This window comes from Mesoplodon mirus (genome assembly GCF_964341445.2).
Source record: "Mesoplodon mirus genome assembly, chromosome: 9".
In the NCBI taxonomy this organism is placed as follows: Eukaryota; Metazoa; Chordata; class Mammalia; order Artiodactyla; family Ziphiidae; genus Mesoplodon; species Mesoplodon mirus.
Genome location: NC_138985.1, coordinates 93,163,726 through 93,273,397, shown reverse-complemented (window position 1 = coordinate 93,273,397; position 109,672 = coordinate 93,163,726). Strand labels below are relative to the sequence as shown.

Here is a 109,672-nt window from a genome sequence, read left to right as displayed (position 1 = left end):
AGAGGAAAGCAAATTGCATACATAACTATTATGGACTGAGCCAAGAGCCAAGCCCTGGTCTCCCAACTCTCCAGGCTGTCTCTTTCTAGAACTGTACTGTCTAGGTAGCCACTAGCCACGTATGACTATTGACATTTAAATAAATTTAAATCAAAAATTAAAAAAAATTTTTTTTAGATTTGTTTTGATTTTTTAATTTTATTTTTGGCTGCATTGGGTCTTCGTTGCTGTGCACGGGCTTTCTCTAGTTGTGGCGAGCAGGGGCTACTCTTTGTTGCGGTGCATGGGCTTCTCATTGCAGTGGCTTCTCTTGTTGCGGAGCACAGGCTCTAGGCGCGTGGGCTTCAGTAGTTGCAGCACATGGGCTCAGTAGTTGTGGCTCACGGGCTCTAGAGTGCAGGCTCAGTAGTTGTGGTGCACAGGCTTAGTTGCTCTGCGGCATGTGGGATCTTCCCGGACCAGGGCTCGAACCTGTGTCCCCTGCATTGGCAGGCAGATTCTCAACCACTGCGCCACCAGGGATGCCCTAAATCAAATTTAAAATTTAGTTTCTCAGTCACAAAAACCACATTTGAAGTGCTCAAGAGCCAGCAGCTAGTGGCTACTACACATTGGACAGTGCAAACACAGAACATTTCCATCATCATGGAAAATTAGCCTAGGGCTGGTCTGGAACCTGGGCCTTTCATCTGAAGGTAGTATGGGAACTGGATAGTTTTATCAATGTCTTCTCCCCTCAAACAATTACTGCAGAAGAGTAACTCAAGAGAATGTGGTTGTACTATTCAGTTAACAGTAGTTTAGTGATAGCATTTTGACAAACTAGAATTTTATGCATGAAACTGGCAGAACAAACCCACCCAAACCAACTAAGCCACTGAAAACTCTCCTCCTAAGCTAAGATGGGTCTCATCTAAGAACCAAATCAGATATTAACATGAATTCATTTCGAAGCTCTGGCTGGTTTAAAAGGTGTAAGGTCCACTTCTTATTGCTGGTAGGTCTGAGGGGAGTATACTTTAGAAGAGACAGGAAAAATAAACCAAAGGAAATAAAATTGCTCTACATAATAACCGTAAAATGTTAACTGTAAGGTGGGCTGGGAAGGCTTATGAATTAATTGAGGGGTAGAAATTGTATCTTTTCCTCCTGTGGATTTATAATATCTAAGATTATTCATCCTAATTTAGTATTTGATCCTAAAGTTTGTCAGTGGAAACACTGGAAAACAAAAGGTGCACGTGCAATTCTGGATGGGAGACCTTAAAAGTGACCAGACTTGGGAGTGTCCACACCTACTTCGCACTTAAGAGACATGAAGAAAAGTACTACTGGGAGAGGGGATCTCATTAGAAGTGAAGCTACACAAAGCAGAGGTCTTGGAGAAGGAAGCATCTGGAAGACCAGTTCCAGAACTAGGAACTGTGGTTTCATTCCCAAAGGACCCTGGCGAAGGGCTCAGATCCTCCTGGGGCTTTTCCCTTGAATCATACAGATAGTCGTGACTCTGTATGTAAAGGTTCACATTCTTCCTCTGAATTCCCTGTAGCTCCTCCAACCCTTCAGAAGTCTTGATACATCCATATAAACTTGTGTGGAGGTGGTTTGGGGAATATATGGGAGGGGGCAGTAAAAGGGAGTATGCCTTGCCCCACAGTTACTCCCTTGCTGATGTCCTGGAGGGAGCCGTGTTGCGTTGAGTGGATTACGTGTGTCCAGGAGTTCCAGACGGGGAGCAGAGAGAAGGCGCCCACAGTGGGTGGGTGTGAAAGGCAGACGACACAGAGAGAAAACTGGACCCTGTGGGGTGGTGAAGGGAGTGGCGGAGGTAGGCTGGACTGACGCTTGGGTCATAGAGGTGAGCTCACATACACAAGTTACTGTCAGACAATCAAGGTGGCCTTGAACCAAATAGATCTGGATAAGATTTATTGATCAGATTGTTTTAGAAAACCAACAGCAAAACACTGACAAGATACATAAATACAGATTGGACATTTTAGGGTAAATTCACTATATTTCCTACCTGCTTGTAGGAAAACCAGGTAAGGTAGGAAAAGCTGTCCTGATCATATGGCATGCACACCAGACTGCAAAAGGACTTCCACACTACTTAACAGGACTGTGGCAAACAGCTTTAAAGTAAGGCAAGCATCGTGTGTGGCCTAAGCATACCCTGTGCCAAGAGCCAAGCCCAGGCTCGCCTCAGAGACTGCATGTGAGGGGGGTTTCCCTTTCTTGCCTAGTTCTTCCAGAAAAATCCTCATTGGCAGGTGCCTTTACAGGGAGATGCCTGGCGCTGTCCCTGCTTAGACTCTGTGTACAAGGAAGTGGCTTTAGAGAAAGTCAGTGTATTTCTGATGCCTCCTTTGTATTCTAAATGTGCAACTAGTAAAACAGCAATTACTACAGCTTGGTGAAACTGCCTCTGACTCACCCTGTACAGTGACTAAGCAGGGCCTTTTAAAAACTTCTAAAAAGTGAAAAAAAAAAAAGATAAAAACATGAAAATTATGTTAAAAAGATGGTACCACTTTTGAAGCACAACTCAAAACTTCTTTCTGTAACACCAGATGAGGGAAGAGGTCACTTTCCACCAAATCTAACGACCTTAGAAGGGAAACGCCACTGCTGGGCATGATCTGGTGGTGATGCACACAGAGGTTACAGAACTCTACCAAGCCTACGTCAGGCCCTGCCAACGCTTCTAGAGCCCCGAGGCATTTGGGGAACCTAAGCAATTTAAGCAAATGGTGACCAGTTTTGGAAGCTTATGATCATAGGACCATAAACCGTCATCCATCCTGGAGCTCAATGCTAGAACAATGAAGAATGAGGAAATTGACTTTTTGTGCTATATCAGAGTGCTGGCAGGTGGACAATTCAGTAACCTATGCCACCTTTTAAACATCTTTAAGACCACATAAAAACAAACTGGTTTTACAGAATTAAGACTAACGTAGTCTTAGAGGATAATTCAACCTTTCCTACAAGCCAAGCTATATGGGTTGTAGGAAAGGTTGAGGCTCCTTCAAGAATAGTGGAAAAGCAAGTATTTGCAAAGATCCAAAGAAATGTATTCAAATGATGGGATTTCCTCTGCATCATACACAGCTTTTTTCTTCCAGTATGTGCTAAGAGTTCTTTGGTGGTTATAGGAGAGACAGCCTAGAACTCAGGGCAGGAGACTATGCCAAAGCAGAAGAGTGAAGAGTGACATCTAAACTCTCCATTAACCGCTGTCATCAGGTTGACCACCTACAGCTAACTGGGCTGCTTATATGTTTGCTGGTCTCTAGGCCCTCCGTGATTCCTGCTTTTCAATTTCTAACTACACATTAGCCCCACTTCATTGAAAAGGAGGTGCTTGTGGGAAAGGGTAGGGAGAAGGAAGAACTATAAATCAATCGTTTGATAGAAAAGTTGAAACACTGATTATCTATGGATTTCAATTATCTGTGCTTTACTCTGGGTAATGAAAGGTCACTGTTTTGCTTAGAAATGTTAATGTTTATTATTATATTTTTTAATCTAGCTATGTAATGGACATGAATAGCTTAGAGCAAATTTTTACATCATGTCACCAGGGCCCTGAAAAAAGAAGATTTGCCAGTAGAAAGGGTTTCAGTTTGGCCCCTGAACAGTTAAAATTTCAATCTATTCTATATTGGTTTATAGATTTTCCAGAATATGGAAAATACCTTATTAAATGAAAAAAGCATCATTTTCTTCATTTAATAAAGTATTACTTTCACAGATAAATTAGTATATACATGGGAGAACTCATAGTATTAAATATTAGGTTTTAATTCTCCATTTAGAAAACTCCTTACAGGTAGACTTCCTTGTTCCTAGGCAAAGAAAATATAAGAAGATATGCAAACATGATATAGTACAAAGATGACTGGGGAAAAGTCTCAATTCTAACAAACCCAAGAAACAACAAGTCTCTAAGAGTTGGAGTAAGGAAACACTGGACTTGAAAGTCCAGCTTTACCAAGAGTTGGCCTAAGCCAGCCAATCACATCTCAAGTTTTTGGTATAATTTGACTCTAAAGTAATGAGCTGGCTTCCCCAAGACAGATACAAAATAGTAGTCTACCTGCTTTATAGTCACACCTTATATATAATCTGTATATATCCATATGTGTTTCTATATATTGCACTTAAACTTACAGGACTGCAGTAAGATAGCTGGGAGTACCTCAAAGAGGCAGAGAAGCAGCAGGCATAAACTTTCCTAAATCAAGTAACAGTGTCAGGAATTCAGAGTGCTGGTTTTGGATATACTAAAATGCCTGGTGACTCCCTATATAAAATTCTAGTCATCTACATCTAAGTCATCATACACACAGTCTCATTTGGCATTCAGAACACATGCACATGTGTGGTTCTATAGCACTCAGAGCTGATCATACTACATCATTTTCACTAGTGTTATATTAAAAGAAGACACTTTAGACCAAAGATATGTACTTTTATGAAAACGTCACACTCAAGGTCTTGGATGTCAGGCCTCCAAAGTCTACCTCAAAGAAGACTGCCTTCAGAACGTTTTAAAAAGGATGCTAGCAAGTGTGGATTGAACCAGTCTCTCTTTCAGCTCTCTGGTGTCACAGAACTAGAGACCTGCTTATATCCCAAGGACTATGGAAGGATAAGCACAGAGGCTGAGCATTCAGTCTTTGGTCCCTATAGATCCAGGACATTGTAAATAGAGCTGCAATGAACATTTTGGTACATGACTCTTTTTGAATTATGGTTTCTCAGGGTATATGCCCAGTAGTGGGATTGCTGGGACACAGAAGCAACCTAAGTGTCCATCAACATATTAATGGATAAAGAAGATGTGGCACATATATACAATGGAATATTACTCAGCCATAAAAAGAAACGAAACTGAGTTATTTGTAGTGAGGTGGATGGACCTAGAGTCTGTCACACAGAGTGAAGTAAGTCAGAAACAGAAAAACAAATACCGTATGCTAACACACATAAATAGAATCTAAGAAAAAAAAAAAGGTCATGAAGAACCTAGGGGTAAGATGGGAATAAAGACACAGACCTACTAGAGAATGGACTTGAGGATATGGGGAGGGGGAAGGGTAAGCTGTGACAAAGTGAGAGAGTGGCATGGACATATATACACTACCAAATGTAAAATAGATAGCTAGTGGGAAGCAGCTGCATAGCACAGGGAGATCAGCTCGGTGCTTTGTGACCACCTAGAGGGGTGGGATAGGGAGGGTGGGAGGGAGGGAGACGAAAGAGGGAAGAGATATGGGAACATACGTATATGTATAACTGATTCACTTTGTTATAAAGCAGAAACTAACACACCATTGTAAAGCAATTATACTCCAATAAAGATGTTAAAAAAAAAATCTAAGACAAAGATCCTTTTGCCACCCTGGGTAGTGTGACTTGTTTAATTATGGATAGTTTCTGCCCAAACATCCAGAGACTAGATTGGAGTCATGTAGCAAAGCTTTGTTTTGAACTAATGGAGCTGCTCAGACTGACCTGCTCTGGAGAGAGCTCCTCATTGGAACAAGCCTAGCAGTGGGTGGTAAGAAGTTAAAGGCCAGACTGGTCATGGCAAGAGGGGGATGGGGCCTCTGGAGGAGTCGCTCCTTTCCCTGCCTCCCCGCTACCCCCTCACTCCCCCAAAAGGACCCAAGCTCACAGATGAAAGGTTGTTACAAGACCTTGCAGAACACAGGCTCTATGAACTCAACCCCACATGGATGGGAGGTTATAATAAGGCCTGGAGGTTAGGAGTCCAAGTCTAGAGGCCACATTTTTCTCTTCCCCAGAACTGAACACTAGATGGTAACTTTTTAGCCATAACTCAAAGGTGATTTTAAATCCACACATAAGCCTAAGAGACTCCCTTCTGGGACAAAGGAAGAAGAAGAAGAATTTTAAAAGCTAAGCGAAAAAGAGGCACTTAAAGCAAAAACATGTCCCTAGTCTCCCATCTGAGTCTCCTGTTATGATGTAACCAACGGAATGATCAGCACTGTGCCCTCTTGCACACCTTTATTTAGCACCTCATACACCGAAGGACTTCCAACTGCTCATGTCTCAGTGACCACTCTAGCAGCCTGATGGCAAAGCAAGTAAAAATTTAGGTCATCTCTTTTTTAGAATTAAAATACAACACAAAACAAACCAGAACTAAAATTTCACACCAAAAAGTGAATGATCCTCAGTTTCATTCCTTCCTCATGCTAGTTTTAAAAATGATACTTAGTTCTTCAGGAAGAATGACCTGTGGCTTTTCCCCAAGACCTTTTATCCAGTTACTAGGCAATTACTCACAGCACCATGCACATTAAAGCAGACAGAAAACGAGGCAAAAAGCTAAGAGAAAAATCAAGGGCCAACTGGCTTTCTAGAGATAAAAACCCATTGCCTGAGAATACGGCAGGTGCATGGCCCAGAGTGAGAAAAGAAACAGCTCTGGAAGAGATATGGGAACATATGTATATGTATAACTGATTCACTTTGTTATAAAACAGAAACTAACACACCATTGTAAAGAAATTATACTCCAATAAAGAAAAAAAAAAGAAAGAAAGAAACAGTGCTGAAAGGAAATGGCCAATATGACAGTCAAAGCTCACAGCCCAGAGCAGAAGCCCTCCCTGCCCTGCTCTACTCTGGCCTCCCACGAGCTTACATTTATGTCCCACAGCATTTATGCCACACACTTAGGGTCTGCAATTCCCCACAATGAAGTCAAAAAGATACTTGAAACCATTAATAAGCATAGGAGAATTTCAAAACTGCCCAGAACGAAGAACTTTGACCACCATAAATTTCTTGATTTGAAATGTTCCTGGTGCCATAATTTCTAAGAGCAACAACAAACAGCACAACTACAACACACAGTAAAGTCTTCAGACAAGTCAACTCCAACCACTGCTGGCACCACGAGGACGAGAAAAGAAATCACTAATCAAGAGCTGCTGAGCTGCTGAACCTTTCTCCAAAGTCAAAGGATCGGTTTAGGTACCTAGGCAGCAAGACATCAACCACCGCTGCCATTAGATCCAGCTACTCAATTAGATGTACCTTTGAAAACAGGAAGTTAAACGTCTAGCTTTCCCTATAATCTGCAAGAGTCTCAAGGTTAGCCTTCTTGATCTACCCCCAAAACTTCTTGTTGCTGTTGCTGGATTTAATTTTTTTAATTTTATTTTTGTTTTTATTGATGATGTTGCTTTAATCTATAGAGCACTGCCTGACAGGGTCATATGTTTAGAGTTCCTTTAAAATTTTCTTTATCTTATCTTGATTCATAACATTATTAAGGTACTTTCAGACTCTCCCTCAACTCCATCAAGGAAGAGGGAGTATGTGAGTATGTGTGTGTGTATTGGGGCAGAAGGGAGAGAAGCAAAGAAAAAAGCACGAGGGAAAGTGAGATTCCATAAACTTAAAACAATTTACAGAAAGGCATCTGATGTATTTTCTGAATAAGGCCTTGATCAGGGTAACCAATCCTCTCTGTAGCACATTCTACACTGCCCATAAATAAAGGAGTCTCTTTAAATTAACATTTCCAGTATCAATGAACAGTCCAGAAATCCTCATTTCAAGCGCTCGATGAGTCCCTGTGTGAGTCCAAGGTGCAGAAGCTGTGTCCGGGAGAGGTTTGCTAGGTTGGGGAAGGCCGCAAGCAGCTTCTCCCACGCCAGTTCCAGCAGGCTAGGAACCACCAGCCAGATCTTAAACAACGACCCAGTCCGTTTATTTTCGTGGATGTTCACCACTCCTCCATGAATGTACATGCAACCAGCCTATGAACAAATGGCAGTCAAAAGAGGATAAATTCACATGGGAGAGAAACAGGTACTTACGCTGAATGTTCAGCCAAAAAGTTCATAGTAGGCTGAATTAGACGACAGGAAACAGAAAAGTTTCTCACTGATCCCAACACAGTGCAGAGATCAAGAAAGGCTTAGACACTGAACGAGTTACTAAGGGAAAAGCAAGAGGCTGGTTTTACTTCAACAACAACTCCAACAACGGTAAACTAAGACGATATTAGGTATCCACTGTGCCCAGTACTAGGGTACAAGGTGAAAATAAAAGTCTTTGCATTCAAGAAACAAGTAGAATCTTCAATAACATGGCATCTTGGGGGTAAAACTATTCTGCCCTCCCAGGAAACACCTCTGATATCACTGTCAGGGCCTGAATGCCACATGTAGCATTTCTTTTACATTTATGTTGCTCTTTTTAAGCTTGTATATGATGGTTTTTTCTCCCCTTTTCTCAGAGGAAGAGCTAGCTTTGGAAGAAAGGTTTTAAAAACACATTCTTAATCCAAGCTTTGCTAATATCAGAATCCTTTTTTCTTGCTATATCTCTAAAAATATCTCCTTATCATCTGCAACTACATAAAAAAGATACGAAAATGAAAGCTTACTGGTGTAACAGCTGCACAGTGAAAATAAACTGGCTCTGGCATGGTAGCTGGGAGCTTTACCCATTGAAAAGTCTGCAGATTCAGCTTCCAGATATCTCCCAGGATCACTTCTCCATTATAGCCCCCGCAAATAAACACATCTATCAGGAAAAGAGAAAGCAAAATCACACAAAGGAAAAGGGCCACAGTGACAGCATGTCCTGTAGTAGCTCTCACGGCTAGATGACACGGGACCAGTTCAGTCCCCATACCATAGAGGACTCCAGCTGGCGGGCCGCTCATGCTGCTGTCCTGTCCCTCACTAGAGTTCGGACACTACGTTGGGATCTTTGCTAGGGCTAAGGATGCAAGCCTCTGAGGAAGCTTCATGCCTAGGTTCTCAAATTCAAATACCTACAGGTGCCAGGCATAGGAAGTGAATGAGCAAGAAGGTTCAGGAAAAATAAACAAATAGGTCCAGGGAACAAATAGGAGTGCACTTGCTCTAATGAGGAAGATGGCAATGCAGCTCCAGCTCATCGATGCCATGTAGGACTTAGGGTCAGCAATTGCCAGATCTTCCAATTTTTTAAAAGACACTGGAAATCCAGATTTTTTGAAAAGTGAAACATTTTGATTTTTAAGTATTGGCCACTAATTCAAAAACTGTAATACACACATGAGCCAAACAGAACACATCTGCAGGCCACCAGGTTGCAAACTCTTCTTTTAAATAACATCCTGAAAAGGATAGACATTTTTCTGCCCATAGAGATAAACATTCTCTACTTAGACAATTAACCTGCAAAGTTCAGTTTGGGGGCACAAAAGAGGTTTTTCCAAGCTTTCTTCAGCCCAAAGAGGACAGTTTGAAGTCCCATTTGATCTGTACCAGTTATTTATGTCAGGAACAAAACCTTCCGAAAATTAAAGTTTTTTTTAATTATTGTTCTTGTTGTTCTTTCTGTTTTTATAAAATCAGTTAGTTATAACTAAGTAGATAACATGTAACAAAGGCTATGTGAACCTTCAAGCTAAATGCCCACAACTATAGCTGAATTCCATTTGTATGGTGCCTGGACTCAAAGAACCAAATGAATACATGTCTTAACTCAGATCTAGATCAAGTTTAACTCGATACAATTAAACTATAAAATACACTGGAAACTTTTCTGGCTAGGATTTTAAAGAAGTATGGCTCCGTTCTTAGAGAGGCAAAGCTGAACAACGCCACTATCTATAAATCTTGTCCAAAGAGCAGAAGCATAATAAAAAGTGCCTCTGTACTAGAGATGGCAGCATAATCCTAGTAAAATCTGAACTAAGCTGCTGAAAGGATACAGGCTATCAAACTAATTTACACACACCTTCCTCCCCTCCAAAAATTTAAGGTGGTATATCCAACTATAAAATAAGCTGTAAATTAAAAGACAGGACGTTTATCCAAAGAGGAGTCATTTATCACACTCAAGATAAAGTAGCTGCAGCTGCTTTCTGAAGCCATACAATGCTTGTGTTGTAATATGGCCAAAGAATGAGCTAAGAGTTCTATTTGGCATCAGATAGAGAAGAGAATAAACTTTATGAAATAACACTCTGAAGGAGCTATTACAATTTTAATACAATATCTACCAAGGTCTCTACTGTATGTCAGTATTATTAGTGTTACCCACCAAAACCAGAGACATCTGTTGAGGTGGGGTGCTGAACGATTAGGTGGTAGAATAAAAGCTTATTTACCACTTATTTTGAGATCTGTGATAACTGAGGGAACCCAAACAACACATTAGTTTACTTTACGAAAATTGCTGAGAGATGCAGAACTTTATGGATTTCTCTTTAAGTATAAACTAAAAGAAACAGACTCTCCCCAAAGTCATGCCTCTTTTAAAGAGTTATCATTAAGAAATAAAATAATCTCAGTATGTACAATTACAAAAATGGAACCAGCCTGTTATTTGAAATCCTTACCATTTTTTATCTGAACACAACTGTGACATCTTCGGGCTGCAGGAAAACCTGCCAAACACATAAATACAGAAATTCCATTATTCACAGAAAGACTGGGAATAATGGTGATCCGACACAGCAAAAGACATACTATGAATAACTTGCTTAAAACAATCCCTTTGTTGCATTAAAGCAAACATTGACTAGTTCTTCCAATCCTGACTTATTTCACACTAGAATAAAGCCATCATAAGTTTCATCATAATGACATAATGTTAAGGTGTCAGGAAAACAAAGTGAGGTGGCAGTGGGCAGGGGTTACTAGTAGCTTTCCCAAGCCCTTTTACCCACAAAGGGACAGGTAGATCTTGATTTAAGTGCCTACTTTTATTCTACCCAGATTTCCCCTCTTCCACAGAATTCACCAATCCCCATTAAAAGTCTAAGCTCATGGGCTTCACTGGCGGTGCAGTGGTTAAGAATCCGCCTGCCAATGCAGGGGACACGGGTTCAAGCCCTGGTCTGGGAAGATCCCACATGCCGAGGAGCAACTAAGCCTGTGCGCCACAACTATTGAGCCCGCGCTCTGGAGCCCACGAGCCACAACTACTGAGCCCACGTGCCTAGAGCCTGTGCTCCGCAACAAGAGAAACCACTGCAATGAGAAGCCCGCACACCGCAACGAAGAGTAGCCCCCGCTCGCTGCAACTAGAGAAAGCCTGCGCCCAGCAACGAAGACCCAATGCAGCCAAAAATAAATAAATAAAATTAAAAAAAATTAAATAAAAAAAATAAAAGTCTCTGCTCAGTTGCTGAGGAAGAATAATAATTGGGCTAAGGAATACAAGTAATTTCTTTTCTTTTTTTTTTTTGGCCACACCGCACGGCATGCGGGATCCTAGTTCCCAGACCAGGGATCGAACCTGTGTCCCCTGCAGTAGAAGCTTGGAGTCTTAACCACTGGATCGCCAGGGAAGTCCCACAAGTAATTTCTAATACCAATTCAACAGATATTTTTCTTCTCATATAATGCAATAAAATTACTTTTTCTCTTTCAGAACAAGTAAAACTATAAAATACATTTATTAAAGATGAATGAATCAATATTTTAAATTTACCTATTTTTTCATGGGGTTTTGTTGCAATTTCCTCCCATGCATTCGTTTCAAGGTTATACGCATGAATCTTGGAGAGAAAAAAAAAAAAGATACATAAAAAATTTTAGCTAGCCTGAAAACTGGATTTTTCGTAACAGTCTGTACAAACATATTCTTGGTTGAAAAGCCTTCTTTTCCTTTGCTATTCTCTGATCTTTCCTAATTCTAATATAAGGCAAAACATTAAATGAAGCAATTGAAAATTCAGCACATACATAATTTTATTATTTTTAAATCATAGAAAAGAATGAAGAAAAAAGTTGGAATTCTGCAACTTGCACATTTTCTACAATGAACATGTATCATTTTTATAACAGAAAAAAGCAAGTGTTGGTAAGAAAACACGGAACTGCAGTTTTGACAAAACTGGAAAAAGACCATTAAGGTTCCAAATCAGGAGCACTGAGGCCTACAGATTTCCCCTGGGACATATGGATTTAGAAATGCCACAGAGACGGATGAATAAAAGCCCTTCAGAACTCAGCTTTCTAAAGTTAGTGATGTGCAGTCCTAAACATGCCTGTTCTTTTTAGATACACAGCACTGACAATGAGAGGGGTGTGACATTCTGAGAATCCTGGTTCCAAATCTAATTAGTTGCTCCATTTAAGCTACTCTATCTTTCTTTTAATGTCTTTTCTCATCTAGCATAAAGGGATAGTTCTAATAAAGTATTTTCAGTGTGTGATTATGCAACTGTCAACTGGAAAGCATATCCAGTTGGCAGAGTTCAACCTTATATTATAAAGAGCATCTAACACAAAATAGGTGTTGATGAAGAAACTGCTTGAAAATTACAACATCTACAGTAACAGAATTCTTACTTATTATGCTTAGTATAACACATGCCTCTCTCTAGCCTTCTTCCTCTCTCTCTCTTTTTTAATATACCTTGTTTAAGGAATAAGCTGTCCAAGAAGTACCACCTCCCAAGATGTAAATCCTCTGCCCATCATGTGCAATTTCATGTCTGTATCTGAAAATATACAATAAAATACATTTATAATTATGGGAAAAATGATCTACCTAAGATTTGGCTGCAAGATTTTTTATTGCATCATTATTTATAATAATAAATTATTGGAAATAACCCAAATGTTTAATAATAGTGAATTGGTTAAATAAATTATACAATATATAAAAATGGATTAGCATGCAAACAATAAGAATGTAGGAAGAGAGGATGGTTAATATACTGATAACTTCTTTTCATGTCATTAACTGAAAAAAAAATCAGTTATATAAGAGCAGATAGGCTATAATCCTACTAAGAATTTATAGATATACAAATATGCACAGAAAATGACTATAAGGATACATGCAAAATGTTAATCCTGGTTATCCCTGAGTTTAGATTTTGCTTTTTATTTTCTTCATTTTGCTTATTGGTATTTTCTAGATTTTCTATAATATTTTTGTGATAACTCTGTACAAGAGGGGAAATTATTACTGTTTTAAAAAGTGATCTGCCTACATTTAATTAGAAAGCTTAGACTATGGGCTTTCAAATTAAGATACTATTTAACAGATACAAAAATATCAGAAAAATTATGCTACATAAAACTGTGAATATAATGTGAAACACCTACCAGAACTTTTATCCAAGCAGTCTAGCTAAAAGCTGAAACAAGTTATAATATGTCCATAAAATGACTCAAAGAAGGCAACCATGTGAAAATGCTTTGAAAACAATCTATTTCCTCCTTTCCCTGGAGGCCCTGGTGCTGATAAAATAAATTACATCAAAATTTCTCCCCATACCAAGCCATCTCCCAAGTCCTCTCATGGTAGTTCTGCAATAATCAGCCCACTAAGATACTACAATAGAAATAAGTCTTCCTTGGCACCCATATGTCATTTTTTTAAAGGCAACAAAGACATAATAGTCTAAACAGTGAATAAAAAATTATTTACTGTCTTTGCTTTTAAACTTAGAGGGCAAAAAAACCTCTTTGAGTTTTCCAGTGAGTTTAATTCTAAGAAGAGGTAACTGCTATTAGGAAAAAAAAAAAAAGTGAAAGATCTATGACTGCTACTAGAAGGCAACTAAAGAGAATCATGCGATGTTTGAGTGTTTAACAGAGCACTTAAAATAAATGACCTTCCCTTCCTTTCTTCCATCCATCCAACCACACTCACTGAGTACCACTATGGGCAAGGCACTGTGTTCTTACTGGGGATACAGTTGTAAGCAAATGAGCCAAAGAATCCTAATATGCAAGTTAAAAAGGGAAATCAAAAAGTAACTAGAATGTAATTATTTTGCCTGTAATATGAAATTTAGTTACAACTGTTACCATTGGTTTCACTATTTTCCTAATGCAGGAAAACTGAAGTACAAGAGGAAATAACAGGAAAAAATTTCTTTAATTCAGAGGGAGATATCATTCCCTCACCAGAAGACCCTTCTTTAATGCTGAACTGGGATCTAACAGCCAGTTAGCTATTTTAACCAGGCCAAAGGGTCTTCTTCAAACCATACTGCCAATATTCTGAAAAAAAGTAAAATCTTAGCAAGAAAGAATAAATATGCTTTAATCCTAGAATCTCACCTCTCTTCTGGTAGATCACAGGATAGGTTGTTTGGTTTCAGTTGTGTCCACTCTCTGGTATTGAGATCTAATTTGTGCAGGTCTGTGCTGTAAATATAGCCAGTTGTCCCTCCAAAGACATAAAGGGAGCCATTGATGATAGCCATGGCCTGGATAATGAGGAAAGGTGAACGAGACTTCCTCGTTAACACTTGATTGAAGAATGTAACCTTACTAGATATCCCCAAATCAGGTTTTATGAAATTTTCTTGTATTTTTTAACTTTCTAAAAATCAGACCCTTAAAAAGGACTAAAGATGTTAGAGAAACAGAGACTATTTTTAGAAAAGTTAACTTTGCTCAACTGGAAAGAAAGTTCTATCTAGAGAGGCAAAGGGTGTCAGATGATCCTTAGGGGTCCTAGCCAACCAAAGAATTTATAGATCATGGACATGAGCATTTCCACTGAAAGCTGCTTCACTTTCTAAGCAGTCTGAAGAAAAATGCCCTTAAGGAGAAGGAGCAAATATGAAAATAAGGCACCAGAATCCCTTAAGTAAGAAGTCTAGAGGTGACAGTCCCCCAAACTTGACATTTTCCACCAGACTCTTCTCAATGTAAGTTTTGCTATTGTTATGGTAATTTCTTAGAGTTTAAATGCCTCCTGTGGTGGGATACATCATCCAGTATGTGCCTCACACATAGTTCAGAAGCTATGTATCAGTACCAGTGCCAGCCAGTGCTAGTTGAGAAAGAAGCCACAGCTTTGGTTGTTTTAAGCTTAGCCCATTACTCTCAAAGGGTCCCTGAAGTATGGTGAGTTGTTTTCCTACCTTTTTAGATATAACTTTTCAAACCTAAGGTTTGAAGCACTAGAACCTAACTGGAAACTAATTTCTATATAATCTGTGTTTTAGCTCAGATCTGTATAAAAGTCTCTTAACCAAGTACAGGGATCATCTACTCTATTACTTAGGTTAGAAAGCTCTTCAAAGCATCATAGCACTCTAAAGACGATAGGACCTGGGCCATAAGTAGCCAAATCTCTCATTGGGGGTGGGTGAGGTCCTGACATTTATAGAAACCTCCATACAGGTCTAGATCATTGATCTTAATCAGAAACAAAGAGTAAGGGGAAAAATAGGAAAGAAGAAGGCAAGCAACCAGATTTACAAACTACAATTTCACATCAGAACTGAAATATCAAATAGTAATCACAATGAATTTATTCTCCATTAAAAAAAAATTGGTGGCAATATAAATATTCTGACATTGTTCCTGGAACTAGAAAATCTGAACAAATACATCCACAATGACTGGCCACAGATTGGTACCTGTCCATATATACGACTGGGTTTCTTCCCCCGACAGCTGAGTAAAGCCCATCTCTTATACTTCACGTTACAGACATGGACGTCATTGCCGTTGCTCTCACCAAATGGGATGCCTGTTCCTCCAAACACCAACAGGTTGTTTCCATGCAGCACAACTGGGAAAGGAGAAGCACAAATTTCATTTTTGTACTGGCTACCTGCAATGTGTTCCCACATTAACCCAGAAAATCTGAGAAACTCAAAAATGTCCGCTTTAATACTTTCAGAAGATAGCTCAAACCACTGATATACAACTACTACAAAGTTTTACAGAAAAAGATCTATTTCACATAGCTCACTGTTTGATGTGTGACACGTATTGTGAAATTCATGAAACACTGTATATAACAATACTGAATGATATGAACTACAATCCACCACTGCTGCTTAACATAGTTCAAGTATACAGTAAAGCAAAAGAAAATGAAGGATCATCACTGCCTTAGCAAAGACCCAGTGGGACTCAGGATGAAGGGATAAAAGGATCATTCGTTTTTTGCCAGGGGAATGATCTCTACATTTTAAATTATAGTTTCTGTCATCTTAATCCTCCACCAGATAAAAAGAACACGAATATCCTGCTGGTAACTTTCTGTTCCTGTCATCACACACACTTGTATATACTTTTTCTCTCTCTGATGGCAAATATTCTGAAAATACTGCTACTGTATTATTTCAATGACTTTTTTTTTTTAACCAATTATTCAATTGATGTAGTGTAAGAGTCAACAGCATGAGCTCTGGTGCCCGTGAGAGCTGGGTTTAAAGTCTCGTGTGACCTCAGGAAAGTTATTTAATCTCTCTAAATTAATCTTCCCAACAACCCTATGAGGTAGGAACTATTATTATCTTTTCCATTTTTATAGATGATAAAATAGAAGTGGTGAGAGGTTTAAATAATTTGTTGAAGGTTTCCTAAGAAGAACTTTGCCAAGCTAGGGTTCAATCCCAGGCAGTCTGGCTCCAGAGCCTGCACGCACAGCCACTGCCCTTCGGGCCTCTCTAAAGCCTCAGTTTCCTCATCTGTACAATGGCGATAATTCCAGTGTTGGCATCATAGAGATGTTGTGAGGATTAAACAGATACCACGTGTGAAGTACTTTGTCCAAGAGCTGTAAACCCCATTTGTTGATCTTCTACTACATTTTGCCTAGCATATATATGATACTTTATGTTGAACCCTCTGAAATATTATTAATTCCATTTTATAGGTAAGGAACTAGAAGCTAAAAATCATCTGTCAAGTAAATGACATACAGCTAAGTTCAAACTCAGGACTATCCAGCTCACAATGGATTCTGAATCACCATGCTATAGTATTGATAACAGTATTATCACAGTAAGAGTCTATCCATTAACAGGGTTTAATAATATTACTATTATGATTTAGTATTATTAAACATTATTAACAAGGAAAACATGTGACACTGAGCCAGACCTCTCAGACATTTCATAAAGTCAAAAGTTCAGAACTGCTGGCACTCACGTGACATAGATGCCAATTCTCGGGGCATGTAGCCATCTGTGCCCATCTGGTGCCATACTCCTGTAGCAAAATGATACCTCCAAAGCTCCCTGAAGAGAGGATAGTCTTCATTATCTGGCCCTCCTGATTCATCATAATCTGGGTTATAACCGCCAAACACATACAGATTGGTATTATCTGCCACACAACGATGTCCGCTTCGTGCTGGTGGAGGTCTGTGGCCTAGGAGAGAAGAGGACAGTTTTCCACAGATGACCCAGCAGATTAAAAGCACAAACAAAATTTGGCAACAAACATTTTATCTTTAAAAGTAAATCAGGGAAAATTTATAATGTGGATGTACTTATTATTTACTTAGGTTATTTTACACATTCACACATACTACTTAGGATTTTAAGGAGCTAGTCTCCATTTCTATTTCATAGGACTATTTTCAGATTTTGATAACTGTAAAAAGATTTTTCCCAAGGGAGGCAAAATAGCATCATAAACTTGAGAAAATGGCTGGTAACTTGGAGTTTTCAAGAAAAGGAGGAGGGGTTTAATAATCCAGAAGCTAAAAGGACAGATTTTCTATTTTCTTAGAGGAGAAAAAAACACAGGCCAACGAAATTAAACTGAAAATATTAGAGAACTACATAAATATAATCACAAATGTGAATGAGTCATGTATAAATAAAAATACACATACATAAAACCTGTGATTTTTCCACAATATATAATTATACACTTAAAAAGAAAACTGGCTTTCAAAGAGTTATAGCAAAGTCTGGAATTTAAATACCACTCCAGACATTATGGTAGCTAACAAAGAATATCCCTGTATTTATCTCAAAGAGCATCTTTCATCCTATTAAGAGCTTTACTGAGAAAAGCTATTTCAGGGAATTTCCTGGTGGTCCAGTGGTTAGGACTCGGTGCTTCCAATGCTGGGGCCCCGGGTTCAATCCCTGGTCGGGGAACTAAAGATCCCACAAGCTGCACAGCCAAAAGAAAAGGAAAAAAAAAGCTATTTCTACAATTTGTAAGTTTTCTGAATTTTAAATTATGTCAACTAGTTTACTAAAAGTTACTTCAAGACTATTTTAGAGTAAAAAACCCCGAAATTTATATTACTTCTATTATCCTTACAATTTTTACACCGGTCTACACAAACCCTTATATAGCTACAGAACCAAAGATGCTTAAATACACACTGGATGGAATAAGCTACTATGGTCGTCTGTTATCCTACAGATTTATCTACTTTCATATATTAGGAATAGATACTAATATTAATATTTATGACAATGCTGGACACCTAATAAACATTTGTTATATAAACATTTATTACCAGCCTAATATAGGCCTCACATATTTATGTTTTTAAATCAAAATCCCACTTCCTACAGTATGCTTTTAAACAAGAACTGAAAAGAAATTGCACAGAGCTAGAAAAACTAAAAACCAAACGAACAAACCACGAATCACCCAATCACTCAAGTCCAACCTGTTGGTCCTGAGAATCTCTGATGGCTCCTTTCTGCTCAAGCTTGAAGCCCTCAAACAGCAATTCAGAGCCTTTCCTGATCCCTCACACTCCTGCCTGTTTAAGTCTGTCTCTCTGCTTAGAAAGCCGAGTCCTTCCCTTAGCTCTTGGCCTGGTCTACCTAGCCTTCGATGCCTGGAAGTTCCCTGGTGGCCCAGTGGTTAGGATTCTGGGCTTTAACTGCTGTGGCCTGGGTTCAATCCCTGGTCGGGAAACTGAGATCCTGCAAGCTGCGCAGTGCGGCCAAGAAAAGAAAAAACCTACAGCCCTTACAATTCAGTACCATACCACTCAAATAATAGGACAGACATGGACAATTAATAAGATGATTACACCATAACTATGTAAATACATAATAAATATGATTTTAGGCAAACTATAATCACTTAGGAAATTTACTCACAAGCTGTGATTTACCTCAAGTGAACTCAATTTCTCTTTCTAAAAATCTTGAAACACAGAAAATGCGGTGTGGAAGAAAGAGCAATAACTTCTACAAATATCTAGATTTGAATCCAGGTTCTTTCTAACTGCTTCCTTGAGCAAGTCACTGACCCTCACTGAGTCTCAGCTTCTTCATTTGTATGAGTGGATTATTATTCCTGTACTTTACAGATTTATTATACTTGCTATTATCTTAAAATGTTTATTGGTTAATAATATATGTATCTTCCCAGGAGGCTATAAGCTATTTGAGGGAAGAGGAATTATTTGCATTCACCTTTCTATTACCAAACCTAAGGCACACAGAAGACACTGAACAAATTTACAAATTTAATTTTTCTCTACTCATTTCGTTAATATTTATTTTTATTCTCCAAATAATTATAAGTTTCTAAAGGGCAAAAATCATGTATAGCAATTAGCCTGTATCACCCACAACACCTAAAACAGTTAGAGATATAAAACAGACACTAGAAGTTTCACTGATACTAACTTCAGGGCAAAGTTAACAGTAACAGGGATGATCAAAACAGTGTAGAGCTCTCAGTGGACTTTGATATTGTGCTTAAGAGAGATACAATTTTGGGGACAGGGGTTGGATTATGCAACGGTCTTCTCAAAACACAAATGTTTCTAAGAATTAGCAAGACAAATTTTAAGAAAAAAACTTAACAGAGTTGCTATGGTCAACAGACAGGAACTCTAAGAATCTCTATAATGTCATTTGCCTTATTACCTGGAGCCATAAGATACTTTTTGAAACTGCTTTTTATGAAAAGACATACAGTATATTCCAGGATTTTCTCTAAACGACTGTACAATGGAGAAGACATTCCATTCTAAGTTTACTGCCAACTATTTTTGAGACAAATGTAACTCACACGGATTAAAGGTTGAGGAGTCAATGAAAGATGATTTTATATTTACCTACTCATTCATTCATTCATTAAGCCAAAAATATTACTGGACGCCTGCTACATACCAGGTACTGTACTAGCTGCTGAGGATACAATGGTAAGACCATTACTCTTTCTGTCCTCTGGAGCTTACAGTCTAGTCCTGCGCTGTCCAACACAGTGGCCACTAGCCACATATGACTCCTGAGCATCTGAAATAAGGCTGGTTCAAACTGAGCTATGCTTTAAATGTAAAATACCCCCTGGATTTCAAACACTTAGTACCCAAAAATAAACGTAAAGTTACTAATTTTTATATCTGAATATAGGTTGAAATGACATTTTTGATCTCTTGAGTCAAATAAAAATTAAGATTAATGTCACCTATTTTTTACTTTTTTCATGTGGCTACTAGAAAATTTAAAGTTTTGTGGCTCACGTAACATGTCTATCGAAAGCGCTTGTCTAGCTCAATTGCTGGCTTCTGTAAATAATGCCATTATCTATGCAAATTAAACTGCTGGGTAAAGAGCATTTGATCAACGTATGATAAATATTAAACATCCTGTCAAGAAGTCTTATAGCTAGGAGTAAAGAGGTAACTATTCTTTCTCTTTAGTCAGTAACTAAAGATTTCTTTGTACATATTTATAGCCCAAGAGTGACTAACATGTTAGAAAGCCATATTTTATTTTGAATAAATCATGGGGATTTATCAGGGTTAATGTCATGGAGACTACACATTAATTTTCATTATGAAGAATATAGCATAGGCTCCTCAACCTAAACCAAAACTTAACTGGGTTTTAGATTCTTAAAAGTAGTTCTCTGAATCTTGTCCCAAATTCTCCATGTGCAAACCCCACTCTCCTAAAAAGTACTTGCTACTAATAAAATCAGCCACAGAATTAGGTTACCTGATTGAGGAACTCCAATTAGAAAATGCATAAGTCAAAAATTAAAACTGAACCTGTGGGCTTCCCTGGTGGCGCAGTGGTTGAGAGTCCGCCTGCCGATGCAGGGGACACGGGTTCATGCACTGGTCCGGGAGGATCCCACATGCCGTGGAGCAGCTGGTCCCATGAGCCATGGTCGCTGAGCCTGCGCGTCTGGAGCCTGTGCTCCGCAACGGGAGAGGCCACAACAGTGAGAGGCCCGCGTACGGCAAAAAAAAAAAAAAAACCCAAAACACAAAAAAACTGAACCTGTATGCAGAGGTGAACTCAATACCCAGAAGGGAACATGCAGCTGAGGGAGTATGTACCTGTGGTAACTAAGCCATCTTTTTGCTTCAGTGTACTCATCATGTCACAATGATGAGCACACTTGCTCTTTACCCCAGGGAGTAAGCCAGAGCTTACTGTAACCAGGGACATGGGCTTTAGTTTGCAGCCCAAAGGAAGAAAGACGCTGTCAGAGATAAGGCAATGATGAGGTTGCGCCAGTATTATTACCGTTACAAATAATTTTGTAACAAAGCTTTCTTTAGGTAGATTTATATGCAAATGTCTAAAAATTTCTGGAAACAGAATTTCTGGGGTCAAAGGAATATACACTTAAAAGTGACACAGATAGGGGACTTCCCCGGTGGCGCAGTGGTTAAGAATCTGCCTGCCAATGCAGGGGACATGGGTTCGATCCCTGGTCCAGGAAGGTCCGACATGCCGTGGAGCAACTAAGCCCGTGCGCCACAACGACTGAACCTGCGCTCTAGGGCCCACGTGCTGCAACTACTGAGCCTGCGCGCCTAGAGCCCATGCTCCGCAACAAGAGAAGCCACCGCAATGAGAAACCTGTGCACCGCAACGAGGAGTAGCCCCCGCTCACCGCAACTAGAGAAAGCCCACGCGGAGCAATGAAGACCCAACGCAGCCCCCCCCCCCAAAAAAATTGTTACAGATATAATATTGTTATAGAGCCATATTGCTTTCCGAAAAGACTGCAACAATTTATACCCCCAGCAATAGTGTATGTAGTGTCTATTCCTTTATGCCCTCTTCAACCTTTTTAGTTTGTGCCAGTCCGATGGGTGTCAGGTTACTTTGTATTTCCCTGATTTTTACTAGTTCACATGTTTATTGGCCTATTTGTATTTCTTCTTTGGGGAATTGCCTGATCATATCCCCTGTCCACTTTCCTATCTATTGTGTTGTCTTCTCACAGATTTGTAGAAATTATTTATTTATTCTATTTCTTTCTTCCAGCCTGCTATTGGGCTTTTAATTTTGTTTATGGTACCTTTTACTATATGGAAGTTTTTGTGTAATTGAATCTCTCAATCTTTTCTTTTAAGCCTCCTTTGCAACAACAACAAAAGGCTCATTTGCTTTACATCTCATTTAGCTCTGCATCATTATAAAATTACTATTCTTATTTATTTCTAACAATTTTTTAGTTTTGATTTTTAATATTCAGAACATGAATACATTCTGAACATATTTTTGTGTATTTTATGAGGTAGGGCTCTAATATTTCCTGCAAAATGGATAGGCTATTGTCCCTAAACCCCTTATGGAAAGTCATCCCTTCTACGCTGAACTGAAATGCCATCTTTATCGTATACTAAATTGACATGTTCTAGAGTAGAATTGGTAAAATCCCAATATCCAGGTCTAATAACCTTGGAAACAAAATCTTTTGCTCTTTTAAGAATGCACACAATCAAGACACATCACACAATCTTAAATGAGAAAGCTTGCAAATAAAGTAGCATATAACATTTTTGCTTAATAAGCCTATCACAAGATGTAGCCACCTCTAGATGTGCTATCAAACATTTGTGATAAGGCCATTGTAAAAAAACAACAACAACCACCACCTTTATTGCTAAAAGTATTAACTAGTTATAAATATCATACAGCTTAAATGATAAATTCAGTTTAACTTAAGTGGTCCCTTCTTTCCAAATATAAAGCCCAGCATTACCTCTACCTAAGAAGACAGGTCTTCTATTGTACACCTGGAAGCCTGGACAGGAAAGCCAGGGAAGACTGGGCCAGCTGGTTCCCATCCCTGACTGGTACGTAGACCGTTTTACTACTCCCAGAGTCCAAGCTGCTCAGGCAAAGACCATCCATCCACAGCAGCACACAATATTCTTGGTTATGTAAGCATCTCCTACCACAGAGACTCCATACACTGTATGAGATTCATATATAAAGATCTGGCTTCTTAGGGCAGAGTAATCTTAAGTCTAAGTTGGCAGCAGTAAAAGAAACTTGCTTTGACAGACTTTGGTGTTACCATGAGTCAGTTTCAAGTGCTGAGCAAAGCATACTTGAGACAGCTGTCACTACATATCGGCCTGGGCTTCTGGGCTCTGTTCAGTCCCACTGTTTATTTATTGATTCCTGTACCATTACCACACCGTTTTAATTACGAAAGCTCTGAAGTATCTATCAACATCTAGTAGGGCAAACTCCCCTTTGTTACTCTTTTACAAAAACTTCTTAGTTATTTTCCATTTACTCTTGCGTTGGGTTTTAGAATCAGTTTGTTAAAATCTGTAAGAGGCCCCTTGGGCAGACACCATCTTATCCAGGTGATCAAAGTTAACATCACCAGTAAAGGGACAAATCAACATCATGTGCAGTGAAATGAACACAGCATTACTTCCGTAGTATTCCAGCTAAAAATGTACAAGTTGAACGTAATCATGAAAAAACACAAGACAAACCTAAACTAAAAGGAATTCTACAATATGACTAAGTCCCTACTGTTCAAAAATATTAAGGCTAAAGATACATGAGAACTGAATGCAACACATGATTCCGGGACTTTATTTTACTATAAAGGACATTATTGGAAAAATTGGCAAAATCTGAAATGAGGCCTGTAAATCTGATGATAATGTTAACTTAATCCATTATTTATAGTGTTAATAGTGTTAATTTCTCAATTTTGGTACTTGCTCTGCAGTTACATAAGAGAATATCTGTTTTCCAGGAACAAACACCAAAATATTTAGGGGTAAAGGAGCATAGTGTCTGCAGCTTAATCTCAAGTGGTTCAAACAGAAAAACAATATGTATATGCATATGTATTACAGATAGCGAGGGGAGAAAGGGAAGAGGAGAGGAGAGAGGGAGCAGGATAAAGCAAATGTGATCAAATGTTAACATCTGGGGGACCTGGGTGAATACCGGACAATTTTTTTTACCATTCTTGTAACTTCTCTGTAAGTCTGAAATTATGTCAGACTAAAATTTAAAACTAAATTTTAAGCAAGTCCCTTGAGGATTTTACTTGAGATGACCCATGAAGGAATATAGTCTCTAGCCATTTACCCTCATCTTTTTGATATCATCAGTATAGTTTCATTGTTTTCTTCTTGTTTTTTATTCCTAAGTACCTTATAATTTTCTATATAATTGTGAATAGATATCTTTTATTTTTTAATTACTTGTTAATATACAGGAAAGTAATTTATCTTTGCAAGTTTAAATTTTATCAAGCCAATTTTCTAAACTCTAATATTAGTTATCATTAGTTAATTATCTTGAATTTTACATCAGACAATCATATAATCCTGTTATTAAAGACAACTTTCAGCTCTTTCTTTCCAGTATATGTACCTTTTAATTTTTTCTTCATTGTATTGGCTGAAACCTCCAGAACAAGGTTGAATAGTGGAGATGATAATGGGCATTTTTGTCTTTTTTTTTACATTTTTAATGAGAATATTGGTAATGTTTCACTATTATATATGATATTTGCTATTGGTTTCTTCTAGGTAGTCTATCAGTAAAATAAAATTTCTTTCATTCCTGGATGCCTACAAATTTTTTTCTTAACCAGGAATGGTTTAAAATAAAGTCTTTATTAAAATGTATGTATAGAAAAGTACATATATCATAAGAGTATAGCTTGATGCATTTTAATAAAATGAACACACTGAGTATCAAATTTTATTAAATGCTTTTGATAACAGAAAAATCAAACTGTTTCTTTTAACCTTTTAAAGTACTAAATACATTCCACAGATAAACACAATTTGATCTTAATTTCTATTTAGATTTATCCCTGCCATCACATATATATATATACATTTTCAACCATTCTTACTTATTATTTCATTTTCCCACTTTTCTAATTACTGAAATAATCGAGCTTTTTTCCTTTCCTTTTTCCTTAGGGAGATCTACATAGTATTACCCCTAATATTTTTTAAAAACCCATAAGTTGGTATTTCTCTAACAACAGAGTAAACCACGTCTGGAAAGAAATTTGGCTATTAACAGTGGTTACTTCTGGAAAGGGGAATAAGGTGAGGAGTAAAGATGCGAAATGGGACCTTGCTTTTTAATTTAACCTCTTTTATTGTGAAATACAACACATGTATAGGAACATAATTATAAATGTATAGTTTAACAAATTATCAGAAAAGTAACATGTCGTCATCATCCAGGTCAAAAAATAGAATACTGCCAGAACACAGATGCCCTCTTACCTGCCCCTTTTGATCACAACCCTCTCCATCCCACCTCCTTCACTTCCAGAGGAAACCTATTTCCTGATTTTTATGGCAATCATAAAACCTGCTTTCTTTTAATAGCTTTATTATACCTAAGTATGCATCCCTAAACAATATTGTTTATTTGGGCCTAGTTTTGAAGTGTATTTGTATAGAATGATATAGTATGTTTCCTTTATGGGATCTTTCATTCAAAATCATGTTTCTGAGATTCATCCACGTTGCTGGGGTTAGAGATAGTCTGTTCATTTCCATTGCCAAATAGTATTTCTTTGTATGAATATATACCACGATTTATCCAGTCTATGTTGCGTGAATGGACATTTGGGTTGTTCAAATTAGTGGCTCTTAATACTGCTATAAACATTTTTGTACATGTTTTCAGGTGTACAGGGGCCCATATTTGTTGGCTATAAATGTAGAAATGGAATTTCTGAGTCATAATGCATGGGAATCTTTACCTTTACTAGATAAAGGCCAAACTGGTTACAAAATATTTAGTATTAGTATCCACAGTCTTTTTAATTTAGCAATTCCTGTGAGTTTGTAGACCTAGCTCACTGTGGTTTTAATATGCATCTATCTCATTACTAGTGAGGTTGAGCACCTTCTCATGTTTGTTGGCCAACTGGATTGATCCTTTTGGGAAGTGGCTGCTCAAGCCTTTTATACATTCTTGTACTGAGATGTCTTTTTCTTATTGATTTATACAAATTTGTTATATATGCTTGAGATAAGGACATTCATTTTTCACCCTATATATTTCCATATTATTTGAATTTTAATAAGCATATATTACACCTAGAAATTCTAAAATGAAAAATTATAAGATCTTTAGCAGAGTTTTACTTTCTTCCTATCCCGTTTGTTTAAATCGTCTGAAATGTTAGTTACAGACTGTTATATATATACATACACATACATACACATATACTAGATTTACATTATTCTTCTATATATTTAGAAAACTTTTCTTATCAATTATACCAGGCTTCACAGTCCCTGTATTTATACACAACTCTAAGTTTTTCTGCTTTTTTTATATACTACCGCTTCTTATGCCCAAACCTTCCTCTTTCTTGGATTTGTTTTTCATTTTACTCAGAACACCTCTTCGAGTAATTTTCTCAAAAAGGGTGTGTTCATAAACTTTCAGAGTTCTTATTTATTTTGACCTCCATTTAAACATTTAAATATTAGTGAGGCTGGATACAGTTCTGTGTTCAAAATAATTTTCCCTCAGAACACTGAAGGCACTTATCTTCTAGCAAACTATGTTGCAGGTGAGAAATCTCAGTCTTGAGTCTTTCTATGTAGCCTGTTTTCTATCTCTGGAATCATAAGTAGTTCAGTAATGTACAGATAGATGCTTTTTGCTTTTACATTTTCCTAGCTTGTTCCTTGGTGGGCTTTTTTTTTTTTTTTTTGGCGGTACACGGGCCTCTCACTGTTGTGGCCTCTCCCGTTGCAGAGCACAGGCTCTAGACGCGCAGGCTCAGCGGCCATGGCTCACGGGTCCAGCCGCTCCGCGGGATGTGGGATCTTCCCAGACTGCGGCACGAACCCATGTCCCCTGCATCGGCAGGCAGACTCTCAACCACTGCACCACCAGGGAAGCCCTTTGGTGGGCCCTTTATACTTGAAAACTCGAGAGTCTTTCTTCAGCATAGGGAAATATTCTTTATTTCTTTATTTTCTCTCTTCCACTGTCTTTCCTTATGTAACTCTATAAAATGGATACTGGATCACTTATATCTACCCTCAAAGTATAATTTTCCTCATGTACTTTCTCTTTTCGTCCTCTTGCTTTATGGTCTGTAAACTTCCTCTACTTTATTTTTGTAAAAATTGGTCTTAAACCTGTGTATTATTTAATCCTCCAACTGCATCTTTATTTCAGCAAGTTTCAATATGGAACTAATTCCTTAACCATTCCTTTTTTTTGCACGGCAGTTGTCTTTTTATTTGTGGACCCAATTCTCTCTTGACTCTGAGGAAACCTGCTGTGATCAGAACAAGTTTAGTTTCCCTCAAGTGTCTGGTAAGCCTTGATCACTGATTCATATTAAAAAGTGAAGGACTACATTGATTAGTATTCTAAGAGATAATGAATTTCCTCCACAGTTGTATTACTCTGTCTCCAAACCTCCAAATGGGAGATGTGTTTGATTATGGGTGTCTGCAGGTAAGTGGTACACTCACAGACAGGTTTCTCTTTAGAAGTGGAGAAAAAGCAGTTTTTCTAAAATAAGGAAGGCTGCATTTTGCTAGCATGGTCATTTAATGTACATCAGTCCTTGGTGGAGTCTGCTTCCTTCTCCTCCCCCTATTCCACCCTCCTCATCCAATCTATTGTGGAGGTCCATTACCTAAAGCTCTGCTTTGTACGCACACTGTTTCCAATCCCAGTCCATGAAAGCACTGCCTATTCAACCCTCCCCTAAACAAATCCCCTACTTTGCTTGAAGAACTGTTCTTAGAGCTTTATCTTAGAACTAATGCCATTGCCAGGGAGGGAGGGAGAGAAGTAGGAGAAATAACAGTTCTGAAGGCAGTCCCTTAATTACTTGCCCTGATGTTCCATCTTCCCCCTACATGCTCCCTCCTCCTCCACTTGCTGATTCTAGGCTTGAGTTTCAGGACAGGAGCTCTTTAAGAAATTATCTGATTTCCAGCATGCCGCAGGAGTACCTATTTGGGGTTGCATTTTATTCTGTTCTGGTTTCTCAATCATTAGAATTCCAACTGCTTTCTGTTACCCTGAAATTCCTCAAATTTTCTGGTATTATAACAATAGCAAGAATGACAGCAGCTAACATTAAGTCAACATTGGCTAAACAGACTGTCAGTAGAAATATCTGTTATCCTGGTCTTTAGCTAGTTGACAAGCTAGAGTTAAGGCAATTAATTTGGCTTGTTATGCTGACTTTGTTTCTGATAACTAAAAGTTTTCAATTATGGGAAAAAAAACATTGGCTAAATGTAAAAACTCTTCTAAGTGCTTTGCACATATTACCTCTCTTGATACTCACAACAAACCTAGGAGGTTGGTACTATTATCATCATCCTAATTTTACAGATGAGGAAACTGAGGCAAAAAAAAAAAAAAAGAATAGGCAACTTGTCTAAAGTCACACAGTTGGTAAATGGCAGAGCCTGGATTCAGACATAGGTAATCTGGCTTCAAAGCCTCCCTTTTCTGTTTTTCAATATAATTATGATTCATTCTTTTTTGTAGGTCTGCTTTGTCATTTTCAGTAATAAGTGAGAAGTATGGAGGGTAAATGGGTGTAAGCAGTCTATCATTTTGTAATGAAAACACACTGTTTTCACTATACTGATATTGTTTTCACACCACTTATAACGGGTAGCAACATCTTTTAGAGAATATGCAGGATCTAGTGAAGGAATCTAGCGACAGAAAATGAGCCCTATGAAACTGTTTAATCAGAATCAAAAGAGATAATGTGTAGGAGTTCCAAAACGAGAGGCTTGAAAGTGGCAATTTCAAAAGTATAGATAAGTTGTTTTAAAAATCTAAGGAAACACTAAATAGCATTTTCGTATTCTCAGCAACTTATTAGTTTCGTATTCTCAGCAACTTATTAGTTTACTGTCACCACCACCAGAGAGAAGTTGAGGATGTACTAAAATTTTAGTCCCATCCTATTCCCTGACAGCAGCCTTACAAATAATTCAGTTCAACTCAAATATATATGATATACCTACTACATGCACTGTGCTACAAACTGGAGATAAAGAAATGAAAGGCACTGTCCCACTGTCCCTGCCCTTACAGAGCTTACAGTCTATGGCAGGCAGGAACAAGTAAACAAATGACTATAATTCAGTGTGGTAAGTGTTATGATACAGGCAGATACACAGAGGGTGCAATCAAAACAAAGAGACAAGCCTTCCAAGGAGGTTTCTCTAGAAATAACTCATAGACTGAGTGTTCAAGGATATGCTATTATTGGCTTGGGGAGATTAAACTGAATTTATCATCTTTTCCCTCAATCTGCTCTTCCATCCATCTATATAATACCTGGTAAAGAGAAAATGGTCCACACAGAAAGCTGGAAGCTTTCTTGACTTTTCCCTCCTCCTCCTGAATTGGTCATCAAGTCTCATCTAATTCCACTTCCTTATATTTCAAATCAATTACCTACTCTCTCTTCCTACTAAATATAACTACCTTAGCTGCAGCCTCTATCATTTCTCACCTTGATAACTCTAATAACCCTAGCTGGTCTTCCAATAAAATCTCTTCATTAATTAAATATAAACGGATCCTGAAAACTCCCCTTGGGTGGTGCTCCACTTGATCTGGGCCCTCTCCAGCTTCTTCTTTCCACACTCTTTCCCACTCTGCCCAACTTCCTACAGTTCTCTGAAAGACCGTGCTCTGTTTTGCCTAACTGCCTTTATTTAAGCTGTTTGGTCCTTGTGGTTTGAGATGTTCCAACCTTCCCCTGTTAACACATACTCAGACTACTCGATACATCTCTTCTGAAAAGTCATTCTGATGGCTACTTATCTTCCCCTGTCCTTCCCACAGGCTGAGGCAGGTACCTCTTCTGTGTGCTCCCATACCACACTAACTCATCAGGACCCTTATCACAAAGAATTACACTCAAATTATTCTGTAATTGTTTCTTTACTTGATTCTCTATAATCTAGATGATTGAACTAGCACAAAGCCTGTTACACAGGAGGCAATCAAAAAATACTGAAAGAATGAAAGCATGAACAAACGAACGAACGAGGTTAGTTAAGTCTGTGAAATCTGATGAGATAACCAAAGGAGATAATGGAGAGGACAGAACGTTGGAGCAATACCCATCTTTAGTGAGTAGGAAGAGAGAAGCCAGTAAAGGAAACAGAATGAACAATCAAAGAGGCAGGAAGAAAACATCTCAGATTGTACAGCAAAGTATAACCCAAAAGAAGAGAAAACTTTAAGAAGGTACAGGTGGTCAACAGATCAAACACTACAAACAGGTCAAAGAAGGTGAGGACTAAGACAAGGCCACTGATCTAGAAGCGGTCACTGGTGATCTTGCTGTTGCTAATGCTGAGTTTACTCCCGCCTCACTCTTCTCAGCACTGTCAGAGACCATCTTCCTCAGCAATTTTTTGAGGCAATTTAGGGCTTACGAAAATAACCAAAGATATGAAACTTACCTGTGCTAATCTCTTTTTTCCATGATTAAAATATTGAAAAACAGAGAATATAAAGAAAATAAAATCCCACCATCCAGATATAATGTTATTTCACTATTTCCTTTGTTTTTTATGTTTATATTTGTACAAAACTGATATTACATTGAATTTTACATCCTAGTTAAACAATTTCTTAATTATACTTAAATTTAGTCAGTCCCCAAGTTAGCCTTCTCATTGTAAATCAAAACATTAGTATTCTAATTTTTAAATAGAAAAAAGAAAAAATTTTATCAAATTAGACGTACTGCTTGGTTATGTGTGCACAATGGTTTTTTTGTCACATAACACTAAAATTACCTATTAGTTTCTATCAATAAAATTATTTATGCTAAAAGGTAGCATAGCAGGAATTCCCTGGCGGTCCAGTGATTAGCACTTGGTCTCTTAACTTCCATGGCCCGGGTTCAATCCCTGGTCAGGGAACTAAGATCCCACAAGCCACATGGCGTGGCCAAATGATATAAAATAAAATAAAATAAAAGGTAGCATAGCACCCTAAGTATCTTATCTTGACCTATTTAGGCTAGATTTTATTTTTTTCATGATCTGGACCTTGGTCACTAAAAATAGGTTAGGCACTAGATATAGAAACATCTTTAGCTGCTGCAGGTCTTTTCTCTAGTCTTTTTGTTTTTCCTAAAATAATCTCTTCAGTCAAAATTAGATACACTGGCTTATAAATAATAAGGTCTAAACTATAACATTAAAAACGCTTGTCTTGGGCCTCCCTGGTGGCGCGGTGGTTGAGAGTCCGCCTGCCGATGCAGGGGATACGGGTTCGTGCCCCGGTCTGGGAGGATCCCATATGCCGCGGAGCGGCTGGGCCCGTGAGCCATGGCCGCTGGGCCTGCGCATCCGGAGCCTGTGCTCCGCAACGGGAGAGGCCACAACAGTGAGAGGCCCGCATACCGCAAAAAGAAAAAAAAAAAAAAACGCTTGTCTTACAATTTATTATATCTAGAAAAACAGTATGAACCAGAGTTTTCAACCCTCTTCTGAGATTTTCTTTCTTCAGTAGGGAGTATGTTTTACTAGAAGAAGTAAAAAATAGAAAGAATGAAACATTTCTAAAAGTAAGAATTACTAGGTCAAAGGATGTGAACATTTTCAAGGCTTTTGATACATATTGCCAAATTAAATCCAGAAAGGCTGTGTCAAATTTACACTTCCTTCAATATATGAGCTTCATTTCCCCATACCCTTGCAACACTGACTATTCTTATTTTTAGTCTTTGCCAATCTAATAGGTAAAAATGATAACCTTATTATTTTAATTATGTTTATAACAATAGTGAAAATAAACATTTGTTCATATTTATTGACCTTTCTTTTTTACAAATTGATTATTCATGTTCTTTTACCTATTTTTCTAGTGGGTATTTGCTTTTAAACTATTGATTTATAAGAGCTCTTTATATATTCATGACATTAACCATTTGTTACAAATATTTCCCCCTTTTATCTTTTTATTTATGGTTTCTGACATAAGAGGTTTTTAGTTTTATACTCAGATAAATTTTATTTCTTTCTTAAAATCATATTTAGAAAATTATTTCCCATACCCCATATTTTATAAATTATTCAAAGTTCTTTTTAATATGTTTACAGTGGAATAATACTGACATCAATGAGATGATTTATTTCTACGACCTAATACACATTAAGTGATTCTAACTTCCTAAAACTTATAATTACAATTCCAACAGTGGTCACTATGAAACACAGGTTTAAAATTAAATTCTAGATTTTCTTTCATCCAATTTTAGCTGTTTAGACAATTTTTAAAAACCAGAGTTTTGAGTTTAGAAAATTCATTCAAAGTTCCCTTTAACCCATACGAAGCACAGATCTCTTGCTAGTTATCACCCACCTCTCAAAAACCTGTTAGGGATCCTTATGATGGGACAGGACTGAATGAAGCGCCTCCTAACTGGGTCCCATCGTATTTTCTTCTTACCTGTTACCACAATTATCAGCAATAAGTCAGACACATACAACACATGGCAAATAATACATAGTAACTGTAGTTATAAAGACAGAAAAACAGGAAACAAAACAATACTTGAATACAGAAAGAAGTGATGTAAAGTAGCATTTACCCTGTTTTGGAAGTCAAAACAAAATTTAATTAATATATAAGCAGTGATGAAGGTTTTCAACTCATCCCCAAAAGAATAAGAACAATTATGTGCACCATTTTGCGGAATTCTGGTTCAACAGACATGCATTCAATAATCACCAATGCCATCTTGTGGCAAAAATTCACCAGGAGCTTTAGAAACAGATTAGAAACGATGACATTTTTACAAGTCAGTGAATGTTAAAAAGGGAGCTCTGACTAAAATTAGTTTGGCATAACGTAGGCTCCTGTCCTCTTCCAGGTTTGGTATTCTTTTATCAGTTATATGGTTAAGAGGATAAAGCAATGGGCACCATTCTTTAAATATGAAATAAGCTGATCTTGCTATAATTAAAATTGTGTGGTAGCAACCAAATAAAACAAACATTTAATATCGTGACACTTCCACTGTAGGGGGAGAAAAAAAAGGAAATTCCTCTGCCTTCACAGGAAGCAAATTAACTGCACATTAACCCCAATTAAAACTTGTTTTCTTATAACAGAAGAAAAATGCAAAGCATAGTAGAAGTGTTAAATGGGATAATTTTGTCTCTTCCCAAAGGTTTGATAGCTCCCAAAGACAGCTTACAAGCAATAAAAACAATTAACACTGGTATAGAATTTAAAGTTTAAAACAGCTTCGACAAGTATTATCTCATTTGATCCTCACAACAATCCTGTATGGATTCAACAGTCATTTCATTAAGCACCTGCTATGCCTTGAGCCCTAGGCTAGGCTCCACGGTAGCCAAAGGAGGATATGACTCCTAGCCTCAAGAACTCATGGTCTTGTGAGGAAGGCAGATGCCTAAACTAATAATTACATTACAGTGAAGTAATTGCTATAACAGGGCCTATAAAAACACTTTGAGGAAGATAGTATCATCTTAATTTTACAAGTAAGGAAGCTAAAAAAAAATTAAGTGACTTAATGCCAAAGCCAGGAGTCAAGCCTGGGCAGTTTGACTCTAATACCTGCCTTCTTTCTACTATACCACACTTAACCTGTCTCAAATTCCTTGGAAAGCATATAGTTTTTGGTTCTGGCAATTGGAAATATCTGAGATGTTCATCAGCAAGGTCTGGTCTGTTTACTATAGCACTTGTACATAGAGATACATAAATTCAGTGTAATGAAACAGCATTACCTGCACATGTATACTTAATATTGCGGCAGAGACAGACTCATGAGCAAGGGAAAGAATTATTTTGCAAAAGAGTTGCAAAAGGGTTTATCCTCCAAGTCTTTTAAATCAGTAGTTCCCAAATGCTGGTCTACAGACCACTGGTGGGCTAAGGTGAAGATTCACCAGTCCAACACAAAATGAGAAAAATATGGACAAGGCAATGAGTTTTTAAAAATGCTAAAATGTTCCATTTAAAAGTCTGTCCTTTTTTCAGAAATTAGAAACTTTTGTTATTAAATATTCTTTTATTTTAAGAGATGAAGGTGATAGAAAATGGTACTTGATTTTGTTTTTTAATATTCTTTCTTGGAAAAATAAAAAACTTGCAAGCCTATGTGTATCCCCAAAATATACACATATTTAAATTTGTAGGTTTATGACATCCAAAGACTGGAGAAGCACAGCTTTAAATCAATACAATATTTGTCTATCACTCATAAGTCCAACATTGTCAACCACACTATCAAAGGATACATAAGATGTATAAGAAACTTCCCTTGCCCTCAAGAAGTTTATATTCTAATTAGGGAGACAAGACAAACACATAAAACAATTAGATAGCAATACAAGACAGAATATAACAAGTGATTAGCTTAAAATTTGACATTTTTATGTATCAAAAGCATTAAAATGTACATACCCTTTGACCCAGCTATTCCACTTCTAGGAATTTATTCCTAAAGAAATAATCATAGATGCATGGAAAGATGTATGGACAAAGATACATACTACGATATTATTTATAATGGTAAAAAATTAGAAACACTTTCAGTGTCCAATGATAGGGAGATGGTTAAGTATGCTAAATAAACATTTAAATATATTCATATTCTACATACCACTAAAAAAAGTACATACAAGAATATTTACTAACATGAGAAAACATTCACAATATATTGCAAATGAAAGGTGCAAGGTACAAAATAGTAGCAGTGCATGATACCATATCAACAAAGAAAAAAGTATATATTCATGAAAAATACAGGCAGGATATACATCAAATTTTAATTGTGGTTATCTTTGGGCAGTTATTATGAGTGATTTTGTTTTTTTCTCCTTAGTGCTGGTGTTTATTTTCCAAGCTTTCTCATTGAGTAGGCATTACTTTTGGACTGGAAAAAAAAACAATACCATATTACTTTAATTTTTTTTTGAAGCTATGATAAGAAAATACTATAAAGAAACATACCAAAGTATTAACATTGGTTATGATTCAGGTTGAGGATTATCACCCCTTTTATATTATCCAAAAATTCTAAGACATATTGTTTTATAATGGAAAAATATAAAACAAATTTAGATAACAGTGAGGGAGAAATACTGAAAATTACTGAACCAAAGTTGTACTCAAAAATCCTTTCTGATGTTTTCTCAGAGCTCTGTCAAACATCTTTGGCCTGCTTTTCTCTCAGCAACCAACGTAAGTCTGTCACAGGCATAGGCTAATGTTGACTCTACAGAGGTTATTCACCCAAAGTAGGCACTAAGTTCAGAATCCATATTTTCTTCCTTCAGCCAAAGAGCAGAAAAAAAGAGAAACCAGCAACATAGCATATATATGCCTCTTCAATTTCATGTAAATATATTCCTGAAAAATATATTTGTTCTTGAAGCTTTAATTTTTATATATTTGAATGCCAATGTTCATTTGTGATTGCTTATACTCTTCAAAACAAAAACCATAATTTTTTCAATCATTTCATCAATATTTTATTTTTTGCTTTTCAATTTTTCATTTTTATTTACTTCACTATACATATGACATAGTCATTGACAGTCAAGGTGGTAGGCTGAGCACACTGCAAGCAAGCTCCCCTCTCCCCAAAGCCCCACAAGTAACACAAAAGCCATTTTAAAAAAATTATAATCAAAAGAAAGCAAGAAATGGTCTTAGTCAATCACTGAAAGATGTAAGGCTGACAGAATCAGCTTAAAGAAGGAAACCACAGTGCTATACACCCAGAGTAGAGGGCTATTGCAAGTGATCTGAACAGCCCTCAGAGTAAACTAAGCCCAGAGGTGGAAGACAGCAGAAAGAACTGAAATAATTTATAGAATTTACAGCATAACTGGTTAGGGGGTGGCATGGAAGTTACAAAGCAGGTCAACCTCTCCCACCATTTACCATTTTGGTTCAAGCATTATAGAATAGAGGTACATAATTTGCTCCTAGATGGGAACAGTGGCATCAAACAAGAAAGGTGTCACTCCCCAGGTAGGAACAATGAGTATAAACCCTTGGATCAGAAAGACAGGACAGAGCCCTGGGTGGATATTAAATCCCAGGAAAAAGAGGGGACAGACACTAAAGAAGTCTGGCAATTGGTACACTCTCTCTCATTGCACATTCCACCTCTACCCACAGTCAGTGGAGACCTGCTGCAATAAACATATGTAACATTCACAGGAAGGCTAACAAGGACTCTCAAATAAAGGTGAATGAGCACAAAACCAAGACTCAAACATGAAAAAGTTATTAATGTGATAAGCAGAACTCATACCCAAAGAAAGAGAGTTGACAAATTAAATAGAATAAAACCTTAGATTAGGTACAATTACTGTCCTGAGATATGCAAGATGATAATACATTTATTTTAAAAGAAATAAATTGGAACTCTTAGAAGTTAATTTTGATCATTTAAATAAAAAAACTGATTAAGGACTGAAAAAAATAAAGAACAAATTAAATTAGTAATCTAAAAAATGGAGCCAAGAAATGCACCAGAATATAGTATAGAAGGAAAAAGAGGTGGGAAGCATTTTAAGAAGTTAAGATATAAAAGGGGATTGAGCAACTACTATCAAAACGCCACCTGCCTTTTTTTGTAGAAACGGACAAGCTAATCTGAAACTTCATACAGAAACACAAGGAGGGACTTCCCTGGTGGCGCAGTGGTTGGGAGTCCGCCTGCCAATGCAGGGGACACGGGTTCAATCCCTGGTCCGGGGAAGATCCCACATGCCGCGGAGCAACTAAGCCCGTGTGCCACAACTACTGAGCCTGCTGCACTCTAGAGTCCATGAGCCACAACTACTGAAGCCCGCATGCCTAGACCCCGTGCTCTGCAACAAGAGAAGCCACCGCAATGAGAAGCCTGTGCACCGCAATGAAGAGTAGCCCCCGCTCGCCCCAACTAGAGGAAGCCCGCTCACAGCAACGAAGACCCAACGCAGCCAAAAATAAATAAATAAATAAATTTATTAAAAAAAAAAAAAAAAAGAAACACAAGGAAACCAGAAAACCAAAACAATCTTGAAAAAGAACTAAATTGGAAGACTCACATTTCCTGGTGTCAAAACTTACTAAAAAGATATAGTATTCAAAACTGTAGTCCTGGGGGATTCCCTGGTGGCGCAGCGGTTGAGAGTCCACCTGCTGATGCAGGGGACATGGGTTCGTGCCCCGGTCTGGGAAGATCCCACATGCCGCGGAGCGGCTGGGCCCGTGAGCCATGGCCGCTGAGCCTGCGCGTCCGGAGCCTGTGCCCCGCAACGGGAGGGGCCCCAACAGTGAGAGGCCCGCATACCACACAAAAAAACAAAAAAACAACTGTGGTCCTGGCATAAGGACAGACATGTATATTAATGGGACAGAAATTGAAGGGTCTACAAGTAAACCCATGTATCTATGGTCAATTGATTTTTTTTAACATCAGTATAATTGCTTTACAATGGTGTGTTAGCTTCTGCTTTATAACAAAGTTTATCAGCTATACATATACATATATCCCCATAGAATAGACTTATGGTCAATTGATTTTTGACAAGGGTGACAAGATTACTCAACGGGGAAAGCATAGTCTTTTCAACAGATGGCCCTGGGACAACTAGATATACTTTTAAACCTAGAATTCTGTATCTACTCAAACTCTCAGTCAATTGTGGGAGTGAAATGAAGACTTTTTTTTTTTTGGCCGTGCTACATGGCTTGCAGGATCTTAGTTCCCCGACCAGGGATCAAATCTGTGCCCCCTGCAGTGGAAGTGCAGAGTCCTAATCAGTGGACGGCCAGGGAATTCCCAAGACATTTTTGAATGTACAAGGACACAAAATTTTTGCTTCCCTCAGAGTTCTAGTGAACGAATTACTCAAAGATATACATCTGGAATTAAAAAAAAAATCCAAGAATAATAATCAAGGTATAAGAAAAGAGTAAGCAGAGAAATCAGTAAAGTAAGTTTAAATAAGTGCTGACTGGAAAACAAAACAAAACACAAAATCTTACTAACATTCAAAACCGTAATCTCAGTGATACCGACAGGAATAATTATGAGGGTAAGAAGAAGGGCTGGAGAAGGGAAAGCAGGTGAATGGTAAAGTCCTTGTCTTGTTCAGAAGAAAGATACAGAAAGTGATTAATACAGATACTGATAGAAAATATAAATTTAAGTATTATGTAAAAAATTTAAGATGGCTTCACTCCAAACATTTAAAGACACAAATGCTTTCAGAGAATAGAGAAACTCATTTATGAAACTAGTAGAACCCTGATATCAAAATCTGATAAAGACATTAAAGATCATTACAGGTCAACATCCTTTATAAACATAGGCACAGAAATTCTAAACAAAATATTATCAAATCAAAGTTACATAAAAAGAATAATACATCATGGCCAAGTGAAATTTGTTCCAAAAATGTGAGGCTGTTATAACATTCAAAAATCAGTATAATTCACCACAAAAACAGAGTAAAGAGAAAAACTATGCAATCATCTCAATAAATACAGAAAAAGCATTTGATAAAATTCAACACCAAGCCAACTGGGGGAAAAAAGAAACTTATGCTTACACAAAACCTTGTACGTAAATGTTCATAGAGGGACTTCCCTGGTGGCGCAGTGGTTAAGAATCTGCCTGCCAGTGCAGGGGACACAAGGTTCGAGCCCTGGTCCAGGAAGATCCCCCATACCGCAGAGCACCTAAGCCCGTGCATCACAACTACTGAGCCCGCGCTCTAGAGCCCGTGCTCCACAACAAGAGAAGCCACAGCAATGAGAAGCCTATGCACTGCAACAAAGAGTAGCCCCCACTCACCGCAACTAGAGAAAGACAATGCGCAGCAATGAAGACACAACACACCCAAAAATAAATAAATAAAAAATTTTAAAAAGATTTAAAATAAATAAATAAATAAATAAATGTTCATAGAAAGTTCATTCATAATAGCCAAAACCTGACAACAACCTTCCAATGAATCAGAATGGGTAAATGAACTGTGGTTCACCCATACCATGGCACACTACTCAGTTATCAATGAACTAACAATTGATGGGGGCAATAACTTGAATGGCTCTCAAGGGAATTATGCTGACTAAAGAAAGCCAATGTCAAAAGGTTACATGATTCCACTTATATAACATTATTGAAAACACAAAATTATAGAGATGGAGAAGATTAGTGGTTGCCAGGGGCTTGCCAGGGGGAGGTGGCTGTGCCTAAACAAGGGCACATGAGGGACCCTTGTAAATGGGTCTGTTCCATATCTTGTCTAGGTGGCCATGCAAATCTATACATGTGATAAAATTACACAGAACTCAATACAAACACATGCACAGACACACACACAAATTAATGCATGTAAAACTCATGAAATCTGAGTAAAGTAAGTTGATGGTATCAATGTCAATTTCCTGGTTGTGTTACTGTGCAGTAGTAACAAGATATCATCTGGGAAACTGAATGAAGGGTGTATGAATCTCTCTGTATTATTTCTTACAATTCCATTATAAATCTACAATACCTTAAAGTAAAAAGTATGAAAAATTAAATAAATAAAAACCAAAATGCAGAGAAAAAAACCTGACTATGTTGATATGGGGCAGATTGTATTCAAAATGACATATCTGAAACAATTATGAATATTTTAACAATTAGAACTATTGATAGAGAACATGACCTAAGAATTCTGGTTTAGGTGATATGGTGCTACTGCATTATACAATTCAGTATCTATAAAGAATTTCAAAAGAGAAGCAAATTAACACTGTATTCAGAATCACTGCACGGTTGTGCAGACTGCCTACTGCACAGGAGCTCCATGCCAAGTGGCTAAATGGGGACTAAAATCCAGCCTGCACTCTGCTGCCCAATGTACTCACAGAACTATGTCTACATGCACCATGGCACACTTTGGGCTGGCAGTGACCAACTTGCTAAGTGAATGACTTTCTTTCAAACATAAGAGAAATAACATTTATTGAGTATCTATTCCTAGCACTTATATACGCTCATTTTTAAATTTCTGCCTTTACCTTTCAAAATAAGATCTGAACCCATATCTTAGTTCTGCTGTGCTGCTCGGGTATAGAGTATTCCTCAGGAGGCTTCGGTTCTATCTCAAATCCTTTTTGAAACAAAGTGGTGTATAAATTAATACAAATCAAAATATGAATTACAGTGCAATATTGTACTGTTATGGTTTAATTAGTCATGGCATTATATATGTGTATGTTTATGTGTGTGAAAACAGCTGCATTCCTTAATAAAAATACTGTCCCAAGAACTCATTTAAATCCTCACCACAACTCTTAGATAAAATTATGATCCCCAATTTACAGATGAGAAAACTAAGACATAGAGAGATTAAGTAATTTGACCAAGGTCACTTAGCTAAGTAAGCAAGTAAAAACTCTGGGATTCAAACCCATGCAGTTTGGATCCAAATCACTCTTAACCACTCACAATAATGCTCATAGTCACAATTCAATTTGGCACCTGAAAAAGTATGTCTAACAGAGGCACTTGATAAATACTTATTAAATGAATGAATGAATGAATACTATGGCAGTAATTCCCAACCAAAGGTACACTCTCCCAACTCCCTAAAGAAGTTGCTCTCCTCTCCCAAGATTCTGGTATTATTCTCCATTATACAGTCATCCCTTGGTATCCACTGGGGATTGGTTCCAGGACCCCCGAGGATACCAAAATCTGAGGATGCCCAAGTCTCTTCTTCTATAACATAGCTAAGTGTTTCCACACAAGCTACTTGCACATTCTCCAGTATACTTTAAATCCTCTCTAGATTACTTATAATACAATGTAAATGCTATGTAAGTAGTTGTAAATACAATGTAAATGATCTGTAAATAGCTGCTGGAGTGCAGCAAATTCAATTTTTGCTATTTGGAACTTTTATTTTCCCCAAATATTTTTGATCTGAGGTTGGCTGAATCCATGAATACGGAACCCGTGGATACAAAGAGCCAACGGTATCATTATACTGCCACTTAATTAAGAATAAAAACCAGGGACTTCCCTGGTGGCACAGTGGATGGGACCCCACGCTCCCAATGCACAGGCCCCGGGTTCGATCCCTGGTCAGGGAACTAGATCCCACATGCATGCCACAACTAAGAGTTTGCATGCTACAACTAAGGAGCCTATGTGCTACGACTAAGGAGCTGGCGAGCTGCAATTAAGGAGCTGACAAGCCTCAACTAAGGAGCCCATGTGCCGCAACTAAGGAGCCCGCGAGCCACAACTAAGACCCGGTGCAACCAAATAAATAAATAAATATTTAAAAAATAAAGGAATAAAAACCATAGTAAGTCATAGCCTATCATAGACTTCTTTCCTCCTATAAAAATGAAGTAATCACAGCACATTGAGAAACATCTTCAAACCTTAAGATATTCTTTGTCATTTTGATTTATATCGTTAGTTATTAAAGTATGACTTTACTGAAAAAAACAGACTTGTAGGGTGGGTGAGTAGTTTTGTCTTTGGGGGAGGGAGAGAGCACAGGAGGAGTTTTATCAGGCTCAAACTGTTCCAAAAGGCAGATGTGATACTGAAACCACTGTTCATAAATGACTGAATTCTAAGTTATACTATCCTTCCTTAGAAATAGTAAAAACGAAAGAGGCTAAAAATTTTACAGATTAAAAATTAATCAAAAAGTATTATAATTCATAAACCTGTGTTAGATTAAAATATTAAATCGGGACTAACAAACAAAAATTCTAGGAATACTCCTGACTTAAAATAGCACCATCACATTCCTAATGTTTATGAATTGCTGCCAAGACTTTGAAATAAAGTTTTAAATAAAAACCCCACCCTTTGGGACCAGTTTAATCTTTTGATACGAAGAATTAACTATAAGCACACCACAAACTATATGTATACTAGATGGTCTCTAAAGCTCTAAAAATTCTACAATTTTCAGTGGAATCAGAAATGCTCTAAGAATCTTAGAACTTACCCAGTGCAATGGTTCCTGAGATGCTGACTAGATGGCTCGTTGTAAGCTTATTAAAAAATATAAAAACAAAAACAAAAAAAAGCAGATTACCAGGTCCATCCCAGTAGGTCTGATATATTAACTTTGGTAGGGAATCAGGTTCTATTGAGACTAATAAGACTTATTGGCTCTCTTCCCAGAAAAAATGCACATATATGCTCACAATTTTACATACGATATAATCCTCTGAAGACTATTCACAGACTTGTGAATTGAGGGACTCCAAGTTAAAAAATTAAAAGAATTTAGACCCAGAATGTTATAATTGTTTTCAAAGGTAGTTAAATGGAAGAAGGAATAACCTTATTCCATATTCTACCAGAAGACACAACTGGGAGAAACTCAAAAAGTTGCAGCTGAATTTAAGGCAACAATTAGAGCCAACAAATAATCTGACAGCTCTCTCCACAAATAGGCAGTCCATTAATTTAAGAGGTCAAAATAAGTAGACCTCTTTAAAACAGAGGCTAAAAAAAAAAGATTAGAGCTATTGTGGAAAGGATTCCCACACTGGGTAGAAGATAAGGCAAGATGACTTCCAATGTCTTTTTCAATTTTAGTATTTTATGATTCTAAGGAATTTTAGAAGAGGGGAAAAGGGAAAAATAAAAAGTCAATCTTAAAACTTTTTTTTTTACTCCTTATAGGTTGTTTTCCACATTTAAGATTAAAAGAAAAAGTCTGCATTTGTGCTCTATGTTACCTGTGTCAATGTGCCTGTCTTCTTTTTTGTTAATTGAAGTATAGTTGATTTACAATGTTGTGTTAATGTGTGCCTGTCATGAAATGTAAGCCATAGCCAAAGGATCTGTTTTTCTTAATTCAATATTGCCTCCTTCCTTTTTATCTCAAGCAGAACTTCATTAACAAGCAAACAAAAAAAGCATATAGGATATATCCTACAACCCTGGAAAATAACCCAATCAGTTTCTTTACTAACAACTATGTATTTGAATCTTAATTTACTGAAATAAAAATTTATAGTAAAAATTCACTCAAAGAGCCAGACTACATTATTTCATCTTTTCTTGCTTCTGGATTTCTTGCACTCTATAACTTGAGTTTCCAGAGAATAACCGCTCTCCCCAAAAACATCCCTGAGAGACAGAGAAAAAAAAAAAAGACTATATACTGGGTGACTATAGATGTAGGAGATTAAATATGAAAAACAGATTTTTAAATCAATACATTTTGGCAAAGCCTACTGATCTAAAATTTTGCAACCTCCTTTAAGGAGCACCAAAGATGGGTAGTTCTTTAGAGGTACAGAGTCCACCCTATTTCTGCAAGTGAAACTGAGAAACTAAAGAGAAGGAAATCCACAAATTCTAATAGTTAAAAGACTGTATCCAGAAATGTCATTTATTACTTTTACTATTCATTCTGTTCCTTGATTAAGACTAGAAAACTGATCAGTTTTGAAAGTGAAGACACAACTGTTCTATATGAACTCACTTTCCCTTCTCTCAGGTAGCCATTTTCTGTTGGCAACTGCTTTGTCTTCCAAAAAAAATACCTAGACTTGACCAAAGGCAATGAGAACTTGTGTTGGACTAAATCTGGCAAAAAGCAACAAAACATTCACTAAATAACAAATTTTTATTTTTATTTTTTTATTTTTTTGCGGTATGCGGGCCTCTCACTGTTGTGGCCTCTCCCGTTGCGGAGCACAGACTCCGGACGCGCAGGCCCAGCGGCCATGGCTCACGGGTCCAGCCGCTCCGCAGCATGTGGGATCTTCCCGGACCGGGTCACGAACCCGTGTCCCCTGCATCGGCAGGCAGACTCTCAACCACTGCGCCACCAGGGAAACCCCCGGAAATAACAGCTATTCTTTACTCAGAACAAAAATTTCAAAAGATAACATTTCACAAGAACATTTGCATTGAAGCATTTTTTCTATAAGTGCACAGATCAGTTTTGGACTTAAAATCATAATTGAACAGAAAAGATTTTGAATGTAGCTTTAAGAAGTTATTTGTCTCCCTGAATGGTTTTCTCAGTGTTTTCTTTTGTATATGCACGTTATTAAAGCTAAATACATTACCTCTTTCTAAGGTACACAGTTCACATTATAAAATTCATATTCCTGCATCAAGTTTGTGTGTTTGTGTGTGTTTTAAGGAATTTATTTTATGTGACACCAAGATGTTTGCAGTTGGCTTTGGTTTGATTAATTACACATCTGATTCAAATTAACTGAGTTGACAGTTTGCTGATGAAACCATATGGCAAGAACTACTGTGGGTAAAAAGGGAAACAACTTTTTCAAAAAGCACCATTCAACTCCAATGACTATCTACTTCATTTTTTTTTGGCTTAATTACTTCTAATTTCACTATCTAGTCTTATAGACAAACTCAATGATCACACTTTAGATAAAGCTTGAAGCAAATTCACTGACAGTATAGCATATATAAAAAGGAAGAGTATTAGATCGAGCTGAATTCTAAATGCAACAGGAAGCCACTAAGGATTCTGATCTTGGAAGCAATAATCATAGTTATGCTTTGGGAAGATTAATCTTGTTTCAGTATACAGAATGAAATAGGAAGACTGAGAATGACAAAAACATTACAGGTTTCCCCTGTTATCCTAAAGTAGAGTGTTCCTAATGAAACCTTTCCTAAGTCGAAATGGTGTAATGCACAGAAGCAATTACCTTAATTACCTTTGTGCTAACCGATGCACAAAATAAACCCTGAAAAAGCACAGATGCTCGCAGACACAGTGCAAAGCTATACAGCTCGATGCTGAGATGATGAGTACAGTTCCCAGGGTAGGAGCTTGGCGAGGCCACTCATGCTGCTTGGGGTGCGCCCTGCCTCTATAACAGCTAGCTGCAAAACAAACGCTGAACCAATTTTTGCTTTTCACCTTTTTTTATAAAAGTAAAAATCCTCTTCAGATTTCTTTCAGTTAGTGAAAACAGATATTTTCTTAAAAATGAAGTGGTGTGGGCTTCCCTGGTGGCGCAGTGGTTGAGAGTCTGCCTGCCAATGCAGGGGACGCGGGTTCGTGCCCCGGTCCGGGAGGATCCCACATGCCACGGAGCGGCTGGGCCCATGAGCCATGGCCGCTGAGCCTGCACGTCCGGAGCCTGTGCTCCACAACGGGAGAGGCCACAACAGTGAGAGGCCCACGTACTGCCAAAAAAAAAAAAAAAAATGAAGTAGCGTAAAGCAAACTTTGTAAAAGCAGGGGATACCTGTATTAATATGGTCCAATTTGAGGCAGTGAAGGCCTGAATTACAGCAGAACTGGGAAGGACAGGCAACAGAGACGAGGACGGCACAGTGGTTAAAAGCATGGACTTTGGAACCACCCTGCTGAATCCAAATCCTGTATCCAAATCCTGGCTCTGTCCCTTGCTAGCTATATGGCCTTGGACAACGTCTTATCCTCTGGGCCTCAGCTCCTTTCTCTTTGAAAAGGGGATGATAACATTACCTACTCCTCATTAGGTTATGAATAAATGTTTATAAAAGTGCTTAGCTAAGAATATTATTTGGGGATAAAACACAAGGACTTAAAGACTAGCTGGATGGGAAAGCTGAGTAAGATAAAGAGATAAACTATAAGTTTGAGTTTTTAATTTCTGTAACTTGAAGAAAACTTTAAAAACACAGATACTAAAGGGTAAGTTGGCAATATTTCTCACTATGCATTGCACAATGTTTTTAAAGAGTAAAAGACCAGAGACAATTTAAATATCTATCAGTTGTGTGGCTGGCACCTTGCTGTACACCTGAAACTAACGCATCATTGTAAATCAACTATACACCAATAAAAATTTTTTTAAATTTGTGTGGCTGGTAAATTAGTGTACATCCATACAATGCAATACTTTCAGCCATGAAGAAGAATCAGATCAGTCTAAATGCGCTGATATAGAACAGTCCCCAGAATATATTTTCAGTAAAAAGAAAAAAAAGAAGAAAAAAGGGCAGGTGCAGAAAGAATACTTTATGTTCTACTCTAATTCGTTTAAAAATAAAGTTAACATACACCTATATGCATGTATATGCGAATTCTAATTCTGGAAAGATACACCAGAAACTAACAGATGATACCTCTGGGGAGAGACTAGAGAATCAAGGATCTAGGGAGAAAAGAGATTTTGTCTCCCTTGTATACTATTTGATTTTATCATGTTTATGCAGTGTTTTTTAGTTTAAAAAAAATTAGTGAAAAAAAAATGACAGGCAGGGAAGGTTGAGTTCAATAGTAAGAAATCATATTTACATATTTAAGTGAACATAACTTTTATGTGTTCTACAGGTTTGCCCAGTATAGATTCTGGTAACAGCCTAATGATCTGGGGGTTCAAAAACACTAAAGACTTTTTTTAAAAAAGATGGTCTTAAAAATGGCTCAGGGAGAATAAACAAAATGAACCTTAAAAAGTATACAGGCTATTAAAAACTAGGCTGCATTTCAAAAGTCATATGTCAGTTTGTGATCTGAAATTCTGAATATGGTTTCCCATGTTACATATAGTTAGTAAGTCTCTAGGCCACCCTAGGCCACCCACTCTAGGCCACAAAAGCCTACTATACCCACAATGATAACTACAGTACCGCAGTAATAGCAATACAGAGTCCACCATTTTAAAACCTTATTTTACTCAAGTTCTCAGGCACATCTGACAAGGTGAGCTCTCCCTCCTTGAAAGAATTTCTTCTCTTGGCCTTTGTGAAACCAAGCAGCCCTGCTTTTCCTCCTATTTTACTGAACTTCCTCACTTGCTTCTCCTTTCCTTCTCACCTTCAAGAGTTATAGTCTTCTTCTGCTATTTCTATTTAATCTTTCTTGGTGATCTCACCTAATTCAGTGACTTTAAATACCATCTGTATGCTAAGAATTTCAAACTTTATATCCTGAGCCTCCACCTCTCCCTTGAGTTTGATTTATATATGAAGACTGCCTCCCTATATCCTGTACTTGGAGGTCAAACAGGCATCTCAGGCTTAACACAGCCAAAACAGAACTCTCGATTGACCCCTCACAATCCTGCTTCTCTCAGTCTGCTCCATCACATTTAATGACACCATCATCCATCAAGTTGCTCAAGACAAAAACTTTGGAGTCATCCTGATTCCTCTCTTTCCTTCATATTTCACAGTAAATCCTGTTAATGCTATGTATTTCAAAATACATCTCATACTCAATGACTTCTCACCACCTATACCACTGTACCCTACTCCAAACCACCATCATCTTTTTAGGAGACTACTGCAATACTTTTCTAAATGGCCTTGATGCTTCATTTTTACCAATTCCCACAATCCATTCTCCACCCGGCAATCAGAGAGAGCTTTAAAAAATGTAAATCACATCACATACTCCCCTGCTTAAAACTGTCCCGTAGCTCCCCTTCTTAGAATAAAGAAAGGTCACAAATTCAGTTTTAGACGTGATAAACTTGAGGGGTAAAAGCCATATAAGTGGAGACATGGAGAAAGCAAGTATTTGGCCCTCAAGAGAGATCTGGGCAGAAGTTACAAAGTGGCCTTATTAGCATATGAATGAAAAATGAAAACCAGGGGCTTCCCTGGTGGCGCAGTGGTTGAGAGTCCGCCTGCCGATGCAGGGGACACGGGTTCGTGCCCTGGTCCGGGAAGATCCCACATGCTGCAGAACGGCTGGACCCGTGAGCCATGGCCGCTGAGCCTGCGCGTCCGGAGCCTGTGCTCCGCAACGGGAGAGGCCACAACAGTGAGAGGCCCGCGTACCGCAAAAAAAAAAAAAAAGAAAAGAAAACCATGGATTTGGAAGAGAATACCTAAAATAAGTTGAAAAAAGAAGGGCAGAGGCAAGGGACCAAGACTTAAGAACTCCAATAACTTAAACGTCTGGTAAAAGAAGAAGGATCAACAAAGAAGACTAAGTATGAGAGGCCAGACACAAAAAAAGAAAACCAGACCTGATGCCAAGGAAGCCAAGGAAAAAGGACGTTTCAAAATGAAGAGAGATCAGGTAAGATGGAGACTGAAAATCAACCACTTGATTTGACAACACGTAAGTCATTTGTGACTTTAGCAAGAGCTACTTCAAAGACAATGGGGAGATATGGCAATGAAGACAGCAACTCTAGTCAATGCTTTCACGAACTTGGTTATGAAAGAAAAGGGAGAGACCAGAGATATAAAGCTTGAGAAAGCTCAAATGCTATAGGGATGATTTGATGGAGCGAATGAAGTTGAAGACACAGATAAGTGACAAAAATGTAAATTTTCTGAAAAGGCAGGAAGGGATGGAATCAAGGCACAGATGGAAGGATGCAACAACTATTTCTGATAATACTAAACATAAAATTGTACTTGGAAAAAAAGTATTTGGAAAAACCACACAAAAATTGTATGTGCTAAATTCCTAGGTTAAAAAAGTGTATTTAGACTTACGTAATGTAAAATAATCTAAGCTCAACTCTTTTGCATGAATAACTATAGACATTGACAATTACTAACTCATTCAATAAACATTTAGTAAGGGCTTCCCTGGTGGCGCAGTGGTTGAGAGTCCGCCTGCCGATGCAGGGGACACGGGTTCGTGCCCCGATCCCGGAAGATCCCACATGCCGCGGAGCGGCTGGGCCCGCGAGCCATGGCCGCGGAGCCTGTGTGTCCGGAGCCTGTGCTCCGCAACGGGAGAGGCCACAGCAGTGAGAGGCCTGCGTACAGCAAAAAAAAAAAAAAAAAAAAAAAAAAAAAAAACATTTAGTAAAAGTCTGCTATAAGCGGGGCAGTGTTCTAGTCTCTGTAGAAGGTGACAGAGAATAAGACATTATTTTTGTCTTTAAGAAGCCCATTGTTAGTAAGCAGATAAGTGTGAAAACAAATACTTGCAATTCAGTATAATTACTGTGATCCTTTGTATATAGAAAGGAAGGTGGTGACACAAAGAAGAGGCACAATAGCATGGACTGTGAAGTCTAACAGACTGGGTCTGAATCCTAACTCTGACATTAGCTGTATAAACTTTGTGCAAGTTCTGTAGCTTCTCTCTAAGCCTCAGTTCCTCATCACAGAAGGGGATGAGCAAGTTAATTACCTCACAAAGTTATAAGAATTAAATAAATTAATACTTGCAAAACACCTTGAACAGAGGCAGACACACAGTAACTACTCAGTACAAGTAACTTATTTGTATTAAAAGAGAGAATAGAAAAAAAGCTGTATAAAGTATACTTGGGTGGGTCTTAGAAGACAGTAGAAGAATGGCAATCCAGGAAGAAAAACTGTTATGTGCAGAATCATGACACAGTGTGGTACTGCAGGAAACTGCAACTTAAAAAAAAATCTCTCCCAACCTAACTTCTTCCAAGAATTTAAGGCAACTAACGGCAAATAGATCTATAGCTGAAATATAAAATGAAGGACATACATGGCAAGGCTGGAGAGGTAGAAAAGGACAGACAGAAAAGTTAGAGTAAAGAGGAAAAATTGACACGACTTTATGACCAATTGGATAAGGGGTGAACAAAAGAAAGGAATCTAATGTGATTCTCAGATTTCTGGCTTGATTCACTAAATTGATGAGGTAGCCATTAAATTAGAATAAGGAGCATAAAGGGAAGAACAGGTTTGACAGGAAAGATAATGAAATTGTTTTCAGACACGCTGAATTTAAGGCACTCATCAGTCACTTGGGTCGCAATGGCAAACAGGCTAGGAAAAGAGGTCTGGATTGGAGACAGATTTGGATGTTGTCAGGATAGTAATGATATCACCAAGGGGAAAACATAAAAATAAGGAGGGAAACAAACAAACTAACATATACTCTTGGATGTCAATACTAAGGGGCAGATAAAGAAAAACTAATGAGAAATTCAAGCAATAAAAAGGATAACTAAGAGCTCTTTAGGAATACAGACGGTGTCTAGTTATGTATTCCCAGGCTTTAGTAAAGGAGGTAGTCAAAATAAAAATCTAGAGAAACTGGGTAGGATGAAGAGTAAGAGATACTAATGGATTTGTCAATTAGGAAGTTATTACCTTACCAAGAGCACTTGAGTAGAATGATGCAGGTAGAAGTGAGAGACTGCAAAAGACTGAAGAGGAAAAAAAGAAATTAAACAAGAGTCTATTCTTTCTGAAAGCTTGGCTGTGAAGGAAAGAAGTAAAATACCACATCAGCTAGAAAAAAGCCTAAAAGGTTATTAATATGATAAATTGCAAAGAAACAGATTCTACTTGATAAAATAACAGAAAACATAAATAAGTGTTTATGAGTAAAACATTTAAATATAGAACAGCTTTAGGAGAATCCCAAGTTGCTACTAGTAATATGTACTTATTTATATTGTATTAAATAAAACATAATTCACTGATAAAGAACTAAAAGGAAAGCAAAATATCAAAATGTTGTCTCTATGTGGATTTACTATAGATGATTTTCCCCTTGTTTCAAGTTTTCAATATTTTCCAAATTTTAATAATGAGCTTCTTTTCCTTTTTTTAAATCAAAGTATAGTTGATATACAATATTATATATTTTACAGATGTACAATATAGTGATTCACAATTTTTAAAGATTGTAATCTATTTATAATTATTATAAAATATTTGCTATATTCCCCATGTTGTACTATATATCCTTGTAGCTTATTTTCTACCTAATAGTTTCTTAATCTCCTACCCCTATATGGCCCCTCCCCACTTCCTTCTCCCCACTGGTACCCACTAGTTTGTTCTCTGTATCTGTGTCTGCTTCTTTTTTTGCTTTATTCACTAGTTTGAGGTGTTTTTTTAGATTCCACATATAAGTGATATCATACAGTATTTGCCTTTCTCTGTCTGACTTATTTCACCTAGCACAGTGCCCTCCAAGTCCACCCATGTTGCTGCAAATGGCCAAATTTCATTCTTTTTTATGGCTGAGTAGTAATCCATTGTATATATAAGCCACACCTTCTTTATCCATTCATCTGTCGATGGACACTTGGGTTGTTTCCTTATCTTGGGTATTGTAAATAGTGCTGCTATGAGAGCTGTATTCCTTTTATACTGGTGGTGGTAGGAGGTGGAAGACAATAAGCTTTACCAAAATTAATGATACTTCAGGGGCAGAAAAGACTTAAGTGATTCTAACTTGAGGAAGATAGATAATAGAGAAATATGAAATATTAGCAGGCAGAGAGCAGAAAAGAAATGGAAGGAAAAAAATAAAACCAATGCAGAAATGAAATCTTCATTGTAAGTAGCACAAAGGAGTACAAACACTGTTGAAAACACAGTAAAGGACCTGGACAACAGGACTGAGAAAGGCAAACAAGATATAACTAAATGGGAAGGAAGTCCAAAAAAGAGGGGATATATGTATAAGTATAGCCAATTCTCTTTGCTATACAGTAGAAACTAACACAACATTGTAAAACAACTATACTCCAATAAAATTTTTTTAAATACTGTTTTCACCCCCCCCCAAAAAAAGATATAAACAAACTCTGAAAACCATAAAACATTGTTGAAAGAATTAAAGAAGATCCAAATAAATGGGAAAACATCCCATGTTCAGGGATTAGAGGACTTAACATTATTAAGATGGTGGTATCTCCAAATTGATGTACAGATTCAACACAATCCCTATGAGAACCCCAGCTGAGTTCTTCATACAAATTGACAAGCTGATTGTCAAATTTATATGGAATTGCAAGGGACCCAAAATAGCCAAAACAAACCTGAAAAAGAATAAAGTAGGAGAGGGACTTCCCTGGTGGCGCAGTGGATAAGACTCTGTGCTCTCAATGGAGGGGGCTGGGGTTCAATCCCTGGTCAGGGAACTAGATCCCACATGCATGCTGCAACTAAGAATTCACATGACACAACTAAGGAGCCCTGAAGCCACAACTAAGGAGCCCTGAAGCCACAACTAAGGAGCCAGCGAGCCGCAACTAAGACCCGGTGCAACCAAATAAAAAATAAATAAATATTAAAAAAACAAAAAGAATAAAGTAGGAGAACTCACACCTTCTGGTTTCAAAACTTGTTCCAAAGCAACAGTAACAGAAGCAGTGTGGTACTGGCACATGGACAGATATTATAGATTAATGGAATCAAGAATCCAGAAATAAACTTATACATGTTTAAAGTCAACTGATTTTCAACAAGAATGCCAAGACCATTCAATGGGGGAAAGAACAGTCTTTTCAACAATGGTGCTGGCACAACAGGACAGTCAGTTAAGATAACCTTTACCACAAACCAAACATAAAAACTAACTCAAAATGAATCAAAACATAAATGTTAGAGCAAAACTATAAAACTCTTAGAAAAAAACAAAGGGGTAAGTTCTTCATGACCCTGGATTTGGCAAAGGATTCTTAGATATGACACCAAAAGCAAGAGCAACAAAAAAAAAATGAGATAAATTGGACTTCATCAAAATTTAAAACTTTTATGCTTCAAAGAACACAATTAAGAAAGTGAAAAGACAACCACAGAACAGGAAAAATATTTGCAAATCATATATCTGATAAGGAACTCGTGCCTAAAATATACAAAGAGCTCTTACAATTCAATAATAAAGACAAATAATCCAATTAAAAATTGAGCAAAGGATCGAATAGACATTTCTCCAAAGAAGACATACAATTAGTCAACAAGCACATGAAAAGATACTCAATGTCAATCATACTTCAAAAAAGAAAAAAAAAACAGAAAGAAAGGAAGAAAGCAGGAAAGGAAAGAAAAGAAAAAGAAAAAGTGCTTGACATCATTAGACATCAGGGAAATGCAAATCAAAAACTACAATGGGATGCCACTTCATTCCCACTAGGATGACTAAAATCAACAAGTCAGATAACGACAAGTGTTGACAAGGATGTGAAGAAACTGGAACCCTCTTATACCACTGGTAGGAATGTAAAATTTCAGCGACTTTGGAAAACAGTTTGACAGTCCCTGAAATGATTAAACATAGAGCACAGAGTTACTAAAGGACCCAACAATTCTATACCTAGGTATATACCTAAGAGAAACGAAAACGTATCTCCACACACAGATCTGTACACAAATGTTTACAGCAGCATTATTCATAATAGACAAAAAGTGAAAACAATCTATATTTCCATCAACGAATAAACAAAATGTGGTATATATCCATACAATGGAATATTATTTAACCAGAAAAAGGAATGAAGTACTGATACCTGCATCAAATGAATAAACTTTGAAAATAGTATGGAAAGTGAAAGAAGGCAGTCACAAAAGACTCTATGATTCCATTTATATGAAAAAGTCCCTAATAAGGAAATCTATAGAGACAGTAGATTATGGTTGCTTAGAGCTGTGATAGTGGGTAGGGGAGGATGGGAACAGGAGGATAAGGGAGTGACAGCATAAAGGACATGGGGCTTCTTCTTGAAGTGATGAAAATGTCCTAAAATAACTGTGGTAATAATTCCACAAATCTGAATATACTAAAACCCACTGAATTGAACACTTTAAATGGTGAATTGTATAGTATGTGAAGTGTATCTCAATAAAGCTACTAAAACCACAGGAATGGAAATGTTAAAGTTTAAAAGGATTAACCACTATTGTGCTAAAGAAAATAAATAAATAATTGAACTGCAAAATATTTAGAAGATAACTACAAGAAGCCTACAACCTACAAGACACAACTCAAGTAGTATTCAGAAGAAAACTCATAATTTAAACACTTAGAAAGAATGAAAAGAACATTAAGCATCTAACATAAGAAGATAGAAAAACAACCACGAAATAAACCGAAGGAAACCTAAAGGAAGGATTTAAAACATGAAAGAAAAAATAAATAAATAAGAAAAGAGAGAAAAATAATAGAACTAATTTTTTTAAAAATCCAAGAGTGGGCTTCCCTGGTGCCTCAGTGGTTAAGAATCCGCCTGCCAATGCAGGAAACACGGGTTCAAGCCCTGGTCTGGGAAGATCCCACATGCCATGGAGCAACTAAGCCCGTGCACCACAACTACTGAGCCTGCGCTCTAGAGCCTGCAAGCCACAACTATTGAGCCCGCAAGCCACAGCTACTGAAGCTTGTGAGCCTAAAGCCCGTGCTCCACAACAAGAGAAGCCCCTGTAATGAGAAGTCTGAGCACCACAACCAAGAGTAGCCCCCGCTCACCGCAACTAGAAAAAGCCCATGCACAGCAACGAAGACCCAACAGAGCCCAAAGTAAATAAATAAATAAATAAATTTATTTTTTAAAAAATCCAAGAGCTGTTTCTAAAAATAAAACAAACAAAAAAAAGGGCAAGGCCTCACATGTACAAAATAAGAAGCGATAATGAGTAAAGTGATAATGTAGTCACAGACACAGGAAATTTTTTTTTTTTTTTTTTTTTTTTTTGTGGTATGCGGGCCTCTCACTGTTGTGGCCTCTCCCGTTGCGGAGCACAGGCTCTGGACGCACAGGCTCAGCGGCCATGGCTCACGGGCCTAGCCGCTCCGCGGCATGTGGGATCTTCCCAGACCGGGGCACGAACCCGTGTCCCCTGCATCGGCAGGCGGACTCTCAACCACTGCGCCACCAGGGAAGCCCATAACTTAAATTTTGTATGAATAACTTAACTTAAAAATAAATTATAAAATTACCAGGAAAAACACAAGAATTTTAATTTTAATTAGAAATATTGAAATAGGAAAGGCCTTTCTTATGACAACCCCTAAAATCCAAAAAAAGATTAATAATTACAACTACAAAAAAACTTTAATTTCTGCTGACAAAATATACCATAAACAAGGTTAAAAGCTAAATGAAACTGTGACAAATATCTGCAACACATAACCAAGGCAACTAATTTCCATAAAACAGAGCTCCTATAAACAATATTAAACATCCCAGTAGAAAAATGAACAAAAACTATAACCAGATGAATAAGAATGATAAACAGATGTTATAAATAAAGGAAACAAATATGGCTGTATGGTTCTTATACTTATTGAAAAGATGAAGAAAAACATACCTTTTAAATTGGCAATGTAAACACAGTTTAATAACCCACTCCGTTACCAAAGGTATGGAAAGCCAGCTCTCCAGCACCAACAGTGGAACACAAACTGGTACAACGTCGATGCAGGGCCATTTGACAATATCTATCAAAACTGAAATAGCACATATCCTTTGACCCAGCAATTGTACGTCTAGCAATTTACTCTAAAGGGGTATTAACTGTATCATCCTTTGGATTAGCAAGACTGTACACGTTTTAAATGCCCATCCAAACAAAGAAATGCTACCATTTTTCTCCCCTCCTACATTCACACACACACACACACACCTTTCTGAAAGATACACAAGAAATTAGTTGCTTCTAGGGAAGGAAGCCAATTAGCTTGGGTCAAAGGAAGAAGGAAAATCTGCCTTTTACCATTTGTACCATTTGTATGACAAATCATGAACATATATCACATTGAAAATTTTTTTTTTTTTTTTGCGGTACGCGGGCCTCTCACCGCTGTGGCCTCTCCCGTTGCGGAGCACAGGCTCCGGACGCGCAGGCTCAGCGGCCATGGCTCACGGGCCCAGCTGCTCCGCAGCACGTGGGATCTTCCCGGACCGGGGCACGAACCCGTGTCCCCTGCAGCGGCAGGCGGACTCTCAACCACTGCGCCACCAGGGAAGCCCACATTGAAAATTTTTAAGTTAAGATTTTCAGTATTATTTTTCCCAGCTTTACCAATTGTTACATTTTTCCTCCTCTTTGTCAGTTTTCCAGTTCCTACATTAGCAACAATGTTTAACTGTTTCCACAAGAAACACATGGCATTTACTCAAATTCACACAGTTAAATCACAATAGTAATGTGGGTTCATTGTCCCCATGATCTCCTTGCCCCTGAGCGCTACGCCTGCATACTTATTCTACAGAGAGCACTGTCCCTGTTCTTTACCACGTATACAGAGATTATGAGTTAGGAGAAATCCAGGACTAAGAAGCTATGAATTTCTTGGCCTATGGGGCAAATACATAATCACTATTGTATTTTAGGAGACAGAAAAAATGTAAGAAGCTGCTCAAACAAGGTTTCATGAAACATTATTTGTGCTGTCACCGTGGATGCAGAGTCTAGTCCACTATTTTTATGTTTAAGAAGTTGATTGTATCCATTTGTCCAGAGTCAATGGGGCTACAGGGCATTGAACCACACTAACCAATCACATTCACAAGAACTTAATTGCTTACACATAATGCCAATGTATTAATTTAGAATTTAAGAACATATATGTGTGTGTAAGTATACATGTATATAAACATATATATTTGATGTATATGTGTATATATATATATAAAAAGTAGCAAGTCATGCATATAAAGGAATCACACACAAATGGTAATATATGCCCAAGGAGAACCACATGATAGCATGAGTGTGTATAGGGAGAAAAGAACAAACAGAAGGTCAGAGAAGACTTCCCTGAAAACCAGTGTGATCAAGCTGAGATCCAATGGAAAATAAGTTTAAAAAAAGAATAGAAGGAGGAGTAAGAGGGTTGCTGGATGATGGAATAGTAAGTACAGTGGCACTGTGGCAGAAGGGAGCATGATCTAAGGAGGTAGAAAAAGATCAAAGAGCAAGACAACATGGTGTAGGGTTATCTGGAGAGCTAGAGAGGGGCCAGACCATGTGGTGGCTTGTAGGCCATGTTAAGGATTTTTGCCTCATCTTAAGAGTGGTGAAAAGCTAGTAAAGGGCTGTAAGCTGAGATGAGAACAGACTTGCGCTTGCAAAAGATTAGTGTGCTGTACAAACTGGAGGGCCAGAGTAGAAGCAGGAAGACTGCTTAGAAAGCTGGTGCAGGAGACCTAAATCAGAGATGATGGCAGCATGGGCTGGCACAAATAAAATAAACAGGACTTGGTGATTGATTATACCTGAAATGCAAGGAAGAGGAAACCCTTAAGGAGGATGCCCAAGTTTCAGGTTTGTATAACTGCAGGAATAAAGAGCTATCACTGAAAGAGAGAACACTCCAAGACCAGGTTGTTTTGATTTTGTTGTTTTGTTTCTTTGGGGGCTAGAGAGAGGGTAGATGTGCAAAAAAGTAAGAAAGGGTTCTGAGTGCCCAGTATCTGAAAATCTTGCTAGAGAAGGATGAAAAATGGAAAATGGGATTAGAATTCAAAGGTGGGAGAAAGTTAGCTCAAAAACTTATTATTTTTTAACCTCCATGGTCAGCCATAAAACAGGCCTAGAGATTTCTACCCCTCCCCATCACCTAAAATCTTTTTAAACATATCAAAATAAAAATCTTTCAATCAAGGGGAGAGGTAAGGCTTAAAATGCAATACTTGTAAAAATAAAGAATTGGTGTGAAAGAATTTCAAAGTATATACTGAAATATCAGATGTTCTTAATTCTGAGAGTGAAGAGAAGACAGAGGCTTCCTACTTGGGGAAGCAAGAATTAAGTGCCAGTCAAGGAGAAAAGAAAGCAGAAAAGAAGAGCTGATGGCCCCACTGCATGAATTTTCACAGTTTAAACACATTTATCTTCACCTCTGAACAAACGGGTGTTCTTGGCCTTGTGTGCCAAGAGAATGCAGAAATAGCTCCACACCGAACCCCCTTTTCAGAAATTATGGCCTCCACTGCCATCAGGTGGTGGCAGTGAGGAAGTGCACCAACCAGTTTCTTCGAGCCTGGGAATGCCTATATGAAGCCTATGGTATAATTAATCTAAGATCAAAGACCTAAGATTGCAGTAGTAGAGGACAAACTGGTTATAGTCTTTTGTAACAGATTTATCTTCTAACCTGTCAATACACAAAAATGAAAGTTTTTGCTATTAATTTGGGGTAAGAAAAAAAGATTTCTCCTTTTTTTCTTTTTCATGTTAAAGACTATATGTTTAGCAATTTTAAGAATACCCAGTCTGATACTATCATCTCAAACCCAACTTTTGGTGTATTATATATTTGACTAAAACTGCTTCACTGTTAATTTTAATGGCGCATATAAATGAATTCATGTGCATTTCTAGCATACATCAATAACCTTATCACAAACACAAGCAATTGTCTCATTGAATATGCAAAATTCCCTTTATCTTCAAATTAATCAAATAATAATTTTTGACTACTTAGAAGTACAAGGCATGGTAGTAAACACAATTCAAAAACCCTCATATTCTCAAAACTCATCAGCTGAACAAATATATCACTGATAAAATCAACTTCAATCTTATTCACAAAAAACATGGTGAAAGATTAAAACACATTCTTGATAGTTCTCGTCATGGTAAAAATAAGCTTGCCCAATATAATATCTGACATTCTGGGCAGTACACCTTCATTCTACTATACTGAATATTCACTTACAAATGCAATTCTTTAAATTTGCTGCACACACACATCGATTTGATTTGTCTGTCTTTCAAGGCATTTGAACACAAGGACACAAGGATAGGAAATTGTAGGCAAAAACGTGAAATAATCACACTGGGTACATTTTTCCAGTTCTAATCAGCTGTTTTCATATGGTAGACACTGCATAATTTTGTCACTGAGTATATTCCTGATCTTCATTTTCTCCCGTTAAAATCCATACACACTATCTATTCTGTCTCTGTACCTTCCAAAATATTAATAATTCAACTAGTTTTCCCTAATTCTCTTGGTTCTGTTTCCCACCCACCTCCCACCCACCCCACTTCTCCTCCTTTCTTGTTTCAGAATGCCTAACTCTTACACACTCGAGGTGGGTTTTTTTTTTTACAAAAATCACTCTTTGGGATGCTCTTCCCTTTTCTCTCAAAAATAATTTCCCACAGCTAGGCGCCAATGTCTTTCTTTTACAAGATCAAACTGCGGAAGAGGACGAGACTGGGAACCGAGTAAGCGAAACATTTGAGAATGTCAATGAGACAGCGGTCAATCCTTTGAAAAGAAAACACAACTCTCAGCACAGAGCTTTCAACAGAGCAAAAATACTTTCATTTTCCGCTGTGCTCCTGTTCCCTCCCCGACCTCAAAGACACCTTTCCTTTTCTCTAAGCCCCAGTCGCTTTGCTATGCGTGGGGCCTGCCTTTCCTCCTCCCAAGGAAAAGAAAGACAGAGAGAAAAGAAAAGGTAGCAGTCACCTTCCCGCCGCGCCCGCGAGCTGTCAGGATCGTGCCCTACGACTCACCTGGCAGGTGCGGCCGCCCGGAGAGTTGCACGAAGCGGTTGAGCTGGCCGGTCCCCCGACCCCCGCTGCCCCCACTGCCCCCGCCGGCCCCGCTACCTCCGCCGCCGCCGCCGCCACCGCCTGCGGCGCCTCCTGCCCTCCGGCGGTTCCTGTCCCAGCCCTGGGCGGCCGACATGACCCGCTAATGACCGCTGCAACCCGATCGCGGCAGCCCGTGGCCCGGCGGCACTAGCCGAGCCTCCTTCCTGGGCTCCTCAAGAGACCCGGGAGACAGGGGAAGGGGGAGCGCCCTGTCTCACCAGCGGCCAATGACTGATGGACTTGGTGACAGAGAACCAATGGCCAGTTGTCTTCTTGGTAGGTGGAGGGAGGCGGGGAGAGACGTGGTAACCATAGCTATAGCTAAAAAAAAAAAGTGGGGGGAGAGAAAGGCAGAAGCAGCCACTCATCACTCGCATCCACCGCGCTAAGCAAGCCCGCGTCGCGGTGACTCCTGCGGGATCAGGCGAGCCAATCGAAGGCCGAGTGAGAGAGGCCACGCCTGCAGAGAAAGTCCCAGTGGCGACTCCAGGCGTGTCAGGATTCAGGAATGGGACACGCACATAATACAGATATTTTGAGGCAGTACTGTGTTCTGCCAGCTTTACAGGCTGAGATCCCTTTCCCACACCACACAAAGAGCTCTCTTCGAGGGGAAAAAAACAGGGGGCGGAGTCAAAGCTTAACTGTAAGAATGAGGTTTCATTTGTCTTGTCTTTCAGTCGACTGGCGGAACTCCTCCCTAATTCAATATAAGCCACGTCCCAAGCAAACAAACAGTTTTAAACCTGGTTAACAAACATGGGAAGATGTTCAAGCTAACCAGTAATCATAGAATACAAATTAAGACCCCAATGAGAAGCCGTTTCAGGCTTATTACGTTAGAAGGATTGTTAAAATAACACCCAGCAGTGAATTAAGAGTCCCAAGAAAAATGTTGTTTCATAGATGACTGATGGCTATGTAAATGTTTTTGTTCAAATTCCTTTTTGCTCATAGAAAATTTGAATCAGCTGGAAGACAGGAACAGGTACGGAGGATCAAGATCAAAGAAAATGTAGATGTACAGATCAGGAATTCCTATTGTTCCAAAATTAAACAGAATATTTGGCTTTGAACTTACTGGGCACAGTGCAAAGTGGGAAAACAGATTGTTCACTGACGTTTATGAGTGGTAAGGGAAAACCATATTAATTCCTCAAGGGAAACAAAACTTTTCAAGATTCTTAGATCTGGTGTTTTTGTTTTTGTTTTTGTTTTTGTTTTTGTTTTTTGGTGTGACGTTTCATGTAGGAGAACCTTACGTGATGAAAAGAAAAAAGAAAATCTGCTGGAGCTGAGGATGCGTATCCTCTTGGTGCAAATTTCATGTCCCACTAGCCCCGCCTCCTTATTTTGCTACTTTCAGGCCCTGTGGGCAGGTATTTTACCCATGAAGCATTAGAAAGCACTGCTTACAAAAACGTTTGAGACCTGAAAAAAAAAGTCTATGGCTCTAAAATATGAAAATCAAAATTAATCAATATTAATTTTTATAAAGAAACTGTAGCATTGAGTAACCAAATAGTAGATGAAGAAAATTTTCTTTTTATAAGAGTATTCCAAGTAATAAATAATGAGTGATAGACTATTACCATTTTTCAATCTCTAATGAATTCAGAGATCAACCCACTGAGCATCAACCAGTGCTGTTATCACAAAAAGAAAGTTGAAACATACATGCCTCTAGAATGTAAACATGACTATGCAGTAGTCTTGTAGGAAAAAATTGAACCTGAATCCCGTCAGAGGTCTATATCTAACCACCAATTTATAGGAAATATGGAGGACAGAGGAACATTAAAAAATACTACAGAGATGCAAAAAGCAAAATCCAGACTATGGATATTCTACAGGATAAACAAGCAAATTTCTTCAACAAAAATTCCAGAGGAAAAAGATTTGAAGGGAAATAAAATCTATAGATTAAAAAGAGACCTGTGATGATTGTATAACTCTGTGAATATATTAAAAATCTTGACTGGCATTGGTTGCACAACTTTGTTAACATATTAAAAACCACTGAATTGTACACTTGAAAAGGGAGAATTTTATGTTATGTGAATTATATCTCAAAAAAATTTTAAATAACGTGGGAGGAGTGGATGGTGAGATAGATGAAACAACATTGACTTCATTTTAAATCAGTAAATTATATCATATGTGAATTATATCTCAATAAAGTTGTTTTAAAAGAGAGCAACTTCAGAGGTATATCAATGAATTGCAATAACATTCACCCTTTAGTAGCATTACCAAACCAAACTTGGGTCCACTCACCCATGCACAGTAAAGCCAAGGAAGGAATGTGCAGCGTTTACTGCAGGCGCCAAACAAGGAGTAGGGGCAGCTAATGCTCAAAAGACCTGAACTCCCAGATGGATTTTAGATAAGGGTTTTTAAAGGCAAGGTGAGGGAGAGTCACAGGGTGTGTGATCAGCTTGTGCATAATTCTCTGATTGGTTGATGGTGAGGTAACAGGGTGATGTCACAGGGGTTAACATCATCAGTCTTCAGGCTCCAGCCTGTCTGGGGGCTAAGTGTTCATGGTCATCATGCAGTTAGCTTCTTCCATCTGGTGGGGGTTTCAGTATCTGTAAAAAACTCAGGAATGCACATCAGACACTGTTGTCTATGTCCTTCAGGGAGGAACTAAAGGTTCTGTGACTGTACTATATGGCTGATCTATTGTTTAAATTGTCACCAGTTCTCCTGGCCCAACTACTATCTTTTGTAACATGTTCACATTCTTCCAGACATTAACTCTTGAGCCAGCCTTTTGTGACTTAGGGGAGGCCTGAGAGACTAAAGCTCTTCTACAAACAAGCAGCAGGCAGAGGACATGGGGTGTGTGTGGGGGTCTGTCCTGGGAAGACCCCTAGGGTGCAATAGTAAGCCTTATTTGAATACTGATTCATAAAAACTGGGGCAAAAAGCATTGATGAGACCACTAGAAATCTGAACACTGAATATTTTATGACATAAAGAACTGTTAATTTTTAGGTGGAATAAATAATATTATTGTAGCTATGTTAACAAGAATCCTTTTCTTTTTTTTTTTTTTTGGCTGTGCCACATGGCTTGTGGGATCTTATTTCCCTGACCAGGGATTGAACCCTGGCCATGACAGTGAAAGCACCAAGTCCTAACCACTGGACCACCAGGGAACTCCCCAAGAGTCCTTATTTTTTAGATATACATACTGAAATATGTGTGGATAAAATTATATAAGTCACTTATTTGCTTCAAAATAATATAGGAACCAGCAATTCCACTCCTAAGTGTATATCCAAGAGAAATGAAAACATACGTCCACACAAAGATGTGTACATTGCTGTTTATAGCAGTATTATTCACAACAGCCCCAAAATAGAAAAAAACCCAAATGTCCATGGGCTGACGAATAAACAAAATATGGTATATCCATGCAATGGAATATTATTTGGCAATAAAAAAGTGGAATACTGATACATGGATAAATGTTGAAAAATTATGCTACACAAAGGAAGCCAATCACAAAAGACCACATATTATATGATTCTGTTTATTCAAAAATGTCCAGAATAGGCAAATCCATAGAGAAGGAGATTGGTGGTTGCCAGGAGCTGGGGGAGAGAAGAAGGAGTACAGGGATTCTTTTTAGGGTGACGAAAATGTTCTGAAATTAGATAGTGGTGATGGTTACACAATTTTGTGAATATATTAAAAACCACTGAATTGTACACTTGGAAAAGTGAATTTTATGGTACATGAATCATATCTCATTAAAAACAATTTTTGATAACACAATCCTTATCAATCCTTTTGATAAGGAGGGAGAAGTGGATGGGGAGCTAGCCCACCTTTGTATATGTTAAAAATTCTTCATAATAAGAAGGAAAAAAATCTACAAAAATAAGATGATATTAACCAATCAACTGAAAACCATCTCATATAGTTACATAAATATATAACCATTTTAAATTCCAAGAACAAAATGAAAGATTTATTCTGAACTAAATTTAAAATTATTAAATTATTTTAAAAGCCTTTTAGGACTTCCCTGGTGGCTCAGTGGTTAAGAATCTGTCTGCCAATGCAGGGGACACGGGTTCGAGCCCTGGTCCAGGAAGATTCCACATGCTGCAGAGCAACTAAGCCCATGCGCCACTACTGAGCCTGAACTCTAGAGCCTGCAAGCCACAACTATTGAAGCCCACGTGCCTAAAGGCCGTGCTCCACAAGAGAAGCCACCGCAATGAGAAGACTGCGCACCACAACAAAGAGTAGCCCCCGCTTGATGCAACTAGAGAAAGCCCTCATGCAGCAATGAAGACCTAACGCAGCCAAAAAAAAAAAAAAAAAAAAACACCTGAGATACCACTCCACATTCCCTAGGATATCTAAAATCAGAAATATAGACAATAATAAATATCAGCGAGGATACAGAGAGTTTACTGAACACTCGATTGTAAAATGGTACAGCCACTTTGGAAAATAGTTTGAGAGTTAAACATAGAGTTACTGGACTTCCCTGGTGGTCCAGTGGTTAAGACTCCACACCTCCAATGCAGGGGGCGTGGGTTCAACCCCTGGTCTGGGAACTATGATCCCACATGCCACACAGCACGGTCAAAAAAACCCCCCAAAACAAAAAAAAAAATAGTTACTATATGACCCAGAAATTTTACTCCTTGATTTATATGTAAGAGAACTGAAAACATATGTCTGCACAAAAAACTTGTACACATTCATAGCAGCGTTATTCACAATAGCCCAAAAGTGTAAACAACCCAAATGTCCATCAACAGATGAAAAGGTAAACAAAATATGATATATCCATACAATGCGTTATTATTCAGTCATAAAAAAGAATGAAGTACAAATACATGCTACAACATAGATGAACCTTGAAAACATCATGCTCGGTGAAAGGAGCCAGACACAAAAAGCCACATATTGCATGACCCCATTTATATGAAATGTTCAGAACAGGCAAACCCATAGTGATTAAAAGATTAGTGGTTGCCAAGGGCTGGGGGAAGGGAGGAATGGAGAGTGACTGCTAATGGGTACAGACAGGGTTTCTTTTTGAAGTGATGAAATGTCCTGGAATCGGATAGCAATAATGGTCGCACAAACCTGTGAATATCCTAAAAGTCACTGACAGGTACACTTTATTAAAGGGTGAATTTTATGTTATTTTAGTTATATATCAATAAAAAGTAGCCCATAAGAATTCAAAATGTTTGAAAAATGTGTGCCCAATTAAAAGCCTATTAAGTATCATGTTTTATAGAAACTAAATTTTCACTACAAGTATAAATTTTGCTGTTTGATAATTTTTCTACTTCATGAAGGAATTATACTAGCAAACATCGTATGTTTGACTTAAGAGAAGAGGTCCTACATAGCATAAAAAGCTTATCCAGGGCCTCCCTGGTGGCGCAGTGGTTGAGAGTCCGCCTGCCGATGCAGGGGATACGGGTTCGTGCCCCGGTCTGGGAGGATCCCATATGCCGCGGAGCGGCTGGGCCCGTGAGCCATGGCCGCTGGGCCTGCGCATCCGGAGCCTGTGCTCCGCAACGGGAGAGGCCACAACAGTGAGAGGCCCGCATACCGCAAAAAGAAAAAAAAAAAAAAAAAAAAAAAAAAAGCTTATCCACATACATTTTTTGTATATTCTCACCTGAAAAAAAACACAATAAAGACAGTCTGACAACTGGAGCTATCAGCAGAGCTGTCTGCTTCACAGGGACAAACAAAATGGATAAGGTGACCCTGAGAAGGCGATTAACATGATGAAAGTTTTGGGGGAGGGCACATGGGACCAAGACCATGAAAAGGAGGGGAAGGAAGCAGGATTGGGCAGGTGGAGAGGGTGGACTGTGATGCAGTCTCAAGGAAGGCCCCAGGAGACCCTACTGGAAACTCTAAAGCTAATGGCCCTTTAGCATTGTCCAGAGTTGGGGCAAGGGGCTAGGCCTTTTATACCTCTGTCTTGATTAATCACTGGATGAAGGATGCCCTTGAGAAAGGGGGGTGGCGACCTCAGGCAAAATGGCCCTCTCCAGTCAATAACTCCTAAGGGAACTGACAGCCGAGGGTTTCCTGTTGGTGGTACTCCCAGTGGCTGGAGGAAATAGTTCCTCATTCCTGAAGGGGGATCTCGGTGGTGCATCACTGCCTCCACCACCTATACTAAAATGCTTGGGAAGAAAACTAGCACTTACCAAGAACCTACTGATATGTGCCAACCACTTTCATAGACGTTATCCCATTTAATCTTATAACCACAGGTCCCTCGAACAAGGTCCCTCGAACACAAGGTCACAAGGTGAGTGATGGAAGTGGGAGGAGGGGCCATCTCTGATTCTACAACTCTTTCTTCCACATCACATTTGCCAAGTGACTCTTTGACAACTGTAAGTTTCAAAAGTATTTATTGACTCATGACTTAAAATTGGCATTTTCTGAGCATCTATTATGTCCAGGCACTGGGAAATTATAGAAAAAAGACAAAATGTCTGCCATACACAAACATGCACACAAATATACATACATATGTATGTGTGGAAATACACATGTATGTAAATATGTAAACGTCTATGTGTGTATATATATATACATATATATGTATATATATAGACATATATATATGTATATATATACATACATAGTTAGTTGTTCAGGCCAAAATCTTGGAGTCCTCCTTGAAATCTATTTCCTCACATGCTATGTATAACCCATCACCACGTCCTGTTGTTTCTAGCTCCAAAATGTAACTTGAATCTGCCCACTTTCAGCTATCTTTGCCCATCATCATCTTTTGCTGGGGTTTCTTTAGCAACCCCTTAATGGTCATTCTGTATCCTCTATTGGCTCCAATCCATTCATCACCTAGTCTTCAGAGTGATTCTTCCCAAAATGCACAACTGTGCGTGCTACTGTGCTGCTTAAAGTCTTTCAATGGCTACATTTAGCTTTTAAGATAAAGTCTAAATCCTTTAGAAGGTTAACATACATTTATTTAACAACTATTAATTGAGTATCTACTCTGGTCCAGGCACTGTTGTAAACAATGGAATACAGCAATGAACAAAATCCCACAAAAACTCCTACTCTTGTGAAGATTATAAAGATTATACTCTAGTGGGGATGAGGAGAGACAGAAGTAAACAATAAGAAAATTACATATGCTATAAGAAGATAAGCCTTATAGAGAAGAACAGAGCAGGGTAAGTGGAAGAGGAATTCCAGGTGTCTGTGCGGGGAGGGGAGGAGTTGCAAGTGTCTGTAGAGTGATGTGGGTAGGTCTCACTGAGAAGGTGACATTTGAATAAAGAAGTCACAAAGAATTGAAGGAGGTAAGGGAGAAAGTCACGTGGGTGTGTGGAAGAGCCTTCCAGGCAGAGGGAACAGGGAGTGCAAATGTCTCAAGGCAGGACTACACCTGTTAAATTCAAGGCCTAGTAAGGAGGCCAGTGTAGCTGAAGCAGAGGGAATGAGGGGGAGAATGGAAGATATTGGAATCAGTGAGAATAGGTAATTTTTTTCAAGGAGTTTTGCTGTAAAGAAGAGCAGAACAATGGGGTGGTATCTGGATGAGGAACTGCAATCAGAGGTTTTTGTTTTGTCTCATTTTGAAGACGGGAGAAATAATATCTTAATGCTGACGTGAATGTTCGGTAGAGGGGAGAATCACTGGGCAATCCTTGAGTAGGCAAGAGGGGACTAGGCCGAGTGTACAAGGTTGGCCTTATGTAGGAGCACAGACTACAGCAACTTTTCTCAACCTCTACACGTTTGACACTTTGGGGTGAGCTAATTCTTTGTGGTGAGGGGCTGTCCTGTGCACTGTAAGATGTTTAGCAGCAACACCAGCCTCTACCATCACCCCATCTGTAATAACCAAAAATGTCTCTAGAAATTGCCAAATGTCCCCTGGGAGGCAAAACTGCACCCATTTGAGAACCACTGATCTATAGTAACAGGAGGAAAGGTAAAGTACTATCAGAGGATAAGACAACCACTCAATATATATGAAATGAAAAGACAAAGCTGCATTTATTGCTTACTATAGGCAGTGAGAGTCATACTTGTCAGGCACAGGTTTAGAGAAGACCAAACTGCTAATCTTATATTGGATTTAGAGAAAGTGGGGAGTTCAGGGATTGGTGACCTTTCAGAGGTCTAAGTGTGTTGACATTCTCTGCAGAAGTGATAACTTGCGTGAGAATATTGTTGATTGGTTGGCACTTGGAGGTGTGTGTACTGAAGTGAGTCTGTGATTGGCTGATTTTCAGAATCAGTGGGTTGTCTTTGGGCTTGCAAAAGCATGTTCACTGGGGTGAGTTATCAATAGACTGAACTTAAAACTGGCTCTGATTTCTGGCTACTATCATGGGAATGTGGGAACTTAAAAAATTCTCAGTATTCCACATGCTAGCGGGTAGATGCGGTGGTGGTAATCTGTGGAAGTTTTCTTCTGATTGCTTAAATTGTTTAAGTGAAATAGGAAACAAGGACATCAGCAGACAGGATGGATTGGAAGAGACACTGAAGATTTGAGGAGAGAAATATGAAAGTCATCTATGAAAGTAGGAGAGAAGGTACACTAGGGAAATGTAGTATGATTACTGGGCAGAATTAAGGGCCCACTTGAGGTCGACAATACAAAGACAGACAAGTCAGCATGCCATGCATTTTTCTTTAACCGTATTCAGCTGACAGGGTGCAGGAGCAGAGTGGTGGAACGCTGAACTCTACTGTGATTGAGGTTTTGCCAAACGAGTACTACAAAGCAAGAAAGGTCCAAAGAAATTCAGAGTACATTCTAGAGAATGTATTATTTTCAGTTATATATTTTGCTTTTTTATTATGACATTGTCAAAAATACTCAATAATAGAAAGAATAATATAACGAACCCCCATGAGTCTATCACCCAAACCCAACAATTAAAAACATTTTTCATCATGGGATTTCCCCTGTGGTCCAATGGTTGAGACTCCACGTTCCCAATACAGGGGGCACAGGTTGGATCCCCGTTCAGGGAACTAGATCCTGCATGCATGCCGCAACTAAAGATCCCAAGTGCTGCAACTAAGACCTGGAGCAGCCAAATAAGTAAATAAATAAACATTAAAAAAAATTTTTTTCATCTATGCTCCTCACATTTTCTTTTCCTCCAGAACTTTAAAGCAAATTCGAGACATCATACTAGTTCACCCATAAACACCTCAAGACGTATCTCTTATAAGTAAGGATTTTTTTCTGGCCACGAAGCAAGGCTTGTGGGATCTTAGTTACACGACCAGGGATGGAACCTGGGTCCTCAGCAGTGAGAGCACCGAGTCCTAACCCCTGAACTACCAGGGAATTCCCAGTAAGGACTTTTAAAAACCATAATCACAGTGCCATTATCACATATAACAAAACTAAATAAGTCTTTAATATTAACTAATTATCTGTCCATATTCAAATTTTGCAAAGGAATGATGATAATGATTGGCAACGAACTGAAACTGGCTAAGGAGAGGAGAGAAGAAATAAGGTGGTGTTGTTCGGAACAATGGAAAGGCTGAGATCAATAGGCTGAAAGTCCTGGTGGGCGGGAACAACTACTGAAGTTAGGAGCCCACAGAGAGTGAGCTGGCGGGGGGGGGACGGGGCACTTTTATCTTTGCCCATTGCTCAGTCACATCAGTCTCCTTTTTCTGTTTATTATATGAGGCAAACTCCTTCCAGTTTGGGATGCTGTTAGAGTCTGTGTAGATCTCTTTCCCACAATCTCATCTATTTTAACTCCAGCACAGATGCTCTCGGGAGAATCTGTAGACTGAATTAGGTCCTCCTTTACCCTAACCCTAACCCTTGGGATTTCTTTGGAGCACTTGTAATTTCAAAAGTTCAGGAAAACGTATTTTTTTTAATGTCTAACTCCACTAAAAATTACGTCTCCTTTATTCACTGCTGTCATTGCCAGCGCCGAGGACAGCGTCAGTAGGACACCCTCAATAAATAATTTTTGGACAAAGCAGGGAGGAAGCGTTCGATAACGGCAAACGCCAGACTTCTAAACCCACCCGTAACACGGTTTCTAAGGATTCTAAATTATTTACTCTTAAGGGACGGTCGCCATTCCCTCACATGTAAAAAGATAAGCTTAGGAGACTTTTTTTTTTTTTTTTTTTTTGCGTTACGCGGGCCTCTTACTGTTGTGGCCTCTCCCGTTGCGAAGCACAGGCTCCGGACGCGCAGGCTCAGTGGCCATGACTCACGGGCCCAGCCGCTCCGCGGCATTTGGGACCCTCCCAGACCGGAGCACGAACCCGCGTCCCCTGCCTCGGCAGGCGGACTCTCAACCACTGGGCCACCAGGAAGACCCAAACTTAGGAGAGTCTTATCAGTTAATTACCTTAAGACTAAATTGGGCCCCTCAACCCTGCTGAACTCGGAGACAGCGCTCTAAAAACCTCTTATCAAGCCAAGTATGCTCGTACATAAGGGAAACGACTAATCTTGGTGTTTAACCAGAGCCCTCCCGCGAGGGTCTACCTCGGTTTTGTTTGTTTGTTTGGGCCACGCCGCAGGGCATGCGGGATCTAAGCTCCCCGACCAGAGGATGGAACCCACACCCCCTGCAATGCAAGCGCGTAGTCTTAATCACTGGACCGCCAGGGAAGTCCCTACCTCGTTCTAAAATGGCCAGGAAGGGCTGGGCCCGGTGGTGAGACCCAACAGGCTGCTTGGGCCAACGCGTGGGAAGCCAAAAGAGGATCCTAACCCCTCAGAACGGAAGTTCCTGAGCCTTCACACGCGCGGGGAAGCAACTCGGAAACGGACCAAGATGGCGGCGCCCAGTGAGGGGCCGACGTTTGCCTCGGGGGTCGAAAAGAATTGTAGTGCGGTTGTTCGCTCCCCAGAAGGGACTCCCCAGAAAGTCCGGCAGCTGATAGATGAGGGGATTGCCCCGGAAGAGGGAGGCGCCGAAGCGTGAGTCCGCGAGTCCACCCTGGGTCTGGCGACGGTAGATTGGAGAGGGTTTGGGGGACTCAGGCCAGGGTAGGATACCCTGGGTCTGTAACTCGGGCGATGGGAATGGCTGCGACTCGGGATCTTGAAGAGACTGGGGTTCCTTCGCTTAGTCGGCTTTAATCTTCTACTCGGGAGGTACTGGGCGCAATTTTGCCTTAAAACAGGTTTTGGGAGGAAGGAAAAAGACAGGACCGCCAACTGAATATGCGCACCTGATTTCTCTTAGACTTCTTAACCTTTTTAAGTCCTAGACACCTTTGGCAGCCTGGTAAAGTTTATGAACACCTCAGAATTATATTTTTAAATGCTTAAAGTAAATTACATAGGATTATAAAGGATACCAATTACGTTGGAATGCAGTTATCAAGAAGTAAAAGAAAAAAAGTGATGCAGTAAAATGCTGCATTAAGAGTTAAATAATATCTAGTAATAGATCTGTTATCTACCATAATTTCGAAGTAGCGAGAGCATAAACAGTATTTCAAAACACGTGCAACAACCATAATGTGGTGACAAAATACCTGTGATTTCCATTGATGACAAATTTACAGGTACTGCTGATGCTACTGTGGTTTTTTAAATTATCTTCATTCATAATGGAAGGAAATGCTACATTTCAGTTAGAGGTTACCAAAATAAATGTCATTTTTTTCTATCCAAGTTTATGGAAGCTCTGAATTTTTTTCAAGATCCACACCTCCCTGAAGCTGTCACTCTCAGAAGGATTCTTAGAATAAATTACTTTATTTTGAGTTGTAATAGTTGGTGTAATCTTACTTTTATTAAAATTACTTTTGTCTTCAGCAGTTCCTCCCTCTACACTTCCCAGGTGCTGTTGAAATGCCTTTCACTGAATATAAAAGAATTGTTTTGCTGGGTTTTTTCTCCTTGAATTTTTTCAGGAAATAGCTAAAATACTTTGATTTAAATTTTCAAATTAGTTCCTTTGGGGAAGAAGTGCATAGCAAGGATCAATCCAGGTAGAAATATCAAAATTGTCATTTTCTGCTGTTAAAATAGTTAAATTTCTAAGGTGGTTCAAATTGGATAATGCACAGAAGCCTTGAGTCTTATTTTGTGTTTATGAAAATTATGCAAAATACTGTTGGAGAGCGGTGAGTGAGGTAGCATAGTTTGCCAGTATGGGATTAGTGGAGCATGGTCAAGGTAGAAATTGCTTGAAACTTAGTTATGGCCAAACTGTAGAGATTTGAATGCCAGTCTGAAGAATTTGGATTCTGCTTAGTAAGTATTGTGAAACTATTGACAGTGTTAAACAGAAAAATTACCTGACTGAAATGATATTTAGAAAGGTTAAAGTCCAGAGTGGCATGATTGATAATACAATGTGCAGAGAAGCTAGATAAAAAACGTTTAGGCAGGGCTTCCCTGATGGCGCAGTGGTTGAGAGTCCGCCTGCCGATGCAGGGGACACGGGTTCGTGCCCTGGTCCGGGAAGATCCCACATGGCGCGGAGCAGCTGGGCCCGTGAGCCATGGCCGCTGAGCCTGCGCGTCTGGAGCCTGTGCTCCTCAGCGGGAGAGGCCACAACAGTCAGAGGCCCGCGAACAGCAAAAAAAAAAAAAAAAAAAAAAAAAAGTTAAAAAACGTTTAGGCAAAGTGATGCCTTGAAAGGATTACCAGTAGTTCTGCCACTTTATTTTAGGAAGGACACATCTGCCACATTCCAGTCAGTTAATGGATCACCACGAGCAGAAGAACCTCCACTGGAATCTACAAGCAAAGAAGCCTTCTTTAGCAGAGTGGAAACCTTTTCTATATCCTTTTTGGTTCTAGTGAGTTGCACTTTCTGCCTGCTTCTGGAATTATTCTTCTAGGAGTAACACCACTTTCTCTGATGTTTTTAATTTTTAGAATTAAACTTGGTAAGAAATTTTTTAGGAAAATTAACATCATAAAATGTTAGCCCTCAAAGGGATATTTGAGATCTAACCTTTCTTTTTTACAGAAGAAAAAACTAAGAGCCTGAGAGAAGAAGGAATAATAACTAACATTTGTATATAGTATTTCCACGTATATTATCAGTTTCAAGTTGGTTATGTGACTTACCCAGGGTCAACTTCCTAGCAAATGGCAGAGCTGGAATTATAGTGTAAGGCAGCGGTCCCCAACCTTTTTGGCACCAGGGACCCATTTTGTGGAAGACAGTTTTTCCACGGACAGGGGTGGGTGATGGTGGGGGGAGTTCAGGCGGTAACTTGAGCAAGATGAAGCTTCGCTTGCTCATCCGCCGCTCACCTCCTGCTGTCCGGCCCGGTTCCTAACAGGCAGAGGCCTGGGGGTTGGGTTGGGGTCCCCTGGTTGTAAGGCTTTTAGCACCAAACCTAATGTTTTTTAACATTATACTACACTTCCTATCTCTTTCAAGGTTTTCCTTTGTAAATTATCTATGGTTGCACAACAAATAACCCTAAAACTTAGTGGCTTAAAAAAACAAGCACTTATTATCTCACAATTTCTGTGGATCAGGAATCTAGGCACAGCTTAGCTGAGTCCTTTGGTTCAGGATCTCTCTCAGACTGTAATCAAGGTGTTGGCCAGGGCTGCAGTCATCTCAGGGCTAGACTAGGAAAGGATCCACTTCCAAGCTCACTCACGTGCTTGTTGGCAGGATTAATTCCCTCATGGCTGGATTGAGGGTTTCAGTTCTATACTCGCTTTTGGCTGGAGCTCCGTGGGCTCATCACAGGGATAGTTCACAACATGGCAACGGGCTTCAGTCAGAGTGAGCAAGCAAGAGAGAGCAAGATAGAAGCTAGATCTCAACTGACATCACATCACTTTTGCCATTTTCTATTTGCTAGAGTGTTTTTAATTTAAAGCAATTACAGACTTATAGAAATATTGCACAGGTTACAAAGAACTTCCTTGTGAGTACTTGAAAGTAAGTTGTCAAAGTGACACCTCATCACCCCCAAATATTTCCCACAAACAAGGACTTTCTCTTACATAACCACGGTGAAACCATCAAAATTGGGAAATTCACATAATAAATTACTACCATATAACCCTTACATCATAATCATTCCATCAATTGTAGTAATAATGTTCTTTATAGCAAAAGGATCCAGTTGAGAATCCTCAGTTTTTCCTTGAATTTCATGACCTTGATACTTTTGAAGATTATAGGCCAGTTATTTTATAGAGTGTATCTCAACTTGCATTTGTCTGCTGTTTCATTATGATTAGATTCAGGTTATGTAGGAATATCACAGAAGTAACGCTGTGTTCTCATTGCATCCTGTCAGGTGGCACATGATTTTGATCTGTCCCTTTACCCACGATCATCATTTTGATCAATTGATTAAGGGAGTGTCTGTCGGTGTTTTCCATTGTAAAGTAGCTTTTTCCTTCTTTGTAATTAAACTGTTTTGTGGGGATGTGCTTTGAAACCATGTAAATATCACATTCCTCATCAAACTTTATGTAACTTATTGTAGCAGCATGGGCTCATGATTTCCTTCTTTATTCAATGGATCATAATCCATTACTATTATATATTTTGAGATTCCAGTTGCCCCTGGTTTGGTGAGTGGGAGCCCCATGTAGATGCTCTTTACACCCCACTTGGCTACAGCACCCCAAGGTAGGTCCCCCTCTGTATGGACTCCCTCTTTACCCGACTTGGCTTTTTTTTTTTTTTTTTGGCTTTTGACACCATGCGATGAGCTCTCTCCCCTACCCTCCTGGCTTAATCCTCTGCCTTGCTCACCACCTGGTGGCTTTAGGACTGAATTGTTCAGGAAGGGGAAAGTATTTTTAACCATGCTTCTACTGCTGTTCTTTGGATTAATTCCTGATATTGACAGAACATTTAAAATCATTTTCTTTTGTTATTTTTTTGTTCCCACTGGATATAAATTGATTGCCACTTTGATATAATTATTTATTTAACTTAAGCTAGTTAAGTGATTCTATTAATTTTATTCTACATAATCCAAACTCCTTTAACATTTATATTTAGATTCTGTTTCTAGCCTTCAGTCCTCTTTTTGCTGCTATTAGAATGTTTTCAAGTTCCTATATCCCTTGTAAAAATATAGAACTTTCCTGCATCTTTTATGTTTTATGCTTTTTTTTTTCTGTGCTCTGTAAAACAAGAGCTCTATAGGTAAAATAGAAAAAGCTGAGTGTTGAATATTAAAGATCAATAAATATTTTAGGACATATTTCCCATGCACATACTTACAGATGCTCTTGATGTTCTCAGCTTACTTAAAACACACATACCACACACACATTAGTATATAACAATCAAATTTGGGGCAGGGAGGAATAATGAATATTATTAATTTTACTGACTTTATTCTTCAGAAGGCAAAAGTGGATGTGATACAATAGGAGAGCAGAGATGAGTGATAAAATATTTCAGCTTGTTTGACCTTCACCATCCCTTACTGCTTAGGCAAATCCCAGTGCTTTCACTAGTGTTTTCAAATCCCTAGTATTTAATATTAAGCAAAAGTGAATGGCTTTTCTACTGTACCCCACAACCAATAATAAAATAAACATTTTAAACATATAAAATGCATAGGGCTTCCTGTTGCTTTTCCTCTTAATGTGTTTATTCCTATATACATTGAGTTAAAGTTTTCATTTCTGACTTGTTCATTTTAATGTACATACATGTTGTTTTTCTTAATGTGAATACTCTTTGAAATGGGCAGGTAAGCCCCCTGAGCTGTCTCCACTGGTCTGTGCAAAATATGGCTGGGTCACAGTTGAATGTGATCTGCTGAAGTGCTCCAGCTGTCAAGCTTTTCTCTGTGCCACTTTACAACCAGCTTTTGATTTTGACAGATGTAAGTATAAAGTACAAATTACATTTTTCTCCATATTCAAAAGATATCTATACTAGTTTTTCTGAAACGACCAGTCACTTGTGTTTGATCAAAGAATGTGTACTGCTGTATATAACAAGGTGTATTTGTGATTGTCTTCACCCTAATTACTAGCTTTAGTCATTACTTTTTTTTTTAAAGCTCAGCTACTTTAGAGTGAACCTGACTTTGTGTATTCTGGGAAACTAACAGCAGTATGTTTATTTTATAGTTCCGAAATTTATACTTAGGCTAAGAGACACAGGACTTTTATGAAGGCTCACATTTTGGAATGCCTGCCTTATAAGATACATGATATCTCCTTTGTTATTGCTTTTAGAATCTTGATTTAGAACTTGTTTTGTGAAAAATATTAAGATGATTCAGTTGCTAATATTTCATATCTTTAAATTTTTTCTGAGTTATTTTAATTCTTAGTTGTATCTATACTCTTAAAGGCTTTTGGTCATTGGATTTTGAATCTATATAAGACATTGTTTTTAAGGCATTGTTATCTATGCGGGTTTCAGATAAGGAACGATGTGCTGAGCTGAAGAAAGCCTTGTGTACTGCCCATGAGAAGTTCTGTTTCTGGCCAGACAGCCCCTCTCCAGGTACTTATTTACAAAATTTCCCATTTACCATCTCTTCTTGGTCAATGCGGGGTTCTTTTGTTTTGGTTTTTTGCTTGTTTGTTTATTTGTTTTTACTTTTTTTTTTTTTTTTTTTTTTTTTTTTTTTTTTTTTTTTTTGCGATATGCGGGCCTCTCACTGCTGTGGCCTCTCCCGTTGCGGAGCACAGGCTCCGGACACGCAGGCTCATCGGCCATGACTCAGGCTCAGTGGCCATAGCTCAGGAGCCCAGCCATTCCGCGGCATGTGGGATCTTCCCGGACCGGGGCACGAACCTGTGTCCTCTGCATCGGCAAGCAGACGCTCAACCACTGCGCCACCAGGGAAGCCCTGTTTATTTGTTTTTAAATGGGGTATAGTTGTTTTACAGTTAGTTTCTGCTGTACAGTGAAGTGAATCAGCTATATGTATACATATATCCCCTCTTTTGGATTTCCTTCCCATTTAGGTCACCACAGAGCATTGGGTAGAGTTCCCTGTGCTATACAGCAGATTCTCATTGGTTATCTATTTTATACATATTAGTATATATATGTCAATCCCAATCTCCCAGTTCATCCCCACCCCTGGTCATTGTGTTTCTCATATTGTCTATTTTTTTGCGAAAATCTAGCCTTTGAAGTTTCTTTTTCCTCCTGTCTATTTGCGCTTTACAAGAGAACTAATATTCATTCACTTATTGTGTTATTTATTAAGTGCATTTGACATGCCAAAGGTTTAATCGTGCGTACATTATCCCGTTTAATCCTCTCAGGGGCCCTGGGAGGTAGATATCAACCTGGTGAGGAAACTGAGAATCAGAAATTTTTACTATTTTATTTATTTATTTGTTTGTTTGTTTGTTTGTTTGTTTATGGCTGCATTGGGTCTTAGTTGCTGTGCGCGGGCTTTCTCTAGTTGCGGCAAGTGGTGGCTACTCTGCTTTGTGGTATGCAGTCTTCTCATTGCGGTGCCTTCTCTTGTTGTGGAGCACGCGTTCTAGGTGCACAGGCTCAGTAGTTGTGGCTCGCAGGTTCTAGAACGCCGGCTCAGTAGCTGTGGCACATGGGCTTAGTTGCTCCGCGGCATGTGGGATCTTCCCGGACCAGGGATCGAACCCGTGTCCCCTGCATTGGGAGGCGGATTCTTAACCACTGCACCACCAGGGAAGTCCCAACTTTAAATAATTTGATAAACTCTTAAGGAATATTTTTTGCCCTTGAATATAGAAAGTGTCTCTTTGTTTTATTTTTAACTTTTTGAGTAATTTCTAAAATTGTGGAGTGTTTCAAGTATAGAAAAAATTGTAGATAATAATAATATAAGAAACATCTCTGTATCTACCACCCAACCCCACCAATACTGACATTTTGCTATCCTTGCAAAACCACCCCACCCTGCTTTCTTTCTGTTAATCAGGAAGAATTACAGATACAGCTGTGTAGTCTTCCCCACTCTCATTCCCTGCCTCCCTGTCCTGTAATAACTACTATCCTGAATTTGGTGTCCATGATTTGCTTACATGGTTTCTATGTCTACAACATTTACATGTATCTAGAAGCAATATATATGGCACTATTTATTTGTTTTAAAATTTTCTATGACTGTTATCATTCTATATATATTCTGCAACCTACTTTTGTAGGGGGAGTCAACTTTTTTTAATTAATCCATGTTGTCAAATGTAGCATGTTTGAAGCTTTATAATAAGTAGGGCCATCTAAACTTTTAGTCTTCTAGGAGATGAGGGAGAGTGTTTATCTAGTTAACTTTCTGTTTGGAAAAACTAGCTTATTCATTTTAGACCCTCCTGTCAAACCATCTTTCTACATGATCGTTGTGTGTGACTGTAACTTGAACACCCTTTTCACCAAGTTATGTGTCATCACAAGTGCTAATCAATCCTTCCTGTACTTGGTATACTTCCTTCCTACTCTGATTCTGTTTAGCATATTCGCTCTTCCCTTCTCTGCTTACACAGATTTTGAGCCTTTAGATGTATAGATTACTGTTTTTCATAAAATTTGGGAAGTTTTCAGTTAGTATGTCTTTGAATACTCTTTCTGCCCCTTTCCCTGTCCTTCTTCTGTGTCTCCCATTATGCAGATGTTGGTGTGCTTGATAGTGTTCCTTCATTCAACATTGACGCTCCTTCTCTCCATCCTTATGCCACTCATATCTTAGGGGGATTACTACTTTAAATCACCTTAATGTCTGCTAAGCTTATTTCTTTGCATCCAGATTGACTCCTTAGTCTCTGCTCTAAACTAATGCATATTGTCTATAATATCACTTTCACTTCTTCCTTTTAAAAAATCTTCCAGTAGTTTCTTATCACATACATTAATAAAATCATGGTCTGGCTGCTGTCTATACTTTAACCGTGTCTCCGACTAGTCTCCCCTTAGGAATACTGTGTTCCAACCCTGTGAGACTATTTAGAATTCCCCACATGTGCTATCCTCTAGGGCTTTACTTTTACACACTGTTGTTGGTCTTTCCAATTCAGCTTAGACCTGACTTCTTCTGAGAAACCTTTCCTGAGACTCTGCTTTTTAAACATAATCATAGGGACTTCCCTGGTGGTCCAGTGATTAAGACTCCATGCTCCCAATGCAGGGGGCACGGGTTTGATCCCTGGTCTGGGAACTAAGATCCCGCACGCTGCACAGTGTGGCCAAAAATTAAACATAATCACAAAAGTACTATCACAGCTCTATCCAAAAAAATCAGTAATTTCTTTTTCTTTTATTGTTTATTTTTCCAGCTTTATTGAAGTATAATTGACAAAATTGTAAGATATTTAAAGTATGCAGGGGGCTTCCCTGGTGGCACAGCAGTTAAGAATCTGCCTGCCAATGCAGGGGACACGGCTTCGAGCCCTGGTCGGGGAAGATCCCACATGCCGCGGAGCAACTAAGCCCGTGCGCCACAACTACTGAAGCCCGTGCGCCTAGAGCGTGTGCTCCACAACAGAAGCCACTGCATTGAGAAGCTCACGCGGCACAACAAAGATGAGCCCCCGCTCGCCGCAACTAGAGAAAGCCTACAAGCAGCAATGAAGACCCAACGCAGCCAAAAATAAATAGTTAAATAAATTTATTTTTTTTTAAAGTATGCAATGTGATGATCTGATACACATATACGCTGTGAAAGGATTTCCCTGCCCCCATCAAGTAAATTAATTCTTTTTTGAAAATTGTATTATGGGGTTTCTAGGAATCAAAGTATAGTATTAGAGTGAGATGATAAGGATTTTAAATATTAGGGCATTTGATTCTGGGACCCAAGAAATTGTAATCATTTTAAGACTCAAAGTACTAGAAGTTTAGCTCTATCAAATGATATTAAAAACCATACTGTAATCATTTTGTTGTTGAGAAATAAAAATCAGTACTCTGATAACTGATCTTTTAGCATCAGAAAATTAATATTATTTAATAATAGCAAATATCTATTGGGGGCTTCCGTGGTGGTGCAGTGGTTTAGAGTCTGCCTGCCAATGCAGGGGACACGGGTTCGAGCCCTGGTCTGGGAGGATCCCACATGCCGCAGAGCAACTAGGCCCGTGAGCCACAACTACCGAGCCTGTGCGTCTGGAGCTTGTGCTCCACAACAAGAGAGGCCGCGACAGTGAGAGGCCCGTGCACCGCGATGAAGAGTGGCCCCCGCTCGCCACAACTAGAGAAAGCCCTCGCACAGAAACGAAGACCCAACACAGCCAAAAAAAAATTAATTAATTAATTTAAAAAATATATATATATATATATATTGGTAGGAGTAATGAGAAATCTGTAAATTATGTGAGATACTGTCTCTGCCCTCAAGGTAAATAAAACATTACTGAGATTAAACCTAAAAATAATACCTAAAACAATCCTAAAAAACAAGTGATAAATAATGATGATAACGATGAAGTAACTGTGATACATAGCACTTACTGTACACTGGGAACTATTTTTAGCACTTCAGTTACATTATTTTAATTGATTATCACAAGTCTAGGTGTTATTGTTAATTTCTTAATTTCATCAAATATCATCAATTTACATTTCCCCTGTTGTTCTATACATGCTTTTTATTTTTTATAATTTGTACCAATATAATCTCCCAGTTTACTTTTTCCACAGATCGATTTGGGATGTTGCCATTGGATGAACCTGCGGTTCTTGTTAGTGAATTCCTAGATCGTTTTCAAAGCCTTTGTCACTTGGACTTCCAGCTTCCTTCCCTGAGGCCAGAGGACTTAAAAACTATGGTGAGTTTTTCCTGGCTAGCATACAGTGGCCTTCAGCTGTCACCAGCATGAAGCATTTCTTTTAATGACAAGAGGCTACAGATAGCTAAGAATAGAACTACTTGTTTGTCTCTTAACTCTTAACTTTTTTCAATCTCTACCATAAAGAGGACTTGAGGGTTTAAATAAGTGAATTCCATTTAGACTTTTAGATATGATTCTTTAAGTGGCGTAAATTCAATTTTATCTCAATTTGTTACTTAAACTATTTAACAGAAGATACTGAAATGTGGCTTCATATGGTTTATCACATACCATTTTCCCAAAGAAAGTGCTGGAGAAGTTATAAACTCCCTTTTCCCTTGTAAATAGAAATTTTGAAATGCTCTGTCCTGTCTGCACTTTGAAACTGAATATTTACTGTCCCATTTCATCATCCTGTGGGTATTCTGTCAAGACAAACTTTACTGTAGGAAAGAGAAGCTATTATTTTGCTTCTTCAAGTTGAGAAGCTATTGTGGATTTTAGCACCAAACTGTTAGCCTCTGATGCCTATTATAAATGTCCTCCTGTCTCTAGCCAATGAAAGTTTTTTCACCCTGTCATAATGCTTTCTTATTCTTAGAACAAAAGTAAAGACTGTGGCAAGCTCTTTTGTGGTGTCAAAAGTAAATTCATTGCCAGGCCAAGAAATTAGTAGTAGTCTGTTGTGATTATTTGGGTTTGAAGTTTACAGGTTTCAGGGAAAATATGCAATTGGTAATTTGAAAACAAGTTAGTACTAAGAGAAGATGTGGTAGTTCCAGGAACACTGCTCCCTTTCTCAATCAGCAGATCCAGGGCAGTTCAGAAAGCTTCTGTGTGATACCTTAGCCTGTGCTGGAAGTAAGTCTTCTCCAATGAAGAGAATTGTCTTCGTGTTTGTCATTTTTTTCATGATTTTTGCCTTGTACCACCTAGGTACATCATTATCTATGACTTTTCATGGTGGTTGAAACTTTAAGTCTTTTCTCTTGGTTCCTTTGTAGTGCCTGACAGAAGACAAGATCAGTCTTCTCCTGAACCTGCTTGAAGATGAACTTGATCACCCAACTGATGAGAGAAAAACTGCAACCAAACTAAGTTCAGACATCATCCAAATCCACGTCACTGCCTGTATTCTCTCCGTGTGTGGCTGGGCGTGTAGGTTAGTGAATTTGCCTGGGGACATAAACTGTGACAACATTATATACCCATACACAGCAGTTACTCCTAGCATTTGGAGATCACATGGTGTTTCCTGTGAGAAAAACAGGGACAAAGAAAAACTAAGGGGGTGGAGGAGGGATAGGAAGAATTAGTAACAAAACCAGAATTAGAACTCAGGAATTCTTGAACACGCCTGAACTTTGTTTCTTTTACTATCACTTCCCAGCTGGGAATTCGTGTTCCTATAAACAGTGAAGCTCCTTTCTAGTTTTAGAAAGGAAAAATCAGTTTAATTGATAAGAACTATGGAAGGAAGCACCAGCTGGAATCCTCTAGGCCCCAAGCTGGTGTCTGCATTCCAGCTGCTCAGTTCAGCACAGACTCCCTCTGAGACAGAAGACTGTCAGACCAATTTTGATTTACTTTAAATATGCTTTCTTTGGTAGATTAAGCAATACTTTTCATTTACACGGAAAAACTTTAAAAGGGACATGAGAAATTTATAAAACTTACCTTTAAAATAGGTTGCCATAGAGAGTATGCTAAGACCCCTAGATCTTTCTGTAGGAAATACGTGAGAGATGATGAAGCTGGGTCCTAGGATCGGAGGACAAGGCCCTGAGAGGAGGTGGTTCCCAGTCCCCTGGCCTGTTTCAGAGATTTGTTTGATGAGATGAAGCATACTCACAGATCATTATGCTTAGTCCCTTGAAAATGTTATCCTCTGAGAAAACGGACTTTTTTTTCTATTCCTACCTAGTTCTTCGCTGGAACCCATGCAGCTCTCCCTGATAACATGTTCACAGTGTATGAGGAAGGTGGGGCTCTGGGGCTTCCAGCAGATCGAGTCATCCATGACCGACCTGGATGCCTCCTTTGGTCTGACCAGCTCCCCCATCCCAGGCTCTGAGTGCCGGCCAGAGCGCTTCTCTCTGGTGCCTGAGTCTCCTCGGAGGATGATGACTCGGAGCCAGGATGCCACGTTTTCCCCAGGCTCAGAGCAGGTATAGACTTAGTTGGTTTGTTTGGGGTGGACTTTTTTTTTTTCAGATTTTATTCTATTTTTTAAAAAATATTTATTTATTTATTTGGCTGTGCCAGGTCTTAGTTGCAGCACACGGGATCTTCGTTGAGGTGTGTGGGATCTTTTAGTTGCGGCATGCGGGCTGTTAGTTGCAGCATGTGGGATCTAGTTCCCTGACCAAGGATCAAACCCAGGCCCCCTGCATTGGGAGCGTGGAGTCTTAACCACTGGACCACCAGTGAAGTCCCAGGGTGGACATTTTTTTTTTTTTTTTTTGGCAGTACGCGGGCCTCTCACTGTTGTGGCCTCTCCCGTTGCAGAGCACAGGCTCCGGACGCGCAGGCTCAGCGGCCATGGCTCACGGGCCTATCCGCTCTGCAGCATGTGGGATCTTCCCATCTTCCCGAACCGGGGCACGAACCCATGTCCCCTGCATTGGCAGGCGGACTCTCAACCACTGCGCCACCAGGGAAGCCCTCAGGGTGGACTTTTTAAAAACAGCATTCTTACCAAAGGTGTTGTTGGCAGAAAAGTTGGAAATTAACTTAGGTTATATAATCAACTTAGGTTAAACTTCACTTATAACCACATTGACCAGAACATTACAGAGTGGTTTTATCACCAGTTGCAATGGAGATGCTAAGTTCATTATTTTGTATAGAAATCTAATATTCTTTGAAGAATTTAGTTATGTAGACAGTTCAGAAACTAAATTCTTATAGTTTTAAAAATATTAAGCTTTCAAATGCTTCTAGAAATATTTCTCCTGACCGTAGTTATTTATGTCATTAGGGTACTTCCATCATCTCCCCTTTCCTTCAGGCTGAAAGGAGCCCAGGTCCCATTGTCTCTAGAACTCGAAGCTGGGACTCTTCCAGTCCTGTCGACCGTCCTGAGCCAGAGGCCGCTAGCCCCACCACCAGAACCCGCCCAGTGACACGAAGCATGGGAACAGGAGACACCACTGGCCTAGAAGTGCCATCTAGTCCTCTTCGGAGAGCCAAACGGGCTCGCCTCTGCTCTTCCAGCAGCTCGGTGAGTCCACCTGCGTGTGTGGAGGTCCCTGAGCACAGCAGCACCCAAGCCCTCACCATGCAGCACAGAGAAGCAGGCATGAGCTGAAACTGGTCCTGTGGCTATAAGGAGGCCATGAGAATAAGTTTAAAGATGGGACAGTTGGGTGACCGGAGGGAAAAAAAACTTAAGGGTTTTGCCATTTGTTTCTTTGGGATGTCTTCTGGCAACGTAATAAATTTGTCTTGCCCAAGGGACAGTAGTGAGAAAAGAGGATAGACCTGATAAGGGATGGTTTAACACAAAGGGAGTAAAAGAATTTTAAAAGTGAGAGGGAAATACACAGGCAAAGTTTAAAGGAGAATGCAAAACTAGAAATGTGGGCATTGTGAGATTCTAGATTTGACAATTTATAGCAATGCCTCCCTGAACTTACATAGTATCTGCCCTTCATTAACACGGATTCCTCTTCCTCCTCTCTCAGGACACATCTTCCCGAAGCTTCTTTGATCCCACTTCTCAGCATAGAGACTGGTGTCCTTGGGTGAATATCACATTTGGAAAAGAAACCAGGGAGAATGGTGGAACTGAGGTGGATGCCAGCCCCCCAGCAGAGCCAGGCTGGAAGGCAGTGCTGAACATCCTCTTGGCCCACAAAGAGTCTAACCAGCCAGCTGAAACCGACTCCATGGTGAGATAAGCCATTGCCCTGACCATGTGCAGCACTTCCTGTTTATGGGATGAGGAGAGGAGGCTGGTCCTATAATTAGCATCCTGCCTGCCCACAGCTTTCATAAGTCAAGGTAGCCTCAGTCTGGGTTCATCCTAGAGAACAGACATGGGACTGGTTCATTCTTTCTGCAGTTTAGCATATGGCATTCCACCAAATTCTGATAAATTCTTTGTCTTCTCCACTCAAATGACTCGAAGTAGAAAAGGAATACAGAAACAGAAAGTGATAACAGGCTGCTGCTGGTATTGCAGAGCAGCTGCTTTTTCCATCTGAGTTACTGTCACTTGCACTTGGAGCCTGGCCAGTTAACTTAGCTGACAGGATGGAGCACTGTGCTCTGCCACCACGACCTTGATTTCATTCCTCATGGTGGGCACGTTACTTTGCTGTGTTCCGCGGCCCCAGGCATGTGCACTGACCCTCAGCTGCCATCACAGTAATGACTGCTGCTGGTGACACTTGTGGGTAAAGGCAAACCCGTCATGACAGCTGAGAAAACAACTCAAGTGTTTGCTCTGTGCAAAGGACGGAAGTGAGAGGAGGGTGGGCATTAAGGAATCACAAAAACTGCATTCTCTTTCCTTTACTGGCTCATTCCCAAATTTGCCATGTAACCTGCTTAGTGTAAATATAATAATTTCTGACCTCTGTTCCCTCCAAGGACAAAGTAAAATAATACTTGCCAGCAGATGTTTATCATCAGAAGCATTCCCAGATTCGTAGTTTTGTAGGGTCACAGAATTCCACTGGAGGGAGCTATAGTGATGCTAGAAGCCCAAGAATGTGCATTCAGGGGCTTCCCTGGTGGCTCAGTGGTTAAGAATCTGCCTGCCAATGCAGGGGACTTGGGTTCAAGCCCTGGTCTGGCAAGATCCCACATGCCGCAGAGCAACTAAGGCCGTGCGCCACAACTACTGAGCCTGCAAGCCACAACTACTGAAGCCCGCATGCCTAGAGCCCGTGCGCTGCAACAAGAGAAGCCCGCAATGAGAAGCCCGCACACCGCAATGAAGAGTAGCCCCCGCTTGCTGCAACTAGAGAAAGCCCACATGCAGCAACGAAGACCCACTGCAGCCAAAAATAAATTAATTAATTTAATTTAATTAATTAAAAAAAATTGGGGGGGGCCATATTGCGTGGCATGTGGGACCTTTGAAGGTCCATTTTAGCAACTTGTCTTTTAAGATTCCCCACAGCTGCTGTGACTGGGAAGTACAAAACTTAGAGGCTCTGCAGTAAAGGATCTTGAAGTTAGAAAAAAGTTTATACTATTTTTCAACTTAAATCTCTCAGTTGTGTCACTGTATTAACTAAATTGCCCTCAGTCACCAGTAAGAGTTCAAACTTTTCCCTCCTGGAACTTTATTTTATTGAGACATTCAGCTGCAAAGAGTATAAGAAAACAGTGACAATGTCGTCTTCTGTCAGAAATTGGAGTGAACTTTACGGATTATCTTGCTGGATACGTCTGTGCTCTCACTGAGACCCTGTGCTTTTCACTGTGACTCTCAAAGGCAGAGAGAACCAAGTGTTCTGCTTCCCTGAGAACTTCTACCTTTTAGTGAACTGTTTGGTCGCCCTGTAACACCATTTCTCAGAATCTCAGGTCACTTCACAGACGTGATCAAGTGGCAGTGAGGTTCTTCCTATTCTTAGCTCTGCTGGCTAAATCATGAGTCTGAGAAGGCCAAGGTCATAGTTTAAACTCTTAAGGGTCATTTAACTTTGTTTCATTCCTTGGCCTTAGATTATACTGTTAGCACCAGCTAGGCATCTTATAAACATGAATCCTTGTTCACAAGAGATGATGAATAGGGCCCATTCAGCATCACAGATGCGAAATCAGTGCAAAATGTGTGCTGCACTGATGCTGGGTCACAAGTGTCATCCTCACATTCAAAGATTAGGACACATATGGATGCTTGGAGGAGGACGTAAGCCGTATTTTAGAGGCTCCGAGTATGTTAGCAGTAATCTAGCAGTAGACTCAAGCTTCTTGATTTTTAGTCTGGCTTTAGGTGTGTATTATATGTAGCACAATATAAGATTAACTGGTTTTACTCACTCCTGGACGTACGTAGATCATTGTGGGAGAAATTTACAGACCACGCCTTAAAGCTATTACCCATCCTTTGTCTCTATAAAATAATATAATCTCTAATAATGAGCTTTTCTATTTATAGAGTCTCTCTGAGAAATCAAGGAAGGTATTCCGAATATTCCGGCAGTGGGAATCTTTATGCTCATCCTGAAGATATTCCAGCCCTTCCTGCAGAGAAGTGGAATGAGTGGCTTTGAAAAATGAAGCCTGAATTCCCTTTTGAGCAGCTGATCCTAAGTTTTTCTCCGTTCTGGTTTAATCATAAGGAGCCCCTGCCCTTGCAAAGGCATGCATGTCATCATCTGCATCTGACTGGGGGAAAACCTGTTTGCAACACAGCGATGTGGGCTGGGAGAGGTAGGGCGACCCTGGCTCTGTTCAAGGAGTGCGTGGTTCCAAAACTCAACGCAGGACCCAGGACTTGAGCATTTTTAGTGTCTTTAGTGGGGGCAGTGTTTTGAGGACTCTTATATCCCAGGAATACATCAGTATGTGTTAATAAAATATTTGTTAAGATTCTCACAGCTGGAGAACTGTTTTCCTCCTTGTCTAATGGGCTGACATAAAGGAAGCTGAGACTGAGAAAACTACAGTGGAGCAGTAAACAAAGGCAAAATTTCAGTTTTCAGATTGGCTGCAAAGCCTGGAATTTATTTGTGATTCTAGTCAAAGAAGTATTCCTAAACCAGAGGCAAGACATTGTTCATTATATCACGAGATCTCCTGATGTATTATAGTGAATGGTAAGCTGATAATTTTCTCTCTTCACTTTGATAATAACAGAATAAGAGACTATAACAAGGGGAGGAAGGCTCTTCAGAAGAGACCCCTCTCCATGTGCCTTCTAATGCAAGGCTCCCCTGAGTGGGGCTCCCCAAGGCTCTTTCACTGCTGGTGGAGAGCATTGGTGTCCATGGTGGAGAAGCTGACCCTGACCTGCCCCAACTAAATAGACTAACCACTGAGAAAGTGAGCATGAAGGAAACTAGCTATTCTCCAGAATGCTGTACTTTCTTTTAGTGACTGTGGTTGGTTGGTTTTATAACTTACTTCTTTTATACTGAAGTATTTTAAAGAACATATGTAATATAATATTCCACCCATGCTAAACTTTAGGTTATATCTCTAAAAAACAGAACATTTTTTCTATGTACTACAGCCAACAAAAATTAATAATCCCTTAATATCATCTAATACCCAGTCCATATACAAAATTCCCAGTTGTTCCAAAAATGTCCTTTACATTTGATTTGTCCAAACCAGGATCCAATTCAAGATCATGGGTTGCATAAACCTCTTTGTCTAAAGGACAGTCCCTTTTTCTCATATATGTCAGATTTAAAATTTGTCATTTTTCAATCCTGACTTTTTAAAAGGGTAAATAGTGTTGATATCTTTCCTAAATCAAGCCTCCATCTGTGGATAAGCCCATTAGAGGCTGCTTCCAAGTTATTTTTCTAGGGGTGCTCTTTTTGCCTTTGGCACTAACGAAAGGCTTGACTGTTTCTCCAGTCTCCATTGTCCCCTTAGAGTCTGATTAATGGGCAGCTCTCTAATGTTACAGGAATGAGACTTCTGGCCCGGAGTGGGAAGCCATTTGCTGACAAGTGACTGTGTAGAAGTCTGCTCACTAGGAGCTCATAGCCTCTAGATCACGATTTCTTAAGGAGTAGTGTAGAATCGTTAACACAAGGTATTCAAATGGACTACAAGCCTAAGTTTCAGTTTATAATAATGTGGGGGTGTTTTTTTTGTCTTTCCATTACAATTTTTGATTTTGACCTCCCTCCAAAAAATGTTTTTACTTTTCTTTAATTTTTTTTTTTTTTTTTTTTTTTTTTGGTACACGGGCCTCTCACCGCTGTGGCCTCTCCCGCTGCGGAGCACAGGCTCCGGACGCGCAGGCCAAGCGGCCATGGCTCACGGGCCCAGCCACTCCGCGGCATGTGGGATCCCCCCAAACCAGGGCACAAACCCGCGTCCCTTGCATCGGCAGGCAGACTCTCAACCACTGCGCCACCAGGGAAGCCCTTTACTTTTCTTTAAAGTAGGCAAAGTTCCACACTTTTTTTGGTTTTATGTTTTTTCAATCATAAATGGAAGCAGATTGGGATAGACTTGATGTGACTCAAGAAACATTAAGTTTCTTCCATGTGTGTGGCACTGTCCAAGCACTTATATAATGCAAAGGTGAGTGACCACCTGGTTTTCACCCTCAAGAAGTTTATAGTCCAGGGACTTTCCTGGTGGCGCAGTGGTTAAGAATCCACCTGCCAATGCAGGGGACACGGGTTCGACCCCTGGTCCAGGAAGATCCCACATGCCACAGAGCAACTAAGCCCACATTCCACAGCTAGTGAAGCCTAGAGGCCGTGCTCCGCATTGAGAAGCCCGTGCACTGCAACAAAGAGTAGCCCCTGCTCGCCGCAACTAGAGAAAGCCCACATGCAGCAACGAAGACCCAACACAGCCAAAAGTAAGTTAAAAAAAAAAATGTTTATAGTCCAGCCTGGAAGATATGTTTGTACATAAATGTTACACAAGACAAACAGTGCTAAGTACTCCAGGAGTATAAAAGAATTCTCATCTTTTGAATATAAGGAATTGTAGAGAACTGGGGGGAAGGTGTGGATTTGGCCTGGGCCTTGGAGATGAGCTGGAGATGTATGTTCCATGAGAACAGGGACCTTGTCTGTCTTGTTCATCATCTCAACACTTAAAACTGCCCTGCAGGGGCTTCCCTGGTGGTGCAGTGGTTGGGAGTCCGCCTGCCGGTGCAGGGGAGCTGGGTTCGTGCCCCGGTCCAGGAGGATCCCACATGCCACGGAGCGGCTGGGCCCGTGGGCCATGGCTGCTGGGCCTGCACGTCCGGAGCCTGTGCTCCTCAACGGGAGAGGCCACAGCGGTGAGAGGCCCACGTACCGCAAAGGGGGAAAAAAAAAAACTGCCCTGCACGTGGTAGACACTAAATACAAGAAGGATATTTGAGGCTGAAGGAACATTGAGCAAATAAGCAGAATTTCATATGTTCTTAAAAGAGCGGGTATTCCACTGTGGCTAGAGCTTTCCATTGAGTAGAAGAGAAAGGATAAAAGAATACAAGTTGGGCCACTTTGGAGTCTGAGGACTTTGGTCGTGAATCTGTGGGAAAAGGGAAGCCGTTGAAGAATTCTTGAGTAGGGAAATGACATCCAGGCTCAGGAAGATAATCCTGGTGTCTATATAGCACGCAGTAGGGGAGACAGGAGTCTGAGTGAGGTGTGACGGCAGGGAAAATGGATACTTTGATAGAAATGTCAGTGGTGACTTCAACGTCAGTTTGGGCGTGAGGAAGAAGGGAGGAGTCATGGATGGCCTTGAGGTTTGTGGCCTGCCCAATCAAGATAGAGAACTCAGGGCTTCCCTGGTGGTGCAGTGGTTGAGAGTCCGCCTGCCGATGCAAGGGACGCGGGTTCGTGCCCTGGTTTGGGAAGATCCCGCGTGCCACGGAGCGGCTGGGCCTGTGAGCCATGGCTGCTGAGCCTGTGCCTCCGGAGCCTGTGCTCCGCAGCGGGAGAGGCCACAGCAGTGAGAGGCCTGCGTACCGCAAAAAAAAAAAAAGATAGAGAACTCAGGTGGGGAGGGAAGATAGTAGTTTTATTTTTAACATTTTGAGTTCAGTTATGTAAAAATATCTGTCTAGAAATGGTGTTTTAGAGGTCAGGAGAGGAGGGCTCATTGCATTAAAGTCAAGGATCATTGTTTCAAATGCTCAGAACCTATAGAATCTAAAGGCACAGAGAGTGATGCTGCCAACCTCATTATCTCGCAAGGATCTTAATGCCAGCCTGTTTAACAGTGTACCTGAGGGCTCCACACTACCTGTCAGGTTTATGGTGAATATACTACGAGGCTGGACTGAGTATACTTTCAAGTAGTGATGGGTGGTCTCAGATGGGGTGATGATTAATTTTATGTGTCAGTTTAACTGGGTTAAATATGACTGGATAGCTGGTAAAACATTATTTCTGGATATGTCTGTGAGCATGTTTCCAGAAGAGATTAACATTTGAGTTGGTAAACTTAGTAAAGAAGATCACCCTTGGACTTCCCTGGTGGCACAGTGGTTAAGAATCCGCCTGTCAATGCAGGAGACGTGGGTTTGAGCCCTAGTCCAGGAAGATCCCACATGCTGTGGAGCAACTAAGCACATGTGCCACAACTACTGAGCCTGCACTCTAGAGCCCATGAGCCACAACTACTGAGCCTATGCGCCACAACTACTGAAGCCTCCGTGTGTAGAGCCTGTGCTCCGCAAGGAGAGAAGCCACCAAAATGAGGAGCCCTTGCACTGCCATGAAGAGCAGCCCCCGCTCACTGCAACTAGAGAAAGCCCATGTGCAGCAACGAAGACCCAATGCAGACAAAAAAAAAAAAAAAAGATCACCCTCAACAATGCAAGTGGGCATGATCCAATCCACTGGGAGCCTGAATAGAACAAAAAGGCTGAGGAAGGGCAAATTTGCTCTCTTCTTGAGCTGGGACCTCCATCTTCTCCTGCCCTGGGACATCAGAGCTCCTGGTTTTTGGGCCTTTGGAGTTGGACTGGGACTGAACCATTGGTTTCCTGGGCCTCCAAGCTTGCATATGGTAGATAATGGGACTTCTCAGCCTCTGTAATCACTTGAGCCAGTTCACATAATAAACCTTTCTTTATATGTATCCTACCAGTTCTATTTCTCTGGAGAATCCTGACTAATACAGATGGGATTGAGCTCATGAGCTTCACTTCCCAAAGTGTTTGTTCTCTTCCACACACTAGGACATCACTTCAACCCCAGGCTGTTATTCATTCTTCTTGTGGGTTGTTCCTCTAGAAGTGTTTGGTTTGACCTTTCTGGTAACCCACTTTTCCTGATTTGATTCTTTATTTGAAAAATAATTTTTTCTTTTGGCAGACTCTTTTAAAGAAGGAAGTTGCCTAAAATTTTAATTTTGCTACTTTACTATCTTAAAGATAGCATTATAAATCATCATTATAAGGAATTTTCCCACTTGTACCTAGCCAGACCAGGTAGCTTACGGGGATACTGTGTAATCTGTCTCCTACTGGCTCTCTCGCTGGTAAATAGAATTTCCAATACCTTCCTTTCTACCTCCCAGGTCAGAACCTTCTTTTGCAGTCTTGGTCCCGGGGATCAAGGCAGGTGGTGCCTTGAAGACCCCCAGCTGTTCAAGGCTATTCAGACTGCCTAGTTTGCCCAGTCCTGCCAAACTTCAGATTCTCCATGTATTATTTTTCTTCACTGAGACCTCTAGGATTCTATGTTTTGTTTTCACAAAAGTTGCATTTCCCATCCAAGTAGACTATGTTTTCTCAGAGGTTAAGACTGGAGCTCAAAGACATTTAATAACAAGCTCTGTCATATAGCTAGAATGTGGCAGAGCCACATTTAAACCCATGTTCCCCAGCCTTCTGTTCCTTCCATTATAATACAGCTTGGAATACCTTTCAGCACAGTGAATCTAAGATTTTCCTTTCCTGAACATAAAGTCGAGATCTGCCTCTCACAGCGGAAAGGAATATCTTACAACCATTCATGGGACACCAGTATCCAGTTTCTTACCTGGCTCTTTTTAGATTTTAGCCAACTTGAATAGACTTACCAGGGGGAACATTCTCTTTGGGGGCTTTCCTCATTTACTCATCAAACTCCTAGACCAGCTGTGGCTGCTTCAGAGCCAGCTTTTAAATCCCTTGCACCCTTTTCCATCTTTGGAACAGAAACAGCTGCATGTACAGCTTGACCAAGAGCAAAAGTACAAACACTTCTTCCTCCTCAGTTTTCCTTGCTATTTTTAGTTTTATTCCTATTCTGGGTTTTCTTTGGCTTTATATAACTGTTATCTGGGTCGAGTGACCCATGCCCTTGGAAGTGAATGCATCACCCGAGCCCTTTAATTAGAGACCTTCAGTCTATCTTTATCCCACACTCTCTTTTCTTTCATTGCTTCGTGGCTGAAGTGGTGGTGGTGGTTACTGTTTTTCTCTCCACAGAGCCTCTCTGGGTGACTCGACTGTCGTGTCACTGAAGCCAGTTAGGAAGAGAGGGAAAGGGGAACATGTATGAAGGCCTCTGGGGAGGACTGGTAGGCCATGGAGATTGGTCGTGTATCCGAAGATTATCCAAAGATTCAGACCACCTTAATATACTTTTCAGCTTTTTGTCTGTCCTTCTGTCAGCTACCTAGCAATATCCTAGGATGAGATATGGAAAAAAAATGGACTATTTCCCAGGTAGGTCAATAAAAGCCCTCAAAAGGGTTGAAGTAAGGACATAAAATGTTAGACCTGGAAGGAATTCTAGGTTTACCTCCAGGTCCCTCACTGTTCTCATGAGGAAGCCAAGGTCACAGAGGCAAAATCATTTTTAGCCTCCCCATCCATTTCCTAGCTGGTCTTGTCCAGCTTAACAAAACCAAAGGAGGAGAATGAAATCTTGGGTGGCAGGATGGATTTTGAGCCATTTTGAAGTGATAGGCAAATACTGCAGGTGGAGTCTGCATCTTAGACCTGAGAGAGGAGAGAGGAACAGTCTAGAACAGGAGAACCTCTGAAAATTGATTTTACTACTGCGACAAAGAGCTGTCACTCCAAGTACATATTAAACACTGCTTAGTGTTTAACCAAGCACTGTTCTAACACTGCCTCCAAAGCCTGTGTTTCCAACACTGGACTGTCTGTCTCCTAACCAGGAACCTAGTTCAAAAGAGGGAAAGTTGGACTTCCCTGGTGGCACAGTGTTTAAGAATCCGCCTGCCAGTGCAGGGGACACGGGTTTGATCCCTGGTCTGGGAAGATCCCACATGCTGCAGAGCAGCTAAGCCCGTGCGCCACAACTACTGAGCCCACGTGCTGCAACGGCTGAAGCCTGCGCGCCTAAAGCCCATGCTCCGCAACAAGAGAAGCCACCACAATGAGAAGCCTGTGCACTGCAATGGAGTGTAGCTCCCACTCACCACAACTAGAGAAAGCCTGCGCGCAGCAACGAAGACCCAACACAGCCAAAAAAAAAAAAAAAAGTTACATACATGAAAGATGTTTGATACATAGTTACTTATGATAAGAAGTTGACAATAACCTAAACATCTAACAATTGGAAGGTGATTACATAGAGTTTAAATTAGTGGAATATAATTTAAGCTATTAAAATGGTAATTGTAATGATTCCATTGTTGTGGAAAGTTGTTTGTAATGAAAAACAACGACAGAGCATATATCTCCACTGTGATTTATATACCCATGACTAGAAGAAAACTTGAGAAAATGAAAAGCCAAATTATTAAAATGGGGTTATATAATTTTCTTTGGATTTTTTTGTCATACATACTGTTTGTGCAAGGAAAATTTTTTTGTGTCCTTAATCTTTTAAATTCTATAACCAGTGGTCTGTGGCCTAGCAAAGATTTCTGGTAAATTTTTTGTTCCCTCTTTAATCCATATCTAAAAGTTTTTGTATTTTATTGTTTCTCTTGTACTTTTTTTTTTTGCGGTACGCGGGCCTCTCACTGTTGTGACCTCTCCCGTTGCGGAGCACAGGCTCCGGACGCGCAGGCTCAGCAGCCATGGCTCACGGGCCCAGCCGCTCCGCGGCATGTGGGATCCTCCCAGACCGGGGCACGAACCCATGTCCCCTGCATCAGCAGGCGGACTCTCAACCACTGCGCCACCAGGGAAGCCCTCTTCTGTACTTTTTGTATGCATTTGATACAGGGTAGGTGAGAAACAATAGAAGTAATTAATAGCTTGAAAGCTGCCAAATATATTGCCTAGTTTTGGTAAATGTTTTTATGCAAACAGGTAAAAAAAAACCATTCTTAGTAATTTACTAGCTCATACTGGATATCATTTTACACAGTTTATAGACTGGGCAGGAAAGCTACCTGTTCTATATCATATAGAGTAAGTCCCCTACATACAAACGAGTTCAGTTCTGAGAGCACATTCGTAAGTCCAATTTGTTCGTACGTCCAACAAAGTTAGCCTAGGTACCCAACTAACACAATTGGCTATATAATACTGTACTGTCATAGGTTTATAATACTTTTCGCACAAATAATACATAAAAAACAAACACAAAAAACATTTTTAATCTTACAGTACAGTACCTTGAAAAGAACAGTAGTACAGTACAACAGCTGGCATACAGGGACTGGCATCAAGTGAACAGCAAGAAGAGTTACTGATGAGGAGGGAGAGGAGGGGGGAGATGGTAGAGGTGAAGGACCGTCAGCAATAGGAGACGGAGGGCAAGCTGCAATTTCAATCACGCCTGACATTGATGGCACAGGTTCTGGTTCCTTTCTAGATTCGATTCTATCTACCCTCTCAAAAAAAACGATCCAATGATATCTGGGTCGTAGCTCTTTTTTTCTCACCATAGATGACACGGTAGCACTGGACTGCATTCTGAACAGCTGCTGCAACCTTCGTGTTCCATTCTACGTTCTGGTCCTGTGCCTCAAAAGCTAACAGTGCCTCCTCAGATAAAGAAAATCCTCTTGCCATTTCCTGCATCATGAATCTCTTTGGCTCTTCAGTTACTTCTTCTCCCTCTTGTCTCTCTTTGTCCTTTCTCTGGGCCTCCAATTCCATTTTTTTGCTTCGATCCACTCTCTCAATTATTTTCACTTATGTTTCCATCGTTATTGCTTGGCACTCCTTAGCAGTACCAGCTACATCACTGCTGCTTTTACACTTGCTTCTGGACATCCTGGGCTTGAAATAAAGAAGGGTACTTCTGTACTCTATACAGTACTGTACAGTAAAGTACACAAAAGCACAACCAGTTGTAGAGGATGCACGCATGTGACAATGTACGCCAGACATGTGAACTAACTTATGTGATTGGACATGCGAATGCACATTCGCATCTTTGAAAGTTTGCAGCTTGAAGGTTTGTATGTAGGGGACTTACTGTAGTAATAGAGGAGACATGCCCTCCTTTCTTCCCTTCCTCTATTCACCTTCAATCCACCTTCTCTCGAGTGCAGAATCTAGTTAATCCTTTCTGAGCTGAGTATCTTCATAGCTGTTAAAAAAGAAATGGGGGCACACCCATGTTCAATGCAGCATTATTCACCATAGCAAAGAGGTGGAAGCCTAAGTGTCCATGGAGGATGAATCGATAAAGAAAATGTGGGGCTTCCCTGATGGCACAGTGGATAAGAGTCCGCCTGCCAACGCAGGGGACACGGGTTCGAGCCCTGGTCCGGGAAGATCCCACATGCCGCGGAGCAGCTAAGCCCGTGCGCCACAACTACTGAGCCTGTGCTCTAGAGCTCACGAGCCACAACTACTGAGCCTGCGTACCACAACTATTGCAGCCCACGTACCTAGAGCCCGTGCTCTGCAACGAGAAGCCACCACAATGAGAAGTCCAAGCTCCACAATGAAGAGCAGCCCCCGCTCGCCGCAACTAGAGAAAGCCCGCCTGCAGCAACAAAGACCCAACGCAGCCAAAAATAAATAAATAAGTTTATAAAAAAAGAAAAAAGAAAGAAAATGTGGAAAATATATAATGGAACATTCAGCATGAATAAAAATTTAAAAGAAGGAAATCCTGTCATACTCTACATAATGGATGAGCCTTGAGGACATTCTCCTAAGTGAAATAAGCCAGTCGAGAAAAGATGAATACTGCAATCCACTTACATCTAAAAGAGGTTATCTAAAGGAGACAGACTCCTAGAAACCCCGAAAAGTGGAATGTGGTTACCAGGTGCTGGGAGGGAGGGGGAAACGGAGAGTTGTCCATTGGGTTTAGAGTTTTAGTTTTGCAAGAAGAAAAAGTTCTAAAGATCTGTGCACAACAATATGCATGCAGTTAACACTACTTACTCTCAAAAATGGTTCAGATGGTACATTTTGTTATGTGTTTTTTTAACCACATTAAAAAGAAATGGCCACTTCTACTGCCACCAACCTTTTATATGTACAGAGCAGGATCACAACTTGAACTCTGTCCCCTTCATCCTCCCAGTCTAGGTTTGGGCAGTATCGTTCATCATCCCTTTTCCTTCTGTTGACATGTTTGGGTATGTCTTTGCTTTGAGGCTCTCCAGCTGTGCCATGGTCCTGGTTTTCCATGAGCTTGAAGTTGCTCTTTCTCTAATATGGGAAGAAAATTGATGTGAAACCAGAGGTGAGAGCTTTCTTCTGTAGATCCAAAGAAATGAGATGTCAAGCGAAAGGCAACTTATCAGATACTAAGTGACTAGGAGCCATCTCCTCTCCCTAATTATCATGCCACGTCAGGAAGAGTAAGTCACACAAAGTAAGTAGCTACACAGAGTCAAGATCAGGTATGCTGGGGGCTTCCCCGGTGGCGTAGTGGTTGGGAGTCCGCCTGCCAATGCAGGGGACTGTGCTCCGCAACGGGAGAGGCCCGCGTACAGAAAAAAAAAAAAAAAAAAAAAAAAGATCAGGTATGCTGAGCAGTAATGCAGCAGTACCTACCAGAGCCACTAGGTGGCTGCCATGCTCCACACCTGACTTCCCTACTGAGTGACATTGCAGAGACAGGACACCTGGCCTCCGCACCTCATTGCTAATCACTAGCAGATCAACAGTGGGGGACAGTACAGCACTTACTTTTTCAAATGGCTTATTCTAATTTTCAGCATCATTCCTACTTTGTCCTTATTTTGTTACAGGTCTTCTCCTAACCAAACTTCTTTGAAGGCTGAAGCTGCCTTGTTTCTACCATAGGCTTATACAGTGTGGAGGGAGAGAGACAGACTGAAAGCACTGAGATGGGTAGGGACAGAGATAAAGGGAGAAAATGGAGCCACAGAAGGAAAAAAGTTCCAAGGTCAGGGTTAGGACCCTGTGTCCAGGATTAGGGGAACAAGTAGCAAGGACAAGAAGCTGATGGAATAGGAATTCAGCTGCAAGAGGAAACCCAGGGCAAGATAAGCCATTGGTGGGGCACATTGGCACACGAGGCAGCCCTTCTGAGGTGGCATCTTTGTGCCCCATCTCAGCACTGGGACTCGGGGTTGGGTCACCCCAGGGCCAACCCACAAAGTTAGGCAAGCCACTAATGAAGCTTTGAGGACATGTTCTTTGAAGCACGGGCCAGAGTGGTATGTCACCAAGGCCACAGAGCAGCTGGCCTCAAGAGATGACCCTTGTGAGGATTCCAGAGGCTGTGACTCCTGCTAATTAACCCTGACACTAACTGTAGACACTCACTGTAGCCCTGAGCACAACGAGGTCATTGTCTCCACTGAATTGAGTGGGGAAACTGAGGTGTGGAGTGGGGAAACAGCTCTGCTCCATTAGTGGCACCAGGCCCTGAGCAAATGCCCATGAAGCTGCCCTTGAAAATCAGGAGCAAACACTTCCCAGAGGGCAGTACAGAGGAGGAGGAGGAGAGAGGGACATTTTCTTCGAGCTGCTTCCGTGTGGGGTAGAGCCATACAACTCTACAGTGTTATGTAAAACAACAAGGATTTAAAAAGACTACTTGGCCTCACCTGCTGCTTCTACAGTGGGGAATTTGAAGGCCAGAGTTGGGGAGTGAGGGCCAAGGTCGCACACTGGGTGTTGTGGCTGCACCAGGCCTGGAATCCTGAGGATCCATGCTCAGTCCTTTCGCACTACAGCTCCACTGTCAGCAGAAGAGGCAGTAACATGGGGTGTAAGAGCACTGGCTCTAGATCCAGTAGCCTGTGTTCAAATCCTGGATCCCCCAGGTTACCTGTGTGCTTCTGCGCCAGTGACTCCGTGCTTCAGTTCCTTCATCTGTAAAAAGGTAAGAATGCTAGTTGCTATGTCATAGGGATGTTTGAGAATTAAGTGAGATATGTGAAGTGCTTAGAATAGTGTCTGGCATGGAGTAAGTGCTCAGTAAATACTAGCTTTTTAAAAAAATATTATTTCGATAAGGCAGGCATGACAATCCTTAGCTGCACACCTAGCCACTCAGCCACCCTATTGGCTTCAGCTCAATGCTCTCTCTGGTGAAGTTTCTCCAGTTCGCCTGGTCTCTTGGGTCTCCTGAGGGCAGAGACCACTGAAACAACAGGTACTGGGGTCAAGAGGACGAGACATACCGGAGCCTCTGCACCACACGGTCCTTGCTCAGAGTAGGGCTCTTAGCCCAGCAGCCTCTGTGACATCATCACACAACGCAGGTGCTGGTGACTCAGCTCCAAGCCCAGCTCTAGAAGCATCAGGAAGCATCTTGGGCAAGAAGACACAGACCAAGAAAACCACATTACTGCCAATGTCCTCGGGTCCTAGCTCTGGGCCTGGCAAGCCCACCCTCAGAAAATGGTGGTGCAATGACGACAGGAGAGCTAATTACAGTCATCACCGTGCTGGGGTAAGAATACTGGCTTGTTGGTCCAGCGCAGATTACCTGAGTCATCCATCCTGTAGTCTGTAGCCACCTGGGCCTGGAGCTAGACCAGCAGGCTGCCGGGAGGCTGGAACACCTTCTGCCTCCTGCACTGGCGAGTGCCAGCACTTTCTGCTTGTTCTCCCTTCAGAAAGCAAGTCAAGGCAGTTTGGCCTCAGAGACATAGCTCCAAACTGAGTGAAGAGCCTAGAGGGTTCTTGACAATAGGCCAAAGGCCCCAGGATCCATCGTGGGATGAGCAGAACCAGACCTGAGGCCTCAGAGCCTTTGGAAAATCACTTCCAGGGATCAGAGATGAAACCAAAAAGTAGAAAACGGATGGGGCGGCAGCTTCCTCCTCCCTCCATGCCACCCTTTACACCACTAAGCCACTTCTGTGCTCCACTGGCCCTGGGTGGGGGGGGAGCGGGGCGGGCAGGCACTCTTGCCAAGCCCCAGCACTCCCCAGGCCAACCCCACAGATCTGCAGTGATCTGAGTCACCTCGCACTAGCTCAATCTGGGGTTTTTGCAAAGTAAAATGAGGAAGAAAATAGGAGCTGTATTTCACACACACACACACACACACACACACACACAAATTTAATTACAATAGAATTAGATAATACTTTTTCAAAAGGTATAATAAATGAGAATGAAAGTCCCCTGCTCTCTCTCTGACTCAGTGGGTGAGGGAGACAAGAAAGACATGACAGAGGAGAAAAGGTGTGGGCCCCTTCTGTGGGACCAGGAGGAAGAAGTTTACAGCCTTGAGGTGATTTCCATGGTGGGGACCATCTGTGGCACAGCTGGTGAAGGGAAACATGAAAAGGCCTAGTGAAGACACCTATGGATGGGACAGGAGTCACAGGAAGTAATGCGTGAAGGCAGTAATCCCATGGGCCTAGGTATGCGGCTCTCCTCCAGGAAGGAGAGCTAAAAAACCCCATAAAACAAAGCACTGGTCAAGAGGCCAGCTTCCCTGGGCCCTGGGGGACCTGAGATGGGCATTGCGTCAGGCTCACTCCCCACAGCTGTGGCTATTGCTGGGCTCCTTCTCCCCAAGAAACTGGAGGCTCGGTGGTGGCACCCCCTGCTGTGCAATCTGTGGGCACTTAAAGCCTCCGCATTTCCATTGCTACCCATTGCCCCTCAGCTTTCTAGTTTGGCAGGAAGTGAGGCTGACAGACTGTCCCCTGAGGGAAAGGAGAGGCAGGAGGGAGGGGGAAGACCTAGTTCTGACCTGGCAGGCTAGAACATGACCTCAGTCTCCTAATAAGTGGCTTTCTGGTTAACCTGCCAACCTAGGGTGACTCCCAGCCCTGACCTTTTTGACAGCCTTATAAAGAATATTGAGGCCTTCCCCAGAGCAAGCTTGCCATGAACACCAAGTGGAAGCTGCATGATCTTTTCTGAACCAGCCTCAGAAATTACATAGAATCACTTCCTCTGTCTTGTATTGGCTACAAGCAAGTCATGAAGGTCAACTCAAATCCAAAGACAAGGATCCCCACCTTTCAAAGAGAGAAATGTCACACAATTTGAGGACATCTTTTAAAACACTACACCTCCCTTGTCAACTTCTCTGGGATGAAAACCTTAAAGGTTAAGGGTGTAAGTGAATCCTTCAGTTAGAACAAAGGTATGAGAGAGAGAGGCCAACTTCCTGAAGGTAAAGGGATATGCGAAGTCTTGGAATGCAGTGGGATCATCTATGTGAGTTCAAACAGGACATCTAAGGAGCTCAAGGATAGAACTCAGGCTTGAGTACCATCAACTTAATCAAGATTCATCCAAGGCAAACTACTGAATGGGAGAGAATATTTGCAAATCATATATCTGATAAGGGATTAATATTTAAAACATATAAAGAACCTATACAACTTAATAGCAAAAAACCAAATAATCCAATAAAAAAATAGGCAGTAGGGCTTCCCTGGTGGCGCAGTGGTTGAGAGTCCGCCTGCCGATGCAGGGGACACGGGTTCGTGCCCCGGTCTGGGAAGATCCCACATGCCGCGGAGTGGCTGGGCCCGTGAGCCATGGCCGCTGAGTCTGCACATCCGGAGCCTGTGCTCCGCAACGGGAGAGGCCACAACAATGAGAGACCCGCGTACCGGAAAAAAAAAAAAAAAAAAGACAGTAGATCTGAATAGATGTTTTTCCAAAGAAGACATACAGATGGCAACAAGTACATGAAAAGATGCTCAACATCATTAATCATCAGGGAAATGCAAATCAAAACCACAGTGAGGTATCACCTCACACCTTTCAGAATGACCATCAACAAAAAGACAAGAAACAGCAAGTGATGGCAAGGATGTGGAGAAAAGGGAACCTTTGTGCACTGTTGGTGGGAATGTAAATTGGTGCAACCACTATGGAAAATATGGAAATTAGTACGGAGGCTCCTCAAAAAATAAAAAATAGGACTACTATATTATCCAGCAATTCCACTTCTGGGTATTTATCCAAAGAAAACAAACACTCATTTGAAAAGGTATATGCACCCCCATGTTCATTGCAGCATTATTTACAATAGTCAAGATATGGAAACAGGGCTTCCCTGGTGGCGCAGTAGTTGAGAGTCCACCTGCCGATGCAGGGGATACGGGTTCGTGCCCCGGTCCGGGAAGATCCCACATGCCGCGGAGCGGCTGGGCCCGTGAGCCATGGTCGCTGAACCTGCGCGTCCAGAGCCTGTGCTCCGCGACGGGAGAGGCCACAACGGTGAGAGGCCCGCGTACTGCAAAAAAAAAAAAAAGATATGGAAACAACCTGTGTCCGTAGATGGATGAATGGATATATATAAAATAGAATCTTATTCAGCCATTAAAAATAATGAAATCTTGCCATTTGTAACAACATGGATGGATCTTTAGGGCCTTATGCTAAGTGAAATAAGTCAGACAGTGAAAGACAAATACCATATTATCACTCTTACATGTGGAATATAAATAAATAAAACTTAGAAAACGAAGTTCATAGACACAGAGAACAGATTGGTGGCTGCCAGAGGTGGGGCTTGGGGGATGGGAGAAACAGATGAACTGTTTCTGTTTTGTTTTCTATTTCAAATAGAATTTTTTTTTAAAAAAAAGCAAATGAGTCTCTTATTCTACATATCTCACCATAAAACAAGCACTGAACTCATGGCTCACTCACGAGCTTTTTAAATATCAGATGCCAAACAGGACATCTATGATTTAAGAAACTGGGTCTGGAGTTGTCTACTCAAAATTAGAGTTGGAGCCAATAACAGTTTATGTCCAAAAGAAACAAAATTGAGTCAACAACTAAAAATAAAAATTGTTCCCAGAGACTTTGGCCTCAGGACCTTGGGAAAGGTAATACATCTGGCTCAGAATAATGTACACAAAGGAATTTTCTAGCCATGACATGACATTCTTACCATTTCTTTCATAGTTCCATGTCTTTGGGGGATGGGTTACATTGTCAATTGACTTAAATTTATTTAGTACTCTTTGTGCTGTTGTGGTTATCCTGTTATATTTCCTGAATCTTGAGAAAAGTTCATACATGTTTGTGCATGTTAAAAGAAGTGTCGCTATAGCTATATATGGGGCCCCAGATGCATCAGGTCATTGTATCCTTTCCCATAAATAAATACATACATATACATATAGATAGAGAGATAGATAGATAAATACCAAACCAACACCAACCTCCACTTCTTTTTCTTTTTTTTCTTTTTTAGCTTCAAACGATAGCTGTTTTATTTTTTTTATTAACAATTCAACTTGCAATCTCAGAATACACTTCAATTTAACGAAGGTATGCAGAGAGATTTTATTTCAAGGTGTCCTCCCCAAAAATTTAAATCAGTAGCACATAGCAATTATCTCCAGCAGATTTAAATTGGGGAACATACCTTGACATGTCTTTTGATATTTTAAATTTTTTGTAATATTGTTTTTATTATAGCTTTTTAGATAATAAAACTATATAAAAATATAAAACTGTAATTAAACGTTTGAAATGCTAAGGGCTGTGTAGAATATACTTTAAACTCCTCCTCTCCCCATTCTATGTGTGGGTGCGTCTGCAGTGTGTGTGCACGTTCCACTTCTTTTTCAAATTGAGACTTGTATCCTACACTGAAACCCACTTCTCTTGTCCAACTCAGGTTCAAATATTGTTATTTTGTTGTTCAAAACTATCTCCTCCACATAGATCCTTGATTTCCTCTGATATCTCATTAAATAACTTTTCTATTTCTTCTCTCTGATATGTCCAAAATTTTAATCTATATTGACTCTTCTAAAGAATTATGAATTTTTAAAAAGAAATTTATTTATTTTATTTATTTATTTTTGGCTGCGTTGGGTCTTTGTTGCTGTGCGCAGGCTTTCCCTAGTTGCGACGAGTGGGGGCTACTCTTGGTTGCGGTGCGCGGGCTTCTCATTGCGGTGGCTTCTCTTGTTGCTGAGCACGGGCTCTAGGAGTGCGGGCTTCAGTAGTTGTGGCACATGGGCTCTAGAGCACAGGCTCAGTAGTTGTGGTGCACGGGCTTAGTTGCTCCACAGCATGTGGGATCTTCCCGGACCAGGGCTTGAACCCGTGTCCCCTGCATTGGCAGGCGGATTCTTAACCGCTGAGCCACCAGGGAAGCCCCATGAATTCTTAAGAATTAAAGAATTAGAGAATTATGGAATATGTCTTAATCCTCAGAAAAATTTGATCTGTATATTTTTTCTTTTCCTCATACTATATTTCCACCAAATCTTAGTCAATAATTATCAACTTTATCAAAACCAATGTACTTTTTAAATTGATATATAATTGACATAACATTGTGTAAGTTTAAGCAGTAGAATGTGTTGATTTGATACATTTATATATTGCAATACAATTATCACCTTTGAGTTTGCTAACACCTGGATCACTTAACTAATTATCTAATTATCATTTCTTGGCTTTATTTTTGTGGTGAGAATAATTAAGATCTAGTCTCTCAGCAATTTCGAAGTATATAATACAGTATTGTTGACTATAATCATTACACTGTGCATTAGATCTCCAGAATTTTTATATCTACTAGTTGCAAGTTTGTTAAAAAATGAAGATAAAAAATAAGGACTTAATTTGGGCATGGGAAGTGCTACCATGGGAGGGGGTAGGGGACAGCAGCTGGGGGACAGCTGTGTCAAGAACAGGAAAAGAGCAGAAGTGAGAGATGGTGGTGGAAAGTCAAGGACCAGGGAGAAAGCCCTGAGAAACGAGACGGAGCAGCCCTGGGGCTATGGGTTGAAAGAAAGAAGCGAATGAAGTGGTGACCTGGGCCGAGGACGTTCTTTCCCTGCACCTTCTGGGGTGTCTGCAGGCCTGCAGTCAGGGCCCCGCCTGCCAACTGAGGAACAAGATATTTGGGCTCCCAGGCCGTGCAGGCCTCAGAGTTGCTGCCTGCTGAGCCAGAAGCAAGCAGCAGAGGCCAACAGACTGCTGTGAATGCCAGAACTGACACCAGCTCTGCAGAACAGCTCACAAAGCCCAGGTTTTGGGCCCATCCTAGGCAAGTAAGACAAGCCTTTGAGAAAATTCTGATTTTTGCCCCCTCGACTACCCAAGCCAGAAATTAGTGCCACTCAGGATCCTCAGATCTTTTGGGGAGTCCCGAAGGGGTGCTTCACACGTGTCCACAAGCCAGTCTGTCACGGGGCATCTTCCGTCAAGATCTTTGTCTCTGGCTTCGGTTTACTGAACTATAGTAGAGTGAACTACATGTCTTGTGTCCCTTTATACATTAGACCTGTACTTCTTCAGTGTGTTTCCTAAGAACAAGGATATTTCCTTACATAGCCATGGTCCAGTTATCAAATTCAGGAAATTTTACATTGATGCAATACTTTTATTTAAGCTACACTCCATATCCTAATTTTGTCAATAGTCTCAATGATGTCCTTTATTTATTTCTTTTTATAAATTTGTTTTATTTATTTATTTTTGGCTGCATTGGGTCTTTGTTGCTGCGCGTGGGCTTCCTCTAGTTGCGGCGAGCGGGGGCTACTACCCTTCATTGTGGTGCGCGGGCTTCCTATCGCAGTGGCTTCTCTTGTTGCGGAGCATGGGCTCTAGGTGCGTGGGCTTCAGTAGCTGTGGCACCCGGACTCAGTAGTTGTGGCACGCGAGCTCAGTAGTTGTGGCTTGTGGGCTCTAGAGTGCAGGCTCAGTAGTTGTGGTGCTCGGGCTTAGTTGCTCTGTGGCATATGGGATCTTCCCGGACCAGGGCTCGAACCCATGTCCCCTGCACTGGCAGATGGATTCTTAACCACTGCACCACCAGGGAAGTCCCGGAAAGTTTTATGTTATGTATATTTTACCACAATTTAACCCCCCCACAAAGTGCTTAGAACAATACTTGACATATATGTGTTTAATAGTTGTAAGCTATTATTATCATCTCTCATATTACTGCCTTTGTTAAAGCTTAATAGATGTCAAAGAGAGTGGTTTGGAGATCACAGTCGTCCAAGGCTGGACCACACAGATCCAAAAGTACGACATTGTCAGTGCCTCTGGGGTTGATCAAGCTCAGGAAAATTGACTCATTAAGTCAGTTCCCTAGAAACTGATCAACTAGATCTTCAGAGCACATTCTCGGAAAGCCTTCTAGAAAAACAATCTGTTGTCTAAAAATTCCTTACCATGTAGAATCAGAGATCAGGGGTCAGGAGCATTTAACCACTGATGGCATTAGGGACTGGTTGCTTAGGGTTCCATCACCCTCTGCAGGGATGGCTTTTGTTGTCAGTTATATTGCTCAGGGCATCCTCTCCCTGGGACCTGTCACTAGAGATCACACCAACTAGTTTTTTTTGCCCTTCAGCTTCCTTTTTTGCAAACTGCAGGTAGATTTCCCCACACCTACACCCTGATAGGACAGTCTGTCTTTAGCCAAGTTTACAAAACCATTAACTCACTTATAAGCCCTTTTAGTTCTAGATCTGACACCTTTGAATGGCCTTGAGGGTTTCCCAAGTCTTCATCAGCAACACAACCCATTTCGAAGGGAAATACTTTTGCATCTGGCGAATGTGTTCATTTTCATTTCTCTGGGAAGGTAACCATGTCCAAATTCTGAGGATACCCCACAGATCTACACTGCCTATAATCTTCCTTTACTCGTTACAGCTCCTATTATTACTTGGTGTATCATTTCATTCATTCATTTAACAAGCATTTATTGAGCATCTACTGTGCGTCAGGCATTGTGCTAGGTGCTGGAAATACAATAGTTGGCAAAACAGACATGTGCCCTCCAGAGCAGACAACCTACTGGACAAAAGATGACCATAACGCTGTGAGATTGACTTTCTAACCAACATGCAGAATTGAGACATCAGTTCTCTTCCAACTGCCCCAACAGGAAATGAGCCCCCTCCCGCCCACCTCTAACAAAGCTGCCTCTGCTCAGGAGGGTTGGTTTGTTTTGTTTTTGTTTTGTTTTGTCTAGCTTTTCCCATGAAATAGCTTTTAGAGCCTCTGGTGTATTCTTTTGAATAACCTCAGTGGTGGCAAAGGCCTAAATGGTTTACAGCAGATCTGACTTTCAGAAATAGTTAACAGGCATTAAGAGTTAAGTCTGGCAAATAATTTGTGTGATAAAGTAGGTAATAACATTGTGGGTAGAAAAAAAATTTGTTTTAAATGTAACTCTCTGGTGACTGATTCTTGTCATGCTCAAAAACTGCCTCTGGAAGCATCTCCAAAGCTGGAAAGCCAAGCATGTTTGGAGCCACAATGGCATCACTGTTCAGCCCTCCAAAGGTGAAAAGGGCGACAGTTATTTGGATGTGAAGTTCCAGAGAATGGCTGGGTTGTTCACTCCACAACCTTTGAGTTCTTTTTAAACTTGAGTGCCTATGGCTCTATTTTTGTATCAAAAACAATCTCATTATTTCGTTGTTATGAACTCCCAGGAGGAGGAAGGGGCCTTAAGCAGCATCTTCCCAGCCCCCAGTCTGTGCCAAGCACATTGAGGACAGTTTAGTGCCAGGGCTCACCTGAGGCCCAGCATCAGGTGCCAGATTCAAATCTCAGCTCAGTCCCTTGCTAGTTGTGACTTAAGGCAAATAGCTTAGCCTCTCTCTGCCCCAGCGTCATCTTTAGAATAGTAATAATAATAATTGGGACCAGGCTTCCCTGGTGGCTCAGTGGTTAAGAATCTGCCTGCCAATGCAGGGGACACGGGTTCAATCCCTGGTCAGGGCCGATCCTACATGCCGCGGAGCAACTAAGCCCATGGGCCACAACTACTGAGCCGGTGCTCTAGAGCCTGCGAGCCACAATTACTGAGCCCACATGCCACAACTATTGAAGCCCACGCACCCTAGAGCCCATGCTCCACAACAAGAGAAGCCACCGCAGTGAGAAGCCTGTGCACTGCAACAAAGAGTAGCCCCTGCTCTCCTCAACTAGAGAAAGCCTGTGCACAGCAACGAAGATCCAGCGCAGCCAAAAATAAATAAAATTTTTAAAAATGTTGGGACTGCCTTGTAACCATTGCATAAGATAGTTGTGAAAATGAAATGAGTTAGGACATTCTAAGACATTGAGAACAGTGCCTGGCACACGGTCAGGCCCAGTAAGTGAATGAGTGATTTCCAATGATGTTAGTTCTTCGGGAGCAGGGACCAGGCATGCTCTTTGGATCTCACTGTTCCTAGCATGGAGCTATCAATATGGTACATGCTCAGTAAAAACTTATTCCAGGATAAAGTGCACACACACACACACACACACACTTCCAAGAGCTCCGTGTCCTGACATACACATCAGTTTAAGCTCCCTTCATCTTGGGTACTTTCACTGTGATGTCTCCCCTTCTGCCTAGGTGCAGTCAGTTGTCTGCTCTCTGGCAGGTGGACAGCAGTGGGGGGCTGGAAGCAGGGTGAGCCAGGGGTGGGGTGGGAGCAGGAAACAGGACCCTCTATTTTAAGCACTTGCTTCAGCTGTTCCAAGGGGACCATTCCATCACGATTTAAAATAGGGCCCTCCAGGTGGCCAGGGCAGGTTCTCAAGGCCCACTGGGGCCCAACTGACCCATCATGGCAGTGAGGCTGAACCCTGCATCCTGCCGGCCTGACTAGCTGCTCTGAAGAAGAGTGGCTTCGTTTTGGGGTCAGGTGGTATAGCTACCTGTCACGGTGGGAGCTGCCAGGGGCAGAGCTAGAAAGAAGGCTGTGGCTCCCAGAGAGCTACAATGCCTCAGAGGCCTCTCCATCACCCTGGAGGGCCTCCGGATCCCTAATCAGCTGGCTTCTCACTGGCTTGGTTCTATTTTTAGACACTTACAGTAGGTTGGGTTATCTCCAGTCCTGAACATACTCCCAAGACACAGCAGAAGTTACCACAACTCAGGTCATGTCTGTCTCTTCCCCAGAAATGACCAGAAATCAAAAAACATAAAGATCACAGTACAGGGTGGAAGGTCAAATGTCCAGCTGCCTCTTGGAGGGCACAGGTCTTGACTTGAGGTGACTGCTTGCTCTTCATGCTTGATCTGGCCCAACTATACCCAAACAGAGAAGTGGCCACAGTCTCCCAAGCCTCTGCCCCTCACAGGTCCAGGCCTCAGAGCAGCTGAATCTGGCCCTTCCCGGCCTTCCTCAGTTCAGATTCCTCCTGCAGGTCCTAGTCACTCCACTCTCAAAACACAGGTGGCTTGTTAAAATCACCTGGGCAGCTTGTTAACAATCCAGATGCCTAGGCCCCATGTTAAACCCATTAAATCAGAGTCTCTGTGGTGGAGGCAGGTGTCTGAATTATTTAAACAAAGTTCCAGGTGATTCTGATTCACACCAGACTCAGAGTCAGTGCCTCCATCAATCAGGTTCTCTTTGATCCTCACTTCCTTGTTTGATTGAAACTGGAAACCCCTGAGGCTCGGACTGGAGCACACGTAATTTCTGCCTCTCTAAAAAGTGAAGTTTTCTGTTGAAGTTATGCAGACACCACATCCCCAACATGAAGAACTTCCTAACTGCCTAGGATTGGCATTTTCTGCATATCAGACTCTGCTTTTTAAATATAAAACACGAGGGTTATTAGCAAGAGTAACAGAGTCAAGAGAGGTGGCCTGATCTGGTTCATTTATACAAGAAGTATTGCTTGAGCAGTTATTGTAAGCCAGACATGATTCTGGGCACTAGGGCTCCAGCATTGAACCGGCCAGACCAGGTCCCTCCCCTCATGAAGCTGATATCCTAGTGAGAGAGACAGTCAATAAATGAGCAAATAAGTAAATAAGATAATGTCAGGCTGCAGTTGAATCAGGTTGATCTCCAGCACAAGTAACAGAAGATCCCAACTGACCAGGCTTAAATGATAAGGGTGACTTCTTACCTTACTGTTATGGACTGAATTGGCCCCTGCCCCAGATCCTTATGTTGCGGTCCTAACCCCCAGTACCTCAGAATGTGACTATATTTGGAGACAGGGCCTTTAAAGAGGTGACTGAGTTAAAATGAGGTCTTTAGGGTGGGCCCTGATCCAATGTGACTGGTGTCCCTATCAGAAGAGGAGGTTATGACACAGACAAGTGCAGAGGGAAGACCATGTGAGGACACAGGGAGAAGACATCATCTGCAAGTCAAGGAGAGAGGCCTAAGAAGGAAGCAACCCTGCTGACACTTTGATCTCAGGCTTCAAGCCTCCAGAAGTGTGAGCAAATAAATTTCTGTTGTTTAAGACACCCCATCTGTGCTACTTTGTAATGGCAGCCCTGAGAGACTAATACACCTGCTGAGGTCAGACGGCTCCGGGCTTGAGAAATTCAGGGGCTCAGTGGCTTCATCCCTTTCATTCCTTCCATCCTTCTGCTCTTCCATCCTCTGCCTGGCCCTCAGCTCCTCACTTGTCTGTAAGTTGGCTGGTAAAGTTCCAGGCATCAAACTCAGACAGGACAACACTCTCCCTGGAAGGAAAGAGGCACCGTTCCATGCCATGTATCTCCTCTGCAGAAAAATAAAGTCTTTTCCAGCAGCCCCCCAATAGATTCCCCTCATATTTCATTGGCCAGAATGTCATCCTGTGTTTAGTCCCAAACCAAGCACTGGCAATGGGACTGGAAGCACCTTAGATGAATTAGGATTCACTCCTGAGATGAATGGGGGTGTAGGAATCATCACCTGAACAAAATTAGAGTTCTGTGGGCAAGGCAGAAGAAGAAACGGGCTTTGGGGAGGCAGCTAACAGTGCCTGCTATGAAGTGTTCTGCAGAAAATAAATGCAGGCTGATGTGATAAAAAGCGATAGAGGTGGGGTGAAGTT

General features: G+C 40.3%; 2 protein-coding genes across 9 annotated transcripts; one reads left to right on the top strand and one right to left on the bottom strand.

Moving 5' to 3' along the window:
• Positions 1-206: 206 nt before the first annotated feature.
• Positions 207-59,419, bottom strand: KLHDC10 (kelch domain containing 10). 7 transcript variants are annotated; one of them, XM_082632371.1, is made up of 10 exons: positions 59,247-59,419; positions 32,354-32,440; positions 16,917-17,138; positions 15,392-15,546; positions 14,079-14,227; positions 12,418-12,502; positions 11,488-11,554; positions 10,391-10,438; positions 8,441-8,580; positions 207-526 (listed from the first exon to the last, which is right to left on the bottom strand). In XM_082632371.1, exons 1-10 carry the CDS (start codon positions 59,323-59,325, stop codon positions 425-427), a joined length of 1,134 nt encoding a protein of 377 aa, XP_082488497.1. In that variant the 5' UTR covers positions 59,326-59,419; the 3' UTR covers positions 207-424. The 7 variants fall into 7 exon arrangements, with proteins under 7 accessions (XP_082488497.1, XP_082488491.1, XP_082488493.1 ...); XM_082632365.1 differs by lacking the exon at positions 207-526 and adding an exon at positions 1,898-7,808 and having other exon boundaries at positions 59,151-59,419; XM_082632367.1 differs by lacking the exon at positions 207-526 and adding an exon at positions 1,898-7,808.
• A 10,559-nt stretch (positions 59,420-69,978) lies between these two features.
• On the top strand, positions 69,979-86,517 carry ZC3HC1 (zinc finger C3HC-type containing 1). 2 transcript variants are annotated; one of them, XM_082632354.1, is made up of 10 exons: positions 69,979-70,203; positions 71,912-72,023; positions 74,918-75,068; positions 75,617-75,700; positions 79,829-79,956; positions 80,964-81,121; positions 81,884-82,127; positions 82,940-83,182; positions 83,646-83,852; positions 86,078-86,517. In XM_082632354.1, exons 1-10 carry the CDS (start codon positions 70,058-70,060, stop codon positions 86,144-86,146), a joined length of 1,542 nt encoding a protein of 513 aa, XP_082488480.1. In that variant the 5' UTR covers positions 69,979-70,057; the 3' UTR covers positions 86,147-86,517. The 2 variants fall into 2 exon arrangements, with proteins under 2 accessions (XP_082488480.1, XP_082488479.1); XM_082632353.1 differs by having other exon boundaries at positions 70,009-70,203; positions 82,970-83,182.
• Positions 86,518-109,672: the final 23,155 nt, after the last annotated feature.

Bases quoted from the DNA above. Each gene is read 5' to 3' on its own strand.
- KLHDC10 (XM_082632365.1), bottom strand. From the start codon at position 59,325: ATGTCGGCCGCCCAGGGCTGGGACAGGAACCGCCGGAGGGCAGGAGGC. The intron at 12,503-14,078 runs GTGAGATTCTAG...GTATATTTTCAG, and splicing joins TGTGATCTACCAGAAGAGAG to ATACAGACATGAAATTGCAC. The intron at 7,809-8,440 runs GTAAGCTTTCAT...ATTTGTTCATAG, and splicing joins ACTGTGCAGCTGTTACACCA to GCTGGTTGCATGTACATTCA.
- ZC3HC1 (XM_082632354.1), top strand. From the start codon at position 70,058: ATGGCGGCGCCCAGTGAGGGGCCGACGTTTGCCTCGGGGGTCGAAAAG. The intron at 83,183-83,645 runs GTGAGTCCACCT...CTCCTCTCTCAG, and splicing joins TCTGCTCTTCCAGCAGCTCG to GACACATCTTCCCGAAGCTT. The intron at 83,853-86,077 runs GTGAGATAAGCC...TTCTATTTATAG, and splicing joins CAGCTGAAACCGACTCCATG to AGTCTCTCTGAGAAATCAAG.